This window comes from Polyodon spathula, chromosome 10 (genome assembly GCF_017654505.1).
Source record: "Polyodon spathula isolate WHYD16114869_AA chromosome 10, ASM1765450v1, whole genome shotgun sequence".
In the NCBI taxonomy this organism is placed as follows: Eukaryota; Metazoa; Chordata; class Actinopteri; order Acipenseriformes; family Polyodontidae; genus Polyodon; species Polyodon spathula.
This window is the reverse complement of record NC_054543.1, coordinates 17,387,552-17,509,447: the sequence shown is the minus strand read 5'-3', so window position 1 is coordinate 17,509,447 and position 121,896 is coordinate 17,387,552. Positions and strand designations below refer to the sequence as shown.

The 121,896-nt window shown below is 37.8% G+C and overlaps 1 protein-coding gene across 1 annotated transcript; it reads right to left on the bottom strand.

Annotated features, from left to right (window-relative positions):
• Nucleotides 1-4,495: 4,495 nt before the first annotated feature.
• Nucleotides 4,496-48,232, bottom strand: LOC121321605 (heparan sulfate glucosamine 3-O-sulfotransferase 1-like). The gene is made up of 2 exons (XM_041260611.1): nt 47,982-48,232; nt 4,496-5,930 (listed from the first exon to the last, which is right to left on the bottom strand). Exon 2 carries the CDS (start codon nt 5,778-5,780, stop codon nt 4,836-4,838), a length of 945 nt encoding a protein of 314 aa, XP_041116545.1. The 5' UTR covers nt 5,781-5,930; nt 47,982-48,232; the 3' UTR covers nt 4,496-4,835.
• Between the last annotated feature and the right edge of the window lie 73,664 nt (nt 48,233-121,896).

Here is a 121,896-nt window from a genome sequence, read left to right as displayed (position 1 = left end):
TAATAATAATAATAATAATAATAATAATAATAATAATATAGTTCCTTTTATAGTGGACCACCATCACAAAGCATTTTACAGGACATTAGACTAGGGTGTGTGAACTATGCATCAGTTGCAGAGCCGCTTACAACAACGTCTCACCCGAAATACGGAGCACAAGGAGGATAAGTAACTTGCTCAGGGTAATACATTGAGCAACACGTAACTTGCTCAGGGTAACACATTGAGTCAATGGTTGAACTGGGATTTGTACCGAGGACCTACTGGTTACAAGCCTGTTTCTTTTATCACTGAACCACACAGCCTCCTACATACCAAATTTGCTAAGAAAACATGTGGTCAAAAATAATTTCAGTTACCACATATGCAAATAAACACCCAAAGAAACCTCTAACCCCTTAAAATGTTTTGGTCCTGAACTGACTCCTGTGCTTCATGGAGACTGGATATAGTTAATGGACTAACACTGAACTCTGATTCATTTTTAACACATGTACTGGAGTTTGTCCTTAAGGCTTAGACTTTTATCCTCATTTGTTTATTTTTACATTTTATATTTCGTGATTTATCAATTAGACATAACATCTGACAGAGTGGGAATTGGGGCTACAGTGAGTTCCCTCGAAGACAAGGTCAAATATCCAGCAGCTAAAGCCTGTTGAGGAAGATAATGTCATTGTGAACTGAAAAAATATGGTGTGTACTGTATATGAGGACATTGTTTTGTTACCTGAGGATCATGACCTTTCTTCATGGAACCCGATTGCATAAAAACGTGTGGTGTATAAAATGATCAGTTTGTCTGTTTTACCTTCCCTAAGTGAGCATTGTTGATGCTATTGTTGTCTGCTTACATTTGTGTGTGTCTCGTGTGCTTCTGTCCTTGTCTCCTGTACAGCACCATCATTCTTTGACTCAAAAGCATGCCTCTTTGTTTATTTTGTGAATTACACTTCTGTTTTCTACCTTTTGTAGAGGTCTTCAGAGAGATTGATTGCCTGACTGCCCCATTTTTCTAACCTCTCTAAAATGTAGCTCTTGGCTGCATTCCCGATCCTCTCATTATGTACTCTGACAGCATGTTCAATTGCACCAGAATTCTCAACACCATTAAGCCCTTGAAGCCTGGGTCCATTGCTTACATTTTAGAATATCTCTCTGAGCTTATGTATCGACCCAAATTACTCCTGGGAGCCATGTCACAGAACAGTAAGTATTTGTAAAATAAAATAAAATAAAATAAAAGACCAGAACCACAGCTTTAAAAAGAGAAAAATAAACTCACCCGAGCACAGTTTTGCTCACCCAGGAGGGTCAAAAGAACTAATAATCTCACAATCTCTTAATTCAGTATGTTCTTGTTATAAAACAAAAGTTTAATACAAGACTCAAATGGAGCATGCACTAATTTTTTTTTACAATCACTTCAAACGGACTGAACATAATGACGATGGAGTTGACAACACCACTAACCTGTCAAAATAATGATTTAAACAAAATCTGCTGAACTCAATATAGTACTAGGTATTGGATTGACTGCAACAGTGTACATATACATTGTGCAACACATCACATATGTGCTACTTTATTTTATATTCATAGTATTCAACAGAGTACAGCAATGTATTTGCATGTAAGCCTTCTAATCATGCTTCTATTTAAGTGATGGAGTGGAAATCACGTGTATGATTAAATGTAGGTTATAACAACCAAAGTGATATTATCAGAAGCTTGTTCCAATTGACTCCAATATTAATCGAGCTATGACATTTCGATGCAGTTAAAACAAGCCTGGGTGACATTAGAGACATATTTTCGATAGAGAAATAAAATGGTAACAACAAACTCCTAACTTCAAATTAATAGAGGACTATGTTCTTTATTGTTGGTTTTAAACTAGTGTTCCCTCCTTGAACATAGGACTTTGACTTTGTACTTCAAAATATGGCCCAATGTCACAGGACAGTGAAGGTATTAGACCAGTGGTGGTTACTCCTGAAGACAGGTTTCTAAGCTGCACAGAGTTGGCAAGTCGCTGAAGGTCATTTTAAAGGAAACATTTAGTATTGAAGAGCTCATCATTTTTCTTCCCAGCCCTGAAAGATAAGTTTCTCTCTGGCATAAAATAAAAACAAAACCAAAACCAAACAAAATGAAGACCTTGAATCTATTGGCATGAATGTGTTTTCTGTTCAAGGTTTTCATTTTCTGGAGAAAGAAAAAAATTAAATTTTATATATATACAAGAATTGATGCTGTTTTGAAGGCAAAGGGTGGTCACACCAAATATTGATTTGATGTAAATTTTTCTTCTGTTCACTCACTTTGCATTTTGTTAATTGATAAATATAAACTATTAACATGTCTATTTTTTAAAGCATTCTTACTTTACAGCATTTTTTCACACCTGTCTAAAACTTTTGCACAGTACTGTATATATAATTTACTATATATTTTTTTCTTAACTAACACAGTTCATGATCACTTACCTTAATGTCATGGGTTCAGTAATTAATTAGTATGAATGAGGAAACTAGTATTAATAGGAAAAAAAAAACTGCAGTATTTGCAAACATTCACTGACTTTGGTTTGTGTCTGCCTATAGCAAAATGCCCTCCCCTGTGTATATTTTCTGTTATATGTTGTGTGTTAATGTTGGTGTATAGTCATTGGTACACAGGATATAAACGGGTCTGTGTAACACAAGTGTTTAAATGTATATTTGTATTTAGGCACAATGATTGCACAGCACTTCACATGCAAGTAAAAAGTAGTAATATGTGAGCACGGGGAATTGCACTTTATTAGTTCACGTGCAGTTGTACCGCGACTCCAATTGAATGATTGATTAGCAGTCGAGTCTCGGTACAGCTGCATAAAAGCAACATGTTTTCACATACTCTGGGTTGTGTGTTCGGTGAGTGGAGAACAGGATTGGAGAAGGAGGTATGTATAAGTAAATATCTGCTCACCGTGTTTTGTATAGTCCGTTTTGTTTGTCTCTTTTGTTTTGGCGAATGTGTTGTGTCCTGTGTGTTTTTGTTTGTTACAATGATTTATTTTCTGTCTGTTCTGTTCACTCATTAAATGCTGAGCGAAGCCATTCACTCAGCTCCACCAAACTCCACCTCTCTCTGTCATTTATTTCCTGGCTCTGGTCTGACACCACCCACTCCGGCCGTCTTTGTGACACTGTCACACAGATAATTCCCCCCCCCCCCCCCCCCCCCCCCCCCCCACAGGTGCCTGGTATAGATTTTTACTGTCTTTTGTTTCTCCTCTGTGATAATGTATTGAAGGGGTTATATGAAATTATTCCATAATTCGTAGCTGCTTTGCACTATGTATGTCTTAAAAGTGTCATTTTTTCATAAAAAGAAACAGACATATTGTCTCTTTTAAACAAATGATGTGTGCCACCATATTAGTTTAAGGAAAGCTCTATACCAAATTCCCTTTCTTTGTTGTCACTACCCTTGTAAACGTTCACTATAGTAAACGCATAACAAAGTGTAATATACAGTAAAGAACAGATAAGCATTACAAAGACTGGCAGGGTATGAAAGAAAATGGCAAACCAGGTTAAACTGTGGTAAATGCATAATATAGTCATAGGGAAAGTATGTAAAAACTTTGAAAATACTACACACAAATAATGTGGTAAACTTTTAGAAATGTAACCAAACATCTGCATACCCCAATGATTTTTTTTTATAAGTAGCACTTTGATTGCTAGAATTTTCTTTCTGGGATCTAAATTGAAAATACATGAAGGATTCACTCAGATAACTCAGCAGGAGGCAGATCTCTCCCAAATAGGAAAATGGGAGAACGGAAAAACACAGCACAAAAACATTTTCATGTAAGGTCAGATTGTCTATAATTGAAAAATAATGCATTTATAATTCTATGAAGATAAAACTGTGATACTGGATCTTTAACTTAATAACAACCAAAACACTCACAATAACGATTATGTTCTCCTTCTGGTTCAGTGTTAATCATACAAAGGAACTGATCACCTTGCTACACCCCCTTATGTATCGTCAATCATGCCCCCTTGGTTAACGATTGCAACTGCTCCTCCAGTCCGAGGCTGCCACATCCCTTCCCTTCCGGCTTGATGCCTTGGTGTACCGTAGCTCCGCCCCCTTTCTAGATGGCTGACCCACTTAACCCTGGGAATGAATGGTCTGGCCATCCAGTCCAGGGCACTCGGTTCCCTTTACACAATAATTAAATTGGTAAGCTTGACCAATATTGTCTTTCACATCTCATTCCTGTCACATTTTTTTTTACATTTGAATTTGACACCAAACAGTTATCTGAAGCAAATTTGCACACCCTTGCCTTAATTCAGATATATTCCAAAATTAACACAATTTGTTTCTCTTATAGCTCACTGATTTGAAAACTGAAAACATGATTGCAGACCAACACTGTACATTTAAAGCAATACCATTTATTTAAGAACAAGTATTAGAGAGACAAAAAAAGTTGTATACAGTTTCACAAAGTCATATGCAAATAGCTGCATCTTTACATACAGTACAGTAGTACACTTGGTTAATGATCAAGCATTTTTTCCCCTTTTGTTTTTTTTTTATTTTATCCTATATTTATATATTAATTTATCTGAAGACACTAGAGTTGTATAAAGGCAACTTCTAAGATAATCAAAAGCAGTTAAATCCTTTATTAATTTGTCATTTATAAAGTCCTTTTCACTTGTCGACATTGTTAAATAAGCAAGTTATTATTTGGACTGGAGTGTCAAAAATAGTCCTGTCCACAAGTGAGTGAGAATGAGGGACAGAGAATCATCCGTATTTTAATGCCAGTCAAATGAACGATTGACCATTCTATAAAAGTTCTGGTTGTGGTCTTTGAAGTAGGCTTGGAGCTGCTCCAGCACGGTACTGTTCACCATAGGATGGGGACGACCTTTGGACTCATGCAAACATCTCTCCCGCCCATCACTCCGGATGCAGTAAAACCCCTTGGTTTGATTGAAGTAGAAGTTTGAAGACATTATCCTGGGGCGCAGATTGAGGAACTTTTCCACTTTTTGTAATTCTGGTAGCGGGTCTCTAATCAGGGTGTCCCCATCTACAATATGAATTTGGTCCAAGGGGAAATATTTCAGCCAGTTCTCCATATGGACATCATAGAGACTCCTCTGAATCGCCTTGTATTTTGTGTTCAGCGCCCCGTTCCGAATCACAATCTCTTCAATTACCTGGACAGGTTTCTGATTTTCCAATCGGTTGTAATAGACCTGTGTGTAGTCAGATATTACTCTTTCTGTGGGATCCCTCAGAATCAGCAGAAGTTTTATGGAGCTGTTCATCTTGTGAATCCTCTCCGGGGACAGGGATGAAGTGAAGTAGCCTGGTGTCTTCTCCACTGTGATTTGGTTTTCGTAAGAAAAAGGCATCAGGTTCTTGTACCATTCGAATCCTTTCATGTAGTTCTCATCCCAGTCAAAGAAATGAACCTCGGTGGTGGCCACTACAATCTCAGGATGGATGTCCAACATTTCTAGCAAGGCTCTGGTCCCTCCTTTGCGAACCCCAATGATAATACTTTGAGGTATTCTTCGGTTTGTCCCTGGAGGTTGGACCTGTGGGGAGTAGTTCTCAGTTTCATTAGTGAGTAATCCCACTTGCAGTTTCAGGGAGTCTAATAGCACTCCTTTTCCCTGCTGAGAATATTCTTTAGGAGCGCCATGTGTCACAACCGCAAGGAAGAAAGCCGAAACCAATAGGTAGGCCATGAGGAAAAAACACAAAAAAGTAAAAGGGTTTTAAATGAGGGAAGTTTCCACTGCAATGCTGAGGTCAAACCATCTGAGCAGGAAATCCAGAGCTAGTATCTGATGGAACGTTTGGGAAAGTTGATTATCGGGTGCCAGTTTGAAGTACATCTGTCAGGAACAAAGAAGTGAAAATTAATTAAATTCATTTTACTCAATTGCATTTTGATTTTGCTTTAAAATAATGGACAATGTTCAACTTATAAGTACCCAAATCCAAGGAATATGACAGTAAACCCTTTATCCCTAAAGTGGACTCTGTGAGGAATGCTCTGAGATGGAAGAATAAGGCAATGCACTACCAACATTGGTCACCAGAGACACTGTAGAGAGTGGCTATAAATTGGACTGCAATAATAGCTGAATACGAGGAATTGCTCCCATGCTTGGGATACAATGAAAAAAACAGCAGAATCCTTTCGCTTAGTTCTCCTAGTGAACCTTGGTGGTTGTCTTTACCATCCTTGGGTGAGTGTCTGTCATATCTTTGCAGAGTCCAAAGAGAATGTTAAAAACAGTTTCAATGGAAACATATGAGGGTTACATTGAATAACTACAGAAATGTCCTCAAGGACCATAACATCCTCCTTCCCATAGGCTACTGTTGCTACATACCAAGCTGTGTATACCTCCAACATCCCTATAAAAATACATGTGAAACTGTAGGTGTGTACTATGACAGAACCTCTACATATACATATGAATCAAAATGTGTTGTCATTTAAAACTACAGTGGTAACAGATCACACCATGGGTACCAGCCAATTGGTATGGTACAGAGAGGTTTAGGAACCATATACAGTAAGACCCCTAAGGAAACTTAGTCACGTTTTATTTTAAGGGACATTTTTTAGTTTATTAACTGTTAACAAACATTGTTAATTTTTAGCTAAGGGTTAGGGTTAGGGGTAGGGTTAATCAAAACCTGATTTAATTTTCTAAACATTATTACAATAAGAATTTTAACCAATTTCAAGCATATGATTGACTGGGTATTAACTAGTCATAGGGCTCTGGTGTTCGATTGATCATCCATAAGGTTGTGGTGTTTGCAGTTTTAGCTGGCCTATTATATATTATTAACCAACAGTTAACAGAAAATAAATAATGTACATTAACATGTTATTAGTTGTTTGTTACCAGTTAATAAACTACAAAACTGTCCCTTAAAATTCAGCGTGACCTGAAACTTTACTGTAATATCTAATATTACATGTAGTTTTCTATACCAAGATTTCAGTTGTATAATTCAAATAAAATCTACAGTAGAGGCCACCTGTCATATAATGTACATAGACAGAATTCAATAGGCTACAATTGCATTGATAATTTCTTGGTAGTAACATTACACTTCGTGCAAATAACGGTATATCATTTTAGCAATACAACAAGCGTTCCATAAGGTTACAAATGGTTAAAACGAGTGAATAAATCTCCTTCATAACCACAAGTAAAGAAAAGGTAAAATATTTTCATAGCTACAAATATTGAATTATCTAGGTAGTCTGTAAGAAATTAACTCTGGTCTTGTAACCTGTCCTTCTCTGTATCGTCAGCCGCGTTCTGTTAAATTTCTGTTTCAAGGTGAGTTATATACTGTTTCGTTAATCAAAACCCTCCTTTTCCAAGTGCAAATTAACTCCTGATAAATTATGGCAATTATCACGGATTATAATTTAAATTTCCACTCAAACGAAAGAAACAGTCGCAAGAAGCACTGCTTGTTAAGCTATTAGCATTATTTCATAAATCAACATAATTTCGGAAATCAAATTAGGACAATTATTTAATAACAAGATAGGCATAATGACCACTTGAAAATGCCAAAATCAATGCTACATAATTATTTCCTGATTAACACAGGTTATCATTTATGACCTTTTGAAAATCCTGCCCTTTACCTCTCGTTTAACACTGAAAAGCAGCCAGCTGTTTGGTTTAGCTTTAGAAAAATAAACGAGGCCCTTTCATTCTCAGATATATCATTATCTTCATATTACTGAATTCCATTTAAACTTTAAAAAACTAAGTAAAATTTTAATTTATATATATATATATATATATATATATTATATATTATATATATATATATATATATAATACTTTTCGTAAAGTTAGGTACAATAAAAAATTTTATATATATATATATATAATATATTACTATATATCTATATATATATATATATAATATATATATATAAATACATAATGTATTATGTATTAACTGAATTTTACTGAAAAAATCTGAATAAAACTAATTTGAAAATAAAATGAACCTACACATTTGTTGTAACCTGTCCTTGGAAATATATGTTCATAGGTGAAAATGTAATTCGAATGCAGGACAGTAATTGGGTTACAGTTAGCTGGATTTAGTTTTCAGGAATCATTTAAAACAAGTTGAGAAACCAAATTGCACAGGCCTAGACGGTTACTTTTATGTAGCGAGACAACATCTTGAAGTCATCCTTCCCCTCATTTATAATGACAGGGTTCATTAAGAACCTAACAACAAAAAGAGAATAGATTTTTGCGTCCCAGGAACCCAAATCTATGGAGTTCCTAGTTTAGATGCCACATGCTGTAAATCACGACTCTTGACAGATGCAACCTAAAAAAAAAATATACCATTTTAAAATCCTCACATCTGTTCATTATTGTGAAGGTTATATTTCCAATTCTGAAGGGTCACAATGGGACTACAGCTCTGTTAATGGCGCACCAATACTGATAAAAGCAACATTCACAAGCTCACAGAGTATGAACCTGATAATATCTCACTATATATCACAAACAGTATGGGTGCATTACCTAGTTTTTTTTATTTTTGGAAGCAGAACAAGTAAAATCCTGATAAATTGCATTGCACAGCACTTTCAACCATATTCATGTGAAGATTCTTTTTTTTTTTTTTTTTTTTAAGTATGTGTTCATGCATTAGATGCATGAAACATACCATTAGCCAACACCAGAACAGTTTCATGAATATCAGACTTTATTGATTCCATCAAAACATGGAATGAATAAAATCTCACATTTAAATTACCCATAAATTTGGTAAATACAAGACCTGTTACACTGTAATAAAATGGCACTTTTTTTAAATCAGTGCCCCCTCTGATTCCACACAAAAACCTCTTTACACCCAGCAGAAGATGTTGACAAGCTACTGGTCCCTGGAGAACGAAGGCCAGTCCTGAATGTGTCTTTTTGAGGTTACTAACAAATTGGCCAGTAGCATTGTCAAGTTGTTTGTTTTTTTGACATTGACTATTGGAACTGTCTGGCACCATTCATTCTTTTAATCATCTTCATCTTGAGAAAGGAAGCAGATAATGGACAAGCAAAAAGGCCTTCTCCAACTAAAGAAATAAATTAATGCTTCTCAATATTGAAGCAACATCACTGAGAATGATTGCAAACAATATTAAAAATCTTTAAAAAATCCAAACATTAAAATGGAGTTATCCTCTGACCCCACAAATATTCTTTGTCATATTTTCAGAAAAATATAAGGATTTACTTTTCTGGTTCTTGCAGTACCATATTTCACCAATTCACTTGGGAACATCAGGTTGCAACATGTCAAATTCCATAAAGGGCTGGTGTTTGGTTTTGCATGCATGGACAACAAGCAATGTGTTTTAATACTCAAAGGCAAAGCTCTTGGGTCTTGTTACTGCAAGGAAAGCTTAGATTTCTGAAAAAAATGCTGCATATTAAAGTGATAGATTATGGTAGAAGTACTACTCTTGCAAGTAAATAATGTACAAACCTGCTACCAAGACCACACAGTATTATCTGACACCAACAAAAACAACAGCAAGGCTTCCAGAGCCAGTTGTCTTTAGGCCGGTAGCCAATAACAGCTTTGGCCTCTACATCTGCCGTCGCTTTCTGTTTAAAGACACAACTTTATTTCTTATGTCTCACTGTTTAACTCAACAGCAATGCACTTAATTATGTTTACTGATTCTTTAAGCCCTTGTAATATTTTCTTCAAAGCTCAAACCACCCCACTGTTTGTCACACGACGAAGCAGGTTAAAAGGGCACTTTGATGATCACAGCTGCCTTGGTATGCATTACGGGCCAGTATTTTTATTTATTTATTTTCTGTTAAATAGAATCTCAGATTTACAGTTTCCTACATGATGCGGCTCTGTATATTTAATGTAATTAGGTTGCTTTTAAGTTTTCTTTTAAGTTTGTTTTTTTCTTTTACATTTATTGCCAACAAAGAGCAACCAGATGAATACTGGGGCTTAAATGAATGCACTATGAAGAGCACTTGAGGGAATTTCATGTATATAGGACAGAAGGTAGGAGACTCTTCCTTATACAAAGTTTTGAGATCAATCAGTAACTTGGAACCGGACGCGCACTGATAGGACAAAAGGTCTCTTCTTCTTCTTAAGTTGTTCTAATTTTCTTAAGTTGTTAATAGAAATTATTAAAACATTAAATTATGGACTGATATTAATAACCTATTTAAGGCCGGGACCAAATCAAAACTTTAACAACCTGCTAATCCCACGTAACAAAACTGTATTTAATAGCATTTTCTTTTCTTTTTTTTGTTTTTGGAAGTATCTTATTTCTTCTCCTCATGAAAAGAAAATCCTATTAAATACAGTTTTGTTACGTGGGATTCGTGGGTTGTCCAAGTTTTGATTTGGTCCCAGCCTTAGACTGCTGTTGGTCTATTTAACAGTAGGCTTGAACATTTTAATGCATATACAATTGTATTTAACCCAATAAGCAACCTTTAATAAATGTAATAACCTAAACAGTGATGGATCTAACACTTTAACTCCATTTTAATCCTGCTGGTGTTTTCCCCTAGGAGTTAATTATACACCCCCTTTTATTAACAGTTTTTAAATACACACTACCTAGCTACTTTATTAGGACCTGTTTACCCTATTGGATTGGGCATCACTCTGTATTACAGATGGAAATTAGACTGCTATAGTGATCCCTGCAGCACTTTAAAGCTGTGGGAGCAACATAATTGCAAACAGCCAACCAGAAATGGGGACAGGCAAAGATCTAACAGCATTTGAAAATGGCATGGCAGTGGGTGCACATCAAGCAGGTGCCGCAGTAGGGAGCACAGTCATGGTGGCAGGGCTATCAGCAAGAGCAAAACAAAGGGACAGTGGTTGCCAAGAGAGACAGTTGTGGCCACAAAAGGTTAGTGACAGACAGACAGAAAAGACTAGAGAGGTTTGTTAAGTCTGAAATATTAACATCAAGGCTGTGATCAAAGGAAACGGTGGGCCAACCTGATATTAAGTACTGGTCCTAATAAAGTGGTCAGGAGTGTATATAAAATATAGGTCAGAGACAGCAGGGGTAAATTTCACCTTTAAAAAGAAGATCTCCCTTCAACAGCTATCCAGGGTTCAGGCCCTGTGAATGTATTCATTTAAATGCAGAAGCTAGAGAACGATCCATTGTTAGGGTAATGTTGGATGCTCTACTTTAGAATGGTAAAATAAAAAGATATTAGCAAAATGTCCAGGTTACGCATTTCATTATTCAAAAGACAACTGAAGTCAATTTTCATGGAAAGCATTTATACAACTATTTTGCTTGAACAGCACATTTTTTTAAATATGTACCTCAATTATGCTGCCTTTTTCTCTTAAATGCATTTACATCAGATAAGCTTTATGGAAAATGATGAAAGCTCCCAGCCCCATTGCTCCTAGAAATCACAATATAATGGAAAAATAAACACACTTAAATAACAGTATTTTAACTAGCTTTTAGCACCCCCTGATGGACAGATATTCAAATTTGACTATTTTGACCATTTACACAATGGTGTCATATTCAGTACCAATAGACTTGTGACATGGTGACTGGTCCCAGTTACTATTTAGAAGCTAGCCTCTCTAGGATTACAAAATGTATTGTGTAGGTTTTGACAAGGATAGGGTTTACCCTGTAAGGTAAATTGATGCATACTTTCCCTCTAATTGGGCAGGCCAATCAAACACGTGAAAATGTGTGTGTGTGTGTGTGTGTGTGTGTGTGTGTGTGTGTGTGTGTGTGTGTGTGTGTGGGTAGGAAGCCTGACCTAAGTAGAGAATGAAAAACATATGCATAATGTGGTCAGTTTAAATTGACTAATTTATTGCCAATTTAACCTGGCTGCATGTATAAAAGCCCAGGGCTGACTGAGCATGGTATAGCCTCAAAATGTTTATTTCCAAGGTTGCTTTTGTTTTGCATTTTGCTTGAAATGTAAGTTTATTTGTTTCTTATATAATAACAAGTGTGCGTCCCGTCCCTAGATGCATTAATAGTTCCTGTATGACCATCAGTTAGTCTGTCACAGGGCTCATACTTTCAAAGATTTTATATAAATAAATTTTAAATTTGAAAGACTATGCCAAGAAGCCTGTACCTTCTCCAATGATGGACAAAAAGACACAGAAAAGCCACAAGACAAGGTATAGGACAAAGGAATTCCACAGTAGAATGGCTCAAAACTCCATTTCAAGAGTATCAAAATGAAGTAGAGAATTAAAGCCCTAGTTCAGACGATTTCCGATAGCTCAAACTATGTGGCGGCGACGGTGATATCAGTAAAATATAGAATATTTGAATAAATAGAATAGAATATAGAATAAATGCCTCGAAGCATCTGCATCAATACACACAAAATCTGATGTACAGAGGAATTCAAAAAGACTGGATAATTAAGTACAGCTTTGCCTTCAATTATCCAGATTATTAAGTGAAACCTTGAGAACCATTGCTTTAATATGCATAGTTAATCTCATCTTTGTAACTACCCATGCAGATTTCTATAGTATATTTGCAGTTACATTTGATTCATTTACATCTCCTCAAATACTTCTCTTTCGTTTTAGTTGCTTGGCAGATATATGTATGGAATCAAGAGCCATTGCTAGTAAGCAGCTAATCCCCAGTTTTGTTGTTTTGTTGGAAATACACATCTGTGCACTAAATGGTGCTGGCACTTACTAATATAAAGACAATTGGCTGATCTAGCCTATATTAAATATTTCTATGGCAGGTCACTAGCAGCTTCTACACTACTTGTCAAAGACCCTTAACACATAATAAAGGTATTTGCAATAGGAACAACATGGGAATTTTGCAAACACAAGGGAACAATTAAAAAACTAATAATGTTTTATTTTCTCTGACTGCCATTGCTTTGCCACACTATCTCTATGCTTTGCTAAGCTTTTTTTATAAGGAGAATAAGCCCTGTGTGTTTTAGCTATCTAGAGCAAACCAGGATTATAATGTTGGTTGTAATACCATAAGGAAAAGGGCAGACATATAAGGAGGGTCCTCATTACTGTGCACTACATTCATCTACAAGCTTAATATTTCTAAGAAACTGCGTGATTGAAATTGTATAAAATCAACAGACTATAACCAATTGCAATCTAAGTCTAAAGAAGGCTAGAAATGGGGAAAGCCATATCCTGCATGCTGGTACATACCGATTAAAATCCCCTCTGCTTTTTTTGCTTGGACAGAATCCTATCCTATCCAGTCAGAACCTCTCATGCTTCACGCCGTCCTGCCTTACTGAGACTGTCGGGAAATGAAATGGACACTCTGCCCAGCACAGAAAACACTGGGGAGACAATAAAAAATGATAAAGGGGCCTTGTTTCCACAAACTTCATCAGGCAAGGTTATGTGGTTTAACGGAGGCTTCTATTCCATCACATTTTACAATCTAACAAGGTTTCATGCGGAAGTTACTGATCACAAATGTCACAGGTTTTATCTCTAAGTACATGTGTCGTAACTTAATTGATATTCTAATTAAATTATACAAATTCACTTATTGTCAAACCAATATTAGCAGTTCGTATAACTCATTAACCCACTGCCTGGTAATATATATATATATATCCTTTTCAGAAATCAATGCACTGACCCACGCATTAATTGAACACCAAGGTCTGCACCTACCAAGCTTGTTGGCTTTGTACAGGAGATGAGAGAGAGCAGGAGATGGGGGTGTGGAAACAGACAGGCTGTGCACAAAGGAGAAGACAATGCCCCAGCCAAGGAAGAAAAAAGACAAGGTAAACCCTTTTCAATCAGGCTGATTAAAAAAATGATTGCTGGGTTTGTTTCTAAAGCTAAATCTTAAGTGATAGGATTATAGTAACATTGTTCTTTTTGTAGGATTATAGTTTCTGGCATATAAAGATTAAAAACATTGGATTAGACATGCTAACATCTGGAAGAGGAAACTAATCAATGATGTTTTTACATTCCACCTCTCAAGAGAAAATGAGAAGTACATTATATATCAACAATATTATACATCATGTCAGCTAGCCAAACGTCGTTGCGGTTAAAATAGATGCCTTTGAATGTTTACTATGTTTTCTTGTTTCAGTGTATGTCACAAGGCAAGGGCTGTTGTGGCTGTGCATATAATACACTACAGCTGTGTTGTGTGGTGCAACACCTCATAAAGATGAAAGGGTTGCCCTCCACCAATGTCATTGATGCATGTACTGGGATCACTATAGTTGGATTTTAAGAGTTACTGATGCATGTATTTATAATTAAAACATTTATACAAAAGGAAAAAAAAATTCAATTGATTTATTTGTTATCTGTCTACAGTGGCAAATGCCATTGGCCAGTGAACAGTATTAGTGGATATTAGGTACAGAGACACAACATTATATTCACAACAATGGACACCATGTCGGGGTTTATTCCTTAAGCAACACACCTATGCCTCGAGCTTGATGTGTATAACACACTAAGACACATCCTGTTGCATCCAGCATTCAATTAAGGATAAAACCGTGACTAGACCTAAATACTATAATTCTTATGTCCATCCCTTAGGGCAGGGTTTCCCAATACTGATCCTGAGGGACCCCTGTGTCTGCTGGATTTCATTCCAACTGACTTCTCAATTACTCAATCAAACTAATAATGTAACTAATAATGTGTTTAATTAGACCTTTTTAATTGTTCTCAGCTCCTAAAAAGTTGCCGATTTCAAGTTACTTATAAACTTGTAAAGTTAACTTGAAATCTCCAACTGTTTAAAAGCTGAAAACAATTAAAAAAGGTCTAATTAAGCTAATGAATACTTCAATTAAGGGTTCAATTTAGAACTCGGTTGGTATGAAAACCAGCAGACACAGGGGTCCCCCCGGACCAGGATTGGGAAACCCTGCCTTAGTGATTAGAGTCTGCAATGTCCATCTCTTCAACATTAGACTTCAGACCACCATCTAGTGTAAAGATGGAACACTGCAGTAGCTTTTTTTTTTTTTTTTTTTTTTTTTAATCTAGAATGGAGATGCATCATCATTTCTAGGTTTGTTGGCATCACTACCAACTTTGTATTTACTTAAAGATAAATGTATAGTTGTAAAAACTGAACTTACATAATAAGGAAGGTTAATATCTCACAAGCCTGGTATAAAATCTTATCAATATAGACAACATTTGAGTAAAAGGGAGATATGCTGTTGAACTTTTCATTTCTAATTCATTTTCTTCAGTTTGAAAAGTATTAAGGTTTGAAAATGATAAAGCACTTCTTTTATTCCTGTTGACATGCTGTGCAATCTTGCTTTACTCAAACTGTGGGCCAGGTGAATTGTATACCTGTTTATAATTTCCTCTGAATAGGATACTAAGAGCCTCATTCACTAAACAGTTGTAACGTTTGGTTCCTTACCGTAATCCCGGTTCCCTGAAAGAGAAGACGACCACCAAAACATACTTAGGGGATATTCCTGCCTATTGGTAGGTATTCACTGAGCTCTATCCGAGCTGCCACTAGACCCCTTCCTAGGATGACGTCCTTGGTCCCGCCTACTGAGGGATTAAGCAGTCAACCCACGGAAGCCATGTTCTCTTTTTGCATTTAACCCATGAGGGCGACCGATGTGACCTCACTGTTTGGTGGTCGTCTTCTCTTTCAGGGAACCAGGGTTACAGTAAGTAATCTAACGTTCCCTTTCAATTAGAAGATGACCACCAAAACATACTTATGGGAAAGTATAAAAGAGCAGTCGCAAGTGAGAAGAAACAGCAGCAAATGAGGGATGCATCAGAACCACATAACCCAAGTTTAGAGGTGCAAACGTGCAACCTCAATGACCCTCGTTCCTAATGAAGGCAAGGAAGGATCTATTACATTAAGGCGTTAGAACCTGTAGAAAGTACGTGGTGTAGCCCAGCTAGCCACAGTACAAATATCGGACAGTGAGACCACTCTGAAGAGGGCCCAAGATGTAGCCAACCATCTGGTAGAGTGTGCAGCTATCTGCCCAGGTGGGGGCAAGCCTTGTAGGGACTATTGTAGAGAGTTAATATTCTTAAAACCGCAAGCTATTATAAGGTACAAATCTGTTTTCAATATCGATGGTGGACAAAACAAACAAAAAATAGACCACATTCCAGACTGTTCAAAGTTCATAAATCGTGTTTGTTCAACATGAGTGAATGATTCAATACTGGGAATCTCTTCTTAAAAAGATGGTATTTATTAAGCATGCAACAAAATAAGTTTGACAATCACACAAAACAGTTACACAATTAATATCACATTAAAAGCATTACAATGAGAACTAAGGTTTTAAACAACAATTTACCAAAGAAATATTAGTACATACACAAGGGATCACACAATACCTGAATAGATATTTAAGAGTACTGTTACCTAGCCTGGACAGCAGTCAAGTTTCAGCATTCTGTTACCTTGTTTTTCTCTGAGCATCAACCCCTGACCTTGATGGATAGATACTGAGAACTAAGGGCTCCAGGTGCAGTCTTGTAGTTTCTTTGAATCCGAGAGAGCAGCGAGCAGGTAGCCGGTAGCCAGAGATCAGGGAGGAAGGAGCTAATGTTTAGAGTTGGCTTTTATACTTTTCAAAATAAGTGATCATTAGAATTTCCCACCACACGTTCCGACTGGCTAGTTTGTGTCTGAATGGGCTTGTAACCTTGACTGCTCAACCCCTGCCCCTCCTTTCTTTTGTTTGAGTTCATTGTCATAATTTTGAAAAGGGAAACCTTTAAAACGTACATAACTTTAGCTAAATCAATCTGCTTTTATTCTGAATTTCCAAATATGTCGGGTTGCAACTTTGGTTAATGATTGCAAACAGTTTCATTTTACTTAGGGTTTTTTTTTCAGTTGCGTCATTCTGTACTTCTGTCAGGAAATTTAAGAATAAAACTGTTTGTATTTTTTTTTTTCTTGTAGTGAATTTTAATCAATAATAATGTTAAATTGTATCAAATCTCTAGACTGGTTTGATTATCCTTTTGTTTCCTGAGTGCCTGATGTAGCTGATGTGTTAGATCAATTGTTATTGCTAGGCAAAGTTAGAGAAATTAGGTTAAAGATTTAATTCAATTAAGTTCTGTTAAAATGTATAATATCCATGGCATTTGCAATATATTTGTAATGACAAAGTCTATATGAGTCATACATAGTCGAGACTGTGTCCACAATCCAGTACGACAGTCGCTGCTTCGAGAGGGGCTGTCCTAGGGTCCGTATACTGTGACAGACAAAGAGCTGGTCAGTATGACGCAGAGCTCTTGTCCTATCCACGTAACACCTCAATGCCCGCACCATGTTGAGGAAGTTCAATCTCCTATCCTCCTCCCCCGAAGAAGAAGAAAATGGGGGTGGATGAAAAGACTCTAGTTCCACAGACAGGTTCATGTGGCAGGCTGTGATCACCTTAGGGAGGAAAGCAGGGTTTTTACGTAGTGACACCCTGCTGCCATCGACCCTAATACACAGAGGAGTTGTGCACCGACAGCGCCCCTAGCTCACTGGCCCACTTTGTGGAGGTGATAAGTAAGAGGAAGGCTGTTTTCATAGACAGATACTTCAACATATGATATTTTAATGTATGATAGTGTCAGCTTGCCCCCACCTGGGAGGGTAGGCGTGCATTCTACAGGGGGTTGGCTACATCTTGGGCCCTCTACAGAGGGGCCTTGCTGTCCACAATTTGTAATGTGGCTAGCTGGGCTACACCACATACTTTCTCTAAGTTCTATCGCCTCAATGTGATAGATCCTTCCTTGCCTTCATTAGGCACAAGGGTCACTGAGTTTGCACACTCGCACCGCTAACCTTGGGTTATGATGCATCCCTCGTATGCTGCTGTTTCTTCTCCCTTGCGACTGCTCTGGTATACTTTCCCATAAGTAATGTTTTGGTGGTCACATCAGTTGCCCTGAAGTTTTCGATGCAAAAAGAGAACATGGCTTCTGTGGGCTGACTATTTAACCCTTTGAGTAGTGAGTTCGAAAATGCACTGCCGGTCCTACGGGAGTGAGGTGTTTTTTTTTTTTTTTTTTTGTCTACTGCATGCGCTTGATTATTACGAGTACAGCATACAAAACAGCTGAAAGCTATATGTTTGTATGTTTGTAATAAATACAGACGAAATACAGACAAATCATTTTTACCGTAAATAAATAAAACCAATAAATATATATATTTTTATTTAGGTTATAAGGAAAGGTTTTGATTGGAAAATAATATGTAGGCAATAAACAATAAACAATAGGGTGGAACAACAACAACACCACGTCCTAAGAGAGAGAGAGAGAGAGAGAGAGAGAGAGAGAGAGAGAGAGAGAGAGAGAGAGAGAGAGAGATATGAATAAATCATATCCAGATATACAGGTTGTAGGGGCGGAGGGAGAGAGTGTTCATCATATAATTCTTTGTGAAGCATGGAGCAACGCACAGAGCTAGGCCCTGCTTCTTCGCTGTCACTTGATGGTGATAGTAAATATTGTTAGTTTATGTCTTCACTGACACACTCGCTGACATCCGATTCAGTGGAAGAATTGCATGTATTTTAATTTAAACCGGAATCTGAATTCAGTATTATTACTAATACTTCTTTCTCAGTGAGCGATTTTCGCCAGTTTACAAACACTGTTGGCATTTTTGTGACATTGATAATTATATGTAATTCAGTCAAAATCCGGCAGAGGGTGCAAGCGACCAATAAAAGGTGTTACAGAAGATTTTTTTAGGCTCAGTAATTCAAGTTTAAAGTTGCAGAACGTACCGGTATGTTCATACTCCCTGGGGACCAGAGAGCAGCGAACGTACGGTATGTTCGTACTACTCAAAGGGTTAATCCACTGGTAGGCGGGATCGAGGAGGTCACCTCAGGAAGGGGCCTATCAGCAGCTCTGATATAAAGAGCTCAGTAAATACCTACCAATAGCAGGCACATCTCATAAGTAAGGCCCTTTGAAAATTACGATTTCACAGGCTGTGAGGAAATTGTGAAATTAGCCCAATACAGCAATTTTAAAATACTCTTAACAAAACAAAACTACACAGCTCTGCTGTGTGCCTGCATGTCCTATCCGTCATGCATACAGTGCTGTGTAGTGATTATGTCATGTAACTATATGCAATCTAGGCAGGAAATTAAAATACTACAAACTGTAAAGATGAAAATGGAAGTCTCTAAAAAGGCTAAAAATGTGTCTGCAGCAGATCATGTAAAGTAGTATCCAACAGGAGTTTTACACAGTGATGGAGGTAAGCTTTTGTTCTGAATGTCCTGCAACGTTACTGTAGATCACTACCAAAGCTGTTGACCGGCATTTAGATTCACCGAAAAGAGAAAGGCGGAAATCCAGAGCAGTCCTGCGACCGCTTTACTTGCAGAGAAACAAAAAACGGTGACTTCCATATTCCAAAGTCAACTTATTACATTTTGACCTGACAGAGGTGTTTCCCTTTTGAAAAATTGGTGGAGTGATTCCTTCATTAGCCCAGCTGAGAAATCAATACTTACCTAAAGTTTACCCAATTATCACAAGCAGGAGATTATGGAATTGGTAAAACAGTTTGGTTGCTTGTCAGTGGTCACACTGACGAGTCGACAGATGCACAAGATCAGTATGGGTTACATATTTTATTTGTTTTGCAAGATCTACTGAACATGCACCTGACGCACTAGAGCTGAAAGCTGTCCTTGCAGATACACTTTACCTACAGCTATTGTAAAGTGCTTGAGTCACTTTGATGTTAATTTTGACGTCAGTGCATTTATCTGTATATTTGCTGTTTTAAAAATAATAATCTGTATACATACTTTATTTTATATTTCCCTACACATTCCGTGAAATACGTTACTTTACCTGTGACAATGCCATGAATTTTAAAGAAAATTCTGTGATTTTCACAGGGCCTTACCGATAAGTAATGTGTTGGTGGTCGTTTTCTCTTTCAGGGAACCACGGTTACGGTAGGTAACCTTACGTTTCAATGTGTGGTTATTTACATGTGAAGTGGTGATGCATGTGCACGTTTGGGAGAACAGCTCAACAGGATCAGGTTTGTGGCTGAAAATAACAGCCACAGAGAGGGATAGGCTAAATCTCATTTACTTGTGAGCATGACGTAAAGCATGGGAAATTCACGACCATTTTCACATGGAAACCCGCATTTCACGTGAAAATGTCCACTGCTCCCAATCCAGACAGCCTTGGGAGCATACATGGAAAGTGTCTGGCACAGATCTCTATAATCCTGTATCTCTGGCGGTTTTTAGCCATGGTGATCTGCATTAGCTGGGTTGGACCGTTTCATTATGTACCTCTGGGTTAATTATTTTCTTTTTTCTTAATTAGTAAGTCATGTGATAAATTTGTTGAAATATTATTCTCTACTAACAATATGCCACCCCACCAATGGTCATTTGAAAAACAATTTGGGCAAGAGCAGTAAAACATATTATTAAACAACCAGGCACAAGGCATTTATTTATTTATTTATTTATTTATTTATTTATTTTTATGTTAACCTTTAGGTGTAATTCGGTGGACACTGTAGAGGGCGCTCCTTTGCGGAGCTTCCAAGTTTTATAGCTGTATATGGCTTCTCTATGGCTTCTCTAGCCTCCCTGGCAGCACTCTGTGGGGGCGGAATTAGCCACGCAAACTACTTCCGGTGGGGGTGGGGGGGCAGTTCACTTGTCAATCTCCTTCTTTGTTATTTATACTCTCAGCACTTCTTCAGCCCTTGGTCTGTGTTTGTTTTTGTTTTGTAGTAAACACACAGACCCCGTCATTCGTGCTTCAACTTAACATTTTCGCTTAATATTTAAAACCTCACTCCTTTCTCTGTTGGTCAATTCATTGCAGAGTGCTGCCAAGATATTATCAACTATTTTCCTACCTGCTTAGGTGATTCTTCCCCTTCATTCAGCTTTTTTTTTTTTTTTTTTTATTAACCATGCCCAGTGTTAAATATGGTGGAGGTTGTGTGATGGTCCACAAGTTTCAGCCTGGTCCCAGAAGCCTACCCCAACACGTGGCAAGTTTCCCCCTTTCAATCAACTTGGGTTCCACTAAACTCCCCACTCACCGGCCTCCTTCAGTCATCCCGCAACTTTATGAAAAAATAAATAAATGCCTTAGCCCCTTCCACTTGCTCTTCTTATTATTCCATCACCTGGTCTTCCTTCACTACATTCTGCGCTCAGAATTGGATCTCTCCCACCTCCTTTAATCTTCAATTTAAGCCTTTAATCATATTTCAGGCTGTCTCGCAACCTTGCTCCTTCCTCCATCAGAAACTACCTATCGGACATTCAGTATCAGTTTCACCTTCAGTCCAGTCCTTCATCCCCCACTCTTTTCCATACCTGAGGTTCGCCTGTCGATTCGAGGCATGGAGAAGAGCCTCTCTCCTTCCTCCATTTCAAGACAGCCCATTTCTTTGGACATTCTTCTTCTCCTCATCTCCTCTCTTTGCCGCGGTTGCTTCTCTCCTTTCGATGACATCGTTATGGAAGCGCTATGCTCAGCTGTTTTTTTCGGATTACTACGCTGCTCAAAGCTTGGTGCCAACATCTAAGTTTTCCAGCCATTGGATTGAGGCACTCTGACCTCACCCAAATCCCTGGGGGACACTGCATCCTATTTAGCAAATCTTCCAAAACAGATCAGTTTCAATATGTCCAACTCTCAAAAAAAAGTTCTGCGCTAACCAAGTACCTCGCCTCCAGGAATTCCTTTCTTCCTACAGATCCTCTTTTCACTGACTCCTCAAGAACAATCATTACGAGTCATTGGTTTTACTTTCACCTGAACTCCTTCCTGACTCGGACTGGGCTATCCTCAAATTTCTACTCCTCTCACTCTTTCCAGATCGGAGCAGCCACATCCGCAGCATGAGCAGGAGTCCATGAGCAGCTGATAAACATGGGGCGCTGGTCTTCTTTAGCAGTCAAGTCATACATCAGATCCTCCCCTTCAGACATTACAGCAGCTCAAAAGTCCTTTGTTAGCACACCCGGAGTGGGTGAGCCCTATCCGCCAGGTCCACATGAGGTTTCCTCCCAATGGGGGGGGGTTTCCTCTCCACAGCACGGATGGCCTCCAATCCATAGCCCGTCATACCAACCTCTCCCTGTATTTTCTCTTCTTTACAGCTTTCTCTTAACTATGAGGGCAGCTCAACAGTCTCTTCCCTATCTTCGTGGTGCTGTGTTGCGTGGAGCCAGGGGTCCTTCTTTTGGGGGGGAAGTGAGTTTCACTCCCCCGACCAACCGGGTCAGCCTCCTGCCCAAGTCACTGCCATCCCCAGTGGTTCCTCGCAGGCTACATGGGACCCCCGGCCACAACTATCCTGTCGCAGCTCATGCACTAGCCTCACCAGGGTCACAACCTTGCTATCCCATCTCCCTAGTTTCTTTTCAGATCCGAGCACCTTTCTGCCCCTTCTGGCTGGCCGGGTCCCCACCTGCCGAGCCAGGCCCCGCCAATGGGGGGGGGTTCTCTATTTTCGTCTTTCCAACACGGACCTGAGACACTTTATCCTAACTGTCCATGCCACCCAACCGCCAGTCACACTGCCTGAGGATGCTGCACTGAGTAATGACGGATCTATCCCTTTGTCTTTTATGTCTCTCATCGAGAGTGTCTTTTATGTTTGTCTTTTCATTCTCCTTGTTTGACCAGCAGCTTAGAGACGCCGCCTGGCTACCAACCTGAACTGAGAGCTTTGTTTTTATTTGTTCTGTCTCTCATTCTCTGACTTGGTGAGATGTGCAAGTTCAGAGTGTACATCTTGTCCAGCTATTTTCTTCTCAAGCTGTCTAGCTTTACGTCTCTCATTCCTTGTTTACCAAGCACCCCCGTTCCTCAAATCAAATCCCTCTTATACTACATTACTCAAGCCCTCGTAAGCGACCAGTGAATGGATTTATATAGCGCTTTTTATACAAAGTATCACGAAGCACTGCACAGTACATAGCAGAAAAAAAAAAACACAATACATGTACTTTCGAGTTTCACTCAACCAACATGTCACCTGACAACTATGGATTTCCAGGTGAGATTCTTTGGTGTACCTGTTCTCTGTGCATAGAAACCAACTTTTCTCGAGCTGTCTATGAAAACAGCATGAGAACACTATGCATGGCTAATTTGCATATCGACCTCCTCCTTTCCCCTTCATTTGCATGATGTCAGGTGAAAAGAGTGTCTTCGAGTAAAATAAACTGAGCCAGTGGAAACCCAAAATGTACAGGGTCATTTTTCATTTGGCTCGAGTACAAATGTCTCAAGAAAAATTATAACACACATGGAAACTCCCAACGATCCAAATATAACACACATATGTGCACCACGTATGAAGCCAAAATGTCAAAGCCTTAGTTCTTTTCATGTGGAGACGAAAGTCACAGAAGCCCAATATGGCACCATCTTAGTCTCTGTCCCACAGATTACATAATTTATAATTTCCTCTGAAAGGGATACCGAGTGTCCAACATGGTGAGTGGGATGCTTCAAATATAAGATACTAACACTGAAAATGTAAAGTTGCCAGGTGAAATAGTTTGTATGTTTTTGCTAATATCTCATAATCTCCCCTCACGAGGATGCCACTGTATCATTATATGTATTCTAGCTCTGCTGAACTAGACTGTAAACTAAGCCTTTTCAATAAATATATTGCATACTAATTGTTGTAAGCACAATTTGGGGATATCTGTTTTTTGTTCACACATAAAATTAGGCAATAGATGTACATCATAAAGGAAGGATAAGAAAGGTTGTCATTTGACATTTTTTAATTTGCAATTTAAGTCAAACTCCTCAGAGAAAAACACAAGCTTACATTACCGCTGCATTTGTTTTTCAGGCTAAGGAAAGGGTCTCTATTTTCTCCAATAATTAGCCATTAAAATACCATTCCATATCTTTACACAGGAGGCTACTGAGCATCTAAAGTGCTACAAAATCTCATCCACAACTACACATGAATTTAAAAGGAACATTATCGTGATATTAAACCTGTATTCCTCTTATCCTTTTTTTCTCATTACACCAACTCATGCATAAGACTAGAATATTACCGTTTCATTTTATTCGCCAAGTATATGAAGCTGTTATAAGGTTATCTATTTCTAAAGTATGTTTGTCAGAGCTATGGGAAATATGAAGGTCATTGTTGTAACAGACTTTTTTTGCACATCGACATACTAATTCATATGCATAAGACATGTAAGGCTATAAGAACATAACATTTAAATACACACACACACACACACACACACACACACACACACACATATATATATATATATATATATATATATATATATATATACACACACACACACACACACACACACACACACACACACACACACACACACACACACACACACACACAGTGCCAAGCATGCAGTCATGACACTTTGAAGTAGGAATTAATATGTGTTATATACACAACCTACTCCACACATTCAAAGCAAAAACAAAAATAAAGAAGTAAATAGATAATTAATATGAAACAAAAATGGAAAAGTCACGATGGCATAAGTATTCAAACCCTTTGCTGTGGCAAACCTAAATTATTTCAGGTGCACAAAATGACCTTAACAAGCCACACAATTGAATGTCCGTGTGCAATATTAGTGGTTCTCGTGATTTCAGAATAAAAACACCTGTCTCTGTGAGGTAGTGAATTTCAAAGACTCAACCGTGAAGACCAAAAAGCTTTCAAAGCAAGTCAGGGATAAAGTCATTGAAGACCACAGATCAGGAGAAGGGTAGAACAAAATATCAAAGTCTTTGAATATCCCTATAAGCTCAAAGCCCGCATGACGTTTGCAACAAAGCACCTGAGTGATCTTGCAAAAATGTGGCAAAAGGTCTTATGGTCAGACGAGACCAAACTGGAACTTTTTGTTCCCAAGCGTTACGTTTGGTGCAGACCCAACACAGCACATCTCCCAGTCAACACCACCCCTACAGTCAAGCATGGTGGTGGCAGTATCATGCTATAGGGATGCTTCTTTTCAGCAGGGACTGGAAAGCTTGTTAGGATTGAAGGAAAAAATGGATGGAGCAAGTCTGCTAAAGACTTAAAACTGGGGTGAATATTCACCTTTCAGCAGGACAATGATCCAAAGCACAAGGCTACACTGGAGTAGCTTAAGAATAAGAAAGTGAATGTCCTTGACTGGACCAGTCAAAGTCCCTGGAAAGTTTGTTTCTTTATTTTAAGCTTTAAGGAGTTTATCAGTCTGGCTTGTGCCACCTCTGAATGAAGGGGTAGAACAAGAAGAAACATAAGATGATCAGGAAGCAGAGGTAAAAAACCATAGGGTTTCTACAGGCTCCACATTAAAACATTACCGATGCTTTTTTACTGGTCTGTGGGTATTTTTATTTTTGGAACAGCTTTCACAACTAATAAAGACCATTTAGTAACATAATATACCCTATTTAATCAAGCTGTTGCTATAATGAGCTTGTGAGTCACTGTGACAATGTCATAGAGACTATCATTTGCTTTAGATTGCAGGAGAAACATTTCCACAAAACTGTTGCCTGACAGTGTTTCAGGTTTGCTCTACATATAGTAGTTATAACCTTAAAAGATTCCACACTCTATATATTTTTATACTGAGAACATACACTGCACAGAACTTACTTTCAGAATCTTGGCCTCTCGCTTTAAGTCAAATTGAGCTGAGGTCTCAAGCAACGTGAGTTTGTTGTTATCTCTAATTAATTCATGTGACCTTTCAACTGTGCCAACCCCAACTGAAAAGCGTCCCATGGTAAAATCATAGATAAAAAGCTAGCTTGTGCGGTCACTAAACTGTATGTGCTAACACAGTATGCACCTCAATAAGACAGAAGATTGAGCGTGTGAGTCTTCTTTTGCTAAAGCGAAATATTCTGATTTTATTTGAAGCTACTTACACTTTAAAGTACTAAATTAATCATAATTAAAAATTAAAAAAATATAAATAAAAGGCAGTCAGTACTAATATAATTCAAGTCTGATTTAAATATTAAGCAACACTATTCAGTAAGTTTTGGGGCTTGTTTTTGTATTACTAAGCATCACGATTGAATACATTAAGGTATGACCAATTTAAGGATTAAAGTCAAACCATTAGAATTAATGTAGTTAAAAAGTGCTCTGTCTGAAGTGCTTTGTTCACTTGTAAATGTATGGGAAATGCATACATCTGCAAATGTAAATTAGGCAGCTAAAATGAAAAACAGCTCCAGCAAGTTTTTATATATATATATATATATATATATATATATATATATATATATATATATATATATATATATATATAAAGATTTTTATTTTACCACACTTTAATATCTCTTTTCCAAGCATGACTTTGAACTTTAATGAAATAATTAGTAGAAACTGAACAGTATTTTATATACTATCCACTAGGGATACTGTATAGACAGTTTCTGAAGTACTTCAAGTCAATACAACTGAATAAGCGGTTGGTTCTCCAGATATAGAAAAAAGGTGTAAAGTGTGACTGACATATGTGCATAGGACTGTCTCCACTATATCCTCTTTGCAGGGGATTTTCAGCTGCCTTACTTGTGCATTTCTTATGTCATTTGACTGCAGGGCCATTGAAAACAGTGAAACAGACCATTGTGTTTGGATCATTTCAGCTTCTTACAACTGCCAAAGAACAGCGTGAAACTGTTGTTTCAGATTTTGTCAAAATGTGTGTAAAAGCCGACATTCCTCTGTGGTTCAACCGGTAGTTCGAGATTTTTTCAGCATTAGGGAGGTGGTGCCATTGCAAAGTCAGACCAATTGTGTGTGTGTGTGTGTGCGTGTGTGTGTGTGTGTGTGTGTTATAGTATTTATTTATGTATTTATTGCAAAGGTTTTATTTATTTTTTGTAGTAGTAGCTTCAATATTTTGTATAACCTTGCTATAAAACAACTTAACTATAAACCACTTTTTATGAGTCAAATGGCAATAATTTGAATGAGCTGTTTTACGGTTATTAATGTATTATTATTAGGCTTGTAATATTAATATTATTCATAATTTTCATTATTAATGTCGGTATTAAACACAGCCAGATATGAGGTTCAGTCCAAACAGAGTGCCGAACTCAGTGAGGTACAGCAGGGGACAGTAACTTCACACAGGGAACAGGGAACTATTTGTAATATTTGAAATATTTGAAAAAATATAGATTTTTTTTTTGTTTTATTAATTAATGGTGATGATAAGCTTGTAACTTGCTTAGAATTTGAAAGTGTAACCACTTTTTATTTTATTTTATTTATTTAAATGCATTTATCCAAAGCGACACTGTAATACAAGGCTATAGTTGAAGAAAAATTAAAGTTATAAACTAAAAAACATAAAGTGACACAACAAGTGTAACAAGAACAACAACAAACACTCCCTGTGTTAACTGTTACCCAGTAGTTCTTTTTGTGTGTCTTATAATGTGGCAGGGAAAACTGATGTTTAGCCCTTTTATTTTACTCATGCAATAATGCAGATTTTTTAAATTTGTTATCAGAGAATTTCATTTTTTTTTTTTTTATTGCGAAAAACTAGGATCGCTGATGATGGGTTTCTAAGCTGCACGGAAACCCGGCCATAGATTCAGACAGGGCTTATGTACTGTATGTTAACATACTCTGTGATAATTGACCAGATCATTTGCTTCAAAATTCAAAGTGAAGATCAATACAAGTCAGTGTACCGGTAATGATGTTGACTAAAGGGACTCTAGCTACTTAAGAAAAATCAATCTGTTGTGCACGTTCATTCGCTATGTGCAATTTTGAATGGCGCAAGTCATTTAATTTAAATAATGATATCTGGTATCATACTAGATTAAAGAAAGCTTTGATTGGTCACCTTACTTCCAGGTTGTCTTATACTTTCTCGCTTTCACAGAGAGTGAAAAAGGTCCCGATCCAATCACAGCTTCTTTGTTTTGACCTCTGCTGTTTCAGCCATTGCTTGTTTACATTTCTTTACGTTAAATGTATGTTTAGCGCTTCCCATGTTTTCTACAATGGTCTACCTATGAGTGTAATCTACAGCCTTGCTGCATGAAGTAAAAAACAGCACATTACCATCAAAATCTATCCTTGCCAAACTCGTTGATCCGATCTTTAGGGATGATTTTTATTGTTAATGGCATCTTTGAACAGCTCTGAATACTGAAGTAAACTGAACTTGAATACCGGAAGCAGTTTTACTAGATTTGTATGTTTACCTAAATTTAAAGCCAAGTTGCCTGTGTTAATGTTTATATATTATATGTGTATTGATTTGGTTATTATCAAAAAACAATAAAAAAAAAAGCCTTGCATGTTTTTTGACCCTCCCCAAGTGTAAAACAAAAAAATCTCCCAAAACATAGAAAATCTGTGTTATCATAGAAATTCTGCATTATTCCACAGCAAACGGATTCCTAGGATCCATGCTCATCATGACTTCTGTGACGTAGCAGCACACACCACGCATATTCCACATATTCTAAAACGTTGTACGACTTTAAGGGATGGGTAAATCACACAAAAAAGCTGAAAAGCTGTATAACTGATCAAAAACTTTCCATGGAAACATGTCCGGAAGTCATACATTATGAGTGCGTTAAGTGAGCCACTCAGAGTGAGAACGCTCAGAAAGCACACTGAGCTCATTTAAATGACTTAACGCTCTGCTCCACGAGAGCTCTGAGCGACATTTAAAAATGGAGAATAATAATTCTTTGCTTGTTTGTGTTTCTGAGGTGACGGTAGATGAAATGGCCCTGTGTGAAGTTACTGTCCCCTGCTGTACCTCACTGAGTTCGGCGCTCTGTTTGGACTGAACCTCATATCTGGCTGTGTTTAATACCGACATTAATAATGAAAATTATGAATAATATTAATACTACAAGCCTAATAATAATACATTAATAACCGTAAAACAGCTCTACATTTAAAAAAAAAAATGAAATTAAATGACACAAATTTGAAAACAACAATTTTTACCGTCTTATTTAGCCAATTAATACATAACTGTGTAAGTCGAAAGCAGTTCATCGTTCCTGACAAACGTATTCGTCAATCCTGCCTGTCATCTCCACTTGTTTCCTGCAGGTGGCCATTCCGTTAGCTCACTCTGATGACTAATGAGAAATGCTCAGGAGCGCTCTGAGGGGCTCAGCAGGAGCGAAACTGAGCAAGTCATTAAGATGAATATTTTACTGAGCCGCTCAATTACTTAACGCAGCCTGTTTACAAGACTTCAGAAATGCAGATCTCGTTTGTGATGTAACCTCACGCAAACTTTCTGCTATAACTAAAGGCCATGCCAAGCAATCCTTTCTTCATACTTCATTCAGTGTTTTTTTACATGACACATTTATTCAATGTTTCAGATTATTGCCATTTGACTCATAAAAAGTGGTTTATAGTTGTTTTATAGCAAGGTTATACAAAATATTGAAGCTACTACTACAAAAAAATAAATAAAACCTTTGCAATAAATACATAAATATTATTAGTAACTTCTTTACACTTACTTTTGTTATATTCACCATTGGTTATGAGATAGCTGACTGCTTTAGCCTAGATTGCTCTGTACCCCTTAGCAATAAGTACAATCTATCATGGGTACCTAAAAATGTCACGTTTGGACCAAGATATGGATCCTTGGTACTTGAGAAACAGCTTTGTTTCTATATTGTACATGTACTCTTGCCATTGGTTTGTGTGCATTTAAATTTGAACTATCTACACTACAGACTGCATGCTTCCACAGGCCTGACCTTGCCTCCTGTGACTACATGCATGGAAACATCTCTCAGAGTATATATAGGCTGTGTGGTCCAGGGTTTAAAGAAACAGGCTTGTAAGGGTTTGTTCGACAAACATTGTACCTCCTTGGTAACCATACTGACATCGTCCAACGTTAAAAGAGACAAGGTCCTCCAGTAACAACTGACTCAGTTGAGTGCATTGGAGGAACACACAAAGCTGAAAACCCACTGTGCAACAAACATTTCGGTCCTACCAGACGTTGTCTAACGTGTTTGGAATTCAATCAGAACATCACGAATGTTTCGCGCAAACACTACCACCAGGTGATCCTTGTCACACCTGTCGTACGTGTATCTTATAAAGCGCTTTGTGATGGTGGTCCACTATGAAAGGTGGCATCATTTTTATTTCATATAAAAATAAAGATTATTATTATTATTATTATTATATTATTATTATTATTATTATTATTGATTAAATTAGCTTCACTGTATTATTGCTGCCGTCTACGGATAACACTGGGCTTGAGCAAATTCACTGAGCAACATTTGTTTTAAAGCACGAATACATGAAACAGAAAACTTGGTTACACAAATTTGTTAAAAAAAGACCAATACAGTTCTTAAAAGCAGATCGCTGCAAGACTAATGTACTACATAACAAAGTTCCATAAGTCCCAGTGGACAGCACTGAGAAATGCATTGAACTAGTAGATTACCAATATACTGGTTCATCAATAACAACAAGAACAAAATATATTATAACCACATTCTACTGGTGAGAGCCACACTTTCACTGCAGGATTCGGATTCAGGTATTATTATTATATTATTATTATTATTATTATTATTATTATTATTATTTAATCACATACTATTATTATATAATATTATTATATGCCAATCAAAAGTTGTTCAAGCAAAATGATATTTAAGGTATTCTTTCGCGACAGCGCTGATACGTCACAATCAACCAATCATTAGGTTAGTACCACAGTGAAACTTACAAAAACTGAATGTTACATTACGTAGTTTTATGTCTGCATTTTTAGGGGGGGACTCAGAAAAAAAACATTTGTGTATTAACCTGGTTGGTGGCCGAATGAGGCAGACTGCACTTTCAGTGTTTTAACACAACCTAAAATCTTTATGGAAACCCAGTTTGAGAAGTCGCGCAAGGCCAAATTGGAACTCAAACAAACATTTAAATATACCCTCCTGTGTTTTAATATTAATTAGTTTATTTGCATTTGGAATGACACTTTCTCTGGCTAAAAAAAATAAATACATAAATGGAAACACACACAACCCAAAAGTACTAACAAAACTGAGTGAGAAAAAGGTGAGATTTATTTTTATTTTTCCATGGAAATTGCCCCTATGTTAACCCAGCCAATGTAACATTGCAATTAAGCACTCAATATATTGTGATAAATCTGCATGCAATGGGCTCTAATGAAGACACCTTTTGCCACTTTATTACTTATGCTGTGATACAGTTCCCAGACCCGGACCATCACTAAAATATACAGCTATAAGTGTTTCTCTGCAGGAAACCATTTGGACATTTCAAGAGTTTACCAAGAGTAATAATAATAAATCACAGTTTTAAAAGAGGAAAAAACCTTCTGGTTATTATAGAGAAAAAACCTGTCAATGAATACAGTTCATTCTGCCATTTTAAACATACCAGTTGTCTTGCAGCGTTGACACCCTGCTCTCTCTTGTCAATTCCTTATGTTCAGTCAGTGGATTTTTTATGTGTTTGTTAATTAGGCATGGCACAAGCTATTATGGGTGGTGATGCCTGATAACTAGAAATGTACTGTGGGAAACAAGTCTTGATTTCAGATGTTTCAATTGAGCATTTTGTCTCAAGCCAGATAATATGTTTTGAATTGAAAAGTTGATGTGATACAAAAGCATATTTAGCTGAAGAGATTTAGCTGACTGACATAACTGTGTTTATGTTAGTCAGCACCCAAGATACCTGTTTAATTATTAGATGGCATTTCATTAAAGTCTACGGTAATTAGCAGTATTTGGGGTCTAGTCAGGTCATCATGGACATAATTTGAATTATTAAAATAAGGGGAATTTGTGAAAGTCAGTATCTCTAAGGGTTGACAGATTTGGTTCTAATTTCACATTTTAACCATGGCGGTATTTAGACCCGCCACTGTTTAAAGTAATCTGTTATCATTAGATATTGATCCAAATTCTCTGCAAGCAATGACAAGCTAAATTACATCTTCACATATAGTAGGTTTCCCACATCAGGCAGCATTCCTCATGTGTGCCTACAGCCAATCACATTAGTGTTACAACGCCACTTGTAACAACACACACAGACATAATGCAAAAGGAGGCAGTGGTTCAAATCCCACCTCTGCCACTGACTGACTCACTGTGCAACCCTGAGCAAGTCACTTAACCTCCTTGTGCTCCATCCTGCGGATGAGATGTTAAATCAATGTCCTAATGTAAGTGCATATAATGCACAGTTCACAGCCTACCTCTGTAAAGCGCTTTGTGATGGTGGTCCACTATAAAAGACACTATATAGAAATAAAGATATAATTATTATTATATTATTAAAGAGGGTAGAGGCCATGGACCTTGCTCTGCAAGCAGTGTGGTCTGTTTTGATAATAACAAAAAGTCACGTAAACTTGAAATGCTGGAAAGTTTAAATCAAGAGGCATTCCTGCCAATCGGTCCTACAGGAAAAGTCTGATTTAAGCTTTCCCTCATTTGGCAGACATTTTACGACCAACAGCATCTAGTATTTGGAGATTCTGATTTGAGGGTCATTTTCAAAAGGGTAAACATTTCTGATTATGCAGACTGATTTCTAGTATCATCTTGTCATTGATTATAAATACATCATGTATAGACCTTCTTCAGCTACTCTTCTTAGTTTAGGTTTATAAATGGTATTATATTTCTCTGAATAGAGAATACTCCATGAAGATCTGTACAGTAGTTATTCCACAAACAGGGATCTGAGGGGGTGAGTGGGTTTTCTGAGGCCGTCCTTATTAGTGAAATTAACACAGCACTTTGTGAATGCTCATGGAGTATTCTGATTATATTACAAACAAAACGTATGGGAAAAAGTTTTAAATCTAAATTTAATATCTGAATCAACGATTTTTATATAATTGTGTATATTCTAAAACCAGAGAGTTGGCTATGTGCGTGGATGAACCAGCTGTGGAGAGGTTTTAACTGGTTGATGTGTGTACAGGGGTCTTTATTGTGTCACTTGGTGCTATTGCTATGGAAAAAAAAAACAAAAAAAAACATTTTTACATTTAAAGAAATAAATTTTGTAGACTTGGGATGGTAGTCGTAACATTTTGTTGTTCATCCTTTGGGGCTTCCACTTTCAGTGCTATGAATTTTTATTTTCCACTACAGAAGCATGAAGAAGCCAAGTTACTTTATTCTTCGAAATTAAAGTCAATAGGACTTTCTGGAAAAGTATCATTATTACTAAACACACTGCAGTAATGCTGGGACAAATATTCAAATGTTCAATCAAAACACTCCATGAAATGTATTCATAGGCAAAATATACTCTGTATTTGTCCATATAACATTATTTATAATTAAGTGTGCCAAACACATTCTACTGTACGGAAAAGGGTGTTTTCTCTTATTTATATGGTAATGCAATACTGTTCTTCTTTTTTTTTTTTTTACTCCAGGGAGATTTATTATTTCAATTTATCATTTCAAAATGTTTCTACCCAATTTGAAATGCAGTTTGAATACCGTCTCACCACTGCAACCCACCCTGGCCAATATGACTGAATAGAAAACTTATCTAAGAAAAGGATGTTACCAAGCTACTGAACCCTGGAGGCAAGGACTCAACCTGGGAAGTCCCAGGCGAGACTCGTTGGGTACATAACCACCAGCAGGGGTCTGTGACATGAGGGAACCCGACGTTGACTCATAGGATTTGGACTCAGCTACTGGATTAAAACGGTTCCCAACGGGGGAAGTGTTGGCTGCAGGTGTAGCACATCCTCAACTGAACTGTGGGCAAAGCTCTGTGGGGAAGCTGGTTTTAGAAGCAAACTGATTGATAATCTGGAAAGGGCCAGGTGCTCTGTTAGCTTTGTTCCTTGTGCAGCTATCTTAGCTTTGTTCCTTGAATTGAGTCAGGATAAGTGGGCTTTGTAAGCCTTGCACCTTAACTGAGGTAAACAGGTAGCTGGACTATGATAAGAAAACAGAAACAACTTGGTTTTGTGACTGCATAGGAAGTAGCCAGATACTAGAGGTCCTGCAGCAGATGTACATCGTCAGCCCACTGTCATTAGTGGTACAGGCACTTTTATGTTGAAATGACAATTCCCTACATGTATTAAACTGCTTGTGATTTGTGCGTAAATAAACCATGGGCGCCTGAGCAACGTTACAACAGCTGTCTTTCGTACACTCTCTGTACACCAGTCCCCTCCCATTTAACAGGGTTGTTGACATGTCATGTTGCTCTTCCCAGCCAACTTTCCTCACAAACGCTGTGGGATAACTGCCAGTGCATCACTTCCTGTGGGCCCCCAGCCAAGATTTACAACTTCAACCATGCTTGCATGACTCACCCTGCACTTCAAGTGGCAATGATTTTACAAGATGAGGCACTGGGGTAACCTGTATATTTTCTTTCACTAAACAGCCGAATACAGTGGAATCTGGCATATCCAATTTAATTGGTTTAGGGGGTCCACTATATTGTATCTCAGAGGAAGTTATTATTTTACATTGTAGTTGCTTTATTAAGGTTGAGGCATTATAAATTAACAAAGAAATACACAAAGAAAATCAGTGAAAATGATTTTAAAAGTGCAGTATAAAAAACAAAGCACTGTAACACAATATTTGGCAATTTAATTACCACAGGTTGTCAGGGTTGGTGTGTTCAAGAATGAAGGAACGGGAGAGTCAGCAGAGTAAAAACTAGAATTAAAACAATTGTTACCTGTGCTGGAGGACCAGCACGATATATGTTTGTTTGTTGCGTCCACTGTTTGTTAGTGTCTGTTCGTTTCGCCAACATACCCTTTTATTTTGCCAAAGTGTTTTTTGTTTGTTCAAACCTTTCTACTTTGTTTATTTAATAAAAGTGCCACATTCATTACCCGTATCTGCTGTGGATTCTTTTAATTTCACTCGCACTGCTGTGTGTTTCTTCTGGGCCTGATGTCATCGCTCAGGTCAGCTTACCATAGTTACCTTTGCCCTTATTGATTGTTTTTCTTCTGCTTAATGTTATGCACTAGAGCGTATCTGGGCTTTACTTCTTTGCACTAAAAATCTATACTCTTGTATTTCTGATTTAAGCTGCTAAAAAAAACATCAGGAGGTGTGTTTGATTTTGAAAAGCCACATGTCTGAACGGAAGAACCTAACACACTTTATCTAATTTATTCCTTTGTAATAGGTGGGAAAGTGAGGAAGAAAACAAGAGGTGACCAACAGAATGGGAATTACACAATGTAAAAAAGACCCCAGAGATAACTATTCAATTTAAAGTGAAAGGCCCCTACAGCATGGACCTCCTGTACACATTAATACATACATTTTGCTTCTTCATAACTGCTTGAGCTGCATGCTCAATGCGCACCACACAAACTTTTTTTCTGTTGTTTTCTTGTGGTTTATTTGTACATTTCTAAGAAAACTTTAGAACAGTTTAGAACTTCTGAATGTACAGCTTTCTTAATGGCAGAGGAACTGAACAGGCTCATTTACACATTTTTATAACAAACCATTCCTTCACAACAACCCAAAAACCCACTTGCTGACTTTAATAGATCAATAAGTATTATTATTATGGAGCACACATTGGTGTTATTGGCTGTGTAGTTTAACAGTTGACACAGACTATTGTTGTTTTTAAAGTCTGTTTAATAAGAGAATCACACAGGTTGCACTGTGGAAGTATGCTATGAATTACAGATATTTCTTATCTGTCAAAATCCTGTGATTACTGATTGATTTCAAATTGCAACATAGCTTTCTCATTGGCTTATGCACTTTTTATTGTGGCAGCATTTTGCAGTCTTTCTCAATCACTGATTGCTTCTGAAGAATTTTCTCATTGCCTCAATGTGTAATTATTTTGTACTTCAACTGGATTTTTTTAAAGGGATTATTTTAGCATTCGAAAATGCACACCGGGGTTCATCAAGATGTGTATAGTAGCTGACAGAATTAATTTATAACACCAACATTATCTAGCAACTTTGACATTTGGAAAAAAAAAATGCAGAGAGAATCTACTGTAAATCAAAACTTATCAAATGATTTATTCTAAAAATACATCCAGACAGAATCAAGTCAAATCAGGAATCACAACTGGTTTTGCATTGTATATGTTGAAACAATACATTGTACTTCATTTTCTTCACCTCATCAAAAAAGAAAGACAATTGGAATCTTTTTTTTTTTTTTAATAAACTATGAATACATTATTTTTACATGTTATTTTCATTCCTAAATTCAGCTTCCAAATACAGAAAATACCTTCTAAATTGGGGGGTGGGAGGAGAATGCTTTTGTTCTATTAAAATGCCATTCATAGCCTGATGAATGTGTTCATTGATTAACAATCAATGAGACTGAATAGATGAAAATAAATTAAGCTGTATTATCAGGACACCACTCATATTAACTTAAACTTATTTCAAGAAAGCTGAATCTTTTATGAATATAGTCGATGCATCCTTCCGTTAATGTAGTGTTTAATAGACTTTGGATAAGTCTGAATCATTACTTTTCATATATGTATCATCCCATGGCCAAATTAAAAGTTCAGTTTTATCAAACAAGTGTGTTTAAATTAGAAATAATTCTGTATTTTTATCTATTGTGCTATATACAGTGCTGATAGAAAGTCTACATCCCCTTGATCTTTTTTCAGTGCCTCAGAATTTCATGCATTTAAATGATGATTTTTTTTCCATTTATCTACACACCATACTCCACACTGTTAAGGGGGAAAAAGTTTTTACTGAGAAAAAAGATTATATGTTAAAAATACAAAACTGAACGTTCATAATTGGATAAGTCTCCACCCCCCTGAGTTAATGCTTGGTGGAAGCTCCTTTGGCAGCAATCACAGCTGTGAGTCTGTTGGGATAAGTCTCTACCAACTTTGCACACCTAGATTTGGCAATATTTGACAATTCTTTTTTACAAAACTGTTCAAGCTCTGTCAAGTTCCTTGGGGAGCGCTGATGGATAGCAATCTTCAAGTAATGCCACAAATTCTTAGCCACTCTAGCGTAGACTTGGCTGTGTGCTTTCGGTCGTTGTCATGCTGAAAGGTGAACTTCCCTCCCAGTTTCAGCTTTTTTGCAGAGGGCAGCAGGTTTTCATCAAGAACTTTTGTGTACTTTGCTCCATTCATTTTCTCTTATATCCTAACAAGTGCCCCAGTCCCTGCAGATAAGAAACATCCCCATAACATGACCCACCACCATGCTTTACAGTAGGGATGGTGTTCTTTGGGCAATGTGCTGTGTTGGCTTTGTGCCAAACATAACACTTGAATTTAGGGCAAAAAGTTCCATTTTAGTTTCGTCAGACCACAAAACTTTTTGCCAGATGGCTACAAAGTATTTTTTTGGATACTTCAAACGAGATTCAAGGTGGTGTTTCTTGAGTAAAATACAGGCCAGATTTGTGGAGTGCTTAGGATATTGTTGTCACATGCACACTTTGACCAGTCTTGGCCACAAAAGTCTGTCACTCTTGCAAAGTTACCACTGACCTCTTGGTAGCCTCTCTGATCAGTCTCCTTCTTGCTCGGTCATCCAGTTTGGAGGGACGGCCTGATCTAGGCAGGGTCTTGATGGTGCCATAAGCCTTCCACTTCTTAATAATTGTTTTGAATGTGCTTCAAGGGATATTCAAGGCCTTTGATATTTTTTATACCCATCCCCTGATCTGTGCCTTTCAACAACTTTATCCAGGAGTTCTTCTGAAACCTCCTTGGTGCTCATGGTTGAGTCTTTGCTTTGAAATGCACTACCCAGCAGAGGAAATCTACAGGAACTGCTGAATTTATCCTGAAATCATGTGAATCTCTACAATCTAACACCGGTGGAGGCCACTTAACTTGGCGTGTGATTTTGAAGGTGATTGGTTACACCTGAGCTAATTTAGGATTGCTATTACAAGGGGGTGGACACTTATACAACCAAGCTATTTCAGTTTTTATATCTAATTAATTTTCTATATTTTCTAATATTTTTTCACTTGGAAGTTGTGGGGTAGGATGTGTAGATCAATGAAAAAAAAAACTATTTTAATGCATTTTAATTCCAGGCTATAACGCAACAAGGTGAACAGTTTGAAAGGGGGTGTAGACTTTATATAGGCACTGTACATGCATTGCTTCATCTGTTCTTTTTATTGATTTTTTATTCATTTTTTTACATTAAAATCCGCCTGTACCTGGCTTTGAGTTTGAATAGAATGACAAAAGCTGTTCAGCTACATCATTGTCTCCAAACAAGCTCAAAGCCAGGTAAAGACAGATTTAGAAAAAAATACATTCCTCAATACTGAAGTAACAGATCCACTCACTCATTGCAAACACTATTAACAAGCAAGGTGCAAGTAACATGAAGTAATCCAAATGACAGTTCAAGCTTCTTATTCTTTATCTCTGACTACAATCAATTTAATTTACCAGGGTGTGAGTTCACCCTTTGGGGCTCGTTCATTTCATCATTTCATCATTTCAACATATGGTTCTCAATTATCCGTAGACATTTAGTGAATAATTATCTCCAGAAATGGAGTCCCATTATCTCAAGACAAAGGGAAAAAAATAAACAAAATAACTTCTGATAGCTTCCACAAGTGCTGTTTATAAAATAACTGAACTCCCCCAAACATTCACAATGTGTACTCACTGGTCTGTTAAAATAAATGGATATCCAAAAGCTATGGTTCACAGTTAAGAATGAAGGCTTTTTTTAACATAACGTGATGAAATAAAACTAAACTCATGACTTGAGCCAATTGAACTATGCAGTAGTTTTATTGTAAAAAAAAAAAAAAAAAAGATAGTAAGTATCTCCTTAGCCTTCGTTCACTAGCTCCATCCACAGTGTTACAGACATAGCATTCTGGAGCTAAATGCAGAAACACCCTGCTGCGTGTGCAACATTTCCAGAGATATCACTTTGAAAAACATAAATAATTATATACATGAATGGGTGGGGGGGGGGGGGAATACCCCATTATTTGGTATGCAAGAGGTTTGAGTGGGACACATTGGACAATAAAGTGGCACTGCATTCACAGCAAATTGTTAGCATATTTGGGGACAGCTGCACTTGTCAGATGTATCACTCATTAAAAATAACTGAATGATCTATTCAGGGATACTAAAGTATAGAGTAAGCAACAGGTCTGAGTGGGTGAAATGGCCCCCAGTAATATACGCATTTAGGGGGTTATCTACAAAAAAGTATCACCTTATTCATGTTTATTTTGGGTGGAGAAAGCACTTCCTTCATAAGCTAAAGGTAATACAGGTGAATTGTGGTACAAGTATTCTAGTAAGGTAATACAAGTAAATTGGAGGCGAAATGGAGGAAAGAAAGGAGCCAGGGAAGAGCTTCCTGAAGCTGGAAAAAAATGAGTCCTTTACAAAGGACTAATGCGAGACTAAAAAAGAAAAAGCGTCAAGAACATTTTACAACAGCCCAGCTGCAAAAAAACTAATAAGTGCTATTTAGAAAGCGTAGCAATAGAGTTGGATATTCTACAAAAATCAATGAAATGGTTAATGCCCTAGGCACAGAAAAGTACACAGTATGTCAATATTATTTTGCATATGTTTTTTGTTACTGTTTCCAGCGTGGCCTAATAAATTGAAGACAAACTTATACTGCACAGCTCTAGTAAAAAAATAATAATAATGCATTTTACTTTTAATATTGCTGCATATAACTTAATTAATACCCAAGAGGTGGCACCTGTCTCTTTAGTATAGCACAGGCAGAATGTAGGGTAGACAGAAAATTGGATGTTAGGTCATTTAAACCTATAGTTTCTGTTTCTTATATAAATAACACACAAGTGATTTCCAAGACCATTCTAAGTAAATGTTTTCCTTGGGTTGCATGGTTCATGCAACTTCAGATAAAGGGCATGTAGAATTGGGTAGCTTTATCTAAACTACTTGTTGTATTGAAACATCAACCCCTATTGCGATTAGACTGGAATATAGAAAAAGATCATAAAGACCTACTATATTGGCACTTACAATCTAGTTATAAAGAAACGATCCTCTGATCTGGAGAGAAGTATATGTCTTTGGCAGAAGAGAGATGGATTTCTTCATTTCATTTCTGTTAACAGTGTTAAGGACCCAATTTTGTTCATTTTTGTGATAGTTTCATAAGAGGAGCTGCTGTATGATTCATATATGTATTAGATGGGAGTTAATCCTCCATTCGAAAATGTGCTGCAGGGGTACCTTCTTATCACCGTACCATGCAGCAGCTCAGCTAAGCTAAGCAGTTTTCATTATCCTCAGGTCTCCTTCAAGTGAAACTGCCTATGTATGCTATTACAGCCCATTTCAGTAAAATGTATTTAAATAAAAAATTTTATAAATGAAGTATTCTGTACCGGATCCTACACAGACGCCAAACAAAGTAGGAAGAAGGACATGTTTAATAAACATGAGCTAATTTTCAAGTGAAAGATCTCTTCAAGAACGTCTCTCATTTAGCTTCAAGCACTACCAATCTGCAAGAACCGTCTGTAAAACGTACACCCCCATATCACAGGGAACACAACATAAAAATAGGCTTGCTCCCAAAAATCAATGACAAACAATAATAAATTAAACATTGGTTTGAAGGCTAATTTCTTGCAAATTAATTTGGACTACATCAAAGCAAAGCATAATGGCTTTAAAATTGTCAGACAAACTCCAAATATCAATAAGAAATGCATAAACAGATTATTTTTAAAAAAGGTTTCTTTGTTACCAAAAGTGTATTACTGTTATTATAATAATAATAATAATAATAATAATAATAATAATAATAATAATAATAATAATAATAATAATAATGTTAAATCAAAAAAGAAAAAGGTGAAACACAAAATTACTTCTTTTGTGTTTTTTCCTTAGTGTATTAAATGTCACAAGACTTAATCATGTTAAAATGGAAGCAATCACAAAGCTTGTCATCTCAGAATCTTATGAAGCAATCGGCATCAAATAAAACTGAAGGCTGACTATGAGGTGTAGGCATTATTTCCAGTGAGGAGAAAAAAAACACAGTATCTTTGACATGCATTATCAATTTAACACAGGCATGGTATCTTAGAAGCGAGTAGAATTACCAGTTCTATCTCAGCGTGTCTTTACTTACACATAAATAAATAATACAACTGTTTATTAATATGCAAATCACAGTATGAGTCCAGTTCCCAATGCAGTAACTGGCAGTGACTTTTTAATAATTTAAGACCATCTGAAAGAAGGAAAGACTTGCACTGCCATTATGACATATGAGCACTCACTCTCAGAAGTTTCACAGCCAGATATAACAATGTAAAGGGTGATTAGCATTGGCGGTAGCTCTAATGCTAAAACTACATGCTAAATGCGATCTCTAGAGAATGCATTAGGTAATGATTTCCCATCATAAACAAGCACTTCTATAGGATTTCATGCTCTTACAAGCTAACCATACTACTAACATCTCACAGAAGGCTGATCTAAAATCTTGCCCATATCACTACCATTGCTGAATGGATGCATGAGATCATGATTATAGCAGAGGTACAGAGTTCCTATCTGTGTAATCTCTGGCAATGCCCTCCAGTGACCACACTCAAAAGAATGAAAGTTAGAATAACACTTGTAATTGAACCTGAAATCCAAACGGTAGCACCTATAGGTTTCTGATCTTGTTTTGCCCGTACATTGTTCATGCATAATGTATGACAGAGAATATTAATTAAACTTAGAAAACAGTGCTGAAACTCACACACACTATGCTGAAAAATATTGCTGCTTTTATGTCTTATCATTTCCAAAGGGACTTTGCCAACATTTTCTAGCCAAATTCTGAATACATTTACATCTTAAAATAGAGCATACTCCTTATCTTTCTCTATTCTCTGTAGCATATAAAACAACTGACTGACTGGCGTTTCCTCCTCTCCTTCTTACTATGGTATGTATTACTATGTATCATCCCATTAAGATGAAAGCCACTGTCAACATGAACCTCTTTTCACCTTAATAGAGTTCAGGCATTAATATTTCCTGAAAACAATATAAAACAAGCAACCTTTTTTTCTAGAGTAAATCAATGATCAAATTTATACATGCTTGTCCAGTTAACTAAATACCCTGCATTATACTTGATTCCCATAAACCACAAATAAAATACACTCAGCCTTCCTACCAACTCTTACCCCAAAGACTTCTTTCATATGGTGAATATGCTTTAGTTTACTTTTGCATATAGATTTCGATAAACTGTGAGCCATTCAAAGAGTGCAGCAGAGTATAAAAATAATGAGCTTTCCCTCACTCGCTTCATTCGCATTCGCACGTGTCAAATACTGATTCTTTTTAAAAAAAACACCCCCGAAGACCATAGTCCAGGGAGGGCTACATATTAAACTGTTTATTCTTTCTGCAAGTACAGCCAGCCCTGGGCTAGCTCACAAGCAGTAAACAAAACCAAAAAATAAATAAATAACACAACACATTTCTGTGATGTGAGAGACCCTACCACTTAGATTTCTATCAGCCCCTAGCACACTGTTCTTCTACGGCTTTATGTAAAACTGTGAGAATGAAACTTTAAAAGTGAATTAATTGTGTTATATTTGTTTTGGATAGTGATTACAGAGGATGCATAGTATCCATATCTGGGTAAGGTGGCAATATCATTCAATGATCTTCAACTGTTTGATGCCACCAATTATCGTGAAACTTTGAATTCTTCTTTTATAGTTTAGGTATATTAAATGCAACCAAAATTAGACCTCTCTTACAAAACAGTTGGCTTGTTGATAGCCCCCCTATAAATGTAGGGGTGGAGGAAAAGTACATTTTCAATTATTGATTATCAGCTAACGATTATCATGATTAGCTTAAATTATTTTTAAGTCCCATTTACTGTGACGTTCTCCTTAGTAATTTTTCAAACCTTGCCAGAGTAAGGGTGTTCTTGTGTGTATTGTTGAACCCACTGCTTTATTGATCATCCTCACTGGATGAAAATTAAAGTTTTAATGTGTTGGACTTTATGCCAGGCAAAATCCATTTTTGTGTATTCATTTCCTAATTACTGTTACTAGGAGTAATTCCTTTCAACTCACAAACCGGCTGTACAGCATCACTAACCCTTTTCTATCTCTGTAATTGTATTGTGTATTGTTAATAAAGGGATCAATAATTCTCATCTGCTGGAAAACACCAATGGGAAACATATAGGGCAGGATTTTCAAAAGGTTGTAAATGATAATTCCAGTGTTAATCAACAAAGCGGTATGTAGCATTGATTTTGGCATTTTCAAGTGGTCTCTATGCCTATCTCGTTATAAAATAATCATGCTGACATGATTTCCAAAATTATGTTGATTTACGAAATAATGTTAAGATCTAAATGAGCAGTGCTTCTTAGGACTATTTCCTTTGTTTGTGTGGGAATCTAAAAGCAAATCTGTGCTAACTGTCATAATTTATCAGGACTTAATTTGCATTTGGAAAAATAAAGTTTTAATTAACGAAAGTCTATAACTCACCTTGAAACAGAAATTTAATAGACCGCGGCTGTGACGTTGAAGATACAGACTACCCTGATAATTTAATATTTGTAGTTATGAAAATATTTTAGACTTTTATATACTTGTAGTTATGAATGAGATTTGTTAACTTTTTAACAATTTGTAACCCAGTACACACTGCCCGATGACATCGCAGGAAGGGATGCATTGATGCAAGTAGAGTGGCAATGGGGCGAATCAACAGGTGAAAAGCTAAGGCTATGGCAGTACTAATAAATATCTACAATTTTGGCTAGAAATTAAGGCAACGTGATCGTGAAAACCACACATGACTGGAGACATGCATGTACTCTCTATTAAACACACACGTGCATACACACATACAGTGCCTACAGAAAGCTTACACCCCCTTTTAAAATGTTCACCTTTTGTTGCCTTATAGCCTCGAATTAAAATGCATTACATTTTTTTTCTTCATTTATCTACGCATCCTACCCTAGAACTTCCAAGTGAAAAAAATATTCTAGAAATTTGTAGAGAATTAATTAAAAATAAAAACTGAAATAGCTTGGTTGGCTAAGTGTCCACCCCCCTTGTAATAGCAATCCTAAATTAGCTCAGGTGTAACCAATTTCCTTCAAAATCATAGACCAAGTTAAGTGACCTCCACTTGTGTTAAATTGTAGTGATTCACATGGTTTCAGAATAAATTTAGCAGTTCCTGTAGGTTCCCTCTGCTGGGTAGTGCATTTCAATGCAAAGTCTTTTGCAGATCATTAGCACCAAGGTGCTTTCAAAAGAACTCCGGGACAAAGTTGCTGAAAGACACAGATCAGGGGATGGGTATAAAAAAATATCACAGGCCTTGAATATCCCTTGGAGCACGGTCAAGATGATTATTAACCCTTTGCAGTCCTATGTTGGACCAAGTCCGAGATCATCAAAAAGACGCAAAGCACAGGTCTCTAGTCGCTTTTTTCTCTGGAAAAAGCAGAGAAAACCTTTCAATGGTAGAGTGAGAGGAGTTTGGTGATAAAACAAGTGATCAGGAGAGGATTTATCAGTATGCACGTCTATAAAGAGGTATGTGAAAAATACAGCAAACAAGGGGTGGGGCTTGTCAAGGGGATACAGTACCGAGTGATTTTTTGTGATTCAATGCCTTTTAAACCTGTTTTACTCTGAAAAAATATATTTTAAACAGTGCATGTAAAATAAACAGTGCATGTGAAAATAAATTGGACCTGACGCAACTGACAAGCGCTGAATAAATGGGCCACTAAGGGTTAAGAAGTGGAAGGTGTATGACACCACCAAGACCCTGCCTAGATCTGGTTGTCCCTCCAAACTGGATGACTGAGCAAGAAGGAGACTGATCAGAGAGGCTACCAAGAGGCCAATGGCAACTTTGCAAGAGCTACAAGCTTTTTTAGTCAAGACTGGTCAAAGTGTGCATGCGACAACAATATCCCAAGCACTCCAAAAATCTGGCCTGTATGGTAGGGTGGCAAGAAAGAAGCCATTACTCAAGAAAGCCCACCTTGAATCCTGTTTGAAGTATGCAAAAAAAACACTCAGGAGATTCTGTAGCCATGTTTTTCTTCATCTTGTTAACATGCATTTTGCTTAACGAGTTCCCCTTATTTAGTAGTTGAGACAGAAAGTGATGTAGGTGGCCTGCGACAAATTAAGCTTTTTAACAAGAAATGCATTCATTAAAGACCTGATCGACTCAACTTCAAAGCATTAATGGATTGATTTTATTAACACATCTCATTTAAAAATCACATGCTACTAAAGCTCTCATTACTATAGCATGAGTCCGATACAAGAACACTGTTTTTTGAAAATCCTGCCTATAGTGTTAAAAGGCATATTAAAATCTTAACGCTGTTCCTTGTTTTTCCCATTTGAGGATACTACAGAACACATGATGCATTTTGAACATTTTTGACACAGTAACTTTACATTAATGGCATAAATCCAGTTTGCAGTGTCTCCAATGTAACATACGTCATTTCCAGCTGTCTGTATTTGAATTGAAAGTGATATAAAAATGATCCTGTTCATTTTATAATCGTGCGTTATATGAAATGGGATATGTAGAGGCAAGCCCTGACACTAGTGTAATGTCTGGTTGAAGGCTTGGATTGCAGTCTGTAGAAGCACTAGTCTGTTATTGGCACAAGATGCGATTCAGTTTTACAGACTGGTTTCAAGGCATTTTACAAGCTCTTGACTAAAATCATGTTTATATTCCCTCAGTCTTATACATTTTTATATCATGGCCTAAAAATACAACTCGATACAAGGTGATTTTAAAGTCAGTTAGCCACTTGTGCTGTTATATGGTAGCATTTGTAAAGATAAATAAAGATAAATAAAATACTCTAATGTTTTCATAGGGACACACAGCACCCCCTGAGATGGGGCATAAAGTTCAGGAATGGTTTATTTCCACAACAATATTGAACAAATATAAAACAAATGTCTTTATAATCATACCAGTAATTATACACCTGACTGGAGTGCCAAGGTGCTGGAGAGCTATTGCATGAGTTCACATATTAAGATTTTGCTTTTAGTAGATTGCTATTGCTATTGCTAGGATTCATACAGTACATAGATGCAGTACAGCTCTAATGCAATTACCTGCAGAAAAAGACTCCTATGAGAGGTTAAAGTTAATTCAGTGGTAGTCTCTGTTTTATATATGAAAAGAAGTACTACATTCTAGAACACTTTATTAATAATTCAGCTTTACAATTAATATATGAAACGTAAATATATTTGTATTATTACTTTACTTATAGTCAACTAAGCTAAGTGGTTCACTTGTGAACAGAAATTGTGGTCTAAACGCAAAAAAAAAAAAAAAAAAAAAAAAAAAACACACCCATATATATATATATATATATATATATATATATATATATATATATATATATATATATATATATATATATATATATCCCTTTTGGGTTATCAAAAATATATCAGGGAAACGTTTTATAACGTTTTACGGTGCCATATTGCCATATGTCGACAACTAATATATTGCTTTGTTAAACTTCATGTGGGAAAACAGAGTAGTGTAATACACATTTTACTGTCTTGTCAAGCAACATATTTAGAATAAAGTTAAACACAGATAAGATAGATACATAAACAAGTATCGAGCAATCATTTTAAAACACTACCGAAAAACAGCCATCCTTCACTCACCCATGTAGCAGAACTGAATTATGTGTTGCCGTATCCTCTGTGCTCAAGAATGTGAATTCGATACTTGTACGAGATAATATTCATCCCATTCCCTAAACACTTTTAAGTGCACAGTTGGAACCATAAACCAAGTCAGAATGACATTTCATGCTTCATCTGTAATTGATTTTGCCATTACACAATTGCAAACGTGTCCGACGCTTGTTAAAATTAGCTTCTTTATTAACAGTAAAGGACCCGCTGTATCTCCACAGAGCTGTTACTGTTAATGAAACAAAACCGTATCGAAGCCTATTGTTATTCTCGGAGCCAAAAGTTTCAGCCCCCTTCTTAAATTTAACAGTGGGATATATAAATTGTGTTAGAAGCATGGCACCTTCCAAGCATATTATTATTATTATTATTATTATTATTATTATTATTATTATTATTATTATTATTATTAACAGCATCATTCTGATACAATAAGTAGGCTAGTGCAGTTGAGTGTGGTTATATAATAATAAAAAGGGTAAAAAGTGCATGAGTTGTTATTATCTTTACTATTTTTGGTTGCTGTCATTACGTTTCCATATATATTAATATAAAGCTCTCTGTGTACAAATGCCCATACCGTTTTGCCAAAGTAGATAACCATTTAAAGTAATTCAGTCAAAAGCCCCCAAATAGTACTGTAACAGCTCCATAAAATCATGAACTGATTAAAACAAAGTTTATCGCGTAAATTACAACTGAAATAAATAACAACAACAATAATAATAATAATAATAATAATAATAATAATAATAATAATAATATAATAATAATAATATAATGATAGCAATTTTTATTTTATTATTTTTTTTTTTTTTGCAAATGTTTGGACTTTAAATGCCAGTCTGTTATGTAACATGTTTTTTTTTTAGTTTTTTTTTTTTTTTTTTTTTTTTTTTTGGTTTTAGTTTTAGTTTTTTGATTTTTAACTCCAATGCTGCATTTAACTTGCTGAGCTATAAAATAAATTTCAGTAACTTACTTACTGTCAGTTGAACAATTTCTGGCATTGCCTTGAAAGAATCCAGTGGCTCCGAAGGAATTTCTAAGCTGAACCGAACCATTCACTTTTCACCCCAGTCTGCAGGAGCTAAGGTTGCAGTCAGTCATACCACTGTCTCTCCCAAAGAAACAAATTAAAAACAGCAGCGTTTTCATTATTAATGAATTCAAAGCCAGAGACAAGAGAATGGTACAGAAAAATACAGACCCCCACCCGTCCCCTCCCCCGACTTCTTAGTTTAACGCCATCCCTTACTTCCTGCACTGAAACAAAAATGCTCCTCACCAACAATCACGAAAGCCCATTCGTATACAAAACCAGTAAAGGCATTACCAAAAGGGAGGAGTCCTGCGTCAGATGATCAGGTAAAATGGCTTTGTTTTGAACTGCGGCAGCCCTTACAATAGCTGTCAATTGTTTGTATTTTAATGCTCAATCTCCGAAATACACTATTCTGTGATTCTCAACTTAAATTATTTTGCGTTTTTATTTCCTGTCTTGCCAGGTGATACAGTTGTGTTATATGTGTGTGTGTGTGTGTGTGTGTGTATGTGTGTGTGTGTGTGTCTATATATATATATATAATTTTCTTAAGTGGGCAGAACCTGAATCTGAATATTTCAACATCTATTGCTGCACATGAATTTGAAGTCAAGATTCCATGTCAGCGTCTGCCATAATTTACAGTTGATAAATATTAGAAATAATTACCACAGTGCATTTTGCCTTGCAGATTTCCTCGATAGAATTTGAAAGTTTCTGACATGTGTGTTCCAGTGGTAAAGAAATGGGCTTGTAACTAGTAGGTACCTGGTTCAAATCCCTGCTCAGCCACTGACTCATTGTGTGACCCTGGGCAAGTCACTTAACCTCCTTGTGCTCTGTCTTTGAGGTGAGACACTGTTGTAAGTGACTCTGCTGCTGATGAATAGTTCACACACCCTAGTCTGGTATCTTGTAAAGTGCTTTGTGATGGTGGTGCTATGAAAGGTGCTATATAAAAATAAAGATTATTATTATTATTATTATTATTATTATTATTATTATTATTATTATTATTATTATTATTATTATTATGTGTGGGATAGTAGGGATAAACATTATAAAACAGGATCAACAAAATGCTTCGTCAGATTTGGCCAGTTGGGGATACAGATGAGGTGTGCCTCATGTTTCCAATTACTGGCCCAACTTCCAAGGTAAGTGTTGAGTATAGTGATCAAAATTTTGTTTTTGTTGTGATCCTACTATTTTCTGTTGTGAGGACTGGAATTAGGGTTGACAACTGGCCCTACAATTCTGGGACACTATGTTTTTCAACTAAATGGCAAATTAATTGATTTTATTGGACATGTAAAGTGAGTGTCAATTGTGTGAACTGTTGCTAAAGAAATTTAATTGTTTTGCTTACTAGTTACCAAAAGCACACACCTGTCAGGGGATGGGAATTACTACCTGTAAGGGTCGTTAAACATCAATCAGACTTCTACAGCTTGTTGATTTACTGTATTTGTCTACTTGGGGCTGGACTGTGTGAAGCAGGAAGAAGTATTAAATAAAATAAACTTAAACAAGAAAGTGTGTGGGTGAATGCAAAATTCTCTATAACTACGGAATTGCTGTATTTCGATAAATATAATTTACCATATACAATTTAAAGTAAAACAATTTAATTGTTGTTATGATGCTTTCTGGATAGAATCGCCACCGCAGTTAAACAATTCAACACATGCAATTCACACCCACTTGTTGATTTAAAATCGATTTTTTTGTGGTTTAGAGGCGAGTTAAAAAAAACCTGACCTATCTAAATGTGTCCCGGAATTATGGGGCCAGTTGGCAACCCTATTTTCAACATTTTTGGAAGAGTTTGTTTGAGATACATTTCAGTTTTCACTTGCATGTACGTCTGAAAAAAGGCATACATAAACTATAGTAATGCTGCTACTTTATGGAAATGTGTATTTTGCCACTTACCTAATTGCTTGAACCCAGCAATTAAATGAAAATGAAACTGAATGCACGGAGAACAAGGGCAATGATGGAGTCCAAAACCACTGTCATCAGTGCACTAGAGGCTTGTAAAATGCCAATCTGTCTTTGAAAGGAACCAGTTGCCAAATCACCAAAAGCAGACAGAACTTGTGCAGGGATGGGATGAGGGCGCTTGGTTGGTCTTCATAGTCTAGGTCCCAACATATTGCACAATTCCAATAGGACTTCATTGGGAAACAACCCCTAAACACTCTCTCTCTCGACACAAAGTGGCATTAGCAAGGTCTTCCAAAAGGGTGAGATCAGCCATATTCAAGTGGTTTACAATTATTCTGTGAACTTACAGTGAAAATATATATGTGTTAATAGGCTGCATGTCTATTTCTATGTATGATATTATTTTGCAATCCACTATGCATGACAGAAAGGACTAACAACAACAACAGCAACATTGTTTTCTACTTAGTTTGTAATACTCATGGTGGTTATAATCAATATTGATACCACTGCATGGATAATAATGATAATATTAGGCTAATTATATAGACAGGTAAAATTTCAGCTAAGAAGGTAATTGTTTTCATTATGCAGTGATAGTGTATTATCCTGAATAATAGGGGTTAGGTTTTTTTTATTTGCGGTACCATCATTCTAACACAAGGAAACGATCGTACGCGTGGTTCAGAATGTGCGTGAGTCTATGAACATTTTTACGTTTTTACGAAATTGTATGTTGATAAATGTCATACTTTCTGTTAGACTGTGTGTATGCACGATTGATACATATAGCATGTGATGTCTACTTTTATACTGTTTCTGCCTGAAATACACTAATCTTTTTTTTTTTTTTCTGGAATAAATCATGGTAATTAATCTACACATAAACACAACAGAGAAACACACAGAATATACAGTATTATTGTAGGATAAGTAACATGAAAAAAAATAATAATAAAATAAATAACAGGGATATATGTTCTAATCCAAGGCTGTCAATGTGTCATGTCCAAGTCCTGTTGCAGATGAGTACCTAGGGTCTGGAAAGTATGGGGTGATTTCAAAGAATGCTATGGAGAATAAAATGGTCAAGTCAAGTACATCATTTTTTTAAGAGTAGTGCCTGGTAACATCATCCCTTTTTTAGAATATCTTGAAACAAAACTCCCTCTCTAAAGCAGTTATTGCACAGTGTAATATTTCTTAATTTTTATCATTAGAGCCACATGAAATTATTTTTATTTTCTATAATTTTTTGTTTTATTTTTCACAAATTTCGTTTTTCATTTTATTACAGATATACATTAATTAAAACAACTCAAATATATCAATAATAGTATCGTATACAATGCCGTATTTGCCCCCTGTCTGATTTTCTGCATTTTTGCATATTTTTGACACTGGATGTTATCAGATCTTCAACCAAAATCTAATATTAAATAGGGATCCTGAGTGAACAAATAACACAAAATGTTTATACTTATTTCATTTATTTATTAAAGAAAGTTATGCAACACCCAATGTCCCCGTGTGAAAAAGTAATCGCCCCCTTAGACTCAATAACTGGTTATACCACCTTTAGCAGTAATAACTGCAACCAAACGCTTCCTGTAGTTATTGACCAGTCTCTCACAGCGCATGGAGGAATTTTGGCCCACTCCTTCATGCAGAACTGCTTCAACTCAGTAATATTTGTGGGTTTTCGAGCATAAACTGCTCGTTTCAGGTCCTGCACAACATCTCAGTGGGGTTTAGGTCTGGACTTTGACTAGGCCATTCCAAAACTTTAAATTTCTTGTTCTTCAACCATTCTGATGTAGACTTGCTTGTGTGTTTCAGATCATTGTCTTGCTGCATGACCCAGCTGCACTTTAGCTTCAGCTCATGGACAGAAGGCCTGACATTATCCTGTAGAATTCTCTGATACAGAGAAGAATTCATGGTTCCTTCAATGATGGCAAGTCATCCAGGTCCCGATGAAGCAAAGCATCCCCAAATCATTACACTACCACCACCATTCTTGACCATTGGTATAAGGTTCTTACTGTGGAATGCAGTGTTTGGTTTTCGCCAAACATAACAGGGCCCATGTTGGCCAGAAAGTTCCACTTTTGACTCATCTGTCCATAGAACATTGTTCCAGAACTCTTGAGAATCATCCAGGTGCTTTTTGGCAAACTTGGCAATTCATGTTCTTCTTAGTGAGCAGTGGTTTCCGTCTTGCTACTCTGCCATGAATCCCATTTTTGCCCAGTGTCTTTCTGACGGTGGAGTCATGAACATTGACCTTAGCCGAGGCTAGAGAGGCCTGCAGATCCCTGGATGTTGTTCTAGGGTTCTTTGTGACGTCTTGGATGATTTTATGCCTTTCTCTTGGAGTGATTTTGGCAGAATGGCCACTCCTGGGAAAATTCACTACTGCCCCAAACTTTCTCCATTTGGACAATTTGGCTCTGACTTTGGTTGGTTGGAGCCTCAGAAATGGCTTTGTAACCATTTCCAGACTGATAGGTATCAACAACTTTTTCCAGAGGTCTTCAGGAATTTCTTTTGATCATGGTATGATGTGCCTCTAGAACCTGTGTGCTGACAACTTAGCTCTGATGGTAAGGGCCAAAGTTAGTGAGATTTGTATTGGACAGGGCTGGCTCAAATCAGGCCTGATTGTTAACCAAAGTATTTAAACAGCTGACCCTAATTATCCCTATAATTGGGTTGAGTTAACTAGGGAGGCAATAACTTTTTCACACCTGAAGATTGCATGTTTGATTACCTTGCACACCAAACAAATGAAAGAAGCACCAAACTTTGGTGTTGTTTTTCTCTCAGACTCCCTCTATATACTGCTACAACCCACAAAAAGATCTGACCAAATTCACTGCAAAAATTGTGCAAAAATGCAGAAAATCAGACAGGGGCAAATACTTTTTCACAACACTAAGTCATATTGTAACTACATACATCATTTGTCATGAACATTTTCTGCTTTTTTTATAACATTATGACATTAATAGACCTTGCACAGAAAAATAATTTAGTTAAATAATTTAAATAATTTGAATTCCCAAACAACTCATTCCAAATTATACATCTGCATAAGTGCTAGTCAGAGCTTCCGTTTCCCTTCAGGCCCTGTCTATGTTAACGGCTGACCCTTGTCAACTGCAGTTCAAAAAAATAATACTTTTATTACAAATAAACACAAAATAAAAGGGCACAAGGGCCAAAACAAAGGGATTTAATCACGAATAGAAAGACACAAAGCAAGACTTACGAAAATAAAGGTTTCCAGGCTGGGCGATGCCTTCACTGGATGAGAAAATGTAAATAAATAAATAAATAAATAAATAAAACACAAAACACAAAAAACAGCAAACACAAACACCAGCTTGCTTCCTCAGCTCCCTCCTCCCTAATGGGAAGCTGAGGCCTCCTTTTATGTCAGGTGGCTGAACACAATAAACCCAGGCAGGTAGGGGAATTTAATCCCATATCTCTCAATTTATAAAGGGCAGAGCTCTGCTCTGCCACACTATGATTGCAACTATTTATTTAAAGTATTTAAAAATATAATTCTATTGTAGCGATCAGTGTAGTTATGTTTAGAACATAAGTGATAGTTTACAAATGAGAGGAGGCCATTTGCCCATCTTGCTCGTTTGGTTGTTAGTAGCTTATTGATCTCATAATCTCATCAAGCAGCTTCTTGAAGGATCCCAGGGTGTCAGCTTAAACAACATTACTGAGGAGTTGGTTTCAGACTCCCACAATTCTCTGTGTAAAAAATACCTCCTATTTTTCTGTTCTGAATGCCCCTTTATCTAATCTCCATTTGTGACCCTGGTCCTTTTTTCTTTTTTCAGGTCAAAAAAGTCCCTTCGATCGACATTGTCAGCACCTCTCAGAATTTTGAATGCTTGAAGCAGATCGCTGTGTATTCTTCTTTGTTCAAGACTGAATAGATTAAATTCTTTTAGCCTGTCTGCATATGACATGCCTTTAAACCCGGGATAATTCGGGTCGCTTTTTTTTGCACTCGTTCTAGAGCAGCAATATCCTTTTTGTAGTGAGGTGACCAGAACTGAACACAGTATTCTAGATGAGGTCTTACTAATGCACTGTAAAGTTTTAACATTACTTCCCTTGATTTAAATTCAACACTTTTCACTATATATGAGTATTTTGTTGGCCTTTTTTATACTTCCCCACATAAAGACATTTCTGAGTCAACATAAACTCCTAGATCTTTTGCATAGATTCCTTCTTCAATTTCTTCAATGTCTTTTTGATGATGTTGGACAGTACAAAGCTTTCAGTATTTTCAGCTTTTTTGGTCTATGGTGAATTGGCTATATTTTATCAGTTATTTATAATGCTTATTTTGTATTCATAAATGTTTTGTGTACCGATATGTATACATTTTAAAGTATTTATTCATTGTCACTCAAATTGTCTCATTTTTTTTAATGTTTACACCCGGCTGCGCATATGACTGTCTGTACTTTTTTGTTGAGAATTTCACCCCTAAATTTAACAGGTACCTGTATTTGCAAGAAGAGCCACTCCAAATCATTGCAAACATCATACATAGCTTTGGGCACAGTAAAAAAAAAAAAAAAAAAAAAAAATTCAATTTGAATCTACTTGCTCTATGCAAAACAAGCTTTCTTCAATGAATATAATATAACAAGACACTAGTTTTTTAGTGATTATTCATGTTTGCTGTGACATGTTCCTCTAAAAACACACACTTGAGAGCTATATAACAAATAGAAGTGCACATTGTGGGATTTTTTTTTTTTTCATTAACTAAAACCCCTTTAAAGATTGTCCAGTCTGAATATGGATAATATGATAGAATATCAAAGCAATTTCAGCTGGACTTCCGACACACCATAGGACTGATGTCTTTCAGAGTGTGTTTGGTACAGTAATGGGTTTATCAGACCTTTACCTTGCCTATTTTTATTCCCCTGGCACTATGAGATTTGTTTTCAAAATTATATTTGCACGTCTGACAGTCATGAGAAAAATTGTATTGCTCTTTGAAACCAAACCAAGTGCTTAACAAGGTTTAAACTAAATTGATGCTGTGATACAATTCAGCACAGTTAATGTCTCTTTCTTTCTGCTTGATGGGTCAATTTTCATTTCATCAATGTATTGTGTAAATGTACTAGGCACAGAGCAGGATTTTAAGCCAGCAACATTTCTGCTTTATTAGTTTATTTGGCAGATGCCTTTATTCAAGGCTTGTTTCCTGTTCATTTGTAGAAGGTTTGTAGATGTTCAAAACATAAATGCATCATTTTTATATTGTTGTTGGTTTTTGGAATGGACATGAAATATCAGTTATCCTAATTTACACTTTTTTTGCTATACAGAGTCACTTTTTATCATTTTGTGTTTCAGTTGTCACATCATGGTGATTTTTTTTTTTTTTTTTAACTCAGAAATTTGAAGCATCATGTGACCTCAGTATTAAGGCTAGATTTTGTTGGTCTGACCTTAATAACTAGGTTTCACTGTTATAAAATGGTGATAACAGGATAAAAAAAATTTAAAAATCTGTTATTGCGTGAGCATTTCCTTAAGCACGTTAGGTTAAGTAACTCCATACAAAATGACACTTTAAGAGAGATAGACATAAGCATAGAAATCTAGTGTGTTACCATGATATTACATAAGGTAACAACATGTTGTTAACATCGCTATTTGCATATTATTACACAGTAGTTGCTTTGTAAGAACAGAAACTATTGGTAATTACCCCCATCATTACACTGTAATTATATGACTATTTTATGTCACATCAATAGTTAGTAACAGCAATGTATCGTCGTTTTCAAAGACATTGGGTGTTTTGAACATTCATTATCCACTTAATATAGCTTTTATGCTTAATAAAGCACAGAAATTTTGCAAGTGAGCAGACCCAGAGTGTTATTTTCTAACATCTCTATCAGTTTCCTAAGAATGGAATTATCTATTATATCTTGAAGTGCAAAAGATCAAAATCAATTCACTTAATGAAAGTGAGACCATGACAAACTATTACAAACGTTATCATTGAGGTGAACGTAGCTGTATTTTATATACCAGTGGGTGAGTTTTTGTATCTGTTGTTGTATTTGTAAAGGACAAATCAAGGCTTTCAGGTTAATTAACATTTCCTGTTGCCTTTATTCAGCCAGGATTATGAGATTGTATTGCATCAGGGACTGTGCACGTTTTTTAGTGAGTGCAATATCAGTCTCGGCAGTTTCTCTCAGAAAATACTGCAATAAATCACTAACTTTTTCACAGTAGGTATTTCACTGGTACTGTTCATTACAATATTGGTTATTACACAACAGGTTTTGCCACTTTCAGATTCACTGAGCAGGAAATGACTCATAAGCATGAAAGTGTCAGGTATAAAAGACATCTGTTTCCTTTACTATGATTTTTTTAGCATGGATATTTCTGCCCTGGCCTGCATTTGGTCAGTTCAGGGTTCGAAATTAACCATGGCCCGGTGGCCCGGGGCCTGTAGAGAGTGCAGTTTGGCCGGTAGTTATGCAGCACCACAGGCCCGACTGGGCTGGTTACATTTAACTAGTATAATATATATATATATATATATATATATATATATATATATATATATATATATATATATATATATATAGTGCACATGGCTTCCATTTCATGAATCCAGGAAAATGGGCCAGTGTGTCAAAAAGCTGAAAATTAATTTACAAACCATTTTTTAAAAACATAACAACGAACTAATCCTAACTTTCCCACCCCGCGTCATATTTGTTTTACAGTCAGAATCTGAGACTACATACCAAAGTGTTGTGTTGGTACTCGTTCCCATGGCAAATCTTTTACAAACCGGGTTTACTACAACTAAGCAACCAATAAGCCAAAAGAAAAGTGCTGAAATCAATAAATCATAAAGAATGTAATTATGAAAAAAAAATGAAGACGAACATTTATATTGGAGGCTTCATTATGACATAGGAAAAAAAAAAGTAACGTTTTGCCTTGTTTGGCGTCAGTTTCCCAGACTTGCAGATAAAACAGCAGCTTTATTTGTTGTGAATTCAACATTTAGTTCACATCATATCCAGCCTCACAGTAAGATGTCCCGATGGATACCCAGATACGCAATCGAATTGTCAATTTTTTTTTTTTATTTGGGATCCGATGTGTTCAGGTCAAAAATGCCATTCACAATCTTTCCAGGACTCATTGGTATCACTCAGCAAGACTGGTGCTGACTTGGGAGAGGCTACACAAGCGACAACGCACTGAGAAGGATTGTTATCATTTTGTATTATGAATATTGTTTTAATAGTGTTTATTATTAGGATTAGGGATGGGAATTTCGACTAGTTTCCTATATGAATACACAGGGTGCAACATTTTTGTGTATTCAATTACCCGAACTCTGGTCCCTTATGTTACCAAGAGTAAAAGGCAAATGCATGTGTACAGCAGACAGCATAACAGTGTAAGCCGGTAAAGTTTAGTCGGGTTCACAAAGTGTTCAAACAATGTCCAAGACAAGATTTCTTTGCTCTATACCCTATTTCCTCATGCACAAGTTTTTTCTTTTGTTTACTGAATAAAAATACACAGAACTCAATGAGCAGCAACATCACAGCGCATATCTCTTCCAATTAAAGCAACAATAGCATAATATTGCGCAAACCACCAAATCATAATTTTTGCTGTAGTGTATTCAGAATAAAGTAACACCTATCATAAAGCAACCTAAATATTCTACATCTGTTTAATTGTAACAAATAATATTTATAACATAATCTTAGTGTAAATATTGTAACCTAGCCAAAATAGAAAATACATTCCAACATTACAATAGTTTAACATTACTAACTACAACTACTAACATCAGATGAATCAAAGTCAATTTACTTTGTTTATTCAATAACCTGTAAATAATTCAAAACAAGGATCCCTGGTTGTACTTTTAATGGTCAGTGCAAATGTTGCAGTTTCTCCATCCATTCACAGAAAGTCAGCAGTAGAAGTTTTACATTGAACTACAGTCCAGAGTTAAAAAAAAAAAAAAAACTCCTTTCCAACTCCAAGTGTCTTGCATTTTCTTATAGTCACTGCGTTGTTGTGCTTAACATTTGGTATGTCTTTATAGTCATCATAACGTTAAATTACCTTTCTAATTTCAATGTTACCCAAGTTTGGATTACTTCTTTTAGCACTTGCAATATACATGTTAGATGGTTGAAGTAACATATATTGAAAAGCTTTGTTTAGCCACATTCTTTTGAGACGTGGGCTCTCTTTGGTTACCATACACAGTTAGAAACATACTGAAAATAAAAACCACAATGAAAACAATATATAAATATATTGGGCCAGATAAAATTGTATCCAGGCCAGTAAAACACTAGCTCAGTGACCCGAGGGTCCAGTAGTTAAAAATCTAAACGCAGAGCCCTGCAGTTGCTGGTCAGAAGCAAAGAATATATTGAAAATGAGCACATTAAGTAGCAAAGCCCCTGCATAATTAACAGGTTATATGACGTTTCAGTAAAGAACCCACTCAAAAATCAGAGACAGTATTTTGTGAGCCCCTGTGGAACGGTGTACGCCCCTTTGTGTAGATATTATTTTGTATTATATAGCAGTGAAAAGCCGTATTTTGTCTTGTGTATTGTGTGTTTATATTGTAGTGAAAGAAATTAAGCTGACAAATGGTTTTTGATTCAAAAACAATTTATATACAAGAAAGGTATACCTCCAATACAATCATATAAGCACGAGATTTAAACTGACTTCGGACAAGGCATCAGTACAGCTCAGTGCATATGTTTGTATCAGAAAGCACGGATATCCATGGAGTCAATTCTAAAGGGATGAAAAGACTGACAAAACTTTACAATGTTGGGTATTTATACCTTTGTAAACAATTGTTGACTCCACACCTATTTGTCTCTGTCCAATGATAAAGGTTTTCACTATATCATTCAACATTCCCTCTATATGGGGGGAAAGGGGGGTTGCAAACAACGTTGTACCTAGCAGGACGCATCCATCTTGTCTTTCAGTTCCCCTCCCCCATCTCACACTATCTCTGCTAATCTCCTGCCTTTTGGCGTTTAGCTCAGACACCTATCTGTGACTTCGAGTCGTGTTAGGCTATGCAAAACTGCACTTAGCTGTTTTTGCTGATGGGAAATGATTACACAATACTATATAGAAACTTAATATAAAAGCATATTAAAGCAACTGAATTACTAAGTACATTAAAACGACTATAAAAACACATTCACGCATAATTTAAACATAGTGATCAAAACCAACTTAACCATAAAAGACACACACAGACACACAATATAAAACTTAGAAATGACAACATAATTAATATTTCATCCTGAAAGCAATCGCTACAGTATTTTAAATACCTTGTGGGAATGCGTGACTGATCAGCTGCTAAGTATATAATTAGCTGATAGTCACTAGACCCGTGCAAAAGATGATCGAGGGATAATACAATAATTGATAACTAGTTGATCACTCAGTCACCAATATGAGCCGCAGTTTGGCTGCAGGAGGAAGTGTTCAGAGTGGAGAACGAGAGTGGAGACAGGAGGTAAAATAATAGTTTAAAAGATAAACATTTGCTACGGTGCTGGTTTTGCAACCCACATACTACTTGTTGCAATTAGTATTGTTTGTTTGTTTCTTTAGCGTCTCTGTTTAAACACTGCTGTGTTGTGCAATTACTTCCTGGTCTGATGTCACCACACATGTCATCCTTGTCACAGCCCCTGAGAAATAAACCTCTAAAAGGAGCGAGTTTAATAGAGCGGAATGGTAGTTCCTCGCGCCAAGTTACAGTAAAAACGAGAGAACTTCCAGTGACTGTCTATACAGCAAGGATAGTTTACGTGTTTTCAGGGTATTGGCACAGCAAAAGTAAATCAGCCAAAAGCACCATTTCACTTTTAATTAGTAGTTCCCAACACTCTTATGTGAAATGTAAGAAAAAAAAGTAAATACATGTGTGACAGGGTAGCTGATGTGGTGATGTCAGGCCAGAAGCAGGAACAAAAAAAAAAACAGGCAGTACTGCAGGGCAAAAGATGCTGTGGCACCATATATTTAAATAACACACACATACATATATATATATATATATATATATATATATATATATATATATATATATATATATATATATATATATATATATATATATATATAATATATTCCATTACTCCTCGGCCACAATCTGCACGAGTTTATTAATTATGTTTGACTGCCGACTAGTTTAACAACGCACTAGCCGATAGCCACACATTACCATGAGGTTTTTAATTGTGGATGGGGCTTCCCATCCATGTTGGAAAACAAACGCTATGGCTGTCACCGTCATATACTGTATTTACAAATAAATAAATGATAAAACACACATACAAAATAACACAAATGAGACACAGGGGAGGAGGGGGAGACCTCGTTCTAAAAATAAATAAACAATCATGTACACGGCTCCTCGCCCTGTTACAACCGCATACAGTAAGAGAAATAAGTTGCCAAAGAAAGGTAAAAATGTCCATCTTCTTTTTCTCCCGACGCATTTTTTTGTTTTTTTGCAGACCCCAGGCACTTTTATCCATGCAGTTATTTAGTCTGTATCATTTATAATAAACGATTTATTGGTATTTTAAAATTGACTAATCATACGCATCGCAGGCAAAAAAACAACAAAATATTTTTACCCACGCATTCTTCAGACTTGAATTATTTTTTTGAGATTTTTTTGAGCCATAATTCATCTTCATCACTCTCATTCAGATATTTTGATCTTGAGCTCTGGAAATTTTTGGTTTCCTGCCAGTGTAACGCTCATTGTGTTCCCTATTGGAGCAAGGAAGCACAGTTTCCCTGAACTGGTCGATGAGATTAATGCTATTTGTGGTCCTCACTGACCAAAAAGGAACATTTCTAAGAATTAGCTATGCTGAAGGATAGCCTACTGTATATATTTGGTAAAAGTAAAACATAAATAGATAAATTCATTAATATAAATACTGAAATAAATTAATACATAAATTAATACATAGACATTTATGGATTTATTTATTTATCATGATATGTATTTATTTATTTTTCACTATCATATAAACACTGACATTTAATACTGTATGAAACAAAACAACAGTTCTTGATCTTGAAAAAAAACAACAGTTCTTGAACTTGAACTTCAAGTGCTTAAGTCTGCCTGCCGCAAGCTTTAGCGCAAGTGAAGGTTGTCTGGACTAATGGTTCACAGATAGTTCTGGACCGAACAGGTTGAAGTACTTCTCTGAAATAATAACTATGGGACAAGGTAAACCTAATGACCATTGGCCAAGTCCTACATCCAGCCACTGACAGATCCATCTGCCGTTCATCATCCTGTCTTACCTGTTATGATTTATTCTCTTTAGAAGCAAAATTGACAACATCCTACTGTTGAAATCAACTACTGCCACATGCCTCCTGGACCCCTGGCTGACTAACCTTGTCCGTCTCTGTGCTGCTGATCTTGCTCCTTCCATTATGCACACTCTCAACCTGTCCCTGATCTTGCCCGAGTTAAGCAGGTATTCAAAAAAACCCTCCCTCGACCTGGCTGACTTATCTAATTTAGGTCTCATCTACAATCTCCCTTTTCTCTCCAAAACTCTGATGAAACATCTCACGGATAATAATCTGCTTGAATCTCTACAATCTGGCTTCCGGCTGCATCACAGAACTGAAACTGCTCTGCTCCGGATTGTAAATGATCTCCTGCTTAATGCTGATGATGTTGCTCCCTCTGTGCTTGTCCTCCTTGACCTAACAAACGCTATGGCATGGCATTGTTCTTCACCGCCTTTAGAAGTATGCCAGGATCTCTGAAAGCTGTCTCTCCTGGATCACCTCTTACCTATCTGGATGCATGCAGTCTGTTTTCTATACTAGATGCAGTGGTGTTGCAAACCCAGTCACTTGTGGTGTCCCCCAAGGATCTTTTTTGTGCTCCTTCTTCAATATCTACATGCTTCCCTTGGGTCACCTCATCCACCAACACAACGTCATGTTTCACTCCAATGCTTACAACACCCAGCTCTACTTAAAACTCAACCCTGGAAGCCCCTTGGCTCTCAGCTTACATTCAAGACATCGAAGCCTGGATGTCTGACTAGCAAATCTGAACTCCTTCTAGTAGGATCTAAAACTCGACTTAAGAATCTCAATATAGCTGCCCCGAACCTCCTAAACTGTCTGCTGCTGCCTTCCCCCACAATACGAAGCCTTGATGTACTTCTTGACAGCAACCTCTCCTTTGATGCCCACATCTCCTCCGTGGTCAAATCTTCCTTCTAGCATCTTCGACACATCTCCAAAGTCCGTTCCTACCTTTCCCTCCTGGATGCGGAAATATTGTGCCATGCATTTGTCTCCTCTCGTCTTCACTACTGCAATTCACTATATGGTGGTCTCCCGGCATGTACCACAAACCGACTGCAGCTAGTTCAGAATGCCGCTGCCAGGATCCTTACCAGATGTAAAAAAAACATGATCACATCATGCACTAGCTACACTACACTAGCTACCTGTGAAGTTCAGGATTACTTTCAAAACTCTCCTGCTCACCTACAATGTCCTTCATCACACAGGCCCTGAGTACCTTCTCAACTGGCTGACCTGCTATGTCCCTATCCGCAGGCTGAGGTCCTCCAACTCTAGCCTGCTTGTTATCACACTTGGAGGAGGCTCGTTTAGCTTCATGGATATGGAACTGTTTGGAACTCTCTCCCAGCTTTGGTGCGTGATGCTCCCACCGTTGCTCGCTTTAAATCAACTCTCAAGACCCACCTGTTCTCTCTTGCTTTCCATGCTCTTTAAGCCTGGTATCTGCTATTAGCTGCTGGGTTGTTGCTACTATTTCATGTTTTATGCTTTTTTCACTGTATTTAATGTATTATGCATTGTTTTTTACTGTGTATCATTGTGACAGGCTGTCAAGTGGATAAAGGCCCAGAGACAGACTGCAGTTCAAAAAAAAAAATACTTTTATTACAAATAAACACAAAATAAAAGGGCACAAGGGCTAAAACAAAGGGATTTAAACACAAATAGAAAGACACAAAACAATACTTACAAAAATAAAAGTTTCCAGGCTGGGAGATACCTTCACTGGATAAGAAAATAAAAAAAAAAAATCCGCAAAACCAAAAACAGCAAGCACAAACACCAGCTTGCTTCCTCAGCTCCCTCCTCTCCCTAATGGGCAGCTGAGGCCTCCTTTTATGTCAGGTGGCTGGGTGCCGGTTGATCGTTAATTACTCTAATCAACTCCAGCCACCTGAACACAATAAACCCAGACAGGTAGGGGAATTTAACCCCATCCCTGCCAATTTATAAAGGGCAGAGCTCTGCTCTGCCACAATCATGTATTATGCATTTCTGTCTGCTTAAAGTATTATGGATTTTTTTGTTGTTACTGCATCTTGTAAAGCGCTTTGTGATGCTAGTCCATTATGAAAGGAGCTATATAAAATAAAGATTGATTGATGCTTTCATATATTTTTACTTTCAAATTAAAAATATATATTGTAACGACCCAGAAAATTGCTTTGTTCCAAGACTTGTTGCTGTTCAGTTTTTCTCGTCTGTCTATGTTACATGTACAGTATTGTAAGGGGAATGGCACGGGTCACGCAGTTAGTGAATGGGGAGAATGTGTGTTGTTGTTTATGAGGGTTGGAGAGCATTTGATTTGAGAATTCAACACTGTGTCCCTGAGTTAGGGTTGCCACCTGTCCGTGGTTGACCAGACAGTCCGGGAATTGGCATCTGTGTCCGGGTGGCAGGAATTAACAAGCCCGTTGGTATAAAAGTATCATGACTTTGTACAGAGTTAAAAAAATAACTTTTGTTCTACGAAGAGTCAGTAAATACAATCTGTATATTTCCTATAAAATCAGCTTCAGTGAGTGACAGCTAAACAGTTAAGCTAAGGAGACTGCACTAAAAGGACTATGCTGTGCAAAAAGGATCACAGCATTAACAGTATGTAAAGTATGTGCATAACAATTTCTGTTCAGTTTTTAGGTTGCCTAAAATTACAGGTAAATGGATGCTATTTGCAGCAATTGCAATTGTGCTTTTAAATATGTTATAAATTATGATGTTTCTGTGATTTCATATTAGCTCAGTAAAATAATAAATGTAGCATAATGCATTCTGTTAACAGTAAAGACATATTTTATGTAAGGACTGGGAATCACCAACCTGCTTAATTGTGTTAAACTGTATTACAGTATACTGCAGTTTTGACAGAAAAGGCTGAAAATATGTCTGGGTTTGGTCTGAGTACTCCTTCCTAAACAAGCTCATGTTACACTATACTAAATGAACAGATCAAGCTTATTATGATAGTTTGTAAAATTAGATGAAAACTTTCAATCCAATCGGGATAATACATAATCATTATTTACAAACTCTTGTTAATCTCGTTACTTGTTAAAAAGTGTAACTTTACTGCTATACTACTTGCAAATGTTGTGAAATGGAAGTACAAACTGTGGTGTGATTGCTATGGCGCCTGCATTACAAACTGCATTAGAAGTCAGCCCTGTCAACTCTCCTGTATTCAACGGGAGTCTACCTTATTTTGGACCCTTCACCCGGACATCTACCGGGACAGATTTTCTCCCGTATTCTACTGTTAAACTCCCTTATGTCAGCAAACCTTTAATGTCTGTAAAATTCATGGCCAGTGTGTGATTACTGCAATCCCCATCTGTACTTGGCAGGGTTTAGGACCCATGGGAGTCCTGTGGCAGGCATGCATTCAGTGTGTGAGGCAAGTTGACATACTTAGCTATGCACCTCACAAATAAAAAACAGCAATAAAACTAATACAGCCTGTCTCCAGCACTCCTCTAAAACCCCAATGCCTTTAAAAATACTAGTTTAACACCTGTGATCTGTGCGAGTGGTGTGGTGAATAAAACAATGTCCAAACAGTTACGTTTCCCAAGAAAAATGTCTGTGTTTTAATAAAAGAACATAAAGAACCTCCCCTCTACCAACAATGCTATCGGTGGGAACATGTCTGGTTCGCAATCCACAACAACAAGACAGTCCACGCAGAATCAAGTGGAGCCATCCTGCTTGCCCACCATCACAATCGGGCTGCACCACTCACTCCGGGAAGGTTCAATGACTCCAAACTCAAGCATATCCTCCACCTCCTTGTGAAAGGGTCCCCTGCAACTCTCCGGGATCCGGTATGGTCTCTCCTGAACACTGGCACCTATTAGAGTGATAATGGCATGTGAAATAACATTAGTTCTGCCAGGCAAGTCAGAAAAAACATCATTAAGCCTTTCCACTAACTGGCAGAGCTCACGTTTCTGTTCCCCCACTGGAATATTAGTTGTAGCCGGTGGATTGACAGTGTGACCAAACTCCTCTTCGTCACTGTCACCAGCTATAAATAGGGCCTCCCTTTCATTCCAGGGTTTTAGCAAATTAATATCATAAATTTGGGTTTTATTTCGGCAATCGGGTTGTCTGATTTCATAATTTACATTACCAATTCCCTGTATCACCTCATATGGCCCCTGCCACTTAGCATACAACTTAGATTCCGATGTGGGAAGTAGCAAGAGTACTTTATCACCAGGCTGAAAAGTCATAATTCGTGCTTGTTTGTTGTACTGTTGCTCCTGGCGATGCTGAGCTCGTTTTAGATTTTCTTGTGCCAAATGACCAACCAATTCCAGGAGGTCTCTCAACATAAATACATATTTGACTATGTTTTTGGAAGTTTTTTTTGCTCCTCCCACCCTTCTTTCACAAGATCAAAGATACCTCGGGGTTGCCTCCCATACAGCAGCTCAAAGGAAGAGAACCCAGTCGAGCTCTGAGGCACCTCTCTCGCTGCAAAACATCAGGTAGGGGAGGAGTTTAGCCCAATGTTTCTGCTCTTGGTTGACACACCACTTCAGCATCTGTTTTAAAGTCTGATTAAAACGATCCGCCAAACTGTCCGTCTGCGGGTGATAAACGGAGGTTCGAATTTGACTTAATTTGCAACAATTTGTATAATTCTTTTAAACACTGTGACATAAAGTATGTTCCGTGATCAGTGAGGATTTATTTTGGAATCACTACTCTCGCTATAATCTGTACTAGCTCTCAAGCATTTGCTGCAACACTAGTGGATCTCAATGGTACTGTCTGTGGATATCTGGTCACGTAGTCCACCACTACTAAAATATGTGTATATCCAGAGTCAGACTGGCTCAATGGACCCACTATATCCATAGCAATGTGTTCAAAGGGAACTGAGATCAGGGGCAGTGGGACCAGTGGGACCGGGGAACCCGCCCCAGCCCTACTTGCTGACATTCTGGACACTCCACTACATATCGCGTCACCTCACCAAAAACTCCCATCCAATAAAACCGAGCCAATATTCGTTCCTGAGTCTTATCACTACCTAAATGGCCTGAACATGGGACATCGTGAGCCAACCGCATGATCTCACGTCGAAAAGACTGGGGAACGAGTAATTGTGTTACAATCTGACTTGTGCTCGTGGCTTGGGATACTCTATACAGAAAGTGCCCGACAATAATGCGGTGAGGATATGTTAGCGGCCAGTTATCCTCTACATCCTTCCCCTCAATAGACCGAACCTGCCCCCAGATGTGTGCCAGCAAAGGGTCGTTCTTGCTCTAACGCTAGGTCCACATCTCAGTCCCAGAATTTCAAGATATGGAGCGGAGCTAAAGTAGCTTCAGCACTAGGGGCCTCAGTAACCCGCCCCTGCAGGTCACACTGAGTCCCAATCCACTTTCCCTTACATATTACTGATTTTGAAGTTTCCCCCACCAAACCCCAGCCTTGTTTTATTAACATTCCTTCCCATTTTTCAACCCTTCGCTCTCTTTTTGTTTTTCTTGGGCAAAATCGGGAATGGAATAAATCAGTGTGCAGCAGAAAAATATCCCCAATAGTTTCCCCTGCTGCTCCTATGGTCTTACTGGAGACTGGCTTTACCGTTTTATTAATCATAGTATCACAATGTGGCCAGTCTCGACCAAAAATAACTGGATATGGCAACTTCACAGCCACGATTACACGGAAGGTATGACATCCAATCGTCAAATATAATTTAGTGAGGGGGTAGTCCATGTTATCCCCATGGATACAGGAAATGACCACAACCCTGTGTGACCACCAAGATACCCCCACCAATAGAGCTTTTCTAATTAAAGTCTGTCCACATCCTGAGTCCACTAATGCGTGGGTACTTACATCACCGACCCGTACATTAACAATACAAGGCCCCTCCCAATCATTACCCCTGGACTTACCTGGTGCTGTCAGGACATAATAGGAGGTCACGCCACATTCCATAGCCGCCGGGAAATTCCTGGCGAGTTGGCCGACCTCCTGGCACCAGTAACAGGTGGGGCGAAAGGGCGCCCACAGAACTTGCATGTCCCGCTGCCGATTTGACATCAGGGAGGGGTGCTCTGCTCTTACCCCGCTGGGTGTCACCATCAATCTCCATTGTGTTAGAGGGAAGCTGCCCATGGGGTGACGTTGCAGTGCTGGTCCGTAGTGGGGGTGAGGCGTGGTGGTGGTCCTGCCAGTCAGGGCTTGTTGGAGGCAGAGGCAGATGTAATAACCACTGGAGGTTTGGGCAGGGCATCCTCGAACCCTTCAGCCAATCTGACCTCTGCATTCAGCGTGGTGGGACTATAGTGGCTGACCCAGTTCTGGGTGTCTGGCCCCAGCACCTTTATGAACTGCTCAGTCGCTATCAGCTCTGTAATCTTCTCCGCGTTGTTGGTGCTGGGGCAGAGCTACCGGGTCACGTGGTCCACAAATTGTTGCGCCACCACATGAGGTTGCAGTCCTGGAGGTCGTTGGTATTCACGGAACCAGTGACGGTGTGTCTCCTCCATGATATCTGCTTCACTTGGTCCTAGTCGAGGGCATCTTCATTAGTCAGGGCTTGGTAGGCTGCCTGGGCTTCCCCGATCAAATTGGGTCCCAGCTGTGCTGCGGTTGCCTGCCTCTCGAAAGCTACCAGATAGGCCTCGGGATCATCCTCCAGCGACATCTTCACCACCCTTACCTTTGGAAACGCCCTGATTGGCTTGCAGGAACATGGCTTGCATCCTTTCCATCATGGTCGCCATCCCCTCCTGATGTCTTCACTCCTGTGCCTCCAACATCGCTCCCTTCCCTTCCAGAGAGAAAACCTTGTACAACCAGAGCCCCAGAGAGAGAGCCCTGCTCCACCAGAGCCCCAGAGAGGGAGCCCAATATCGGCAGAGCCCCAGAGAGCCTCCAACATCACTCCCTTCGCTTCCAGAGAGAAAACCTTGTACAACCAGAGCCCAAGAGAGGGAGCCCAGTATCAGAGCCCCAGAAAGAGAGCCCCGTGCTGCAACAGGCACAGAGAGGGAGCCCAGCATCACCCGAGCCCCAGAGAGAGAGCCCTGCACTATCAGACAGTGCCCCACAGTGCTCCACACCATGGATGCAGCACCCAGCCCTCGCAAAACAACAGCGAGGATCCAAGGTTGCTCTTGGGGCTCTGCTAACTAGCTTCTGCACTGCTGGTGCTTGGTGGCTACCCTGGAGCCCCATGATGTGGCTCAGACCCTGAAGTGGTTGTCACATTGCGCAGCCCTCAAACATGATGCCAGGACCTGTCCGTTGCTGTCCTCCACCATGACAACTACAGAGGCTGCCACACCTGGACCAGGTCAGTATAACGGTGGGTCTGGATGTAGGGGAGGGGGGGTGGAGTGTGCAGGAGAGTTAGTGTTAGTGTATTGCTGTGAATAGAAGTGCGTTTTGTGTCTAGGCAGTGCTAGCGCGCTGCCTGGGGTGTCACGTGCACAATGCAGCTGTATGTAGATGGAGTCTGTGTTGGTTGCACTGTTTGCGCTGGACCGCGGGTCTGAGTGATTGGAACATGCATATGTTACCTCTGTGTGTGTGAGCCAATAGGGCTCAAGGGGATCACTATTTAGGAGCTGCCTGCGGTCATGCTGTGGTTTTCATGTAGCTGTGTGTCTTGGAGATGTCTATCTGAGCTAAGCCATTTAATAAGAGAGTGTCCATTTGCCTGCTGTTCCAACACTTCAATAAAAATAGCAGTTTTCATTGCTTTAAACTGCATCATGTGCCGTCTCCATTTCTTCCTGCTGTGGACCAGATACGCTGCCTCTACAATATATAGCAGATTGATAAGTATCTGGAATGTGTGCATAAGCTGTTAAATGAAAATAAGTACCGGGTGCATTTAATAGATCTAATGAGTTCTGCTTTCAATACGATGTGATGAAGACAACATGTCGAAACACGTTGGCGTACCTGTTTTTACCTTGTTTTAATGAATAAAGTATGAATAATTGACACACTTTTGGGATGTAGACTTATTTAGCAGGAGTTGCCGTGCCTTTGAACGGGGTATGGTAGTAGGTGCCAGGCGCGCCGATTTGAGTATGTCAAGAACTGCAACGCTGCTGGATTTGTCACGCTCAACAGTTTCCCGTGTGTATCATGGATGGTCCACCATCCAAAGGACATCCAGCCAACGGCAGGCTAGTGGTCGAAAACAACTCATTGATGAAAGAGGCCAAAGAGGCTGACATGAATTGTGCAGAGCAACAGACGAGCTACAGTTAGTCAACTGACTGTCCAGTACAACATTGTTGCCGAAAGACTCATAAAAGAATACACAGCGTGTCAATCCTTGACACGAATGGGGTATGGCAGCCGACAACCTAACTGAGTTCCACTTCTTTCATCAAAACACAAGAAACTGCGGTTGTAGTGGGCTAAGGAACGAAAACACTGGACACTGGAGGATTGGAAAAAACTTTCTGATGAATCCCAGTTCTTGCTGTTTCACGCTGATGGGAGGACTAGGGTATGGAGAAAACCATATGAGTACATGCATCCGACATTGCAGGCTGGTGGTGGTGGTGGTGTGATGGTGTGGAGGAAAGTTTGAATGCCACAGGATATCTGAACATCATTGCCAATCAGGTGTATCCCTTCATGATAGCAGTGTATCCATCAGCTAATGGATTTTTTCAGCAGGATAATGTCCCATGCCACAAGGCTAGGATTGTCTGCATTTTACTTCAGATTGAAGAAATATTTAATTAAATTGCATTTCAGAAATACAGTACATCATGCTGTTTGGTCATCATAGTGCTAATATTGAGGAGCACGGAAAGGGCAGATGAGGGTCACATGTATATTTTAGAAGCTAGCAAACCTATAAATGGGCAAAAGAACTTTGAAAAAGTGCATTCATATTGTTATGGCAACATTATTTACTTTAACCATACATAATGCAGTTGGGACAGAAAGCAGAATAGAGTCAATGTATTTGGGTTTATATCCCATTATTATTTTATCACAGCAATAGATATTAGACATTGAAATACTAGGGTATATAATAGGTGTATATATTATGATATATATAATATATATATATATATATTATATATATATATATATATATATATATATATATATATATATATATATATATATATATATATAAAAGACTAATTTGACTTTTATGTCTGAATAAAACAAAAAAATAAATAAACTTACACTCAGTAACTGGCATTAAAAAATGTCCATAGCAAAATCTAACCTTATACAGTACCTTAGCTTACACTGTTTGGAATTTTTTATTTTTTTAATATTTTCTGAAATCAAGAGTGCATTGATACATTGAGGGAACATAATGCATGAAATAAGCATCTGTTTTTTGTAATATACATCTTACAATCCATTGCAGTGTTCTCTTATAGTATATTACAGAAATCTATATTAGCAGTGCAATTCATCATCCTCAAATATATCCTTTCAATGTACTGATAAATATAGTTTAAGGTACTCTGTACCTTCACACAGACTGCAAAGTGGCTATTGCAATCAATGTGTATTTCAGTATGCTGTAGGTTATATATTTTCTGGTACTTAAAAAAGTACCATCTAAAGTAAGGGGCTATATTTTTTAAACATTGGCTTCATTCTTCATGTATGCCTATTTTTTAGAACAAGGAAAAATCCATATTATTTTTAGGAGTCTTAGTAAATCCTTAAAAAAGTTTACCATGTGGTGTATACTATATTCTTCCATAGTTTGCATACTATTGTATCAGAAGTAGCAAAGTAAAAAATCACCTTTAAAACATTTTCCATGGGTGCTGACAGCTGTCTGCAATGTTGACCGGCTAGCTAACACACAGTGACATCAGGTAGTCTAGTGCAATGGATAGGAAGTGGCTCGTAGGGCCACTTCCTTCCAAAAGACAATCCATGACTGGAAAAAGAAAATGGTGAATGGTTCCTCTTTGGCCTCCCCACGCATGACTGAGAGGTCAAACAAAAAGAAGCAACATGAATGCAAGCTACTCAGAGTTTTTATGGCACTTGGATATGATGTGTTGATTAGTGGGCAGATTCTTCTTCCGGAAATACAATCAAGTTTTGCAAGGATCCAAGTGATTCTGCTTCAACAAGATGTCTAGATAGCCCAATCCATTCTCTCACCACACATTGTGTGAAGAAGTATCTCCTCTGTCTTCACCTCATTTCCAGCTGTGTCCTCTGGTCATGGTTTCTGTACAGTGCTTACAGTATTAATTATGGTTAAAGACTAAGTAGCTGGGTTCTGAAAAATATAGTGGTATGTGTTGCAATGTGTTGCTGCAACTGTTTAAATAACATACCTGTACTTTTTCTTATCATTGTTAACATCCTGATAACTTTTTACCCTTATTACTTTAAGGTCTGTTTCAAAGTTATTTTCAAAATGGTGTACTGGGGTTTGAGATCTGTCCTTTAAATCACTACAGTGATAAATTTAAAAAAAGAAAGCTTTGGAACAGACTTTAAAGGTATAAGTGTAAAAAAGTTGTTGGAACCCTGCTGCTTACTCTTTAAGTTCTCAGCTCCTTTTAAGATTTTAAAGACTTCAATCATGTCCCCCCTAATTTCTTCCCAATATCTCTTTTGTCCTCATTATATTATAATTAAGGCTATGATTTTAGCACAGTAATTTTTAGTACATTTCACTAAAATTCACAGAAAGGTCAAGAAACGCCACCAAATAATGTAGGTTTAGCAACATCAACATACACAAGAGCTTTTAAATAGTACACCAAAACCAGTAATTTAAAGAATATTGCTTTTGACTGCTAGCAAGTTTAAATGTTACTTTATAGTACAAAACTTAGTTAAAGGTCCTTTCACACCAACGTAACATTCTTTATTTTTTATTTTTTATTTTTTTTAGAATACTGTACGATGCAGGCTTTCACACCAGCCGTGTAGTAAAATTGAAATAAACTGTGTTCTGATTTCTCTGTGCAGACGTGCAAGACGTTCTATATACTATATATATATTATATATATATATATATATACTATTATATATAGTTTCAAATCATCCTAGGCCCGTCGTCACAAAAGTCTTCGACCAGGTAGCAGTTCTTCAAGAAGCTGGCCATCGCAAAGATCAGAAAAAAAGACTAGCAATGTTTAGTTATAGAGAAAGTACAATATTTATTTTCAACCGACTTGGGTACATGCTTAGGAGTTTCAATAAATAAATGTAAGTATTGATATTTTTTGAAGATGCAGGCCCACTTTTTTGTTAAAAAATACAAGTGCTATTATGTATGTGAAGATCACAACCGAGAGTTTACAATAACATGCAGTCTGTGTTCATTTACATGCTCGCTGAGCTACAAAATACAAATCTCATTCACTGACCTAGATAGCTACACATAAATGCTGCGTGCAACACAACCAAACAATTTAGATAAGATACTCACTTTTATTTATTTTTTACAGTGCCTAACCAAATTTGTTTTACATTCATTTACAAGATTTCACAGACTTTTGTTCAAATTCACGATTTGCACAATTTCTATGACATTCGGTGACAAAATCGTATCCTTTTATTATAATTTATAATTATTACCCTATTGATACTCCTGATTGCTGTATATTAATGCTTCCTGAGATATGAGGCTTTGCTTCTAGTTTAAAAAAAAAAACACCACTAAAAGGGTTTTATGAATCAAAAGATTTATGAAAAGAAAAGTATAATACAATAGAGAGTCAATTATCCAATCTCTGATCAACTGTACTGTCTAATCAACTGATCTGTAATCACTTGATGAATTATGTGTGGTGTATTCTGCACACAGCTTCTGCTGCTAAAACGGCTATGAGATTTAGTTGCCAAAAAAAGGATCAACAGACTGAGATAAATTAAAGTTACAGAATGATTTGACCTCCAAAACCTTAGATAGAGCATTGTGTGCTTTAAATGGTTGCAGTTAAGCAAATTAAAACAATTACCTCATTCTTGATTTTTCTTGTAGTTCATCAGTAAGGGCTTGAATCCTGTTTATGTTATTGAGCAGCCAAGAACTTTTATTTTATTAATTTTGTTTGCACATTATTAAAATGCCTTAACAGCAAGTATCAAAGTATAGAATCATTTTACTGAATGTTTGTTCTGTAATGTGTCAAAGTTCACTGAATTACATTCTTTGATGATTTTCAAGGTTTGATATATGGTACTATTAATTACAATATTTCATTATCTATAGGTGTTAAAGTTTTACTGAATTTCATTTATTTAGTGATTTGTAAAGATTTTGAATGGTTGCTGTGATAGAATAGGTTACTAGCTATATCTGATCAGTAGGTTCTTGTCTACTAAGGCCTGGAGCATACAGGGAGAAGCAGAATTATAAGGCAGCAGAGAGTACAGGTGATACATATGCTATGAAATAGACAAATTCAGATGATAATACATTCAGGATTACACAAGCAGGTAGTAATAGTTAAAATGTGGTATCAATGTAAGAACCGGAACAGCATCAATGGCTGCTGAACCATTGTAACCATCTCTACTACAAACAGGGTATATCTTTAAGATGCAGACATCAAAACAAATTGAAAATGTTATCAAACATGTTTAGTATTCAGCCCCTTCACCTCCTGTTGCCATATCTGCAAGTTTGTGGTGTATTTGCATTGCTGCTCCGACTCAGTTCTTGACATGGCAATCGTTCACTGTGGAACCCCTTTGCGAACATTCTGAAATGGTAGCATGTAGGCCCTATGATAAATGGGACGAGCATCATCATCTTTGTGCCGATGTCACCAGTCATTGGGTTCACGTACAGGTTAACAGATGACAGCTCCTTAGTACAAGTCTTTTCAAATAAAATATGTAACACAAAATGTTTTTCACAAGATTGTCACAAGCTTCCATGGAAATAAGCAAACATCCAAACTGCAAGCTGTCACACATATTCATAGTTATATATTGAAACAAAAACACAAAACTTGAAAGCTTCTTAATACAAATATTAGTTTGTACTTTGTTTTTTTAAAAAGGAGCAGAGTTGTTCTGCTGTCACAATGCTGTCTGCTTCTGAGTGGTAAACTTTGAGTCATTGTCCGAGACAAAAATAGCTATCTGTAGCTTAAAACAGCTTTTTATCTGAGCCTTGAATAATATTCATATCTCTAGTCAGCAGACCACAGCTTTTCAAAGTCATCCTGTCTCTGATTCATAATTACATCACCATTTGACCATGATTTTGGGAGCTTGTCAGGCATCTTTACATTTGCTTCCCAGTGAACCATAACTGTTATGTTTGTCTACAATTCACCAATGGGTTATACTTGCCCCTATCATTTGGCTGGTGGTCAAGGCAATCTAGCAGTGGAAAAAGCAGACACAGAAGATAGGGATGTAGTTAAGCATTTAGGGCACATCTTTATTTTGATAAACAAAATTAAATAAAATCCAAAAAAAACATTAGTTACCCAAGCTGAGGCTATCACAAAGAGTGCAGGATCAGGGTTACTCCGAGGCTCTTGGCTGAGGAGGAGGGAGAGAGTGTGGTAGATTCCAGAGGAATGGAAATAGAGAGATCAGAGGAGAGGGAAGATGAGGGGAAGAAAAGTTGGTCAGATTTGGAGAGGTTGAGTTTGAGGGTGCATCCAGGAGGAGATAGCAGACAGACAAGTAGAGATACGGGAGGGGATGGTGGGGTCAGATGTGGGGGAAGGAGAGGAAGATCTGAGCATCATCAGCATAGAAATGGTATGAGAAACCATAAGATGCAATGAGGGAGCCCAGGGTGCAGGTGTAGAGAGAGAACAGGAGAGGACCCAAGACTGATCCCTGTTGAGAGAGGGTGAGGTGTGGAGGTTGAGCCATGCCAGGTTGCCTGGTAGGTGCAGTCAGAGAGGTGTTAAAGAGTTTACGGATATCAGAAATTTTAGAGGAGAAGAAAGAGGCAAAGTCATCAGAGGAGGCAGTGGAGGGAGGAGGAGGGGAATGGTTGAGGATGGGAGGATGGGAGGATGGGAGGAGGGAGGAGAAGGTAGAGAATAGTTTCCAGGTTTGGCTTTGGTATTTTGCCAGAAAATGTATGTAATTTGCTAAATCCTTGATATTGAGAAGAGATTGCTTTGCTCCTTATCACATGCTCAACAACAACACACTGAACTTCTGCTGGATTTATTACATTTTCATCAAGAGCTCTAGATTGAATATTCCTTGATGGGTCTGATATGGGTTTACGCAAGCACCCTCTAGCTGTTATCAATATTAAGAACATGCATATGCACATTTTAACTCTTTCATAACCAACATGAAATTTATATGGCACTGGGAGTTAGGACTCCTGAAGCCTTACAATGCTCGAAAGTGAGACATTTGGTCATTATCCAAAGGCTCTTGGTTGTTGTTCTTGAGATGTATTGGTAAATGGCCAAGATAAAGGGTTATCATGTTTATTTTGGACACTTAAGAGTACATATTAAGGTTTCCCAGTATTCAGTCTTTTACTGTAACTGGAGTCCATTTCAGTAAACAGCCACTAATGGTGATTTTCAACCATTTAATAGTGGAGTTTCCCTGACGGACTCACTGTCATTATTAGATTCAATATTTAATCAATTAATGACTATTCATCTATCATTTATTGATTGATTAATCACCCTCCTGCCCCATTGTATATATATATACAGTGCCTTGCAAAATTATTCAGACCCCTGACCAATTCTTTCATGTTACTGAATTACAAATGGTACATTGAAATTTTGTTCTGTTCGATATTTGTTTTTTAAAACACTTAAACTCAAAATCAATTATTGTAAGGTGACATTGGGTTTATGTCGGGAAATATTTTTAAGAAAAATAAAAAACTGAAATATTTTGCTTGAACAAGTATTCAACCCCCACACATTTATATTTGGTAGAGCCACCTTTCGCTGCAATAACAGCTTTAAGTCTTTTGGGGTAAGTATGTACCAGCTGTGCACACATTGTTGGAATGATTTCAGCCCATTCTTCTTGGCATATTTGCTCTAGGTTGTTCAGGTTGGTTGGACGATGCTTGTGGACCGCAATTTTCAAATAGTGCCACAGATTCTCTATGGAATTGAGATCGGGACTTTGACTGGGCCGATGTAGGACGTTCACCTTTTTGTTCTTGAGCCATTCCAATGTTGCTTTGGCCTTGTGCTTGGGATCATTGTCCTGCTGAAAAGTGAATTTCCTCCCAAGCTTCAGTTTTTTAGCGGACTGAAGCAGATTCTCTTGTAGTATTTTCCTGTATTTTGCTCCATCCATTCTTCCTTCAATTGTAACAAGATGATGATGATGATGCTGCCACCACCATACTTCACTGTAGGGATGGTGTGTCTTGAAGCATGGGCAGTGTTAAGTCTGCGCCACACATAGCACTTTGAGTTTTGGCCAAAAAGCTCTATCTTGGTCATATCTGACCACAAAACCTTTTCCTACATCACAGCTGGGTCACTCTCATGCTTTCTGGCAAACTCCAGATGCTCTTTCAGATGGTAATTTTTGAGTAATGGCTTCTTTCTTGCCACCCTCCCGTACAGGCCAGTGTTATGCAGAGCTCTTGATATGGTTGACTGGTGCACCATTACTCCACTCCCAGCCACTGAACTCTGTAGCTCCTTCAAAGTGATTGTTGGCCTCTCTGTGGCTTCTCTCTCAAGTCTGTTTGAGCGCTGAGTTTTGAGGGACGGCCTTTTCTTGGCAGTGCCTGGGTGGTGTGATGCAGCTTCCACTTCCTCATTATTGATTCAACTGTGCTCACTGGGATATCCAAACACTTGGATATTATTTTGTATTTGTATTACTTCTGTAGAATGCTCTTTGGTCTTAATTTTTCTTCAGATTCACAGCCTTACCAATGATCCTTCAACAGTGGGATTTTTATCCAGAAAATGTGACAGCAACGTTAATGGTTCACAGGTGGAGGCCAATGGTAAGGTAATTGTGTCCTCGTTAGGCAATTTCTTTCATCGGTGCAAACTGGGAGCTTCCACAGCACAGGGGTTGAATTCTTATGCAAGCAAGATATTTCAGTTCTTTATTTTTCTTAAAAATATTTCCCAACATAAAACTAATGTCACCTTACAATAATTGATTCTGAGTTTCAGTGTTTTAAAATAAAATATCAAATAGAATGAAATTTCAAAGTACCATTTATAATTCGGTAATATGAGAGAATTGGTCAGGGGTCTGAATACTTTTGCAAGGCACTGTATATGCACACACTCATTATGTGCATATGCATGTTTTCCATTGAATTCTATTGTGAAGAGTAATTTTATTGCTTTCAATCCAATTACTATGTATAATAATATTGACACACATGTTTTCACTTATATTTTTTTCTTTATACCTTTTGAATAAAGTGACATTCAACCTGAGAGAAACTAGTAGTTGACCAATCACACGTCTGGTGATAGTGAAGTAAGTTGTGGTTCACATACTCAGGTTTCTTTCCCTCAACAGTTCGACACAAATTAACATTTGTTCTACCCCTATTGAATTACAATAAAATGTGGATAGTACAGTACGATACAATTCTGAATGCTGTAAAGCCTATAAATTATAAAAAAAAATCTAATTAACTTCACTTGGTTCTCACTTTTGTCCAAGTATTGGTTTAATGTACAGCCCTTCACTCCAGCGGTCGGACAGGGCACATCATAAAGCCACTAAAAGCAGTTCCATTTGAATGGCCAACTTCAGTCATTTGTGAAATTAATGCATGATATGCCTTGCCCCAATTCTTTTCAATGAAGTACATGTCATTAAGCAGGGTCTCACTGGCACTGATTAGTCGTGACAGCTCTGAAAAGCCTCGGGGAGAAGAGGATGGATAATGAAAATGTTTCAGTTGCAGTAGGAGTTTTTTCTCCCCAATGGGGGTTGAGGAACCAAACATTTTCCACTGAGAAAAGTGGTTCAAGAGGTTTTATATGTGCTTGACCTTGACAGTTCGTTGTCCTCTGCAGGTGACAGAGGAATTATAATACTCTTCTATTAAGAATTCTAAATAATTTAGGTCATTCTGCTCTCCAAGAGATAACCTAAGCAAAACTGGGGGCCTTTTCCATTGTATTGGCCATCTGTAGGTGAAATAAACTTTCTGAAAGAGAGGCTCTAACTCGTCTTTCTAAAAATCATTTTTAATATATCTTCACAACCAAGTGGCGTCTCTTGAAAAATATAATATTCTGCAAGCATTTGACAGTAATCCATCCTCATCACTCACTGGTGCCTTTAATGTGGGGTTGAGGGGTTAAACAGCACTACAGTCACTTTGATAAACAGTGATCCTACAAAAAGAATTTCAGAATAAAATGAAGAACAGTGTTTAACATGCTCTGTAATGTGTACAAAAATAATGAATCATTTAAACCCCTTTACTGCTATAATGATGGATTGGGTACATCATGAGAAACTAAGAACTACCCCCAGGTGTGTTAAAAGCAAAACAAAACACACACACACACACACACACACACACACACACACACACACACATATATATAAGCTTAGTTATTTTGTAATATGTGTCTTCAACAGTCCTAAAAGTTTAGTTTTTAAAAGTTCAAAACATCAGGAAGAAACATTGTATGCTAAGATACTTTTACATAAGTTCAGGAGACACTCTTCAGTTGTAATTATCTGCCATTGACACATCTAATGTAGGCTAGATTAGTGTCTAAAGAAAGTGTCTTTACATTGGTAGGCATCGCAACCCTATCTGGCGCACAGCAATGTATTGCCAGCAAAACAAAAGGAAACAGTGTCAGATCACAAGATGGCACTGGCTTTACTATACAGACACTGGCTGGCTAGACATATATATGATAAAGAGTATCTGCTATTGATCCTGTGAATGTAGAGAGTTCCAAAGACAAAAGTCACACAACCATTTATTGCAAAAAGCCAGCAACTCTTGCTAATAAGGAGAATACTTTGCCCACTATGCTGGCCTTTAAAACTATACTGGCCTTTAGAACATCAATCAAGCAGTCTGAATGAACAATCCGGTGATGAGCTAGTGTGAGCAGGCAAGCAGTCTGAATGAACAATCCGGTGATGAGCTAGTGTGAGCAGGCAAGCAGTCTGAATGAACAATCCGGTGATGAGCTAGTGTGAGCAGGCAAGCAGTCTGAATGAACAATCCGGTGATGAGCTAGTGTGAGCAGGCAAGCAGTCTGAATGAACAATCCGGTGATGAGCTAGTGTGAGCAGGCAAGCAGTCTGAATGAACAATCCGGTGATGAGCTAGTGTGAGCAGGCAAGCAGTCTGAATGAACAATCCGGTGATGAGCTAGTGTGAGCAGGCAAGCAGTCTGAATGAACAATCCGGTGATGAGCTAGTGTGAGCAGGCAAGCAGTCTGAATGAACAATCCGGTGATGAGCTAGTGTGAGCAGGCAAGCAGTCTGAATGAACAATCCGGTGATGAGCTAGTGTGAGCAGGCAAGCAGTCTGAATGAACAATCCGGTGATGAGCTAGTGTGAGCAGGCAAGCAGTCTGAATGAACAATCCGGTGATGAGCTAGTGTGAGCAGGCAAGCAGTCTGAATGAACAATCCGGTGATGAGCTAGTGTGAGCAGGCAAGCAGTCTGAATGAACAATCCGGTGATGAGCTAGTGTGAGCAGGCAAGCAGTCTGAATGAACAATCCGGTGATGAGCTAGTGTGAGCAGGCAAGCAGTCTGAATGAACAATCCGGTGATGAGCTAGTGTGAGCAGGCAAGCAGTCTGAATGAACAATCCGGTGATGAGCTAGTGTGAGCAGGCAAGCAGTCTGAATGAACAATCCGGTGATGAGCTAGTGTGAGCAGGCAAGCAGTCTGAATGAACAATCCGGTGATGAGCTAGTGTGAGCAGGCAAGCAGTCTGAATGAACAATCCGGTGATGAGCTAGTGTGAGCAGGCAAGCAGTCTGAATGAACAATCCGGTGATGAGCTAGTGTGAGCAGGCAAGCAGTCTGAATGAACAATCCGGTGATGAGCTAGTGTGAGCAGGCAAGCAGTCTGAATGAACGATCCGGTGATGAGCTAGTGTGAGCAGGCAAGCAGTCTGAATGAACAATCCGGTGATGAGCTAGTGTGAGCAGGCAAGCAGTCTGAATGAACAATCCGGTGATGAGCTAGTGTGAGCAGGCAAGCAGTCTGAATGAACAATCCGGTGATGAGCTAGTGTGAGCAGGCAAGCAGTCTGAATGAACAATCCGGTGATGAGCTAGTGTGAGCAGGCAAGCAGTCTGAATGAACAATCCGGTGATGAGCTAGTGTGAGCAGGCAAGCAGTCTGAATGAACAATCCGGTGATGAGCTAGTGTGAGCAGGCAAGCAGTCTGAATGAACAATCCGGTGATGAGCTAGTGTGAGCAGGCAAGCAGTCTGAATGAACAATCCGGTGATGAGCTAGTGTGAGCAGGCAAGCAGTCTGAATGAACAATCCGGTGATGAGCTAGTGTGAGCAGGCAAGCAGTCTGAATGAACAATCCGGTGATGAGCTAGTGTGAGCAGGCAAGCAGTCTGAATGAACAATCCGGTGATGAGCTAGTGTGAGCAGGCAAGCAGTCTGAATGAACGATCCGGTGATGAGCTAGTGTGAGCAGGCAAGCAGTCTGAATGAACAATCCGGTGATGAGCTAGTGTGAGCAGGCAAGCTGTCTGTCTCAGCTGAAAAATGTACCGTTCATGTATGTCTCTTTCACGTCTCAGAGAAAAGCTTGAAAACCCCTTTTACTTCTCATTTAAATGTAATATAATTCTCAAGTAGTTACCCTGAAACCAGTGCTGGAGAAACCAAATGAGAAACCAAATAGATCTGTTTCATGGGAGGCATATTTCAGATATGCCTACAGAGATATTTTAACTTTAATAAACAATATACAGAAAATTATATGTACTGTATATTGTAAGAGTCATACAAGGGTACTGTGAGCCTTAGGATGCAAAAGGCCCTGTGCCAGGTAAGTATTTCTGCCGCTACTAAGGGCAACGTAGGGACTACAGAGTAGACCTCATAGTTCTAGTAATTTTTGCAAACTTGTAGACAATTAATGGTTAATTGGGTAATTGGCTACCCTTTAAAAAAAAGACAGGCCAGTGAGAGAGAGAAAGAACGAGAAGGAAGGTGTGTGAGAATTGGAGCAAAGAAAGATAATTCATTGTTAAGAAAATCCACAAAAAGATCTGTGAAGAGATCTTGTATGACCATTTCTATTCTGTGTGAATGTGGCAAAGGGCCCGCCCCTGTGTGTATTTTGTGTTATATGTTGTGTGTTAATGTTGGTGTATAGTCATTGGTACATGGGATATAAACGGGTCTGTGTAACACAAGTGTTTAAAATGTATATTTGCATTTAGGCATGAGGATTGCCAGCACTTCAAGTGCAAGGAAAAAGTAATAATATATGAGCATGGGGAATTGCACTTTATTAATTCACGTGCAGCTGTACCGTGACTCCAATTGAATGATTGATTAGCAATCGAGTCTTGGTACAGCTGCATAAAAGCTGCATGTTTTCACTCACTCGGGGTTGTGTGTTCGGTGAGTGGAGAACAGGATTAGAGACGGAGGTAATAATACTAATAGTAATAATAAGTAAAATAGAAGCTCACCATGTTTGTCTGTGTAGTCTGTTTTGTTTGTCTCTTTTGTTTTGGCGAATGTGCCATGCCCTGTGCTTTTGTTTGATACAACCTTTTTCTTTACTGTTCTGTTAATTCATTAAATGCTGAGCGCAAGCAATCGCTCAGCTCCACCCAACTCCACCTCTCTCTTTGTTTATTTCCTGGTTCCTGTTTCTAGTTTGACATCCCCCAAACCCCTCTTTTTGGTTTTGCTGCAGTTCACCGACTCTTAACCCTGGTGAAACCGTTGCTTGGTGACACACCAGTGAATTTAACAACAGATCATTGAGAAACTCATGGTGAATTTAACAACGATTTGGTGAATCCGTTTTACATCGGTTCGTGCGGCGGTGAATTTAACAATGCATCCACACTGTCATAGCTTAATCGTAATGTACTCTGGGATAGTAGTTTATTGGTGTCCACTGACCACTGATAATAACACATTAAAAACTACAAATCCCATACCCCACCAGTTTCACTGCTTTCAGTGCGATAGCTACTTGCTTGTAGACAGTGACCCAATATTGCACTAAGTCGGCTAAAACCTGAGAATTTCCCCCCAGAGATAGGGTAATGATATTAGTTTCTACCCCTGAGAGCAAGCTTTTTACTCACTGGAAAGAGTCATATGAGGTTATAGAGGCCGTTGGGCCAATTCATTACAAGATTTGCCAACTGGACAAGAGGAAAACCAATCAAATCTAGCACATTAACTTGCTCAAGCTGTGGGTAGACCGGGAACCATTGGTAGGGGTGGTAACTGTAGGGAAGTCTGGAGAAGTGGATCGTGGATCTGACTTGTCCAAGGAACAAGTGCAGGAAGTAAATAAGTTGCTAACCCAGACCCGGGGTCTGTTTTCTGACCTCCCAGTGTGCAAAAGGATAATAGAGCATGATATTGTCACACACCTGGGAGTTAAAGTTCAGGTGTAACCCTAGCGTCTCCCTGAAGCAAAGAGGGTCGATGTAATCAAAGAAGTACAGCACATGTTAAAACTCAATATTATCGAAGAGTCAAATAGCCCGATCGGTTGCCAAGCCCAAAGCGATTCTGTAACGATTTTAGACAGTTGAATAACGTGTCCAATTTTGACGCTTACCCAATGACCTGGTGTAACAGGGAAAGATCTGTGCTGACTCTGCTGGCGTGTTCACGGTGCTGCAGGAAGAGGGCGGCAGTCGTCCAACAACTGCCTGTGAGTCATGGCAGTGACACGGGAGGTGGGAAAGTGGGTGTGTGGACTTTCCCCCTCTCTGAATGGCTGAGAAGCGCGTCTTGGGAGATTGTTAGCCCTATAAATTAACGCTCTGTTGTTTCCTCAGATCTGCCCTTTTAAACGCGTAGAGTGTGTGGAAACGCTGGTCCACGACCGAACGGAATGGAACGGAGGTTCAGAGCGAGACAGTGAGGGAGAGGAACCCTTGGGCAGATCCCTGAATAAGGATAGCTGAGCAGGCTAGGTAGCCGGCAGCGTAGGACGGTGATCCGGGTCGCACGGGCAGCGGTGACCGGGATATTGCTGCAGAGTGCAGCGCCTTTTCTTTGTAGTTTTGTTACTGTTTTATTTTTCCTGTTTCTTTGTGCCTTCGATTTTTGTAGTATTGTTTTGAAGCACCTGCGAGTGCACCTGAACTGTTTACCCTTGCTTGGTATTCCCGTGGTTCTGTTTACCATAGTTGGTAAGCAGACCACGGACCAACAGCGCCCTCTGCGGGCTAAAGAAACCCAACGCGCCCCTGAAATAAAACTGGGCACCTGTGTGGTGTTTTCAATTACACCTGTCTGTCTCCTGGTCAGTGAATTACCCACACCCCTTCCACATCTGGGTAGACAAACTGACTGAGAGTTGGGTAAAGCTCAGTATTTAACAACACTTGACCTTACTAAAGGGTACTGGCAATTACTGCTGTCCCTTACCGCCCGGGAGAAAACCACCTTTTCTACTCCTTGTGGTAATGCCTTTTGGCCTTCATGGGGCTCCAGCCTCCTTCCAATGACTTAGGGATAGAGTATTAAAACCCCACTTGGAGTACGTGCCAGCATACATTGATGACATAGTAGTCTCCTCAGAAACATGGGAAGATCATCCATCCAAAGTAGAGGCGGCACTAAAAAGTCTTAAAAGGGCAGGTCTCATGGCAAACCCTCAAGTTTTTTTGTGTACTATAGGCGGTTTGAAATCGTGTGGGCTGGATGGACCAAAATACAAAGAATGCTGTGTTGAGATGCAGCTTTTTCAGGAGAAATGAATTACAGTTCCTTTCTTCCCTGTTGTTATATCAAAAGAAAGTGTTCACCGCTGAGTGAAGCCTAATAGTTTATGATTTGGAGTTTGCATAAACATAGTAATTAATGTTTGTACAAGCCCAAAAGGGCTCAATCGAAATATTTTTGTTGTTTTGTAAGTGGGTGTGATAGAGATCGAATGACATTTGGTGTTAGATCTCCTTCCCAACCTGTGAGGGCACTAGAAAGAAGGAACAGAGTAACCTTAAGCAAATGGCAAGACAATTTATTCCGTAGGGTAGGCAGAAGTCCGCCATTTAGGGAGGGGGTGGAGCTACGGCACCCAAGCTCACTGACCTGGATGGTAGACGACATGACATCCGCGGATTGGAGGAGCGGATGCGCTCGTTAACCTTGGGGTCATGGGCGAGGGTATAAATAGGGGGAAGCGTAGCTTTAGTTATCTGTTCCTTTGTAAATGGTTAGCAACAACCTAGAAGAAGCCCGTAATTTGTGGATAAACCATTAGTGTTCTGAGTGTTCGTCTGTCTTGTAACACTGTTTGTTTGTGTTGTTTGTCTTTCAAAGAGTACTCGCACGATCCAGAGTTGTAGCCGTAGGCCAGCATTAAATCCGGACATCAACACTCACTTTTCACTTCGGAACTTTCTTTGCACCACGAGCACTTAATTCACACACTGTAGGAACTATGTCTGTGTTTGTGTTTTGTGTGGGTGAGAAAAGACAGGACTTTTTGGTTGTGGGTCAAACCCGTGGGATTACAAACAGGAGTGATACACGCCGCTGTACCACTTCCATCATTATTATTGTTTGCAGGTTTTGCCATAAGGCTCTGGACATTATAATCATTAATACACCCTTGCACCTGTAAATTATTCGTCTTTGTGATTAATCCACATTACACTGCACTCACCTGCACGTATTCACCACTTTGCCACAGTGGCTAAATGGTGTAGCTGTCCCGTGTGGTAGACAGGGTGTTCCAGTGTATGTTTAGGTAGTGCTCCTATGGAGTTGTTTGTTTGTTTTTTATTTTCGTTTTACCACTCAGGCTATTTAAAAGAAATTCGAAGAGTACAAAGCAACACACAAAACACACAGATATAGCAAAATAATTGTGTATTGTGCAGGACTGTTAAAGACTGTTTTGCAACCTAAGCCTGAAAAAGGCAAGAGTCAGACCAAGTGATCTTATGTCAGAGACCTTGACTAAATAAACTGTGCACCCTTCTAGTGTATGGAAGTGGGGTTTGAGAAGAGAACGTTTCTGAAGGATTTAAGAAAAAGCACACGGATGCAATTGTGTGGAACCTGTCCTTTATTTTATTATTATAATTATATATACCCGGTGTGGACTCAACACCGTAATGCCAGGGACAGTGTGGAGCACAGGCTGAATATCTCCATCCCAGAAACTTTGCTGAACCTAAAAAACAAAAGAATAGTAAATTATAAAACCAGGGCCTGAAGGCGGAGGGTCCTAACTACAAACCTATGCGACCTAATACTTACCTTACCCAACTCCGCAGCTAGTATCCACAAAGGGGCAACCTACTTCTACTTACCTGTCTATGTAGACTGTTCTGGAGAACAGTGCCGCCTGCTGGCCCTGTGAAAGAAGTAAAAAGGGATTAATTTGGGGTATTTACACCATCCTGTGGATTATAAAAACAGAAAATGTGGAAACAAAATAACAGTTGTTTAAAGTGTTTACTTACCTTGAAACCCGCTTATTTATGGGAATGTTTGAAATGTGGAAGGGGCTTACATCCACTGGACTATAAAATAAATGTGTGTTATTTTATTTTATTTTGAGCTCTGACTGTTTCCCTGTAATAAAACTGGTTACACTGAAACCCTGAAGTCCGGCGCAATACTTGCTGACACACTTCATCACCCTTGGATACCTACAAAATAGTGAACTGATCCTTTACAGTATTCACAAGACAGAATTTTTTATCAGGAATGGCACTTTATTGTTACATCCAAACAGATGCACATGTCTCTTTTGCAACAGCTGTCAAAACCCAGATAGCTAAATTTAAGGTAGCTATTGCGACAGTACATAAAGTAATAGCGGTGCTGTACTACTGCATTAGTTTTAAAACTGAATATAACAGCCATGTCAACAACAACTACAACAACAGCGGAATATGGCCAATATATGTTGCTAAGCATCCTGCAGCATGATGCACATTTAACATTAATAACTGCATTTAAACAGAGCTGTTTTATTATTATTATCATTATTATTATTATTATTATTATTATTATTATTATTATTATTATTATTATTATTATTATTATTATTTATTTTTATGTTTCCAGTATTGAAAAAGATTACATTCGTCTACAGATCTGAAGGGACTAAATGTGTGTGTACTATATAATATTTAAATACGTATCACAGACAAAAACATTAATAAATGTAATTATTATTACAAAATGATCTGTTTACCCAGGTATTTTTGACGGAGGGTACCCAGTTCCAGATTTTCTACCTGTGCCGACCTCTCGTATCTCAACAGTACATACAGTGCCTATAGGAAGTATAGGATGTTCTCACAGTTTGTTGTGTTACAACCTGAGATCTTGATGCATTTAAATGGGATTTTTTTTCCCCTTTGATTTACACACTCCTTTCAAACTCTTTGTATTCAATTGAAATGTATTTTATTTCAACAAAGGCTATGAATTCCTCGCACAGGGCACCAATAATGTAGTGTGCAAGGTACATTTGTATTTGGACTAGTTTAAATTATAATAATAAAATAACTTGTTTGAATTCAAGTCATGTAGAACCCACCTTGATCGAAATAATCAGACTAGACAACATTTCTAAGTGAATATGAAGGAACAGTTTTATTAGAAATAAAACTAAAACAAGGAAAAATTAAAGGTGCAACAACTAGATTAAATTAATAATGAAAGGAACTAAACCAAGAAGACTAAACAGTACAGAAAAGAAAATATAAATAACTACACCCCACTGCAGCTGGTTGATTAGCGGTTCAATGCAGTCTATGGGAGATTCCCTTAAAGGTTACAACTGCATTCCTGACATCTTAAGATGAAGGTTAGTCTTAAGAGGGGTATCGTTAGTCATACAAATATTTACTTTAGTTAATATTTGATAATCAAAGCATCGTTAAATCAGTCTCATATATATATAGTTTTGGTTCAGAAGGCAATTTTCACTCTTGCAAGATAAAGATGCTTTTTGCATCAAGACAACCTATCGAGAATTATCTATTATCAAGATAGCTAAATTTGGATTCTAGCCTACAGCAATTCCTATAAATCACATACAAACAAATACTATAGTGTACATCAATAATTTTCTTACATTCCACTAAAACAAAACATTAATTTTACTTTAAGGTCTGCTTATTCTCAAGTTCATAAGAGGATTAAAACACCACTCACTGAATAAACGGACGTGCACTGCCTCTTCCAGCTGATCCATGTCTTCAACAACACAGGCGCTCGAAAGCTCTCCTGCTGGCAAGGACAGGTCCAGGTTCCAGGGTCTGCCTTACTCGTGTTTCGTCTTCACTCCAGGGTACAAAACAAATGGCTTTGCAAAGAACTTTAACAAAGAATCATTAACTATTTAGGTATTCCACTGAAACGGCAATTCCTCCACCAATAGGTTCACTCTTCATGTGGTTAAGTCTGGAATATTTCATTGCAAACTCTGGCACTGCTAGCTCAATAAACTGAATATATTTCAATTTATGTTGACTTCAAATGTTCATCCAACACTTTCTCCAGTGATTAATCAGGGCTAGGTTAGAGATTTGATTACAAGTACTTTAGGATTTTAGACAGCGGACTCCCCACCAAGGCTAACACTAGAATAGTTTTCTCGTATTAGAGTGTTCTGTTCCAGCTGGTCGCAGGCTGGACCTCCAAATTGTCACAGTTCAAAGACTGGTTTGTGTATCAGATTCCGTGTCGGGAGCCCTGTTTGAGTGTCGTGCTCTTCTCTTTACCCCTGTGATTTGAGAGTTTGATTATTTCGAGAGTAGACCGAGTCCACATAGAGTATTTCCCATTGGTTGTTCTCGTTCCGATGCAACTCCTTGTTCTCCATTGGTCCGCTATTCCACACTCTGTCGGCTGGATTTCTGAGATGGACTGTTTTCTGTCCTATATGTCAAAGTACCCCAAACTTGTCTGGCTTGCAGCACCAAAAGAGTCATTCTGCGACCATGAAGATAAGCCATTTGTTCAGCAGTAAATTTATAACTCTGTTTAAAAGCATTATTTGTCAGTGGGGGAGTTTGTGACCAGAAACCCAGTAGACACAGAGAATGGCATAAAATCCCACTCTGTATATTTACTTTCATACACAGAATGGTATAATGACCCACTCTGATGCTACATTACCCCCGTTTTGAGGGCGACGAGGTCCCGGGACATTGTAGTCCTTCAAGACATGAAAAAGTCATTAAGCAGGGTCATTTCATTATTATAGCAAGTTAAGCATCAACAAGCAACATTCATCAACCTTGATCTCGAGAATATTAAGCTTTGGAAACATCTACTCTATATAAAAACATAGATTACACAACATAACATACTGATATGCATAGTTAGTAATACACCAGCCTCTGTCCGGAAGACTGGTACCCAAGGTACCTGAGTTGTTGAACCTGGTTGCTGGTTATATGCACCAATTTATTTACCAAGGGCTTACCTAACATATGAAGTGTCAGATTATTCATCCTCAGTGTTTATTAGGAATCCCATGACTGTGTGAGCAGGGATCCTGACACCCCCCTTTGTTATGTTCTGCACCAGTAGGTCAGAGGAGCTTTGGTTTAACTCAAGTCTGGGGGTACCACAAACCATGAGGTTCAGCTCACTGAACTGTTGAGACGGCTGGAAGAAAGCCTGACTTGCACATATTCTTTGCCCCTTCACAACACTGTGTCAAAATGGGACCCTGGCTGTTAGTGTGGGGGGTGGTAGCAGCTTCTGTGGCCACTACGCTGCACTCTTGTTTCCTATTGCTGCTTGGTTCAGCAGGCTTAGGAAACCTAAGCTGAGCCCACAATTGCTTCCGCTTGCAGTCAATAAGTGGTATTAACCTATCCAGTAAATCCTGACCAACGAGTAACCCTTCAGTTTCAAACTTGGAAACATACACAGGATGCACTACTTTCATTTTTTCAAACATGAACTCCAACCATGCTTTGAGAGTGATCTCTGCCTGATCCTGTGTATAACTGGGGATACTCAAACTACAAGCTTCCAAATTGAGTCGTCTGTCGCCTTTCATGATTTGTTTAAGTTTTTCAAATGTGGTGAAAGACATCAAAGAAATCTCCTATCCAGTGTCTAACAGCGCCTCACATTCCAGCACTCTGTCCACAACCATATTACTGTAAAGGCATTTTGCGTTGCCTTTCTGAACAAGCTGTTCTATGAACTGTTTCCAGTGCCCCCCCGTTGTGGCCAACACAGGGTGTTAGATTTGACAAGGGATCCCATTGGTATGACTCTGGCAGGGTCTCCCTATCATGCTTCCTCCACCCAATCAGACAGACCGAAGGGGTGGGAGGGGGAGTGTTCTGGTTTAGTCATGCCTCAAGGGGTGTGTCGTGGCCATTTACATTTTTTTCCGTTTCGGTTGCATTCTCGGCTGCACCAAAATAGGGTACTCTGTGAGCGAACGCTGCTATTTTGGCCTCAAACTCAGCTCTCGTGAGCGGCAGGTCACGGTTGTACTCCTGTTTATCCCAGAGAGATGCTGTTGGGCTGCAAGAGCAACCGATGGGGTGGTGAGCTATCTCAGCCTGAGAGAATAGGTTCCCCCATCTCCCAGACCAACTCAATATAATCCTCAAATCTCAAGCGTCCCCGCACCATTGCTTGACCCAGGACAGGGGTCAGATCCTCCACTTGCTTGTGAAGGTCTCTGTTCTCATCCACAAACTCAGATTTCTCTATTTTCCACAGATTTTTCTCTATACTTGCGTGTCTCAATTTACGCTCTATCTCTTCTTTATATCTTTCATCTTTTTGTACCAGCTTCTGGCCCTTATTTAACTCTTCCAGAGTCAATTATAACTGTCACTGCTGGTTTAAGCACCTTACTTGCCTCAGCTTTTTCAGCTTTATCGACAAGTTCTTGGCTCGACACATCAGATATCAAAAGTTCCAGTTCAGTAAGACTCTGACCCTCTATCTTCTCAATATATCCTGGGTTTTCCCGGCTCGATATTCGGACTGCTACAGTTTCACCTGCAGATATACTTTTTGCCATGGTTTACTCAGTAACAATCAGAAATTATGACCAGTTATTTCTTAGCCAAACAAATAACACTGCCAAGTACAGCAAAGCCCTTTGCAAATCTCACAAAACACAATGCTTTTACCCAACTCCTTTCAGAAGCAATACAAACACACCTCCAATGTGACGCACAAGCTCTCTCTAGTGTGTCCAACTAGTGTTCCTACAATTCCTTACAAACTCTTTGTATTCAATTGAAATGTACTTCATTTCAACAAAGGCTATGAATTCCTCACATTTCATCTCCACTCCAGGATACAAAACAAATGTCTTTGCAAAGAACAAGAGTCATTAACTATTTAGGTATTCCACGGAAACAGCAATTTCTCCACCAATAGGTGCACTCTTTGTCAGGTTATGTCTGGGATATTTCACTGCTAGCTCAATAAATTGAATATATTTCAATTTATGTCGACTTCAAATGTTCATCGAACTCTTTCTCCGGTGATCAATCGGGGCTAAGTTAGTGATCTGATTAGAAGTACCTTAGGATTTTAGACGTCTTACGCAGCAGACTCCCACACCAAGGCAAACACTAGAATAGTTATCTCTTATTAGATTCTCCGAAAATGGTATCTCTGTTCCAGCTGGTCGCAGGTTGGATGTCCAGAATATCACAGTTCAAAGACTGGTTTGTGTTTCAGAACCCTGGAGTTCATGTCCGGAGCCCTGTTTGAGGTGTAACGCTCATGTTTTAGTAATCTTCTCTTTACCCCTGTGATTTTGGTTATTTTGGGCATGGAGTATTTCTCATTTGTTCTCGTTCTGATGCAACCTCTTGTTCACCATTGGTCCGCTATTCCGCCCCCTGTCGGTTGAATTTATGACATGGACTGTTTTCTGTCCTACATATCAAAGTACCCAAAACTGTCTGGCTTGCGACGCCAAAAGAGTCATTCAGCGATCGTAAAGATAAGCCATTTGTTCAGTAGTTAGTTTAAGTCTCTTTTCAGTGGGGGAGTTTGTGACCAGAAATCAAGTAGACACAGAGAATGGCCTAAAATCCCCCTCTGTATTTTTCAGTTCTGTTACTTTCACACACAGAATGATATTATGACCCACTCTGATGCTAAACTATGTTACTGCAGCATAACACCTTTTTGAATCCCAAATGGAGCAACAGTGTGATTACACTTATCATATATTAGAAAACGATTCAGTATCATCAGCCAATCGACTTCCAGTTCTAGCGGACTCTAATTGATGGTAGATGCACGTTGGAATGTCTCAGCACCAATTGTGGACCGTAGGCCACCTTGATGGTTGACATACGCCACCACTGTGGTGTTTCACGTCTGCACAAACACATGTGTACCTCTTAGCAATGGGGGGAAATGGCAGAGAGCAAGGGAGACCACCTGCAGCTCCAGCAAGTTTATATGCAGGGACGTCCAGCGGTTCGACCAGGATCCTTGGATTCTTCTGCCTTCCCAGACTGTCCCCCAACCCAAGTTGGATGCATCTGTCATCACAACTTGGTGGTTGAAAACCACTCCCATATATACTCCCTCGCACAGGTGCGAGGTCATCGTCCTCCACCAGCGTAGGGCTGCCGAGAACATACGAGACACAGTCAGCCGATGGTGTCTGTCGCACTTGGGATGTAGTTTGAACTCATTGTAGCGGGCGCATGTGAAGTAGACCCAGGTGAATGGCCGATATGGCTGTAGCCATCAGACCCAACAGTTTCTGGCACAATACGAGGGTGACCTGCAGTCCCTGTCAAAACAGGAAGAGGCAACCCTGGATAGCTGCTACTCTGTCGTCCGACAGGTATGGCCGAATTTTACTGGAGTACACGCGGCATTGTAGCGGAGGGCACCGGACACATGGAGGAACTGTATTCTCCCACGAAAGAAATAGACAATCGCTCACACACAACAGACAGTAAAAAAACAGAGCAACCTACAACACAAATAAGGAGGCTGCTGAAAGAAATAAGAAGAGACTTTAATTAGAGAGTCGGTGATTCCAGGAAAGAGACAAGCCTTCTTTCAGCACAAATGCAAGGGAAATACAACACGACTCAGAAGCTCTTGCCTGTCAACATGCTCAGCTAGATATAGCAGTCTTACTGTACCATCCTGAGAAAGAAAAGGATAAATGGCTTCCTCAGGATGACGGTTTAAATCCCTCGGTGGGCGGGACCAAATGCGTCACCCCAGGAAGGGATGAATAACTCTCAGCTCGGGATGCATAACTCCCATCACCGTCAACGATCACAGGGTAAACCATCATTGACGGGCACTATCGCTTAAATGTAAAATATTTGATTGGATTTAATAAAGCTGGCAAAGTGTTAGAATTTTAAGTATTTCTCATTTATTTTTTGTTTCTTTTTACACATGTACTGTAGCATACATCCATTGATATTTTACTGCTTATCTTTCTGAAATATGTCTCATTTGCTTCTCATTTTGTTTCTCAAATACCGGTTTTAAGAAAAACTTATATCAGATTAAAATAAAATTCTCCAATTTCTCCAAGAAGCGGGAAAAAAAGAGCAGTACTGTATTGTTATTTATGTTAGAAACTATTGGTCTTCATAGGGCTCCTTATAACTCCTTTTTTAAAAAAAATAAAAATGCAGATACTGTGAACCACCATTCTTCAATTGACAGCCAACAGACCAAATCTGTCCCCCCCCACCAGCTGCAGTGCTGCCAACGGGGCATTTTGCAGGAGAAAATGATGCTAGACGGGTTGTCTATTTTTGGGCAGTTTTAGCAAAACGTTACAGGGTTTTTGTTGTTTTATTTAACATGAAATCTCTGCCATGATTGACACAACATGATTAACATAACACCTTATTTAAACTCTTAGTATCAGAAGATACGGCCAGTTGATCATTTTGGACCTTTTGACAACAATGTGTGTATATATATATGTGAGATGTTAGTGAGACCAGGCTGTCATATAAAATGTATATTATAATAGTAATAATCGTAAAATCACTTTAATTTACAGAGTTTTAATATCAAACAACTAAATGGGCTTTTAAATTGTCCAAGTGTTTACTTTCTCATAAAATGCAGAATGAAGAACTCTAAAAAGAGAGCACAGCATTTTAATAAGTGACTAGTCTTTATTAATGTTTATGCAATTACGAATAGTGATTGTAATAAAGTGTGTCCTGCATTTTTTTATTTGAAATGATAGATTCATCGCTTATTAAAATGTCCCATCCTCAATAGCATTCAATTTCTTCATTCTGCACGCACCGAAACACATACATTAAATCAGTTTTACTACTAAATGGCTAGCAGGGATGAATCTAATTTTGTTTTAAAATTGTGGATTGCATTGCAAATGATTCAAACTGCATCTATCTCAAAGACACCCACCCGCACAGAACATAGCAGTGGTAAGCTCAGTCCTGGGGCCATGCTTTTTTTTTTTTTTTTTTTTTTTTTTTTTAAGGTTTACTCTAAAAGTAGTTTGCAGCCCTGGTCAGTTGTCCTTCATTACAAATGCCAGTTGCAGATATGCAAAGTTGAAAGGTCACCACTGTCTACAGGGAATTTGTGTCCCCTAATATTTATTAGCAACACAGCATAATACAGGAACAAGCGATCCCTGCACTTTATCTGGTAATAACCCTTCTCCTTCATTGTTTACAACTCTGTATGTAAGCTACCCCCCCCCCCCCCGGAAGGAGCTATGTGTGTAGTACTCACGGGAAACGGGAAGGTATCTACTTTTTTAAACCTGCCCGTCCAGTGAATGTAGTTGAATACCACTACTGTACACTATAATACTATTCCATGGTGTCCAATATGTTTTGTTTTTTCTTTTAATTCATATTATAAGTGAAAATTGTAACATCAAAAACACCACAACAAAGCCTCACAAGCTTTATTTAATGCTGTAGAATAGTTGCTCCAAAACATATTGATCGAATAGCTCCAAGGATATTGAGCAGATTCATCCTTTTGGAATGCCCTCTCAGAACATTAAATATTTCATTAGATGCAGGCTCCATATGCACTTGTGCTTTAGAAGGTAGCCAGTTTGACTGCCAGGTGCACTCCAGATACATGGAATGCAACATATTTACAACTTCTAATCCCACTTGGCATGGAGGGCAAGTTCCCTGCAGATAGGGTTATTGGTTGCCTTAAGACAAAAATACAGCTTTTGTTGTAAAGTGTTCTCCACCAGCTGTGTAGCTAGCTGCTAATGAGAGACAAGCCTGGATAGAAGTGACTTGGGAGTTGATGGCTAACTCAACCCATGCAATCCCAAGCTTTTAAAGCAAATAAAGAACTTACTTCTAAGGAACAGAGGACTAGAGGTAATAAATCTAACCAACACAAACACATATATATTCTATTAACAATACAGCATGTTTTACACTGCCTGGACACTTTTTTAGGATCTGTCTACTGCACAATTGCAAACTGTCTTCCAGAAATGGGGAAAGCTGAACAGAATTCGATAGTAGGTGTGGGTGCATGCAGATCAGGTGACACAGTGATCAAGGGCAGTAACATGACTGCAGTGTATATCATTGGCAAAACAAAGGTCGTCAAGAGAGACAGCTGTGGCCGCAAATATTTGTAACTTCTGAATTAATCAACATCCGAGACACATTTTTATGTGATTTTTATGATCCAGCTACTTGGCCTGACTTTTGTACCAAAGAGGTAAGATTTGAAATCATGAAACTTAAACCTGTCCATCTAAATAAAGTGACGTTGAATTCCCCAAAAATCACTCAAGGTTTGTACTCATATTTGGAACAAAATGTCAAAAAACTATTAGATTAGATTAGTTTTTTTTTTTTTGGGGGGGGGGGTTACTTCACACTCTTGCACCAGGTCCCAGTGGATCCTAGCATTGGCCTTGCGTATAAAGTTTTCAATTATTAACTGGGGATTTGCATCATGCCAATGTGTTCATTAAATAATTGTTTGCAATTAATTGAATGATTGTATTATGTAATAACTTAACTTATTTGGTATTTGTAATTTGTGTTTTTGGACTTGGGTCTATGTAAAAGATGGGCTGCTGCTGATAAATGTCTTCTGACTTATATATATATAATGCTAATCTCCATTGTGCTTTGAAATGTAACTGACTTGCCTAAATGACCTGACTGCTGCTGTTTGCCCAATTAACAATTTGGTCCATTGTCCGTTAACTGATAAATAATGCCTGGATACTAAGATCTAAAACTGACAATATGGCTTTATAAAAATGTTGTGTTTTTTTTTTTTTTTTTTTTTAAATGCTAATTTTAAAAAATGCTAACAGAATTCTGAATAAATCAGTATACTGTGTTCTAATACATCAGTCGTTTATTATAATGATCTGATTGTCGCTGCCAGTCTAATTACCAATTGGGTTCATATGTATATTGTTAATACAAATTATTTGAGACTATATAAATGATAAAAATGTGTTTAAGTATCATGCAGTGATGATAGCAGCAGGGGCTGCTGAAACCTTTGCATTTTACCATTTCTGAGCACTTTTTTTGCACATGTGAGTGTGAATAAGATTAAATATATTTCTGCTGTGGACTTTTTTGATCTTCATATCATTTTGTGATACACTGTGTTGAGCATCAGACTTTTATTTAAAAAAAAAAAAAAACCTGTGAAATGTAACACATTATTTTGTACACACTGCTGTCTCAGACAGGAATGACTAATTTGTTATACCAATGACAATTTGCAAAGCAGTTGGTCATGAGGGTTTGGATTTGGATATAAAACTGACAACAGGAGCTCTGTTAGCTTTGTATCCAAGACAATGTCACAGGAGACTCAAAGCGAATATGCTACTGTGAGAGCCATAAATTCTAATTACTGTAATAAAGCTACTGCGATAAAGCTTTATACACATTATACTTGTGTGTATAAAGTGTTAAGTGATAATTAAGTATTTACCACTGATCATAGTGGGACATTAGCTAGTTTATTAATACATTTGATGAATTGTTTTCAAATATTTTATAGTTTTGAGCACATTATCTTTGCTAATACTTATTAACTTGCATTGCATGCACTTGTATAACCCTGCTGTAAGAGCAGCAGTGAATATTTCTTAACTATTTTGAGACTTCACTACAGATTTCCACATCATAATTATTAATCTATCAATAGTGCTGAATTTATAAATACTAAAAAATAATAATAATAATAAAAGCTTTTTTTTTTTTTTTGACTGGAATGAAAGTGCCTGACAGATAGATTTATGGAATTATTTTCTTAGCTACTATTACTTGAAATAATGTTTACAGTCAGGATATAGCTCTAACAAGAAGTGAACAAACAAGTGGAAGTAAGCCTCTTACTGGCAATGGAGAAATTCCCTTATAATACAAATAGCTCTACTATATATACTGTTAGCAAGGGACGAAATCCATCCAAATAGTATGACAGAGGCTGTACTCGGCCTAATTCCCAGTGTTGTTCAGCCATGTAATGTAATGGAGGTTTTAATAGTTGGATGTACTTAACCCTGGATAAACACTAACTTCTTGTTCAATGTATTTGGATGACATTTATAAACTACATCATCCTGGAGCTGTTTATACTATAAATTGGGTTGATTTGTTGGGGGAAAATGTATGTCACCATATGACCTAGAGCCAATTGCTGTGGAGTTTAGGGGCATTTCTAATATGAGTGTACTGTACTGTAAATATAATGTCCTAACTGTCACTTCCCACATGGGACCTGTTCCTTCACAGAAAAAGACTTTGTGAGTGTTTTCCTTGTTTGATGGATGCTATGCCACTCTGAGGATGCAGGCTGTACTCTGAAGCGCCTGTCTCCTCCCTGGCTGGATCTGATAAGGTAAAATTGTAACAAACTATTATGGGGTGTACTGTTACTTTAATTACTATAGTGGTAGCTCTACCCATATACAGTACATTACGCATGTATGCAACTCATTTTTAGAAATTTAGCTACTGTACTGTAAACAAGCAATGCTATGTCTAGCTGCTCAGTTTTATGATAACCAAGATGTTTCTGGGGAAGTTAATTAAAATATTAATATAGTCAGTTATGGGTAGACTAAAGAATATCTACTGACCAAATGAGCAAGATGGGCTGAATGGCCTCCTCTCATTGTAAACTTTCTTATGTTTTTATGTTCTTATATACTGGCCTCTTCTTTTACGGTTTGAGATTTCCATTGAAAGTAAAATACTATTCTATTTCCTCCATTATATTACATTTGTGATATTGAGGTTTTGTGTCCTGATTCTAGAAAGCTGCTTCTAGTTAGTGGGTTTTGTATAAAGTATATATTATATACTTGATTATATTGGCCTACGTACAATTTTCACGTACATTACGGTGAGTGTGTCTGTGTGTGTCTATATATATATATATATATATATATATATATATATATATATATATATATATATACACACACACTTAACTTAAATGGCCCTTGCTTACAGATTTTTCCATTCCAACATTTTTTTATAACCAAGTAATTCAGCAAGATGTTTTTATTTCACGTTAGTGAATCAAACAAACACATCTGTTGAATTGATTCACTAAACTGAATAAATCAAACAAATCGAGTCGATAAAAAGAATCAAACTGAGAGTCACTAGTTTTCAGGCCAGAAATAGAGGTTTAAACAGAGCGCCCTTTAGTGAATACGATGTGAATGAAGCTCTTCTTGTTATTCAGAGCAGGGTGCCTCATTTAAATACATTATCATGCATTACCATTAGAGGTGTGCTGAGCGATTACTTAAATAATCGGCACGAATACGAATCATGATTTCGATTCATCGATTAATCTGTTAATTTCGATTTTTTCTTTCATTTAAAAAATGCATTGTATGCTGGTGGCGCCACTGACCTGGACTTATGGTGCATAGACTTTAAGGGCTATGCACACTGGGAGCGAAGAAAGCAACACAAATACAGCGTGAGTACATAAAAACAACTGTAGCTAGCCATGAAAAGAAAATAGTCTGCTTTTTCTCCTTTTATGGAGACAAAATAAATAAAACAAAGAAATAGTCTGGGTACACCACACACAAAAAAGTGACATTTAACAGTGAATATTTATGTGCGATCTGGATTAACATGTAAATTATTAAAAAAAAAAAAAAAAAAAAATACATCTGCACATATTTATATTTAATACTGAGAATTAGTTAAATATAATATACTTTTATTGATTTTCAGTTTTAATAAAATCAGTTAGTGTGTGAATATGATTATTATTATTGGTGAACATTATTAAAACAAAGAAGCGTCATTTTACAGAAATACAAAATCAGTGTTTGGTGTTCCCTGTCACTTGATGACTAAAATTACAGTGAAATACAAAGAGATGGACATACCATCATTTTCCAGTTGTTTTGCTATTTCTTACCATATGGTGTCTTTCTTTTTATTGACATGAACACATTTTAACATAACACAGCATATTGAAAAACAAACACATTATGCCAGGTTGCTATGTAAAAACACTAGCATATCAACGTGGCTAGGGCTAAGGCTGGCATGTTTTCTTGTCACAATAGCACCAGCTGCTGAAAAAAGCCTTTCAGATGGAGTAGAGTTAGCAGGGATACAGAGAAACCATTGAGCTAGTTTGGCCAGGCGAGGAAGGCAATGCATATTGTTCCAAGAGTGAGGTGAAAAATGAACCTCTTTTTCATCTAAAACATTGCTTTGAGGTCAGCCCTCATGCCCTTCAACATCAATAGCATCACTTGTCTTTGAGGAGAATGAGGGAGGTTGATGATAACTTGTGGCTGTTCCGACAGTGTCAGCCCAGGCTGTATCAGCTGCACTGGTGACAGTAGCAGTGTAATGACTTGATTTATTCACCTAACATTGTAGAAGACAGAGTGCCCACTCAATTTGCTCTGTGCTAACATTGCATGATTTCCAAACAAATCTAAATTGTCAGAATCGAGGATCTAAGATAGCTGCTGAAATCATTGGACTCTCCAAGTCTAGTCCCGTCTAGTTTAAACTACACCTATATTATGTAAAAAGGGTAGTATTACTGCTATTTATGGATTTTTTTTAAGATGGAAAAAAAAAACCACTACATAATAAAACCAAAAAACGATATATTTGACAAGTAATACAACTGTACTTCGTGTTCATAAGGGACAGAAGAGTGGTACTGACAATATGTGGTACAGATCAATTAAAATGTAATTCTTCGGATTTTTATACATTTTTCTAATTAAAGTGTAAATAGATTCACTTTTATGATTATTGTGGTCATTTAGTTCTGAGCTTTGTTGTCCATAACTGAGTCTTAAAACACCAGTGTTTAGCTGAATTTATGAATATTGATTTCAGATCAGAAAATCAGGAAGTCTTGCCTTTGAACTTGCTCCACCAGTCAAACCTCTTGAAATTGTTTGGAATCAGGAAGTAAAGTCAAATCAAGTCACAGATAGCTAGATAATTTTACTGAACAACTGTTAAAGCTCAGCTGTGGAGCAATAATAAATATTAAATATGTTTATATAATTTGAAGCTTTTTTAATTCATTTTGAAAGACATTTAAAAATGACAGATTTAGTTTTTTATTATTATTATTATTTTTTTAAGACATGGTCAGTTTTGTTCAAACTAGTTTCACTACCATTTTGGTAATCTGATTACAAACCACAATTGTGGTGTTAACATTACACAATAACATATTATATATATAATATATATATATATAGATTATAATATATATATATATATATATATATATATATATCTATATATATTCATTCAGTTTTAACGGCAGTGTACATCGGGTGACACGAAATAAGTTATTGTTCTCGCTTTACAAGAGCGAAAATGTATAAATTTATAGATATATTTATATATATATATAATATATATAATATATATATTATATATATACGAGTTTCTTTGTTTTGATCTTTTATTAATGTATCACCTTCAGTCTCTCAATCAAATCCTGATCTACTGTTCCGTATTCCTGCCAAGATCAGACCGAGTGAACAGTTGATCAGAAGTATTTGAGAACGCACCTAGCATGAATGCATATATTAAGGCAATTACTCAAATACTAAAAAGATTGTTTAGTATTAAAATAATCGCGACGACTCGAGTAACTCGATTACTTATCCCAGCTCTGATTTCCATTACATGAGAGTAGATGTTAAAAACTTCATGCTGATTTGAACTCGGCTCTCGCCAAGTTAAGTTCTAACTAAGACATAGCTTAACAGTAAATTAATGTGATCCATCTGCATCTCCACCCATTTGCGTTTCTTTCCATCTATTGATGTAGATATCCTTCTGCCTGGTGTTGATGGCTGAAGTTTAATGCTGGCTCCAGGGATCAGCTTATTTTGCCTCCCCAACGCATCAGCACACACAATGGCTGTGATGCTGGCTCCGGGGATCAACCACAGTGTGGCCTTCCCAGCGCATCAGCATGACAACTGTTTGGATTGAGCTAAGTAAGGTATATCTCTGGGGTCTTCAAGTGGGCACCTTCTGTCCTCTGTGTTTTGTCGACTAGCCCACGACACCTCAAGATGGCTCGACAGTGATTCTTGTGACCCAGCATCACCCTCCTCCATCCCCCACTCAGCTCAGCCCAGCTTACTTACCCGTACATTAGCATCGTTTTCTTTCTATTGTGCTTGAGATCCCCATCCAGAATCTTTCCCTCTCAACCACAGCCAGTTGCTGCTCCTTTCTGCTCCTTCAGATAAGTTCTTCACTGTGCGACACAACTCTTGGCCACTGAACGCGACATTTCTGAGAAACCGGGTTGTAGATTGTGCCACAAATCCTTCGACAACCCACCTCCACTGGGTAAACTTGGACTCTCCATCCTCGCTGTTCTGCTTCAGCAGCTAGTTGAGCATACCAAAGTTTCTTCCTCTCATACGCCTCATTCTCAGCATCCTCCCATGGCACTGTTAACTCTATCAAACGAACAAGGCGTGCTGATCCAGACCACAAGACAATGTCTGGTCGAAGGTTAGTGGTGGCAATCTCAGGTGGAAAAATAAGCCGTTGACCAACATCTGCCAGCATCTTCAAGTCTCTAGCAGCTTCCAGTTGTTTCTTGATTAATGTTGCAGGTGATGAACACAAAGGACATGAAGGATCATCACCCACCCAGAGGTTTAGGTTCTGTGGAGATGGGAGAACATCATATGTTGATCTGATGAAGAAACTGATCTTGCTGTTTAATTGTCCATATGTCTTGACAGCCGATCTTGCATTGTTTCATACTCTCCCATCTCATCCGTTATCCCTGCTTAGCCTGGGAAATGGCCTTTACACACCTGATCCTCTCCTCCTGCTTTTGCACCTCATCACATATTCATTCTGATTACTATAGTATGAGACAATAAAATTAGTGTGCACCATAATATGCCCACTATTTCACACAATAATGAATACAACTGCAATAGTAAATACGAAAATTATTAACATGCACAATAATAGAAATTATCGTGCACCATAAAGTTCCGTTCTCTTTCGTAAACCAGGCCCTATACATGGTACTACACTTGGCTAAGGAAATATGTTTGAAAGCCACTCTTTCAGTTAGTGTTCCACCTGGAGGGTGAAATTGTTCCCATCTATTCTATGGTTTATTTCCTCTCATAAACCAACCAGCTGCTTTCCCTATTGACCGTTATTCTTTTAGCCAGAAACATGCTTTAATGCAGAGGACACTACTGAGATGAAATGACCCAGGAAATGGAAGTACTGATTAACAAATGACCTGAAAAAGGCATATAAACTGAGAACTTCCCATAGACTAAAGTAGTACCAGGTATTGTGTTTTATAACATTTATTTCTTTAACTGCACATTTAAGACCTATGTAGCTATGATTAAGATCATTATTTTGTTAGCTACAATTGCTCTAGTAACCAATATAAAAAAAATATATATATATATATTTGTTAATGTTTGCAGACGTTCACAGTAATAAACCAAAGGTGGACTCTTATAGTGTGTGAGCCGTATGCCTATCTAGGATAGACAAAAGGGTAAAGTGAAGATGGTTAAAAAATGTAGACCTCAAACCAGGCCCTGATCAATCTCCCTCATGAATTCAGATGCAATATGTGAATACATCTGTATTGAGAAAGTCTGTATAGCACCTGAGGAAGAACTTTTACCTGCAGTAGCGTGGATTGTTCAGAGGGATTCCCCCTTATGAAGCATCTGCTTGGGCAGTCTTCCCAGCGACAGCGAGTGGAAGCGACAGCGAGTGGGAGAAGTACAGCGTGGAAAAGTACAGAGCAGTTTCGAAGCAGAAAGGAGAAATTGCATCTTGAATTGCTTTAATCAGAAAACAGAGGACATTGGGGAAACACAGCCGCGTGTGTTTTTCTGATAACAAACAAGCTGAAACTCGGAGCAGCTGATTCAAATTCAGCGCCGTTTTGAGACACGGGCGAGGGGAGGAGCCGACAGCACAGCAGAACAACGCAGTTAAACGAGGCAGTCTTCCCAGCGACAGCGAGTGGAAGCGACAGCGAGTGGGAGAAGTACAGGCGTGGAAAAGTACAGAGCAGTTTCGAAGCAGTTTGAAAGCAGGTTGACGGCTGCAGAAGAAACTAAACTTCAAAAAAAAAAAAAACCCTCAACATGGTCTTCAAGCCAGTAATCTGTGACACCTGCTTGATGTGGGAAATCCGAGAAAACCCAGCGGAGCTAAACCAAGTGTGCGTAAAGTGCCGCACGATCCAGGATTTGCATAAACTAGTAAGCATGCTAGAAATGGAGCTGGAAGAAGTGAGACAGCAACAGGATCTTGAGGAACTGGCACACCCACAATTCATGGAAGTCTGCATCACCCCTAACAGACTGAAAGCCACCAGGGAGATAGAAGGTCAGAACAGCTGGGTTCAGGTAGGCAGAAGCAGGGAAAAAAAGAAACTTCGTCAAACACAACCACCAGAAATCAAAACAACCAACAGATTTGAGTCACTTCAGAATTTTGATGAGCAGAACCAACAACAAGAGAATGAAAGGAACAACATCCAGGACCCTATTGACAGTGGTGACAAGACAGTAAAAAGAAGGGAGGTCATGATTGTTGGGGACTCCATATTGAGAAACACAGCAAGTTCAATTCGCAGTTTGGACCCCCTTACTACAACAGTGTGCTGCCTTCCGGGAGCCTCGGTCAAGCACATCACTGAGAACGTGGACAGGCTCCTAGAACGAACAGGAGACGACCCGGTAGTAGTCGTCCACATCGGTACAAACAACATTGGAAGAGACAGACCAAAATCCCTGCAAAACAAATTCAGAGAGCTAGGAAGGAAATTAAAAGAGAAAACCAAAACTGTGGTATTTTCTGGTATACTACCCGCACCTTGCAAAGGACCATATGGACAGCTGGAAATAATAAATCAAAACGAATGGTTGAAGACGTGGTGCACACGGGAAGGCTTCACCTATCTTGATCATTGGACCACATTCTACAACGAGGACTATCTGTATAGACGGGATGGACTGCATTTAAATAACAAGGGAACTAGTCTACTTGGAGAAAAGATCCTCGAGCAGGTTCGGAAGCATTTAAACTAGAAAGGAAGGGGGGAGAAATGAACAAAAAAACAGAAGGGAGACCGCATCAAAACAAGAACAACAACTCAGGTAAGACAACCATTAAATGTATTTATCTAAATGCTAGAAGTATCAGAAACAAAATTCTAGAACTTGAAGCTACTGCACTAACAGGTAACTATGATGTGATAGGTGTTACAGAAACGTGGTTGTCTGAGAGTGATGGGGACGAATATAATATTTGTGGGTATACACTGTATAGGAAAGACAGGCAGGACAGACGAGGAGGAGGGGTAGCGCTATACATAAGAAACAGTCTTGAAGCCCAGGTGTTAAACCTGGACAAAGAAAATAAAACCGAATCAATATGGGTCAGAATAACAGACAAAAATTCAAAAGGCATAATAATAGGAGCATGCTATAGACCGCCAGATTCAGACGGTGAGCACAATAATCTGTTATACAATGACATTAGAAATGTGTGTAGCAAAGGAGAAGCCATACTAATGGGGGATTTCAACTTCCCCCAAATAAAATGGGAAAACCCGGTGGGTAGCGCGAAGGATGAAATAGAAATGGTGGAAATGACAAATGACTGCTTCCTAACACAATTTGTCAAGGCACCGACTAGAGGGGAGGCATGCCTTGATTTAGTCTTTTCAAATAACGAAGATAGAATAACTAAAACAGAGGTCAGAGAACCACTGGCAAACTCAGACCACAACATGGTCTCATTTGAAGTGTTTTTTAAATCCTCAAAAGTAAAGACTAAAGCTAAGGTTTACAATTTTAGAAAAGCAAACTATGAAGGCATGAAACAGAGACTAACAGAAGTAGATTGGAGTAAAATAGAGAAAACACCCACAGAAGAAGGATGGTTGTTCTTCAAAAATGTAGTACTAGAGGCGCAAAACAATTATATCCCTAAAGTAGACAAATCTAAATGTAAAACTAAATTGCCAAAATGGTTTAATAGATCAATTAAAAAAAATATTCAGCGAAAAAAGGCACTTTACAGAGCATTAAAAAAGGACCAAAAAGAAAGTACACAGAAAGAGTACACAGAACTGCAAATGCAAGTCAAAAAGGAAGTTAGAAAGGCCAAGAGAGAAATAGAAATGAACATTGCTAAGGGAAGCTAAAACCAATTCCAAAATGTTTTTCCAATATTACAACAGCAAGAGAACATTCAAAGAGGAGATTAAATGTTTAAGAGATACAAATGGCAAAATCATAGAGGAAGAAAAAAAAATAGCAAATATGTTAAATGATTACTTTTCACAAGTTTTTACAAAGGAAGATACTGACAACATGCCCCACATGTCATCCAGTTCCTATCCAGTTTTAAATAACTTTAGCATAACTGAGGCAGAAGTGTTAAAGGGACTAGGAGCTCTTAAAATAAACAAATCCCCTGGGCCGGATGAGATCCTCCCAGTAGTACTCAAAGAAATGAAAGAAGTAATTTACAAACCGCTAACCAAGATCATGCAGCAGTCTCTTGACACAGGGGTGGTACCGACAGACTGGAAAATTGCAAACGTAATACCGATCCACAAAAAGGGAAACAAAACTGAACCAGGTAACTACAGACCAGTAAGCCTGACTTCTATTATATGCAAACTTATGGAAACTATAATAAGATCCAAAATGGAAAATTACCTATATGGTAACAGGGTACTGGGAGACAGTCAACATGGTTTTAGGAAAGGGAGATCGTGCCTAACTAACTTGCTTGATTTTTTTGAGGATGCAACATCGATAATGGATAATTGCAAAGCATATGACATGGTTTATTTAGATTTCCAGAAAGCTTTTGACAAAGTCCCGCACAAAAGATTAATTCTCAAACTGAACGCAGTTGGGATTCAAGGAAACACATGTACATGGATTAGGGAGTGGTTAACATGTAGAAAACAGAAAGTACTGATTAGAGGAAAAACCTCAGAATGGAGTGTGGTAACCAGCGGTGTACCACAGGGATCAGTATTAGGTCCTCTGCTATTCCTAATCTACATTAATGATTTAGATTCTGGTATAGTAAGCAAACTTGTTAAATTTGCAGACGACACAAAAGTAGGAGGAGTGGCAAACACTGTTGCAGCAGCAAAGGTCATTCAAAATGATCTAGACAAGATTCAGAACTGGGCAGACACATGGCAAATGACATTTAATAGAGAAAAGTGTAAGGTACTGCACGCAGGAAATAAAAATGTACATTATAAATATCATATGGGAGATATTGAAATTGGAGAAGGAATCTATGAAAAAGACCTAGGAGTTTTTGTTGACTCAGAAATGTCTTCATCTAGACAATGTGGGGAAGCTATAAAAAAGGCTAACAAGATGCTCGGATACATTGTGAAAAGTGTTGAATTTAAATCAAGGGAAGTAATGTTAAAACTGTACAATGCACTTGTAAGACCTCATCTTGAATATTGTGTGCAGTTCTGGTCACCTCGCTATAAAAAAGATATTGCTGCTCTAGAAAGAGTGCAAAGAAGAGCGACCAGAATTATTCCGGGCTTAAAAGGCATGTCATATGCAGACAGGCTAAAAGAATTGAATCTGTTCAGTCTTGAACAAAGAAGACTACGTGGCGACCTAATTCAAGCATTCAAAATTCTAAAAGGTATTGACAGTGTCGACCCAAGGGACTTTTTCAGCCTGAAAAAAGAAACAAGGACCAGGGGTCACAAATGGAGTTTAGAAAAAGGGGCATTCAGAACAGAAAATAGGAGACACTTTTTTACACAGAGAATTGTGAGGGTCTGGAATCAACTCCCCAGTAATGTTGTTGAAGCTGACACCCTGGGATCCTTCAAGAAGCTGCTTGATGAGATTTTGGGATCAATAAGCTACTAACAACCAAACGAGCAAGATGGGCCGAATGGCCTCCTCTCGTTTGTAAACTTTCTTATGTTCTTATGTTCTTATGGTTAGACAGTGCTTCATCTTTGGGATTTACTTGAACTATAAAAGCACTTGAGACCCTGCCTTAGAAAACCCTCATTAACAATTTACAGTCACAAAAAACCACAGAAGTCAAACTGACAGACAAAAATCACGTTCCTATTGTTAAAGCAATTAATAAAAAAATAGGCCAGCTTTTACTAAAACTCCTCTTTTTGTCGATTTGTCGAATATAATATACTATATTATATATATATATATATAATATATATATATATATATATATATATCTATATAGCTCTGGAAAAAAAATAAGGACCACTGCAAAATTATCAGTGATTCTAAGGTTTTGATAAATTTGACTATTTACTATTCTAAGAGCATAAACTACTGACAACATTTCTCCCAAATTCCAAATAAAAATATTGTCATTTAGAGCATTTATTTGCAGAAATTGACAACTGGTTAAAATAACAAAAAAGATGCAGTGTTGTCAGACCTCGAATAATGCAAAGAAAATAAGTTTTTAAACAACACAATACTAATGTTTTAACTTAGGAAGAGTTCAGAAATCAATATTTGGTGGAATAACCCTGATTTTCATGTACAGCTTTCATGCGTCTTGGCATGCTCTCCACCAGTCTTTCACATTGATGGTGGGTGACTTTATGCCACTCCTGGTGCAAAAATTCAAGCAGCTCAGCTTTGTTTGATGGCTTGTGACCATCCATCTTCCTCTTGATCACATTCCAGAGGTTTTCAATGGGGTTCAGGTCTGGAGATTGGGCTGACCATGACAGCATCTTGATCTGGTGGTCCTCCATCCACACCTTGATTGACCTGGCTGTGTGGCATGGAGCATTGTCCTGCTGGAAAAACCAATCCTCAGAGTTGGGGAACATTGTCAGAACAGAAGGAAGCAAGTTTTCTTCCAGGACAACCTTGTAATTTCTGCAAATAAATGCTCTAAATGACAATATTTTTATTTGGAATTTGGGAGAAATGTTGTCAGTAGTTTATAGAATAAAACAAAAATGTTCATTTTACCCAAACACATACCTATAAATAGTAAAACCAGAGAAACTGATCATTTTGCAGTGATCTCTTAATTTTTTCCAGAGCTGTATATATATATATATATATATATATATATATATATATATATATATATATATATATATATATATATATAAGAGGACACAAAATGGAAAAGCAATTACTGTAGTAGGCGAAATAATGCATCAGAATGTATTCTCATTAACGAGTAGCCTAGATTTGTAGCCATTCTTTTAAAGGTGATTAGCAAAATATGACACGTATTTGTAAATGTAATTAATGTATGCACCTGGTTTCCCAGGTGCTTTAAGAAACTCATTAAAAGTGACCCCTTTGAAATGACAATTTTGATGAGAAGGCAGATATGGCAGTTTTGCTGTGTTTACCTTAACGGGGGAGTGCCCTTTGCAGTTTGTTGTTGTTTAAAGAAGCTTGTTAAATTAAATTATCGCCTCTATTGATGTTGCCTGTAACAGTGTATCAATGCCCTTTCTAATTCCTTCTTCTGCTGCAAGAAAGTTAATTTTGTAGAATGTAAACAAACAATTCTGTCAATGTAATAACTGACACTCAGCATACCAAGAAAACTTTAATTTACACAAATATGCTTTTTGTAAGTGTTCTTACATGCCCCTTACCAAATCTTCAATGGCAATGCAGAGGGACTACAATAATAATTCAATGGTTCTATACCATGGGCAGAAAGTAAAAACACCAGGGTCTGTATTCCAAATTCAAATGGTAAAACTGAAGTTAAGACTGGAGTTGTATTATTAGCACTGTCATTGGCTCTGGTGTAGGATAAGCAGGCAAAACCGTCCTTTGTCTTTCAGGCTCTGGTGGCTCGCCCCTGGGTGTAAAGAGGTTATTGGCTTGGAGATGGGACTGGCTGACAGCCACTGACCTTTAGTTCTTCTGAGCTGTTGTGGAGAGTTGCTATGGTAAGAAAACATAATTGGGCATTCTAAATTGGGGAGAAAAATATTTTTTACCCTTACACACACCAACACAGAACTGTAGTTCAATAGCACTTCTGTGCAATTTTATTATTTACAATAATCATAACAAAAACAAAAACAAACAAAAAACAAACTCTTTTTTAGAGTACTAACTAAAGCTTTTCTTCATCTCCTGCCTTTACACAGGCCTTAATTGGCCTCAGGTGCTTCCTCTCTTGCTGTCCCAGGCATTCTGGGAGTTGCAGTCCTGCAGCTTCCTCCTTGGACTACAACTTTATATATATATATATATATCTATATATATATATATATAATATATATATAATATATCCATATACTATATTATATACAGTACTGTGCAAAAGTTTTAGGCAGGTGTGAAAAAATGATGTAAAGTAAGAATGCTTTCAAAAATAGACATGTTAATAGATTATATTTATCAATTAACAAAATGCAAAGTGAGTGAACAGAAGAAAAATCTACATCAAATCAATATTTAATCAATATATATATATATATAAAACCAGGTTTTGTTGTTTAGCCTTCCCACTTATTAAAGTCAGGAGCTGCTATAAGTGGGGCCTATAGTCTGTAACACAGAAAATGAACAAGTATAGGAAGCTAAGCATTTCCATAAAATGTATGTGTTGTGGCATAATAAATGAGATTCAGTTTAAGTGGTCTAGCAAACCAACAAGGGATGCTAATGGAAGGTAAGGAAATGTTTTTAGAGCCTTGGTTTGCTGGTTGCCATACTTTTACTTTGGCATTTTGTGTTGAGGCTATTAAAGTGTAGCTCAGTTTTATTCAGAGCCTTTGCGCTTCTTGGATCACCTGAATTTATATTTGAAGGTGACTAGGTAAGTGGGAAATGTAAATATCATTTTTTGATATCTCCATCTTTATCTCCATTCTGTAGAAATACATTATCACTCATTATCATGCACCTACATAGAACCTTCTCGAGCCTCGCTGTGTATAATGAAAACCATGTCAACACTTTTCTAAAATAAATTTTGGTTTGGAATTTTTGTTTGTTATAACGTGTAGCCCTTCTATTTAAAGGTATTTAGCAACACTGGCCACAGCAGCTGAAAGCTAGGCAGCAGTCACTTCTTAAAGGGGCCATGTCTAGCTTGCCAACTAAATTCAAACATCATATTCACAGCACTTAATAAATATATCAGATCATTGCATTTTTTCCAGATTTTCATATACCAGTCGCATTGTCTATTTTGTTATTACTGTAGGACCCATTAACCTTGGATATCTTACACTCAATTTACCCTTCCCTCCTTTCTTACTAATTTGTTTTTCAAATATTCTTCTTCTAAGGCACTTTTCAGTTCTGGTGTTTGTATAGTTGTGACGGAAAGATGAGTTCTGGTGATGAATCTTCCTCCCAACCTGTGAGGGCGCTAAAGAACGAGAGGAGAAGTATCTGGAAGGGCCGGCCTGACAGTTCGTTTCCGGGTCAGGGAAGTGGATCAGCCTGGAGGGAAGCGCGACTCTGTTGTAAGACCGTATTGATTTGAAAGGTAAACGAAGGCAGCTGCAAGTAATAAGGCAGCTGCAACCGTTTACCTCGATATCATGCGGGATTACATATAGGGGCCAGGGTAACGCTGATCTTCGCCTTCGTTTGGGTTAAACGAGTGGAGAGAGGGAAGGACTGAGAGAGGAGCTCTCAGAGTGGATTGTGTTCGTGGTTTGTATTGTTGTGTCTGTCCGTGTAACTGTTTGTTTTTGTATTCAGCACTAGACAGTTAACGCACATCTCCGGAGCTGTCGAAAGGAGAGCACTATCCGGAGCACCACTGCACTGAGCACCTGCACGTTTTCGATCACCCAGGACTGGTGACCTTACCGTTGTTTTTGTTCAGGACTGTGCCCTTGTTTTCATTATCCCCGTGCTTTACACATTGTTGTGTATTGCCGGGGATTTATTATTTTTGACGGTCGCCAGACCTGGAAAAGAGCAATAAAGCACTTATTCACTGAATCACTGTTGTCTGTTCATCACTCCTGCACCGCATCACCGCGACATCTGTTCCCCTTACCAACCACTTTGCCACAATAGTATACAAAAATAAAACATGTCTACTATAGATAAAATATGTACATATAATATACTTAAAAGAAATAAACAGTAGCTTAAAGCAATGTTATTAAAAATAAAAACACAGTAGAGCCCTTCCATGCAACTAGCTTAATGTAAAGACTAGCTCTGCCATTTTGGTGGCTTTTCACTCAGTAGAGACAATCACTCATTTTTGTTATTGTACTTTGGGTTTTATTTGTCCTAAACCTATTTAGGTCTTGAGTGGATCAATCTGTTGGTATATTGAGGTCCTAACCTGGTTCTATCTAATTTTTTTTTATATCCTTTGACAGGCCATTTACAAGAATCTCAGTGTACTGTGTAATGTTCTCCCCTGCCATAGAGCAAGAGGAAATGTAATATTCAATTTACATGATCGTTATTCATCTTATGAAACACCTTTACTTTCTGATTCATTTAAACTGCATGACTCTTGCCCCCAAAAATGCACTGTATGATTTAATTTGAGTTGATAATCCATGAGTCCAATGTTTTTTTTAAAAATAAAAATAAAAATCAGTTTATAAATTGGTTACAATATTTTTTAAAAATAGCAACAATGAATGTGTTAGTAAGATAATTGATATTGGTTAATACACAAACAAATGCCCTTCCCACAATTACATTATGGCATTCCCAAGAATGGAATTGTGCAAATATAATGTAACTTCTGTGGTGCACTCTCAGTAACAATTATAATTATCCCTTCATCACATTCACTGTTCTCATTAGAAAAGAAAAAAGTGTACAAAGTGTGTATTGGACAGTGACTGAAAAAGTGAAATAAATTGCTCTGGAGGGGCACGTGACTGTCCCTTAATGATTGATGGGGCTGGACATGTACAGCAGTAATCCCACAGAAATGTCACAGTTGAGACTATGGGTACGTTAAGTAAATGAGTGGCTCAGTAAAATAATCATCTTAACAACTTGTTCAGTTCTGCTCCTGCTGAACTGCTCAGAGCGCTTCTGAGCATTTCTTATCAGTGATCAGAGGGAGTGGACACAATGGCCACCTGCAGGAAACAAGTGGAGATGACAGGCAGGATTGACGAATACGTTTGTCAGGAACGATGAACTGATTTCGACTTACGCAGTTATGTATTAATTGGCTAAATAAGACGGTAAAAATTGTTGTTTTCAAATTTGTATCATTTAATTTCATTTTTAAAAAATGTAGAGCTATTTTACGGTTATTAATGTATTATTATTAGGCTTGTAGTATTAATATTATTCATAGTTTTCATTATTAATGTCAATGTTGTGGGTATTAAACACAGCCAGATATGAGGTTCAGTCCAAACAGAGCGCCGAACTCAGTGAGGTACAGCAGGGGACAGTAACTTCACACAGGGCCATTTCATCTACCGTCACCTCAGAAACACAAACAAGCAAAGAATTATTATTCTCCATTTTTAAATGTCGCTCAGAGCTCTCGTGGAGCAGAGCGTTAAGTCATTTAAATCTGCTCAGTGTGCTTTCTGAGCGGCTTACTTACCTAACACGCCCTGTATCTCAGGAAACATTTGTAAATTGTGCAGTCTTGGTCACAGAAGCGACTGTGACTAAACGGACTGACAAATTAAATTTAAGTCAATGTTGCCCAGTTACTTTGAGTTTTGGTCTGTGCCCAAACAAACAGTCAAGAGTGAGACACATCTTATCCATATAAAAATTTCATAATTTTGAATTAAGTGCTTGTTTGTTTCGTGGAGACAATGGCATTGAGCAAACCCTTTACTGGGAGAAAGAGTTTGCTTTCACTGACAACAACGGTAAACCTGTGTCTCATCTGCAACAAATCGCTTACACACTGTAGCCTGTACAGCTAAGGCGAGCAACCTCATTATGAAACACAAATCACAACACATTTAATCTGACTATCCTCCTGGATCAGACTTAAGGCATATGCTGCTTTCGGGGTTCAGTAAAGAAGCTGATTTAATGACTCAAGCAAGTTTTGCATGGCAAGCATAGAATATCGCTCATGGCAAAAGTTGTTATGAATTCATCATTTTATAAAATTGGAGTGTCGGCACTAGACTACAGAATGCATGTTTAAATGTTATATTTCAGATTTAAAATTAATTAATAACAAGTAACACACAAGGCTGGTTCCCAAGCATTTAAATAAACATAAAAAGTGCTATAATACTGAAGGAAGTAGATTAAGTCTTTGTCTACTAAAGTTATACCTCAGATTAAAATGACTGAAACTTCCAGTTGAACACAGGACATGGCATATGTTATTTATACCGCACCCTTGAGAAAACATAAGAAAACTGTTAGGTTCAGTTGTGAGTCACTGCACATTCCACAGTGAAAGCTTTTAGTGCTGTTCTCATCAACTTAGTCCTGGGTCGATATTTTTTTTGCTTTTGTAACACTTTATAACAGTAGATTCTACAATTGAACTCATAACTGTCACTTTGGAAAATATATACATGGGTGAGTGGTTAACATACAGGTTAAAATATACTTCACCAAATTTGTGAAGAATGGTTCAGTGGTGTTTGTGTGAAGACAATAATCTAAAAATCTAATTTAACTGCTGTATTTTATTCAAAAATGATGAAAATGTTGTAACTCTCATGTCATGGCATTTAAGCAATACCCTCTCTTTTTTTTTATACAACATTTCTCAAGTGATGCATGTTTTATCATGATGTTAGTATTATTAACTCATGAATCGCTCAGTACATTATTTGAGGTTGGTTCAAATTCTACAGGCCCAAGAATGTAGTAGTCATTTTGCTATCATTTGTCCAAAATAAAAATGAATAATATGTTTAGTGAGAAAAGTTTTGATCATAATTAGTGACACCCATTCAGTGTTTCTTAATTAACATTTGGAATTACATCCTTTCAGATTTATCACAGCTTTCAAGCAATTTGTCATAACATGGGCAGCTTTTTGCATAAATCTTCAACTTGTTAGATTCAAAACTATTAATAGTCTGGGCTATGAGCAAATAGCCTTGGTGTTTTCAACCTAGCGTTAAAACATTTAAAGAGTAAGCAGCTTCAAATATTTGAATTTATAAACATTCTTTTGTACATTTCTATTCTGGGTTGGGGGTTCTGGGTTGTTTTGCTCCACTATTGAATTATCATGTGTTCTCTAACTCAGTTTCACCTGGCTTTAAACTTGCTTTCAGTCTGTCTGGAGAACCCAAAATGCAGTAACTGCCAACACCACCTATTCCCTTTCAACATAAATGTAGAGTATGTAGGGATGGAGTTGAAAGTCCACTCTACCACATTTAATGGACTATGGAAGGATGTTAATTCAAGGCACTTAGAATGCTTCAGAAAAACTCTAAGAAACTCAAAGCCAGGTAAAAGCAGATTTTATAGAACAATTATACATAGTCCACGTTGAAGTTAAATAGCCCAGATCCACTTCTGATATTTGCAAGGGGAATGTGAACAATTGTTTTGCATGCTACTCTGTATATATTTATCTGATTAGCATGCACAGTTTAATTATGTATTCTTAAAAAAAGTGACAGAAACATTCACTATAATACTTACTGTTGTTTGTTTTATTTGCCTGTTTCATTCTGAAAACATGAGAGTATTTCTTCAGCTTCTGCTTACACTTGTTGAGCTTTCATGTCAAGTATAAAATATTCAAACAGAGACCATCTCTAAAAACAACAACTTCTCAAATGATGGAGTGCATCAACATTCATTGAATGTGATTATCCTGTGAAATGCAGAGTAGTATACTGACATAAAAGCAACACACAATCAAATATCTGTAATTTAGGTGCAATAAAGATAATTTATTTTATCCTGTCTACAGTAGGGGTACTTTTTTGAAGCAAACACTACCTTTTTTCTTCTTGCATCATGATTTTGTTTGTATGACGGATTCTCACGCTAACTCTCAGCGGGTCAGTTGGTTAAAGCTGATCAGTTCTTTTTTTAACAGGAGTAATGGCCAAATTAGCCCATATTTAATTTTTTCACTTACTAAATTCAGACTCAAGTCTATTATTTTGTGGACCTTAACTAAGACAGCAACTGGTCGAAAGTCTAGGGTGTAATGTACCAAACATGCGCAATGCTGTTAGCGACTTTTTAGGGAATGCTTTGCGGCAGCAATTTTTCTTTGCGGTTCAACCTTAGACTAATATGTAATTGGCCTTTCTGCATAAATTAGCAAAAAGGGGGCAGAGAGCATGAAAATGAAGGTTCACAAATACTATAATGAGATGTCCTAAAGCTGCCGACAATTGTAACACTTACAATTGCATCAATTTGTTCAGAACTTTTGAAAGCACATTTTAAACAGTCGCAATTGTTGCTGGCATTTCCCAGTCTGCTTCTTCTTGTGTGTTGCCAGTTGTGCTCAATGCATTTTTGTGACCCTAATTTTCACTAGTCAAGGTGTACTTACATGCCTTGAAAACAAATTTCTATGACATATCTGGTTTTCCCAGCGTGCTGGGAGCAATAGACTGCACACATGTGCAACAGACCTCTCCAGCTCATTCTGAGCATCTGTATAGGACCATGATCTATTGTGTGTTAATAGTCTAGAGTAGTAAGTGGGCCAAGTTAAAACAATAATAATTAAAATAAAAATTAAAAAAATCATTTAGTTTCAATTTAAAATAATACTTTATTAGCATGATTTACTTTGTGTTGCCAGTAGGCTAAAGTAAAAAGAAAGTGCATTAGGTATTCATTTGATTTTACAACTGTACTGTATCCTGTAGAGGCCTACTGCCTCATAGTTTTACATAATGTAATGTGTAGCCTACCCAAAACATATTAGTGTTATTTCAGCGCAATGATTTATATTTAAAATACATCGAGAACTATAAATGTATGTGTGAGATTTTATTGTATTGTTTTTAAACCCGACACCTCCTCATGTCTAACATGTCTGGTTTAGCGAGAGGCTACTGCATGATTATGAAAAGCTTTTGGGGGGGGTGAAGGTTGGGACTCCACTATAGAATGTGATGGGATTAAACTGCCTTTCATTATTTTGTATTAAAATAGGTAAAATGAACAAGAGACAGAATGCATTGTATAGATGACATTTACATTTAACAAAAACTATGTTACAGTAATCTGTTGCATATTCGACTGCTGTGGGACCAGAGTAAGGGCGGATATGTAAGTCATGTGAATGAATCCTGTTTTAAATACCATTATACACAGCTGTAACAATTAATTATAATTCACAATTATACAATTATATTCACACAACTATTGTTTCAAGATTCAACTTTTATTAGGGAGCTCCCATAAATCTTATGTTTAGAAAGGTACAGGGTATTAATGCTTGTGACAGTAGCCATAGGAGATCAAGACTGAGGTTGAAGTTGATACGCCCCACAGGTGAACAGCATTTATTTACATATCAACACACTGAACAGCTCACCTGACACTACCAGCAATGGCAGCGCACGGAGCACAGTGTACATTGGTAGGATCTACAATAGCCTATCTGAACTAATCTTCTCTGTTCAATAATAAACTAACGTTGCTCTGCTGCAGCAAACCACAGCTCAACTCCCACTATTTATTTGAACAATGTTGCATGACTCTCACAATGTATGCTAGAGATCTCGTTAAGAAGACACAATAAATATTTAAATTAGTATATTGCAGCTCTTTTCATTAACATATTTTCTAAGTGTCGCAACGAAAATGCAAATTGCGGTATGTTTGTGCTGCGACTGGCCCATTGGTAACACTTTATATTAAGGTGCTTCTTATTAATGTTTTATAAATGTTTTATAAATATATAATATATGCTTAATAAGTATGTTATAGATTGTTAATAAAGCATTATTGATGGTTTATAACCATGCAATAACCATAGACGGAATTACACTTTTATAAAGGGGACAGTTTTTAGCCACCTGTTGTATTTTGGGATGTTTAAATGTAATTTCTAAGCATATATTATATATTTATTCAACATTAATAAGCAGCACCTTAATATAAAGTGTTACAGGCCCATCTTAGTACATCTAGCCCTAAGTCTTTTGTGTCATTTTCCTCTGCCTGGCGCTACATGCTTTGGCTGCCCACAGTTAGCCGCCAGAATCAAGTGTTTCAGTGTTGGTACCTGACAGCTGTGACAGAAAGGAAGATACACAGTTATTATATTTTTATAAAGCAATCATCAGCTTCCCTTACCCTATACTGGATAATCTGGTAACATGTGCATTAATATTATTATTATTTAGTCATTTTATCAACTGCTGCTGCAGAGTCATTTACAATAGGACCTTGGTTTTACGTCTCATCCAAAGGACACAAGCACAAGAAGGTTAAATGACTTGCTTTGGGTCACACACAGTGAGCCAATGGCTGAGCTGGGATTTAACCTGGATACTCCTGGTAACAAGTCCCTTTCTTTAAACACTGGACCACCTTATGCTAAAATCACTAAATAATATGTATTAATGCCTTTTAAAAATTATTGTACAAACTAGTTTCCAACATTTTACATATAGTCTTATATGGATCCTGGTTTCTATAAAACTTTGGATTCTATAAAACTTTGGATTCTATGCATCAAGATCATACAATCCAAAGTGTGCTGTGCCAGCATCACCATTCCAATTGAAAGCATGATGCACTTCAGTAGTTTTAAAGAAAAATAAATGTAAACTTTTACAACTATCTTTTTGATGTCGTCTACAGTATCTGCACCAAACAATTGTTTCTTAAAAGTGTTTCTGATGTGATATTGCTAGCAGTGCTGCTTTGTTTACAGATTTAATTAAAATGATAACAACAACTGCCGAGGATTTTGGTAGGAGCAGTATACTGAATTCGTAGTCAGGCTTGGAGTGTTTAAAAATGTTAGAAATCATCAGGTCCAAATTATGTTAGATCAAATTGTTACCAACGTTTAACAAGAAATGCTTCAAGCTTCCTTAATAAGCCTTCATTTCAATTCGGCCAGTCTATGTTATAATAGGTGTTTTACTGTATTTAGTTTTGGAATTGTAATTATTGTTATTTTCTTTAAGAATGTGTTCAAAGATTTAGAGTAAAAAGCTTTGAGGATCTAGCCTTTTGTGTCTTATCATCAACAGCTCTGATGAAGATGTTTAACAACTATAGAGTAAAGCAAGGAGTGGTTCTTGGTGCATGAACCATCGAGGGTTATCTCTCACTCAAGGCCTAATAATGGATACATTAGAGACTAGCCACAAGCTGAGGTCAAACATCGGGCAGTTTTGTGAAGGTTAGGCTATTCATTTCTACGCGCCAATACTTGTATATGCAATGTTACATGATGTGTCTCAGACAAAAAAAAGAACAAAACCTAAAGTGACTGCATTGCTATTGTATTACAAACTGCTTTTGGTATGCTAAAATATTCCTGTAGACGAAGAATTCACTTGTTATTGCTAGGGGCTGTAGATTTACTTTGAACATGACAGTTGTTTGAACTGTTAAGATAACTTAACAGTAAAAAAGATAACTACATACGGTCCTTCGTATTCCTGTAACATTGCAACATATTCATTTTTACACAACTAAACATCACTTTATATGTGATGTATACCCAAGGGTGTGTGGAAAGATGACATACCAATGCGCGTGGCATAGTTTAACTATAAAGCTTCAGCCAGAAAGTGCATTGAAAACTTTTTTATAAAAACTACACAGACAAAAAAAACACTTAGAGCTGCACACCCTTACAGAATGTCTGTTACGCCAAAAGAACCAGGTTTCCTATGCAGACCGCACAGGCGTGACCTTAAATGACTCCATTTAGGGGTTGCTTTGATCAGTATATCTCACCAGATAAGCCACAGCTGGATTTATTTTTTGTTAGAGCATTTTACATTTCCTCGAAAAAATCCCCCGGAATTACATTTAGTAATTGAATCATTCTGACAGAGAACCATATATGTGCAATCCAATACACATGCAGATTTGATTATATTTTACCAACTATATTCCATTTATACAAAATAGAGCTGACATAGAACCAGATTTACATCTGCACACAATCTCTAATAAAATCGCATATATAAGGCTTGTCATTATTAGTATAGGTGGTTAATTAAGCTCTAGGTGAACATCCTGCAAAATGTTCTAAAAACGTCAGTAGTGGTTGATCAAATCAAACTACTGTAGAGAGTTCATTTCATATTCCCATCCACTTCTTCCTTAGCAAACCACACAATTATCCACCGTTAACAATACAGCAAGATCAAGACATTCACATGAGACAAATACCTTGTTCCTAGTTGGTTAATAATGTGTATTACTGCTCTTGCCTAAATTGTTTTTCAAATGTCATTAGTGGGGTGTCATGTCCTTAGTAGCGAATACTATTTCAACTAATTTATCTTATGACTCATTAATTCAAAATAAACTCCAGAGGTATAAAATTTAACTGACCAACAGGTATTGCAGATCACCAGGGCTAAAAACAAAAAAAAAATATACAGTATATCCCTTTCATTCAGGCAATCCGGATGGCTGACAGCTGCTGAGGAATCATTCAACACTACGCCTGGACAAATATGGGTAGTGGGCACTTGAAAGGGAGGTGGCGGATACTGATGAAACGGACCGAAATGCAGCATTAGTTTGTTCCCAAAATTGCCACTGCCTGCTGTATCCTACACAAACTCTTGTCAGCAACCAAATGAGATGTTCAGGAATCAGTGGCTGCCTGTGAGACAGAAAGGGTACAGTCTCACAAGAAAAAAAAAAATGGCACTGACTTTCACAACAAGCCCAAAACAAGCGGAACCCATGTCAGAATGGGTGTTTATGCAAATTACAACAAGTGACTCTAAAAAAACAAGCCCAATTCCGCTTATTATAAGCGGACTTGACAACTGTGAAGGTTACCTCAGCTGCCAGTTTCAACTGGACAGCAGCGATCTGTGGAGGCTTGTGCTGTCAGATTTTTTTCCTTTCTTTTAAGTTGTGTTGGATTTACTGTTGTGTTAAATATTAATGATGCAAACAAATAAAACACAATCAATATGTTCATTTGCAATTTTATTTAGTCAGTTCTGATAGGGCATCAACAACTTGCTGAATGTTGGATGCGCAGTTTTGGGCGATCGGGCTGGCATCCAGTTCACCAACTATATTTATTAATGTGACGGGCAGACACAAGTTGTCTCTGGATATAGCTGGGATCAGTGGCCATTTCACATGTAAACTGACCCACATGAGGAAAAATACAACCGAATAACCCGTTGGGCGCAATTGTAAATTCACTGAACCGACACATAAGAGTCGTTAACACAACATAGTTACTGAGCCAAGATTGAATCCTTCAGATAAGACTAACATGTTGTCGGTTATGCAAAAAACAAAAAAGAAAAAGCCAGACTCAATTTACACATGTTGTGGCATATCTAACTGAAATGTGGCACATAAATAAAGTATACATATACCGCAGTAATTATGCACCACATATTTTGTGGATTTAAAAAAATAATAATTGAAGCTCAAAACAGCAGAAGTGGAAAATATACCACATACTGTACAATAAATCAGTATGCAAACTCAACAAACACAACAAACCAAGAATCAATACAATCATGTAAAAAAACAACACTCATGCTGTTTCCCTCAAATCAATCGCAGTATTTATTGTTACTTCATATAAGCACACCAATACCCACACTCATAATTCATACACATTCATAACTGAATCTTTTATTTAGCCTTGATGTGTTGCTAGTGATTTTAATCAACATGCTCTGCTCAAGGCTGACCTTTACTTTGACAGTGATAACAGAAGATCGTGTAAGCCTTCATAAATAATTTCCATCCCGTGAATTAAACCACACAAAATAAGAATGATCTCTCTGGCATTCCATGTGAAATAACATTTTTCTTCACACATCTACAGGAGGAAGTGAACTCCAAAATTTAAAATATTTAAAGTAGTGCAAGACTGCTGTTCATGTACTGTAAATGATAATCTGTGATTAAAAACATTTATAAATCATAGGGTCACAGGTTCAGTATATTATTACACAAGACCATGTTCAAAATACCAACTGTGTCTTAATTGACAGATATTTAAGAAGCTTGAAGATGTGACCTACTGCTGCAAGTAATAGCAGAGACACGTCCCTAATGTGACATTGGAGTTAATTTTACAATGTATATAAGACTACAGTTCATATTTTTCCTAACTATTTTAGGTTATTTGCAATAACTGGATGCCTCTGGGTTCTGTTTATCCAGTATTACATTATTATTTTCCTCAAGATTTGCTTTTACCTGGCTTTGAGCTACCATCTTCAGAATCCTAAGAGCTGGGACTAAACAACCTTCCCCCTTTCATTCAAATCATGTGATGATGTAACCTCTCAGCTCTGCCAGCCCCACAAACTCAAGAGTTATATAGACAGAGACGGGAGGTGGGGCAGGCAGAGTAACAGCACCCAATTAGAATAATTGCTAACACCATCCATCATACAATATTGAAATTACATTAAGTTGATTACTGTTTAAATAAATGGCTAGTAAGTGTGTACCTTACAAGAGCTTCACTACTAACGTTTATGGAGCTGCATTGTCAAAGTGTTCCCTCAAGTCCGTAATTAAACCCTGTTAAAAACTAAACAACTTAATTAATCACACTCTTAAGAATGTTCTTCTTTCCAAAAAGTGGGAGCTTTATTAAAGACTGGAGAATGTTTTGAAAATATCACCCATGGTGTCTAATTTAGACACCAGT

Bases quoted from the DNA above. Each gene is read 5' to 3' on its own strand.
- LOC121321605 (XM_041260611.1), bottom strand. From the start codon at position 5,780: ATGGCCTACCTATTGGTTTCGGCTTTCTTCCTTGCGGTTGTGACACAT.